Here is a 143315-nt window from a genome sequence, read left to right on the forward strand (position 1 = left end):
GAACACCAAAGGAGCTACGTCGGCTCATTAAGTCAGGATTAATGCCCCGGCCCCAGCTAAGTGCTGCTGCAGACCTGAGTAGCAGGGTGGGAATGCCTTTGAGTCACTCACCTCCCCAGCAAGTTTGGTCCCAGCATTTGTGGGCATCTGCTTAAATGTAGGCGTTTTTATGTGTGTGTGTATGTGTGTGTGTGTGTGTGTGTGTGTGTGTGTGTGTGTGTGTGTGTGTACTCATGTGTGTCTGTGTGTGTACTCATGTGTGCGTGTGTGTTTTCTGGAGGGTGGGGTCACACAGGTCACTTAGAGTCAGGTACCCCAGGTATCTCTCTCCATGATCTATCCTTTCTGCCTTTTTGTTAAGGCAAGGACTCGATACAGCGAAAACTCCATTCCCTTTTCTGGGTCTCAGTTGAACCAATTCCTGGCACAATGCCTGGCATAGAGTGGGCATTAATAAGCATTTATGGGCTGACCAACTGGACAAGAATCTCCAGTCGCCTATGACTGAGGACCTTAGCGTGGTGTCATGGGGAGACTCATGGATTTAGAGTTGGAAGACGTGTGATCATCCCAGTACCACCACCTACTGTCTAGGTGACCCTGGGCGAGTCACCCCCTTTCTCCCAGACTCAGATTCTTGATCTGGGGGGATCTCTATCACAAGTGCACTGGGGATGACTGTAGATAAGGAAGCAGACCTGGAGAAAGGGCTGTGACAGGACGAGTGGAAGGAACAGGAGAGGCTTACACCCATGTCTATTTTTATTTTTCAGGGCTTAGCATAGGGTAGGCATTTAAATGCTTTTTCACTCATTCATTCATTCATTTGTTCTTGCATTTATTCATTCAACATTCAGCCTGGAGAGAAGATTCAGAAGGAACATGGCAACATCTCCAAGTATCAGGTGAGCTGTCCTAGGGAAGAGTGGTTTAGAGCATATGACTAGGAGCCACAGGTAGAAGTGCCAGAAAGGCATATTTTGACTGGATATGAAGGAGAGAAAAAAAAGTGGATGCCAGTGAAAGCTGCCCACCTGTACATCGGCTTACTTTGGGAGGTAGTGAACTCCCCCCTCACTGAAGCTTCTAGCAGAGACTCTCTGACTTCTTGTTGGGGGATGGACAGCTCCCGAGTTCCCTCCTAGCTCATAAATTCTGACACTCAGCAATAATGGTCATCATGACTCTGAGGTCCTAAAGACCTCCAAAGATTGTTAAGGGAAGGAAGGCCAGCCCAGGCTGGGAAGTTTACCTTCAGCCCTCCCCAAGTCCATCTGCCTGAAATAACCCTGAGACCCTCAGGGCCCTGATGCCTCCTGGTCCTCTCCCCCCCCCCCACCACCCCGGGGCAGAAAGCCACAGACATAGTCATTCACAAGAAGGTGTTAGAGACTTAGTTTATTAACCTCTTCCAAAGAATTTACAGCTTAGATGGAGAGCAAAAGCTAAACCCAGAAAGAGAATTGAGAGATAGCGAATATTTCACCATCAGTGAAGGACTGCTGAGATTTGGGGAAGGGATAGGAGAGACTTCCCAGGGGCCCCCAAATCTCACAGTCTACATTTGTGATGACCGGAGTGAGAATGGCAATCATAAGGAGAAGTGATGGGAACTCCCAGGTGATAAAACTCCCTTCACTAATGCAGGTCAGCACCTTTTCTCCCTGCAGCACCTTCTCTGGAGAGTTGCCTCGAGCAACTAGCCTATGAGGTTAAGGCTGTCCTTGTCACCCCATTTTAGAGATAAAGACATGGAGGCTAAATGGCTTGCCAGGGCCGGCTCTGGATTTAGAAGTACCCCATCTTCTCTAGTAGATAGGAAGACTTTCCTTAACTCAAGCCTCCACCTGCCTCTCACCACCTCCACCTGATGCCAAGCATGGCTAATCCTGCTTCCTCCAATCAGTCCTTTAAACGCTAGGAGATAGCCCAGCCATTGTTTCTTCCTCACTTTCCCAGATGCTTTGAGGGTTGAGGAGGGGAGAGCTGTCCACCAATGCAGATCACAGCATTTAAAAAATCATTATTGTTGAAGAGTCTCAGCTCTTGAATTCTGTGACAAGGGAAGGCAGCTTAATGTACCAGGATGAATCCGTCAACAAACTATCCACCGAGTGTGCCTCCTGTAGGAGACCCTGGGCTAGGGAAAGGGTGGGGCCGGTCCTGGGAGGCCTTGAGTGCCAGGCTGAAATGTTTGCACCTTGTTCTTTAGTGTCATAGGGACCTACGGAAGACAGAAATACCTGGATAGTGAATACTGAGCAGCCCAGAGGACAATCCCCGTTATGTTCAAAGGGCTGAGGGGAAGGGGAGGGCAGGGGGGACTTCAGTGCTTGGTAGGAAGGGCAACGTAGGGGAAAGAGAGCTGACCTTTGAGATGGGGGGTCAGACTTTCATTTTCCAATGTACTCACTAGCTATGAGACCTTGGAGAAGTCATTTAGAATCTCTGTTCTGAAAAATGAAGGGGGTGGATTCCATGGCAGAGGGTCTCTAGCTGGAGAGCCAGGATCCGAGGATCTGTGGCCAGTAGCCCAAGAAATGAGGGGATCCATGCCTCCTGCCTCCATCTCTGCACCTAGTAGGGGCTTTATCAAAGTTTTTTTTTTACTCATTCATTCAGAGCAGGGTGCGTGGAGTGCTGGACTACTTGGCAACAGAGAAGACAAAAATACAATTTGCTTGCTCTCTCTTTTAACAATTTCTGCCTCGGAGCTGGAGCATTACTTTCAAATAATACCCTGTGCTTCTCTAGAAGCTTTCATCTGAAGCCCTTAAAGGGATTTACCAACACGAATTACCTGAGGATCACAACAGCCCCTGAGCTGCCAAAGTAGTATTTTGCCAATAGAGATGGCAAAGAGCAAGGGGATTAAGTGATTTGTCCAATAGCTAATGCTGAGAGACAGGAGGCCTGGCTCAGGTCTGCTTCTTCTGCTCCTGGGCGCTTGGGATGGTCTTGGATGATGTTTGATGCTGTTCTCTGGCCAGGCCCTGGGCTCTAGAACAGCAGCCAGAGTCCACTCTCCAAGGGCTGAGCAGTGGAGGGGCTCCCACTATGTGCCTGCTCCCAGAACTCAGCATAGCGTCTGGCACATAGAAGGTGCTTAATAATTGCTGATCGATGGGTCCCAACAGACTTTCCTGGAAGCATCTCCATGGTACAGGGACTGGGGAAGAAAACTTTAGTGTCTGGAATTCCTTCCCGCAGTAGTTCTAGGACAATGCCCATTGGTGCTTGGGGGTGGGAGGGGGCTGTTTGCCTCCGGACTCTGGTCTGAGCTCTTCCTGTGGAGGAGCCAGGGGAGGAGATTAGGGCAGTCTGGGCAGGCCTGGCCTGAAGAGCCTCCATGTTGGATGGGGTCCCAGTTTGAGGGGGAAATTCCACACGTTTTTCCATTGTCTCCAAGCTCACCAGCAAATGTGGTGGGTGCCCTTGATAAACCAGAAAATAAGCCAGGCATTCATCGAAGAGAGAAAAACGGCATCCATATGCACTCCAGAAGTTTAGTGGACATGGATGGGGCCCGAGGAAGGGGAAAAAAGGAGCTGGCTGGCTGGCAGACCCTGGGCCTCTGCAGGGAGATGCACCTTCTGTTACTTGCTGGGGACAGGTGCTAATTGGCTTTGGAGACCAAACTACTGTTAAGAACTTGTCAAACCCTCTCCTTGCCTTTCCCTCACCCCGGGCCTATCTACTTAGATGCATAATAAAAAGGAGGCCCCAGGGGCCCAGTCAGAGAACCTGGGATGGGGTCAGCTGAAGGGACCTGCACCCATAACCAATATGTTTGATGGGGAGGCTCTCAGAGTCCTCTACCGGCCTGACTGTAATTCCTGGTTCAGTTAAGGGTGGGGATGGGAAGGGCAGACTGAAAAAGACCCAGGGGTAGACCCAGGGGACTAGGCAAAAGTGAATGGGACCAGGCAGAACTGAAAGGAAGAGGCAGTCTTAAGTAAGAAGACTTCTGTCTGCTGCCCGAATGAGCAGAGAAGGACTGAGGGAGGGAAAGAAAGAACATTTATTTCAGTTAGGGGCGGTTTCATTAATAGTGACAAAAACTGAGACCTGAGGCTGTTCTGTGTCCAAGTAGGAAGTCAAAGCCTCCACACTAAGAAGTCTTCCTCACAGGGGCACAGGAAACAGCCATATGCAAAGGGCTATTGTCTACAGAAGGGACAGGCTTGTCCCATGTTGATTCTGAGTCTAGGACAAAACCCAGGAAGGCAGATTTTTACTCTACTTTCCATGACAAGAGCAGCTTGACAGTGGTTTATGACCCCAGAGAATACAAGCTCCCTGAGGGCAGGGATGTTTCCTATCTTGTCTTTCTCCCATCACCTATCTCAGCACCAGGCACTATTTTTTTTTGTCTTTGCATATAGAAGGCACAAAATCAATGCTTCTTGGAATGAATTGAAAAGAGGGGCTTGGTGAGGAAGTGAATGCTCTGTCCCTAGAGGTTGGGTGAGTATCAGAAATGCTGCTGGGGAGATTCTTCTGAAGTCCAGGGGCCACTTTTAGTTCTGAGATTCCATAGAAGTCCTCTGGGTGGCCATCTCTGTGGACCTTTCCTAGGGCTTTTTCTGCTTGCTCCCTGTTGACTGAGTGCCACCCTCCCCCACTAAGTCAAGGCATTGGGGTTCAAGAGACCCCTCCTAGGCACAGACAAACAAATCCTGATGGAATAGGAACTGGTTCCATTATTTATGTTCTCAAATGTTTGTGAGCTTCTGAAGCTAAGAAGTCTGTTTACCTTCCACTTGCTAAACACTCCCCCCAGACCTGGCTAAGGGGGCAGCCATCAATCCCTTGCCTTTCTCAGGTGTGACCTGGGTTTGATTATGCATCAGCTCAGGGACTGGGAAAGCCCCTGTTTTACACATGAGTAGCCAGAGATTTCCTGGAAGGTTTCTTGTTTCTTTATTTTAGCCAAAAGGCAGCTGGTCTTGCTTGCAAGTCTTGGGACTAGCAGAGGTCTATCTCATACACTCCTTTCTTCTCAACTTTCCCTGAAAACTGAATCCTACGTGGGTCCAGCCTAGTGAGTTCACACTCACTAGGTCAGAGTTCTGGGGATCTTGATGAGCAGATCAAGGTTAACCATTAAGGGTGAGAACAACAGCTTGGATGTGGCCAGGGAGCTCAAATGCCCAATACATCAATCCTAAGCCAAGGTCTGCAAACTCTAGAAGCAATTAGTATTCAATCAACAAACATGAATAAAATGCTTACTAGGAACCTCTAGAATTGTGCTCAGCACTTGAAAAACAAAGATTAAAAAAAGCCATTTTCCCTGCCCTCAGAGAGCTTATGTTCTATTGGGAAAGACTATATTTACAATATATACACATACAAGCAGATATAAAAGATATGCCATAGAATGCCAAGGTGACTTAGTGGGGAGACATTAGTAGATGGAGATGGGGAAGACATCAGGAAGGGCTTCATGCTGAAGGTGAAGGTGTGAGCTGAATTTTGAAGGAAACGAGGGATTGATTCTAAGAAGCAGAAATAAAGAGGGATAGCATTCCAGGAATTGGGATGGGAGATGGAATGTAACTTATGAGACACAGAAAAACAGCCAGTCTAGAAGAACACTGTAGGGTCCATGAAGGAAAGAGCCAACTGGGACCAGGTTGGGAAGGGTTTTCAATGACAAATAGATGAGATTGAACTTTATTCTAGAAGCAACAGGAAGCCACGGGCATTTTGGGGAGTAAGATTGCCACACGAGTGCTTTTGGAATGATGCTCTGCTATCAGAATCATGAATGGATTGGAGAGCAGGAGATTTGAAGGACCAACAGTCTGGACAAGAGGTGATAAAGGTCTGGACTCGTGTGGTGGCTTTGTGAGGGGAGAGAAAGGGGACAGATGAAAGGCTTCTTGCGGAGAAAGAAGTGATGGGTTGACAACTGACTGGATCCATGAGATGAGTGGACAGGGCAGAGCCAAGAAAGACACAGAGATTTTTAACCTGAGTGACCAGAAGGGCAGTCCTAAGCATCTGGCACAGTAGTAGGAACATTCAGAAGACACATGGTGTCAGGGGAAAGAGGACAAGGTCTGTTCTGGGCGTGCTGAGTTTGAGTTACTTGTGAGGTATCTAGTTCAAAATGTTAGTGTGAAACTCTAGAATTTCTAGAAGGAGACTAGGGGTGTGAGTGTATACATGTATATTAAATCTGTATGTACATGTATATACATGTATGTGCATGTGTGTGAAAAAACACCTATGTATATGGAGCGTGTGCATATGTGCTTACATGCATATATATGGAGCATTGGCAGAGAGGTGTTAAACTCATGGGAACTGATGAGATCACTCAGAGAGAAAAGAAAGAAAAGGGAAGAGCATCTGGGGCCGAGCCTTGGGGACACCCCTTGTTAGTGGGTGAAGTTTGAGTGCAGATATAGAGAAGGATCCTAAGAAGGAGGGGTCATCTGGGCAGGAGGAAAACCAGAGTGTGAATGAATGAAAAGGGTTTATTCAACACATCCTACAAACACTGGGGATACAAGGAGAAAGGCAAGATCATGCCTGCCCTCAAGGAAATTCCATTCTAAAAGCAGGAGATGACACCACGGAGGTTCTGCTGCAGGGCAGGTGGAAAGGTTCCCTGGTCCTTAGGGGACAGTGGCCAAGTCCATGGTCAGGCTTCTTCTTTTGTGTCCTCTCCACTGATAGAACCATACCTCATTTCTGAGGATGACTCATTCATAGGACCAAGGACTTTGAGAATGAGAATGTTCTTTGCTGGGTCTTCAGAAGCTGTGGTTGCTAAGGAAAGTGGGGCATTAGCCCCTGCAGAAATGACCAGGCCATGTCACCATGATGGCTGCTTCCTGGGATGATGGCTATAGAGACCAGTTTGGCTGTCTCCTCCAGGGTCTGAGGCTTAGGTTGAGATAGTAGCACTTGATGGTGTAGATATGTGTGTGTGTGTGTGTGTGTGTGTGTGTGTGTGTGTGTGTGTGTGTGTGTGTGGAGATGAAGGATTTGGCCTCAGAAGAAACTATTCCCATCTCTCGCAGGCTTATCACTCTTCTCTAGGAGGCCTCCAACCCCCAGGGATGGCCCTTCTTGAGGTCTAGTCATACAAATGTCTGGAAGCTAGGTGGCCTAGAGTTCTGGTCCTAGAGTCAGGGAGAGCTGAGTTCAAATCTAGTCTCAGACTCTTACAAGTTGTGTGAGCATGGGCAAGTCACCTAGCCCTCTTTGCCTCAGTTTCCTCATTTGTAAAGTGAGATGGAGAAGGAAATGGCAAACCACTCCAGTATCTTTGCCAAGAAAATGCCCAGTGGGGTCACAATCAGACACAACTGAAAATGACTGAACCATAATACAGATGTCCTGGGCAGGGGTGGTGGTGGTGGTAGAGGAGGGGCAAGCTCTAACCCTGCCTGGCACTTGTTCTGCTCTCTGGGCAGCCTCTTCTGGGGTCATGACAGATCTCAGGGTCTTGCATCTTTTTGTTTCTCCAGCTTCCCCACTCAATTGGAAGTGTATTGTAAGGAGCACCGGGCCAAGGGTCAGAACCAGACACGTGACCTTGGCAGCTCATTTAATGTCTCTGAGCCTCAGTTTCCTCACCTGTAAACTGGTGGGGTTAGCCCAGCCAACCTCTGAGTCCTCTCCAGCCCTAAGGCCGGGATGCAGGCTCTCTGCTGAAGACCACAATGGGGAAGGGAGGCTGATGGAGGCCCATCTCCGAGGGCTGGGACCTGGGGGCCCTCGGGGCCTCTCCCCACCCCCAGGCACCTTGTCCACATCTCTCCAGGTCCCTCATTGCCCTTTACTCTCTCTCTCTTTCTCATTCACACCCTCTCACTTAGGTGAAAGAAAGTGATTTGAGTTGGCAGGGGTCCATTTGCATGTGCTGCTTACAAGCCTCTTGCTAATCACATTACCTCTGAAGTACAAATCAGCTTCAGAGACTTCAGTGGGCTTTGAAAGTGTCAAAATACTTGGCAAAGTTCAGGGGCTTTTCCATCTATTTACCGTTTGCCAGCTTTGCTTGAAATCCACAGCCCCGGATGCCGACCTGGAGCGGGGGGACTCTGGGAGATCCTCAGCCAGAGGGAAATGCCAGGACCTGAGAAGATCCTCCTGGAAGGTCACTGAGCCCAGCCCTCCCATTCTGCAGATGAGAAAACTGAGGCCCATAGAAGAGAGTGACTTGGGTCATAGATTGAGAGCTGGACGGGACTTTAGAGCTAATTGAACACACCTCCTCCCTCCTATTTACAAGTGAACTAACTGGGGCCCTTCAGGTGACTTTGCTCACATAGATGCTTGGCATAAGAGTTTGGATTTGAACCCAGCTCCCCGTCTGCCCTTCTGAGTTCTTTCCATCCTACTGCTCTATTTCCACCTCCCAGTAATCCCTTTGGCAAGGTCCCTCAGCTGTGGTCAGCGCTTCTTTGCTTACTGACCACCAGGGAGGAGGAACGTATCGACGCCTGCTGGATAACTGATTATTTGGGAAGTTTTCTGTCCAGCTTCTCCCACCCCTCCTGGTTCTGCCCTCCAGGGCCATGCAGCAGGACCACACCACACAACCCCCTTCCTAGAGTGGTGGGATGGCCCTTCACACATGTACATAGAGCTAGTCAAGAGGACTGAGCTTAAGGCCTTGCTCAGCTACTCATCCTGAGCCATGCTGATTCGAGTGAGCCCCTCCGCTCTTCTCAGGTTCCTTAGTTGTAAAAGGATAGGGTTGAACAAAGTGGCCCCTAAGATCACTGCTCATTTAAAACCTAACGGCCTCTGATTGTATCATGACCTTACAGGGACAGATCCAGAGCTGGTCCGAGCCCTTCAGCTTGCAGTTAATGAAATGGCGTCTCGGGGAAGCTGTGTCATGCTCAAGGGGGCAAGAGACAGAGCATCACTTGAACCCAGGCCCAGGGCTCTAGACCTTCCTCTACTCTACACAGCTTTCTTTCTCCAGTGAGGAATCCTAGAGAACCATGGTACAGGATTTTCATCTGCCCTCGGGGAGCTTACAGTCCAATGGGAAGCCAGCCCATAAATAACCAGGTACATACAAGATATGGAGAAAGTGACAGAAGGCAGTCTGGCAGGGGAAGATGGTCCTTTCCTCAAGGAGCTCATCTTTGCATCTCCCCTCCACCCAGCCAGGTCTCTGTCCCCTGTGGGTGTCAAAGGAAAAGAGCCAAATTGCATTTCAAGTCCGGACTCTTCACAGCATGTGCTGGACAAAGCCCAGATGGACAGAGGAGGCCATTGGCTGTGGAAAGTCTCTCTAGGAAGTGGGATACTCCATCCTGGGAAGGACGTTCTCAGAGGGGCCATGATTCTCCCTGGTGTCCTAACCTCCTAAAGTGTCTGGTCTCCATGAAGGGCAGAGCCAGCTGCCCCTTCAGAGAGGACTATCTCTTGTCAGAGGGCAGCCAGGCCTTCCTTGGACATGCTCTTTTGTCAAGGATAGGACCTAGATCCAACACCATGGAGCATTTTAGGATCCTGTCTTCCCTCTCCTATATAGTGATGAAGTCAATGCCCTGTCCAGAGACAGCTTCCCAAGCCTGGCAATGGCTGGAACCTTTGGAGGGGTCAGATCAGGGTGCTGGGAGTCAGAGATATGTTTGAACTAGGGAAGGTATGGGGCTTAAAAGCTAGCGTAAACTAGGAGGGAAGGAGGAGCTTTGAAATTTAAGTGGGAATAAGGGCTGAAGGTGCAGAAGGCCTAAAGGGGAGCATTCGGCTTGTTGGAAAAGCAATCATCTCCTAATAATAAGGCTCTGACCCTTAAGGCCATCTGAACCCTTAGTCCATCTGGCATCCATTCCGTGTAACGGGATTACTTTCCAACAGCACAGCTGAATTTGGAAGCCAAACCACGATGAGCCATGTGGGATCCATGAGATGGCTCCATCCTCTTCAGTCCCACTTAGGCAGGGACAGAATCAGAATAGAACCAGCAGAGAGAGTATGGCGGAAAGAGCCTTAGGTTCAAATCCTGCTTCTGACATCTGCTAGAGGTGTATGGCCACTGTTCTGTTTCCTTCTCCATAAAATGGGGTGATGATGGTTCCTCCCTCCTAGGGTGATTGAGAGGAACTGAGGAGTTAATGTATGTGCTTCATAAGTCTTAAAGGGGCAGCCCATATCATCTCCATCTTAAAAGAGTCCTTCTTGGCAGAGGGCTAAGGAAACACACTCATTGAAACAAAATGGACAGAAACAAAACCCGGAAACGAAGCATGAAGGATTTTTCCAAACTTTTTAACATGGTGGTAAAAGGCAAAGTGAAAGCCAGCTAAAGACCCTGATCACGTTCATCTTTGCTCTGTTTGGATGTGTGTGGTGTGGGTGGGGTAGTGGCATCTCTGGAAGATAGACTTCATTTAAATGTCCTTTGCAAGTTTCTGGGAAGTGGATTGTAGATGAAAACGTTTTGTTTTGGTATGAACTGATCTCCTCCTGAAATCCAGAGGATGGGGAGAAAAGCAGGCCTATCCTTCTTCCCTCCCCACCTCAGCAAAGGATGAACAGGTTTGGTTAGTGGTCCCAGGGGAAAACAACACCCCATCCCCTGAAAAAGAAAGTCAGGCTGACAGGGAGAGCAGACCTTGGGTCTTGAGGGTACCATCCCAAAAAGAAAAGTCCGTTTAGATAGATTTGACTTGTAGTGTTCAAATCATTGATGTCAAGAGAAGAAGTGGGGCAGGGGGAAGGTGCCTTAGCAAATGACAATTTATCATGGCCTTTCCCATTGTATCACTTCTCTCAGCTCAGGGTGTGACTGGTCCAGCTCCCAGAAGCTCCTAATTTGAGCTCTCTCCAGGTGCCAGGTGAGGGGGCAAAACTGCAGTCCTTCCACTTAGACATCAGGTCATCTCTGCATACTCTTGGATTCCAGAAATATTCAGAAACTCCAAATCATTTTACAGACCACAGGGAAAGTACCAGTCCTCAGCCTGAGTATCAGAGCACCCTGGTTTTTCTCCCCAAGTCATTCCAATGGATCTGATTAGGGTTATATGATCTCACTGTCGGGAAGAACAGTAGTGGTATATCTCTGAAGGCAGTAGATCTGGGCTTAAGTGATGGCTTTGCCCCTTATGCCCTTTGTGACCCTGGGACAATCACTCGACCTCTCCTTTTGGTTCCTCATCTGGAAAATGAGAGGACTACACCCCCAGGGGTGTCACTCAGGCTAGGTTTGAGGATCTCTAGCCAAGAACCCACTTCCAACCAAAGCTAACCCTCCCACTTTGAAACAGTTCTCATTGCAAGGAGGGTTTGCCTGACACTAGGTAACAGTTGCTTTTCTTTCAACTTCCACCCCTTGTTCCCAGTTTTGCCCTCTGGGGCCAAGCATAACAAGGTTAAGCCGGTGTCCAGATGGTGGCCCCTCAAACACTCATGGTCACCCCAGCCCTTCTGCTTCTGAGCTTCCTCATCTGTGAAATGGGGGGTTGGACTAGGTGTCCTCTGAAACTCTCCTGTAACCTTCCAAACCAAAGTGCCCTTCCTTGGCCATCATGTGTCTTGGTGTGCCGTCAAGAAGCTGTGAGCTTCTTGACATCAGAGACTGTCTTTGTTTCAGTACTTGTATCCCCAGTGCTTAGCACATTGCTTGGCACATGGTAAATGTTTGATAAATGCTCATCCATCCATCCATTCATATATACATCCATCCATCTATCTCAGCTCCAGATCTATGAATCCATGAATAAAACATAAGCTTCACCAAGAATACAATTCTTCATCTGACCATGGAGACATGGGCAAGGCCATGCACATACACTCTGCCCCTGGTATATGAAGAGCAGACTCAAAGCCATAAAAGGGCAGGTTACTTTAAGATCACAGAAGAGCTGGAAGAAACCTTAGCAGACTTTAATGAAGCGTCCATCACCCATCAGAACAAGGATTCCCTCTACCATGTTTGTCAGCTCCCTTTCTTCTAGCTCTAAGCCTAGGATCTCATGGTTTTATCCTCCGTAGTGGTCATCCAGCCAAGAGCTGTGGAGACCCCTAGTGATGGAGAGAGTCAACCTCCCATTGCACTTTGGCACACCTCAAGCTGCAAGCCAGTTTTTCCTAACTCCCAGCCTCAAGCTTCCTTGGCATGGTGGCTGCAGACCCTCAGTTGCTTTGCCATGGAATGCATTCATTCATGCCCTCTCCAAGGATTTACATGCAGCTCAGCTTGTCATCCGTGTTAACCAATCATGATTTATTCCTTGTTACATGTGCACAGCACATACATGGCAATATAAGACGGCACCTGTATAAAACTACAGACAAATTCTGTGAATATTGGTCAATCTTGAAAGCTCAAGCACACATCTGTGTAAAAATGGTACAACAGTATTTTAAAGGTATAGACAGTACCAACCCCATGAGCAGAAAAGGTGATTCTCTCATTTGCGAGCATGTGCATTTGTGTGTGTGTGTGTGTGTGTAGTATTGACAAGAAATCTGGACCAATTTTCCAGCAAAATGGAAGACTGCTTTTGTTGTCTGAGATGTGGAATAATTCATTACTGCTTGGGTGTGGTTTTCCTCTCAGAAATGACACAACTCTCCAAGTGTCCAGTTCTGCCTTCCAGGAAGCAGACACTCCTCTTTGCCCCAAGCCCTGGGTGGCCAGGCCTGACTTGTCCCTTGCTCTCCTCAGGGACCTGAGAAACACCGTAGGCTCCTATCTCGATCCACGCAAGCAGCCTCAAGCCACTGGGCTAAGTGAGCACAGTAGTGAGGGTCAAGTGATTGCAACAAAACATAGATCCTTGAAACCAACAACAGCAACAACCCCAAACGAAGAATGTCACAGAGAAAAGTCAAGACTCAGATTTTCCATAGTCTTGCTGTCTGCCGGGACCCATAAAGTTAATTTGGGAGCCATTTTGCAAACATCCTCGAGAACAGTTCAAGTATTTAATAAACATTTCGGGCATTTCTGGTAGCCACCTAAGGTCATTTTGTATAAACTCTAAAAATGCATTCATTAAAATGTCCACATTGGCCATTGTGTGGCACTGGGGTGAGGGTGGGGGCTTTTTTTAAATGTCCCCAGCCCCTGCCTCCTCCTCTACTGTCTTTGCTCTAGTGACAGAGCTTCCATTTGAAAAAATATATAAAGAAAAATATAGGGTTACTCGATGACCATATAGTGCCCTCTGACAGCTGTCTGCGAATATTTTCTCCATGATTATCCTTACTAAAAGTAAATCCCTGGGTAAAGATAGCTCAAACGTGACAAGGTTCAGATGGGATGTAGCCCACACCGGTGGAATGCTTCTTGGCTACATATGGAAAAATGGGGTGCTGGGATTGCAACCTCCAGAGCCTTAAAGAGACTGTGGAAAGCAAAACTCCTGGGCTTTCCTGGGAGATTTTGCTTTGAAGCATTGGTGAGGTAGACATGAATCAATGAAGGAGGCAGAAGGAAGAGGAGCAGTCTTTCTAAGTACTGCATTAAATAAAAAAATTACAACTCCAGGCTTATGTGTGTTTCTCTGTGTCTAAGGGGGAGTCTGAGCCACCAGTCCAGGCCTCAAGCCTGGCCAGAGCTGCTATAAGATCAGAGGCTTGCTCCATGCTGTTGTTTCAGTAGTTGGGACTGGATCGCAGTTATCACAAATTGTGAAAAGAAAAAGGAAAGGCTTGGGCATTGGGTAAAAAAAAAAAAAAGTTGGTTACTTAAACCTCTTCCAGGCAGTCTCCCACCCACCCACCCAAGCTTGATTTTATAATGCACTTTCCCTCTCTGATAGGCATAAAGTCAACTGTATTGTTGCTGATCTAAAAAAAAAAAAAAAAAAAAAGAGAATTAAAGTTTGTGGAACTGTCGAAGGGTCCCTGATCGAGGAAGATTGCCTGGAGGAAAGTTCAAAAGTCAGCCCTGGCCAATCTAAAGACAGATCTGTGGGGTAGGACTTCCGTGGGGCACTTTGTGTACCAGAAGAAAACTGATATGTCTCTGTAAAGTAGCAGCCAGGCACAAATGGGGTTCAGCCATCAGCTGAGGGTACAGGAGAATTTGGAGAGGGGTGCCCATCCCCAAGGAGCCAGAGAGAGGAGCAAGGCTTTGTGGGGCCTTGTGCACACTAAAGGATGCAATTTGAGGGCAGAGCAGAGCCCCCTTCAAGCCCCAGGGGTGGGGGACTCTAGAAGAACCAGCTCCCTCAGTCTCTGGACAGATGACAATAGCAGCACACGATTATCCGAGAAACAGTGACAGGAGGCAGGCAAGGAAGACCAGTCCCATCAAAGAGGGGTTTCCCTCTTTTCTGTTCATTTCTTTTCTTTTCCAAAAACCAACACACCCACAGAATATAAATAAATTTGTGGCAATATATACAGACTTAAATAATTAACTTAACTATGTTACATACACCTGCTCCCGCAGAAGTGTCTATTCAAAGTGCACCAAGTTTGTCTGGTTTCCCATGGGTCCAGCCAGATCTTCCTCCCTGTCTCGGTCACCCCTCCGGAGGTGACACTGGGGTAGCCTAGCACTGGCGGCCTCTTGCTCAGATCCGGGGCAGGAAGTGGGTCACAGTCATGGTGGGGGACACACGGTTGCCTTTCTTGGTTCTCCCATTTTTGCTCAGGGCGATGTACATGCCCGGGTACTGCCGAGACTCGTAGGCGTTGTAGTTATTGGGCAGGAGGATTTCTTTGAAGGTGCACTCGTCATTGAAGTAAGGCTGGGAGAAAGCGGAGGGGGCAAGAGGGTTGGTCAGAGCTCTTCCGATGGGCAGCAATACTCCTCCCAGACCCTCAGAGCCACATCTGGGATGGGCTCAGCTCATGGGCTCCAAAGCCTGGCTCAGGGCCTTTACAGCAGAGTGATTTTGCCCATAAGGAATATACCCAAAGAATCAGACTTTGGGCTGCTTCCAAGGGTCAAAGGGCACCCCCAAGACAAGACTGAATTATTGTAGATTAAATTCGCAAGAGCCCTGGATAGCAGTCATAAGACCACAGATTTAGAGCTGGAAGGAGCCTTAGGATCTATCTCACCCAATGACTCTATTTTCCAGATGACAAAACTGAAACTACCTTGTTTACTGATGTGCCCAAGGTAAGGGAGGTAGTAAGTGACAGAAGCAAAGGACTCAGATTCAAATCCTGGCCCAACCAATTAGTAACCTTGTGGCCTTGAGTAAGTAAGCCTCCTACCTCCTTCTTAGCTGCCTTAGTTTTCAGAAAAGGGGTGATAGATAGATAGATGAATGGATGGATGGATGGATAGACATTTCTTAAGCATATACTATGTGTCAGACACTAGGCTAAGCACTGGGGATTATACCTAAGATGATTTCTAAGGTCTTTTCTCTCTCTAAAACCCATGCTAGATACTTTTGCCCACCTGGTCCAGTTGGAGTGGAGCCAGAGCATAACTACCTTTCTTCACACACAGAAAACAGCTGGTTCTGCAGCTGGCCAGCCTTTCAGAAACCTGGTCAGTACCATTCCCCAGGCCTCTTCTTCCCCCTTCTCCCTTTCCCCCCTCTGGAAGTGATTCTCTGACCCTCACCAGCTGACGCCCTACTACTCTCCCAGGCCCATGAGCCAGGTGCAGTCATGGAGTCTTGTATGGGGAAGAGGAATTGGGGGGGGGGGGGGCGGTGGTGAGAGTGGATCAGAGGGATTTTCCTTTCTCTCCTAGCCCTAGGTGCTCAGGTTCCCACCTGTTGAGGGGGGCAGAAGCAGAAACAGCAGGAACCAGCACATAGGAGTGTCATCCCCAAAAGTAGATTGACTCCCTTGAAGGGAAGAAGAAAGGAGAGGGGTAGTGAAGAAAGGGGTAGATCTATTTTCTTCTCTTAGGTTTATGTGGCTGCTGCCAGTCCAGGAGCCTGATGTAATCCTGGAGAGATCTTGGGGACTCACCTCCTGTCCCAACCAGGTCCCTAGCCAGGGTTAAATCTGGCCTAGGGGCTCCCATTTCTATGTTTCCTCCTGGAAACTCAGACCAGATTTTGCCCATGAGAAAGGTGAAAACTGTGGCTCTGAGACAAGTGAGGAGCTCCGGCTCACTCAGCCAACCAGAGCCAGGATTCTGCATCACTTTGTCCACTACACTATCTGTCTCTCTCCTCTTGGTTTATGGTAGGGGGCAGCGCTCTCCATCCCCACTCCTCACACCTCCCCCAGTGTGTGTGTGTGTGTGTGTGTGTGTGTGTGTGTGTAAAACAGATAGGAGACAGAGAGACACACAGGATAAACTGACAGATGAGAAAAAGACAAAAGAGAGGGAGAGGCGGAGAGACAAAGATAGACACACACAGAGAGAAGTGTTTCTGTAACGGGGGCTCAGGGATCCTGGGAGTCTGAGCAACCTTAGGGGCAGGACAGGTGTGTGGCGGCTGGAAATGAGGAACCCGCAATTCCCACCCCAATCCCTGAAGCGGGCACCCCTCTCCTGGCCTCCCTCCCCAGCTCCGCTCCTTACCGAGCCGTAAAGTTTGCCCTTGCTGTTCATGGCCACGAAAAGACGACTCTTGACGCCAAAGAGGCTCACGACTCCCCGTTCCACCGGCGACAGCTCCAGCAAACCTAGACGGGGCAAGCGAGTGACGGGACATGAGGGTGGTTGGCCTGAGCTATTGGCTATTCTTCTCTGCCCCTAGACCCGGAGGCCTCCGCCTCGCTCCGCTCGCCCCCGTGGGGCCCTTGGGCCGAGCGCTGGCCTGAACGCTAACTCTCGAACTCGTTCGCATCTCCTTCCCGGTCTAGGACACCCCTAACACAGACCCCCACCACGCCTGCCGCGGATTGGCACCGGGGTGTCACTAGCTTCACAGGCCCCCGAATCCTGCAGTTGGATGCTCGGGAAGAGGGGTGGGGGAGAGGAGAGGAACTGATCTGCAGAAGGACCTGGCAGAAATTGGACCCCGAGTGGGAGTGGGAGGACACACACCTGCCTCCGCCCGTCGGAACCTCTCGGGGCCCAAGAACACCGCAAAGCCCGGCTCAACGAGAGCTCATACTTCTCACTTGGGAGGAGTGGAAAGTGGCAGCACAGAATCCTGAGACTCTGGGCAGCAGTCGTACTCTGTATGAGTCCGCGGCCCCAGCCAACACTCGAGCCTTCTCAATAGGCTGATAAAGTTCGCTCTTAGCAGTGCTTCCTACACTCCCCTCCCTCCAAGCAGCAGTTCTGGAGTCTGGGCCCCAGTGTCCCTCCTTTTCTATCCTCATCCCGGGAACCAGAGATCATTTCTGGAAAAACTCAGGGCAACCTCAGTTTCCCCTTTCTTGTAAGGCGAGGCGACTGAACTGTCTGGTTTCTAAGGTCCCTTCTAGAGCCAGGCGTATGCGCATAGTGGCCTTCGGGGCTCGGGGCTAGAACACCCCAGGAATCCTCCAGGCTTCCTGCGAGGACCCTCTACTTCCTCAAACCCCGGGCGACAAGTCAGCTCCTTCATCCCTGACGCCCTCAGCCCGATCGGCCCCCGCAACTCGCCACACTTTCTAGCGTCTGCCCTGGTTGCCTAGCTCCTGACATTCACGCACCTCGGGCCAAGGCCTGGGGCAGCTGGGCAGCCCATGGGCTTAAGCGACCCTCAGGCTATGGGAGCTGGGGACTGGGATCCACCACGCCCCATCTCCCATGAAACCACCTGGTGAGAGACACTCGGCAGTAAAACGCAAGAAACACAGGGGTTTCTCTCCTCCAGCTCCTGGCCCACCATCCTCCGATGTTGGGGATCGCACCTTCCTTTCCCCAGCATAGTCACTTTACTCTTGAGGAGGAGACAACCACGAGAAGAGAAGAGAGGAGAGGGTGAAGAGAAGAAGAAGAGGAGAGGAGAGAGAGAGAGAGAGAGAGAGAGAGAGAGAGAGAGAGAGAGAGAGAGAGAGAGAGAGAGAGAGAGTGAGGGAGGGAGGGAGGGAGGGAGAGAGAGAGGGAGGGAGCGAGAGAGAGAGAGAGAGAGAGAGAGAGAGAGAGAGAGAGAGAGAGAGAGAGAGAGAGAGAGAGATGGGAGGAGGAGAAGGAGAAGCTCTGGGCGGCGGGGGCGGCCACTCACTGTAGCGGTTCTCGTTGTGGACGCCGTTGATGCGGCCATCGGGCAGGACCTGGAGATGAAAGCCGATGCCCACGTTGCAGTAGAGGCGGCGCAATCTCTTGATGCCCAGCAGATAGTCCCCGTCCCGGTTCAGCTCCTTCCTCTCCCCGGGGAGCCGGGCCATGGAGCGAGAGAAGAGGGTCTCCCAACGCCAGTCGAGCGTGTCGTTGTGGGGGGCGGGCAGAGGGCTCCCGCGGCCCGGCCAGGGGGACAGCAGTCCCAGCAGCAGCGCGGGCAACAAGGCTGAGGGGTGAGGCATCCCGGCTCGCAGGGGGGACACACGTGGTTTGGCTGGAGGCAGTCAATGACTCTAAAAATACCCCCCTGCCCTGCCCTGCCCTGCCTGCCCGCCTGCCGGGCTTGGGTTCTTCTCAGGCTCTGACCAGAGAAGGAGAAGAGGGAGGGCAGGACAACACCGACCCCGTGCTAAGAGATCCCAATTCATAAACTTTTCGCCTAGCGACTCTCAGCTCAGCCAGCCTCCGGAGAGCTGCCAGGGCTCCTTAACCCGGCTGCATGGGGCAGGAGGAAGAGAGAGAGAGAGAGAGAGAGAGAGAGAGAGAGAGAGAGAGAGAGAGAGAGAGAGGGAGAGACCCCAGAGAGACAGAGACAGAAAGGGAGTGAATGAGTAACACGGGGAGGGAGAGAGAGAGAGAGAGAGAGAGGAGAGAGAGAGAGAGAGAGAGAGAGAGAGAGAGAGAGAGAGAGAGAGAAGCAGTGAAGTCAGTGGGAATTGATACGAACTTGGATCTCAACTAGAGAAGGAAGACTCGTGTGAGTGGAGGGTGCGAGCCTCTCCCCTAGCAGCCAGCCATAGCTCCTGGGCCCTGGCCACTGATATTTATATCTTCCTAGTACCTATTACATCACCACCTACTGCTGGAGAGAGCATTCAATCTAGAAGTCAAATTATCAACCCTAGATGCTCCCCAGCCTCCAATCCTGTCTTGAGGAAAAGGGAGACAAGCAGGCAGAAGGACAGAGGGGGGAGGGGGAAAAGACAGAAAGATTCAGCGACATTTTCTCCTTTGCTTTCTCAAAATGCTAGGGGAGGCGGCCCTTCCCACCTACTCCTGGAGGCAGGGGCGAGATCCCGTTTGGACAGCATGTCTTGGTCCAATCTTCATTTCTCTCCCTCTGTCCTTCCTCATTCCTCCCCCCCCCCCTTCTGTATTTCTTTTAGGTATTGTCTCTTCCCTCATTTGTCTCTCCTCTCTTTCCTCTTCTACTTCTCTCTCCTCTCTCTGCCTCTGTTCTTCTTTCTTCCCTTTAGCCCTGTAACTGTCTCTACTTAGCGTCTCTCTTCCTCTTCTTTCTCCTTGGCCTGTTTTTCTCTTGTCTCTATCTACCTTCTCTCTCTGCCATTTCTCTCTCTCTCTCTCTCTCTCTCTCTCTCTCTCTCTCTCTCTCTCTCTCTCTCTCTCTAAATATATATATATATATATGTATATATATGTGTATATATGTATATATATATATATACCTTTTCATTTCCAGTGTTGTCTCTCTTTTTCTTATCTGTATTGCTGCTGCCACTTCTGTACCCGTCTCTCGCCTCTCTATCTTTGTCTCTGTCTCTCTCCCCTTCTCTCTCTGTCTCTGTCTCTGTCTCTCCCTGTGTCTCTGCCTCTGTGTCTGTCTGTCTGTCTGTCTCTCTCTCTCTCTCGCTTGCTGCCTAGCCTGTGCCCTCTGGTTCTCCTAACTCGATGTCTCTCTTTGTGTCTCTGCCCCCACCCCGCCTTCCCTACTCCCCCGCAGGGAGGGCTCCAAGAACACCCAGCGCTCTGCGCCCCGACACAAAGTCCCACTTTGTGGCAGCCTGAGGAATGTCCGCTTTGCCCGTCTCCACGCGACCCGCATTTGCAGGGCTCAGAACAATTCCCTGAACTGCGAGCCAGCGTGCTTTTTGCAGCGGAGGAGAGGAACGGGCGCCCGGGCCAAAGAGCCCCCTTTCCCCTCTCCCTTCTCCCCTTAGGGCTGAGAACCTGTAACCAGTTCCGGGGATGCCCCAGCCCAGCCGGAGCTGAGATCTGGCCCCACCCCTGGACTGCCCCCTCGGAGTGCCAGCAGAGTTTCGGGGGGCCTCGGAGGAGCTCCACAGAAGGGGAGAGAAGACGCTGACTGGGTTGAAGTGCTCCCGCACCTCCCAAACTGAAATCCCCCAGCGACTGGGAGCAGAAGGAGGCAGCCAGCAGTGTGGAACTAGGTCTCGGGGTGGGGAGATGTGGAGACTTGTCTCTGTCACCCTCCCCCACTCCCACCCAATTCTCCCACCCCCCACAACAGGTGCGAGGGCGCCAGGACCATGGATTTTTTTTTTTCTCCCTTTAGTGCTGCAGAATGAATATGCAATTGGGGAAGGGGTGAGCTAGGCTTTTTCTCCCCGGCAGGGGCCCGGGCCCTATTCCTGACAAAAAGCAACATCCCCCTACCGGCCCACACCCTGCAGTTCGAGCAAAGGTTTGGGGAAGGAAAAGAGACTTATCTTGAGCCAGCTGAGACCTCACCTGGCTGCGAATACCACTGCCGGCTTTCTAGTACCCTACCTCTGTTGCCCCCAGGGCCCCAAAGCTAAAACCAGCATTCATTCAACAAACATTGATTAAGCAAGCGCCAGCTGTGTGCCTAGACCCCAGGGCTAGGCTCTGGGGAGATGCAGAATCAAGCCAACAGTCCTCTCGCGTCTCCTGGAGTTCACAGGCAGCGTAGTAGGGAAAGAAGGAGCCAATACACCAGCCCTTCGAACGCATAGTTACAAGGTAACTGTCTGAGCGTCTAGGAAGGCTAAGGACCAGATGTAGCATGGGGGGGGGAGGGGGGGATTGGGGCAGGGCAAGGGAATGAGGGAAGGCTGCTTGGAGGAGGTGGCCCGCAAGTTGGGTCCTGGGGCCAGGATTGGCAGGGATTGAAAGAGAGAGCGAAAGAGAGAGAGAGAGAGAGAGAGGGAGAGCATTCTTTATCCAGCCTCTCCACAGTCTGTGTCCCCGAGATAGAATGTGGACTCTGACCCACAACAGGCACCAATTACATGGTTAGAAAATTCAATTCCAAGTATAAGAGTATTGTAAACACAAGGTCAGGGACTGGGAAGCTCAGGGCAAGGGCAAGGGGCAAGGAGTTGGTCAGGTTGGCCTAAAGGAGGGGGTGGGTGGCACCAGTCTTCTTGTTGCGTCTATCTCTGCAAGATCCTTCTCGAGGCTGGCTATGTGATGAGCATCTTGAGCACCCATGTCAAGGCTGGAGCATTAGAAGATTCCTGGAACTCCCAGAAGCCTCTGCTGTTGTGGGTTCACTCCGATCTAAGAAGGATGCACATACTTAGTGGGCCTATGGTGTGTATTTCTGTTTCTCCACAACCATGGGATGAATATTGCATCTGGTGGGAAAATGAAATACCAGTGAAGGGCAAAGCAAATGGGGCTATCCATATTTGGGATTCACTGAGTACTGCATTTCATTCACCAACCATTACTACCTCAGCTCCCATCACCTGTGACTCCCCATCTCCCTGTTTTACCTAATCTCCATCTCCTCCAACCCCCACCTCATTCTCTTATCCCCAGCCTCCTTAGTCGTTGATTCCAACTCTGTCCACACCTTCCACTGTGCTCTCTGGAATTCCCTTTCCATAATGAATGAACTTCTTTTCCTTCTGGACTTTTCCTACTTACTCTCATTCCACTGGATCCTTGTTTTCATTGAGTCTTGACTTCCCCCAAATGCCACTGCAAGCCAGCCATATTTTCCAGCCCTAGTTGCACCTCCATTTGATCACCTCCATCCTCCTCCACACACTGATCCTGAATGTTGAGTCAGAATATCGTCTACTCTCCCTTTGCCATCATCTCTCAATACCCTTCTGTCCTTTGGAGTTCACTCTATTGAACATTTTCCCATTCCCATACAGATCATGGTGGATATTGTCTATCCATGTTGTCTTCCTCCTTTCTCAAGGACTTTAACACCTAAGATACTTTCTCCCTCTCCTCCCTAAGTCCTGTCCTTATACTGGGGGACTTCAACATTGATATTCATGTTCTCTCAGATACCCTAGCCTACAAGTTTTCCAATCAAATCCTTATTTTACTCCACCTCAGCCATATGCAGAAATGGTCACACTCTGGATCTCTTCATCACCCACAAATGTTCCACATCCCTGATTAAAAAAAAAAACACCCTCTGGCATCCATCTATCTGACCCTAACCTTACATAACCCCTCTTCTTCTGGAAGAGGGAGTGAAGCTGAAGACTTTGTGAAACTCTGCCTCACTTCAATTCAGTCCACATGCAAGTCACTGTTGTGCAGTTTTACCCCAACAGCATGATGTCATTGGTCCTCTTCAAAAAATGAAGGACAAAAACCAACCACCTTCTATAATTACGTATTTCCTTATGCCTCACCTGCCTAAACCTCTTCTTCACCCCCATCTCAAACTCCTTTTCCTTCACCTCTTCTCTCCTTTACCAAGCCAAACCCTAACCAATTTGACTCTATGTTGTGTGGTACAATCAAATCCCATGCTTCTATGTCTTTTGAAACCTCACGACTTGCCAAATCCCAGTCCTGGATTGCTGCCATCATCTGGCACCCCTGTTCCTACTGCTGTTGAATGGAGCTGGAGGAAGTCAGGCAATAAAGTTGCCTGAGGCCCCTACAAATTTATGTTCTCCAACCTCAACTGGGCCTTCACCTCAGCAAGGCAGTCCTTTGATTCTTCCCTTATGGATTTCCTAGGTCACTCCCCCCAAAAGCTATTATAAACCTTCTCTTTTCTCCTCAAGCCTCTTGTACACCCTTCTCTCCTCTCTGCTGAGGACCTCACTTCATACTTTAATGAGAAAGTTTAGAACATTTACCATGTCCTCTCTCTTCCCTTCTCTTCATCTCAAAACGCCTTTACATCATTTCTCACTCCCCTCCTTTCCTCCCAGATCTGATCATGAGATGGACCTTCTCTTAGCCAAGGCAGACTTATGGTTGCTTAGGCCAGTCTGGTAGTTCAGACCCACTACTGGATTGAAAGAACAGTTCATATTTCATTGAATATTTACTAAAAAATACATTAATATCATGGAAAGGATATTTGGTAAAGATATAGCAGTGGTTCAGGTGGATGAGATTTCCCTCAGTACTACATTTGCCATGGTGGCATGCCTGGTCAAAAAGGGTGCAATTTGTGTTGGCTCATTTTCCCAACTCCCATTCCAACTGGCAGATTTGGTGCCCAGAGGACTCTTCTTTTCAGGATTATAGTGGTAACTCTGAGAGCTTCTAGGTGGTTTTTTAATACTATCACTAATGAGCCCCCACCAGTGTACTCCCTCATAGATTATCAGTTGAAATTAATTAGCCAGATGGAGTTAATTAACTTTTAGAAACAGGAATTTAATAAGGAAGTATAAAAACAGTTGGTAAAAATATCTCCCTCCCCTCAAAGTCTAAGAAATATTCCTACCCAGTCATACAGAGTCCATTGTAAAGTGGACTCAAGCTTAGACAGCAAGTGTGGCAATGGATGTAGCTCATAGCTCCTGGATGAATAGAAGTCCTTCTCCCCTTTTGATGTTCCCATGAAATTTCCTGAGGTGCATAGACTTTTTTTCTCAATTCCTAGTCATTGCATTCCACTATCATCAGCCACTGGTATACTGGGGAACAGTCTTGCCAAATCTTCTAACCTTCTGAAGGACAAAAGGTCTTTCTTTGGTTGAGGGGTAGAGACAGGAAACAGAGATTTTCTTACACCCCCAAGAGTTAAGGGCTGGGATGGAGCTGTGCCACTACTAGGCTGGATTGATGTGGGAATCCTGATTTCTAAACTAGCTCATTATTTCTATCCAAGCCTTGCAGGTCATGACTGATTTCATATGTTGGCATCTAGTTTACACCTGTGGTTATCTGATTCAATAGAGTTCTGAGTTTTATGTGGGGGCACCACTAATTGAGGTAGAGAATATTAATTGACTGCCTCAATTAAAAGTCCAGCTTACCTTTACCCATACCAGTAGGCTGTCCAAGTTTCGTAGGCTGGGATTTTCTGCTTTAGGAAGCTGGGAAGGGATGCTTATGTTAGAGCTCTAGACCAATTTCTGACCCAAAGGAAGAGTTGTCAGAACTGAACCTATTTAGCCCAGAGAACAGAAGACTTAGGTCTGCGACAGGGTGGATCAGGGACATGCCAGCTGTCTTGAAGTATCTGAAGGGTTGTTCAGTGGAAGAGAGATTCAATTGGCTCTGGTTGGCACAAGAGGGCAGAAGGAGGAGCAACAGGGGTGCAGGGGGTGAAGCAAAGGGATTCCCCTCTAAAGTCAGAAAGTTGCCCAACAGAACTGTGCAGAGGCAATGGGCTTCCTTGGGGCCAGAGGCTTCCTCCTCCCTGGAGAATCTTCAGGCAGATGAGGGACAGCCTCTTTGCAGGTGTTTTGTAGAGAGGAGTCTTGGTCAGGTGTGGGTTGGACTAGACACTCTGAAGTCCCTTCCAGTTCTATGAGTCTATGGGCTCTGACCCAAGTACCAAGACTTGTATCTGATGCACATCACTCACCCAAAGTCTTTGTTCCACCATGTTAAACGAGTCCGCACACAGGATAGCTGATTTGTCTCTGAAAACAATCCTGCTTCCATTATTTTATATCTCCCAAATCTCAAACCAAACCCTTAGATTCAAATTTTTGAATTGGTAGGAAAAGGAGGGAAATGAACATTTATTAAGCATCTACCATGTGCCAGGAATGGTGCTAAGGTCTTTACAAATAATGCCTCATTGGTTTTTCCACAAGAACCCCGGGAAGCAGGTGCTATGAGCCCCGATTTTCAGTTGAGAAAACTGAGGTAGCAGGAATTAAGGGATTTGTCCAGAGTCACATAGTTACTAAATATCTGGGGCCAGGTTTGCTCTGGTCTCCTTGATTTCAGGTGTGTGCACTGGGGTGCCCCCTAGCTGCCTTAGCTGACTCTGCATAGATGTTGTTTGTATGGCCAAGTGAAGGGGTACATCCTAAAGCCTGCATGTGCTCACCCTCTTTCGGGTCAATTCACTTAGATTCAACAAGCATTTATGAGGTCTTACTATGTTCCAAGCACTGCTCCAGGCCCTAAAGATGCAAAGACCAAAGTGAATCCGCTGCTGCTCTCAGGGAGCTTACTATGTTGACATATCATGGCTGTTTCTTTCTTTACTCATGCAGCCATAACCCTAGTTATGTTATCACTTTTGGTCTCAGCTGTTGCAGTGGCCCAATTGGTCTGTCTCCTGTCTCAAATCTCTCCCTTCTCCAACAGATCCTCCACTTGTGGCAGGAAGTGACCACCAACAGGAAGGTTCCAGTCCCTTTGCTCAGAAACGCCAGCCTGCCTCCTTGGAAGCTTTTCTGGACAGCTCATCACACAGAATGTCAACATTTGATCCTTTGGGGAGGGGGAAGAGGCAAGCTTTGTACATTTGTAAATGGCTCAACTATTTTCTCATCTCAACTTCCTTTTTTTACAGCAGGAGAAAGCAAGGGGGAAGTGCTACAATAGCGTCTTTCTTTCAGAAAAGTCAAGGGAGAAGGAAAGGGCAGCTTTTACGGAATCGGGGAATTTCGGAATTGGAGGCACCTCAGCTGTCTCAAGTCCAACGAGTCTCAATGAAGAAATGCCCAGGGTACCACACCCAACCAGGGGGCAAGCCCTTCACTTCTGGAGGTCATCCAGCCACTTTTGGAGGCTCTAATTTGGGGAGGTTTCTCTTGGTGACCTAAGTCTAAAAGTTGCTAAATCACCCTTGCTACAAGGCACGAAAGTCTTGGCTCTCTGATAACCCATTATGGGGCTTCCTTGGCTGCCTTAGGCAAAACATACAGCAGATTGACTGAGTTTTTCAATTTCAACTTGTGGGGTCATTGAGACACAGCCTGACTAGATTACACAGATTATAGGATCTGAGAGTTGGGAGGAACCTTAGAGATTTCCTAGTCTGCCCTGACTAATTACCTCCTTTTACAAAAGGGGAAACTGAGGTCCAGAGAATGCCCTAGGTCACCCCAAACAGGGAAGGGCAGAACTAGGTTCACTGACTTGACATCAGGCAGCTTTTCTTGGCTGTGTTTGACTGGCCAGTGATCTACCCAACACATATTGATTAATTGGTCTGGAGGGTGGCAAACATCCAGATGTTTGGAGATATCTGGGCAAGTGATCCCTTATTTCACTTTCCATCTGGTTGTCTTATGTAGACATGGAGATCGTTTGACCCTGGTGACATGGCCATGTCCAGGTGAAGCTTAATTAGGGATGACAGCCCTCCCCTTTATGAGTTTCACATCCCAGTCCAACTGGCCTTTTAACTGCAATAGTCAATCTCCTGCCTCTGCTCTTTGGAACAAACCAGTCCTCAGTCCTCATGTGCTCTCTGCTTGTCAGACTTTTTGAAACTCTGCCTTTTATAATTTTATAATTCTTGTCATCCTTCAAGGCTCAGCTGTCATGCCACCTCCTTTATGGAGCCTTCCCTGATCTCCCCTCCCCCATTTGTTAGTGCTCATTCATTTCTGAAATTACTTTGTGTGCATCTTGTTTTTCCTCCATAAAATTTAAGTTACTTGAGAACAGGGACACGTGTTCATTTTTGACTGTGGGTGTGCCTGGCACACAGCCGCTACTTAATAAGGGCCTGTTCAATGGAATGATTGGTATTGTGAAGAAGAAGGATGAGGAGGAAAGGGAGGAGGAAGAGGAAGAAGAATGAAAATATAGAGGAGAAAGAAGAAGGAAAAGGAGGAGAAAGAAGGAAGAGAAGAAAGATGAAAAAGAAAAGAGGAGGAGGAGGAGGAGAAAAAGGAAGAGGAAAAGCCAGCTAGAACATTTTGTGTAGACCTCCAAAGAGGAGTTATAGAAGGACTAGAGGTAAGTGGGTTAGGATTTGCATCATTGTATCCAAAGCCATCATATAGGTCTCCAAGTATAGAAAGTAATTGTTCATAACTATACCGAAATTTTTGGTTGGCAAACTAACAGTGTAGCACCTTTCTTACTTCCTCACCCTGCTACATAGGAAATAGGAGGTCTAGAGTCAGGAAGCAGCTGGAAGTGAGGAGGACACTCCTGCTGCAATATAAAAATGCCAATGTCAGAGACATCAAGACTGGCAGGGATTGATGATGGCAAACTTCTTGCTGGAGCCAGCTATTGAGTCCACTGATGAAGTCATCTGCTCTGTAATGGGATGGCTGTGGCTATACAAGGACTAATATTCCTTCCAGGACAAAAACATCACCTGCCATGGGAGCTTTAGTCTTTCCTGAGAACTCCTGGTTCCAGATCAGTTCCATGTGTATGAGATTTCCCCCATTCTATGGGACTTAGACGCACTCAAATGTCTTATTGTTCAGTGAGTCATTGGGTGCTAGTTCTATATTATTCACCTGTTTATTGATTCTATGCACAGAGTAAATATTGAAGACAGTATTCAAGCATATACATCACTCTCTGTGGAGAGGTTCTTCTATTATGTTAAGGTCATATTAGTAGCATTCCCTGAAATATAAGAAATGGGAATCAGTGTGGTATAGAGGAAGAACATTGGTATTGGAGTAGAGAACCTGGTTTCCAATCCTGTCTTTGACACTAAACACCTCTGAGACCTCAGGAAAGTCATTTAAACATCCCAGGCCTTAGTTTCCTAATCTGTAAAATGAGGGGGTTGGACTAGGCAACCCGCAAAGTACATATCTATAATATGCGTCCCCCTTATAGTGTCATCTAGACCAATGACACTATCATCCATAGGAATCAATGAAGTATGTTACAGAAAGGAAGCACTAGTGAGTGGGGGCTCAGAGCTAAGTTCAAATTGGGTATACTCACAAATCCATATAAATCTCAACAATGAGCTGGCACTTTTCTGAAGAAAGAAATGAGCTGAGGGATAGGAGGTCACTGAGTCTCTGGAAACCGGGAGATTTTCCAACACCCCAGGCCTTCCAACCCATGGGGTATGTGTAGACTTGCAGGGTAAACACAGACCAACTCAGATCATCATTCAGATAGTGGGTCTTAGTGCCACCTGGTGGCTAAACAAGCAATACTATTTTTTGTTTTATACCTAAGGAAAGGGAAGTTCAAAGGATTATTAGTCCCATACTATAGATGAGGGCACTGAGCTCAGAAAAGGTACCTGATTTTCCCATCACTACCCAGCTCCCAGGGAGTGGTGCTAGTCTTCAAAACCCAATTTTTCTGTCTCTAAATGAATTTCTCTCTCCATTACACTGTGGATCCACCAGATACCAAACAGAAGAGTGTTGAGGACTGTCTGGACCCTCACTGTGATGACATGTATCACATTCAAGGACCCTAAAAAATGAATTCAAAAAATCATCTGATTGCAGTCTTTTCCTCTGACCAGGGAACAAAATCAGAGAACCTGGCTTTAAATCTCAGACTTGCTACTTATTACCTCTGTTCTCTCAGGCTAGTCCCTTGATCTTTTGGGCTATATTTTTCTCATCTGGATGATTAAGCTTAAATGGTCTCCAAGATGACTGGATCTATGATCTTGACCTTGATCAATGTTGAGGATGCCCAGATCTCTTCTACAGCATTGTCAATGAAGCTCTAGCTTGAGAGAGACTAGCTGTGGAACAAAGTTCAACATTCAGAGCGTTGACATAAAAATAACCGATTGTATTGGGGGCTGTTGGAAAAGGGGTTTGTAGTCTCTTGTTGCTGTTTTTGGTATTTACTACTGTGCCTTTGACACAACCTCCATCCCATCCCCTGAAAAAATGGACTTTGGCTGAGCACACGTAGATCAAAGGCAGACCCCAGGGGTTGTTGCAGGGTGGGCTTAAAGGAGTGATCACTGAGAGTCTCCCAGATGCCCACATTCTAGCCCAGCCTAGGAAGTCTATCCCTATCAAATTCTTTTTTTGAAATTAGGTCTCCCTATCTCACCAAGATGGAAGTACAGTGGCCACCAACAGGCTTGGTCCCACAGCTGACTGGAATGGAAGCTTGGACCCATTCTATTTCCAACTTGGTCTGGTTCACCCATCCTTAGACAGCCTGGTGACACCCTGGTCTTTGGGACTTAGCCCTACTGCTGCTCAAAACTGAGCTCAAGTACTCTACCAGCCTCAGCCTTCCTGACAACAGGCACAAAAGGCATATGTCACCATGCCTTACCCCAAACTTTTCTCCATTTGTTGTACTTATAAAGATGTCCCCTCCTCCGTGAGATGAGGACAAGGATGTGATTTTTTTCTAGCTTTCATTTTTGGGAGAGTTTAGTTCAATTACATTTAGTTTTCTATCTGCTACAACTGTGCCAATCATCCCAGCTGGAAGTAATACACAATTTGCTATTCTCATTATTTGTTGTTAACTTGAATTTAATAAAACTTGTAAATTATATTTTCTCATCAGTCAACAAGCATTTATTAAGTTGCTCAGGGTATACCTACAAAGACTAAGATAATCCCTACTCTCAATGAACTTAAGACTCTCTAAATCTAGCAGGAGACATTATGCATCCACAGCGGCATGTGTGTATGTCTGTGGATAATGCATAAGTAGAATAGCTAGCTAGCATTTATCAAGGATTTCAGAAATATCTCATGACAACCCTGGGAGGTCCATGCTATTATGACCCCCATTTTAGAGATGAGAAAGCCGAGGCTGAGGGAGCCAGTCTATAAGTGCCTCAGGAAGGATTCAGACCCAAGCCTCTATGCAAAATGAAATAAAAGATGGGAAGATTGCAATGGAAGGTTAGTCACATCAGGGTGAGTTTATACATGCAACATCTCATGAAGACTTGGGAACCTCTTCCCCCTCCCTCCCTTCCCCCACTTCAAGGCTCAGCTGTGGAGCTCCCTCCCCCAAAGGAACAAACAAAATTACTTTGCATTCATGTTGTATCTATTTTGTTTCCCTCCAGCAAAGTGTAAGCTCCTTGAGGGCAGGGATTGTTTCATTTGTATCTTTGTATCTACAGCGGGGCCTGACATTATGGAGGTATCCTTTTTGTAAATGGCTTTGTGTGAGTGTGTGTGCATGCAGATGTTTGTACAAAGCCAGTTGTTTGCCTGTGGGGGGGCCTGGTTTTGCCTCCGTTTCTGGGAATCCCAGAGTCCAGGGTCACCAGTGTTTGGCTCTGGACTTCACCAGGCATCAGGGTAGAAATGCAGCACTTTCTGATGCCAGGAGGCTGGTGTATGCCTGCTCTTCATCCTGACTTGTGGTTTCCTAAGCCTGTGCAAACCCAGGTCGCTATTCTGGGGTCTTCTTCAAACTATGTCGGCAGAGGCCATATGGTAGAGTTTTAAAATAGATTCCCCAAGTCCAGGGGTCATTCCCTGAAAACTAGGTCAAACAAAAGGCCCCAGGTTCTTCTCATAGGAGTTAAATGCCAGCCTTGGGTACTCTCTGAGTACTCCAGAGTTCGACAAAGGGCAAGAGGAAGATAAAATTGGAAATAAAATCAAAGGGCTGAGGCCCTCTGTGGGCTTTGGAAGGGGAAGGGTGGCTCTGTCCTGCAAGGATGCCTATCACTTCTTCAGAATCACCTTCAGGGTAGCCAAATTACCCACTTCCATCAGAAATGGAGACAACCAGAGCCCTGGGGCTTAAGTTTTCATTTTACCATTGTAATAATATCTAGCATTTCTATGGACTGTTCGGGCTTTGCAAAGCATTTCACATACTTATGTCAACCTCATGGAGGTTGCTGGGCTATTATTATCCCCCTACCCCTTTTTCACAGATGAGCGCATTCCTAAGGAATGTCCTTGGAGAGAAGGCTAACATTCTAGATTACCAGCAGGAAACAAAAAACAACCTAGAACAATTTAGGTGTCATTTGAGACCCAATTCTGCACTGACATTCCTCATCGTAACGGCCCCTTATTATCTGCACAACCCTAGGCAAACTTCATCCCATCTCTGGAATTCAGTTTCTTCCCTTTCAAAATGAGAAGATTGACTAATAATACCTTTAAAGCCACTTCCAGCTCTAAACCTAAGATCTGTCAATTCCAAGAGATCCTTCACTGATCTGGGCTTGATCAGTGATTTTACAGAGCCAGTGATGCCCCTCCTTGCTTTGCCTCCTACTTTATGGACTTGGCCGCCATGCCTCATCCTCCTCAGAGCCTGGGGCTTTCCCACCCTGGGTCATCCCTGCACTGTGCCAGCCCAGCCTCCCATTGGGGAGGTCCTGGCTGGTCCTTGTCCAGCTGCCCAAGTTTAGCTGCTCCAGTTCTGGGGTAGCAGGAATGAGGTGGCCACACTGGGTGCTTCACAGAAGCACCAAACATCGGGGTTGTGAGGGCCCTCAGACAGACACACTGAGGTCAGCCTCAATGGCCTCCAGGACTGATCCTCCAGTCTCTGCCTGAAGATCTCCAGTGATGGGGAATCCATGGCCTCCCACGGCAGTCCAGTCCACTTAAGGAGAGCTCTCGTGGCTTGGGAATTTTCCTGACGTTATACTTTCATTTAACCTCTATCGTTTCTGCCCATTGCTTTTGGGTCTGTCCTCTAGAGCCAAGAAAAAACATCTAAAGAAGGTACATCGCTCCTCAACATGAGGGCCCTTCAAATGCTAGGAAATGCCTCTCGTGTCACTGCACCCCCCCCACGCCCCAAGCTCTCCATCTTCTCTTCTTCTGGGGTCCATATTCTGCTTCTGCCCCTTGCCTCTCTTGTGGGGCCTGTTTCCTTCTCCATAAGATGAGGAGGTTGGACTAGCTTTGGTGTAAGGTCCATTCCCGCTCACAGCCTGGGATTCTGAGGTCCTACATTTTGCCTCCAGCATAATAATGTTCTCCAAAAAAGAGGACAGATACACCCAAAGCCAGCCCAGTCCAGTGGGTATTGTCTGACCAAGGCAGAGGGGAGCTGGACTCTTACTTTCCTTGGCCTAGACAGGCTCCACAAACCTTGAGGGGCTCCATGAGCCAGGGCTATTGTAGTATTGTGCCCAAGGTTGCCCAAGTAGGAGCGATAAGAATAGTGGCTGTTCCTGTGTCACATCTTAAGATCTGCAAAGGGTTTCACAAATCATGGCTCCCATTTTATCCTCGCAACCACCCTGGAAAGTCAGTGCTAGACTTATCCCCAGCTTACACAGGAGGGAATGGGAGCAGGCTGAAAGTGAGTGTCCAAGGTCATACAGCTGATAAGTGTCTAAGGCTGGATTTGAACCCAAGTCTTCCTGACTCCAGGCAAAGTACTCTACCTACTTCACCTGGCTGCCTAGTAAGAGCTAGGATTAGAACCCAGGTGCTCCCCTTTCCACTCCACTCCTTTGATTCCAAACTTCATGAATGAATTCTTTAAGTTCTGAACTGGTTTGAAAGCTTTCTATCCAGAGAGGGAAACTGGTCTTTTCCTCCAGCCCAACCTTGAGATCTAAGGCTCCTCTCTTCTTCTCCTTCTCCTTCTTCTCCTTCTCCTCCTCCTCCTTCTTCTTCTGCAGCTGGGGTCAAGTGACTTGCCCAGGGTCACACAGCTAGTAAGTGTCTGGGACCAGACTTGAACTCAGGTCCTCTTGACTTCATGTCTGGAGCTCTAACTACGTGTCACCGAAACGTCCCATACCTCCTCACTTCTTAATGGGGCTGACTTAGCCATCTTTAGAATGTGTCCAACAGCTGCAGCTCCTGATTGGTCACCTGGGAGACCTTGGTGCTCTCTGATATGCTTTCTTGAGTATATAAGGGTTCTAAAAAGCTGTTAATGAAGAGCTCATGAAGCAATATTCAAATATGCCCCCAAAGTGGCCGGTCTGGCAGAAAAGGCCACTTATCTGAGAGATATTTGACATTGTAATGGGATATGCTGAGCCAGAGACATGGGGCATTCCATTGGGGGAGCTCCCTTAGCCGGGAGCAGGGGGGTCATTCATTGGGAGGGGATCCTCCATTGGGGGAGCTCCCTTAGCTGGGAGAATGGGAATCATTTGTGGGGAGAGGGGTTCTTCATTGAGGGGTCTTCCTTATCAGGGAGCTGGGGAGCCATTAATGGGGAGGGGTCCTTCTCAGTCAATGCCAGATAGAAGAGGGAGGCATAATTTCCAGTAGGGCTTTGAGGCAAGCCCAGAACTTTGCCCAGGCCCAACCCACCCAACTTCATGATTCCTTGGAAATGAAGTGAGGCAGCAGTGGGGTCACAGCTGAGAAAAAAATGTCCCCGCTTGGGGAATCCAGACAGAACTGTGCTGTCACTGCTCGGCTATTTGCCATGCGCTATATTCAGTTGCAAACTATGCCGTTGTGTTAGCAACATAGCTAGAAAGATGCCCTCCAAGACCTGAAGACTTTTAATAACCCTGGCCCTCCTGCCGCCAAAGGAATATAATACAGGAGAGTGTGTTATGACCTCTCCGACTTTCCTTCTTTGGCTGAAGAAAAGATTCATGGAGACTGGATCATGCCCCCCCACCCCCACCCCAGCCAGCCTCCAGCCCCACCAAGTCAGAGGGGCCAAACTCACCGAGTGCTTGGTAAATGGGCTTGAAGGGAAGGGCTCCGTGCCCTACCACAGCCAAGGGAGCAGCTTTCAGGCAGCTTCTGTGTAGAATGAGGAACACTGTGTGCCGAGGCAAGGGAACTGGCTTTGAAGCCCAGCTCTGCTGTTGCTAATCTGTGCAGTCTACACTAGGTCCTTTGCTTTTCGGGGCTCCAGTCTCCTCCTCAGTAAAAAGGAGATTAATAAAAGCATCTCCTCCAACATTGTACACAACCACAGACATATTGATTCTGTGATGACTAACTTTGATAGACTTGGCTCTTCTCAGCAATACAAGGCTCAAAGGCAGCTCCAAAGGACTCATGATGGAGACAGCTGGCTACATCCAGAGAAAGAACTGTGGGGTATGAATGCAGATTGAGGCACACTGTTTGCTCTCTTTTTTTTCCTCTTCTTTTTCAGTTTTGTTTCTTCTCTCTCGTGATTCATTCCATTGGTCATAATTCTTCTTTGAGATTTGACTATTGTATAAATAAGTTTAATGTGAAGGTATATGTAGAACATATATTGGATGTCATGCTCTCTTGGGGGGAGGGGGGAGGGGAGGGGAGGGAAGAAAATTTGAAACTCAAGAACATGTAGAACTGAGTGTTGTAAACTAAAAATAAAAAATCTAATAAAAAAATAAAATAAAAGCACCTCCTCCCAAGGTTGTTGTGAAGATAAACTGAGCCTTTTGGAGACCTTAAAGTGCTAAGGAAGCACTCTATCTGTATATGAGAAGGGTGACTTGGGAAATCCTAGAGGCACCTTTTGTCCCATTCCTTGTCCCCATGGCCACCCTGTCCCCATTTGGGTGAGCTCTTCCTGCAAAAGACCAGAAGGACGTCAGAAATGCCCACTTCTGACATGCTGTAGGAGACAGAACCTGATCTTACAGCTATCCATCACAGCCCTCTCTGGCTGATAAATAAAGGGCTCCATCCTAGAGACATTTGTCTGTCTTTGAGACTAACCTCAATGCCTCTGCTTTGGTACAGATCAACTCAGTTACTCAACCACCCTGTCCAGCCTTCCCAGTGCCCAGGGCATTCTCTTCACCATGTATGTGGTCACAAGAGCTCAGGGAGTCCAACCCATTTCTGAACAAGAGTCTCTTCAGTATCATATCAAACAAACAGCCATCCATCCTGGCTTGAAGATCATCAGAAAAAGGGACCCCCAGCCCTTCCCCTTACAGATCACTCACCTTTGGCTGGCTGGATAGCTCTCATCATTAAGAAGTTCATACTGACACGGAGCCCCTAGCTATCTGCCTCTGGGCAATGTCCACCCCACCCCTCAACCCCACACTGCTCCTAGTTCTTCCAGTCAAACCAAATTGATGCAGTCCCTCTTCCCCATGTCAGCTGTTCAAGTGCTCTCATATCCTCTCTAAGTCAAGGCAATGCTATACAAGCCAATTCATCTCTGGGAGCCTCAGTTTCTTCATCTGAACAGAGGGGCTAGCAGTCCTGACACATGTACCCTTCATGGATATGTTCAGAGAAAAGCTGTTCATTGACTATAAAATGCCTTCCCCAAACATCCAGAAGTACAGGTGACTGCACAGAGACCTGGGAAGCCTTTGAGCCTCACACACAGAATGGTTGTGAGCACATCATCCTGACCTTAGGACCCACTGCTACATTACCTAGGAATACCTGGGTCCTTTCATTACTTTTGTCATTTTCAGAGCATTTTGGGAACTTCCATAGCCATAGCGGGAAGCTGCCAGCCAACTTCTGCTTGTCTTCTGCTCAAAACCAGCTATTGGGGAAAGGCCAGAGGGAAAATGCCCCCCTCGGCCTCCTGCAATGTGGCATCTAGCCAAAAGGAAGGGAAAGAGAAGGAAGAGCACTCTTTTTATTCTCAGATGCTTGGAACTTCTGCAGATCAGTTGCATTTAAATATATGCTCCCTTGTTCCTTAATTTTTAAAAAAGAGATTAATTTAGAAGGTCATTTTTAATTCCCACGTAGCTAACGTAGGACAGAAGACAAAATTCTTTATGGAGAGTCAGGAAAATGGCATTCAGGCACCTAGAACAGATATTTGGTTCAGCAAATTGACTGAATAGTCTTGGCTCTGCTCCTAAAGCATTGGGTGACCTTTAGCATTGGCTGGGTGACTGAGAATTTCTTCCGGTTTTAGTTTCTTTATTAGCAAACTGGGGATCAGGTCCCATTCTACCTGATATTCATGAATCTAAACCCCCACACCAATGCTTGGTTTTTTAACATCCTGTAAATGGTGCTGCTGCGTGTTTAAAATGTTTGAAAGTCAACATATTCAAAACAGCCCTCTCCTCTCCCTGATTGCCTTATTCCTGTCAAAGGTACCACCATCCTTCTAGCCTTCCAGTTTAATAACTGGATCTTCTTTCTCCACAAGTCCCTCTCCCTCCCCCAGTCCGTTGCCAAATCTACCATTTCTGCCTGTATTACATTTCTTGTGTCTCTTTCTCCACTCACAAAGTCATCACCTTAGCTCAGGCCCTCATCGACGAGAGGAAAATCCACAACAATGAAATCATAGATCTTGAAATATAACAAGCATGTCTTCCATTAATTTCTAGAAGTTTATCAAGGCACTTGCGATGTTGACTAAGGCAAGGTCTGTAAAATGTCTCTCCACAGGGAGGTTCTTAGAGAAATCTGGGTTATAGATCAAAATAACCATATTATTATTGTAACAGACCACTGATTGGGTTCCTTGCCTCAGATCTCTTCCCTGTTCTAGTCCATCCACTGCTGCTAAAGGAACCATCCTTAAACAACTTGGAATGTCCTCCCCTCTCCCCTCCACTTCACTTAGTTCCCCTCATCCATTGTGATGCAGCTCAAACACCACCTTCCGGGTGAAGCCTCTCCTGATTTCCCCAAATACAAGTGCTCTCCTGAGCTACACTGCATTGAATTATTTGTGTGTGTATTTGTATTTATGGGCTTCATGCTCATCCTGTGTGTGTGTGTGTGTGTGCGTGTGTGCGGCCATTGTCTTCCCCATTAGAACACCAGCTCGCTGGGAGTGGGACTTAATTCATTCTTTGGATTTGTAGGCCCGGCATTGAGCACAGTGCCCGGCACGAGGTTTACACTTAACGAACACTTGTTGACTGATTGACTTCAGTTGAATAGATCAGAATGCTTCAAAGTGTTTGTAGTGTGTCTTCTTATCCGGGGGAGATCATAGACTCCCTTTGATTTGTTATTTTGTCCTGGGAGCTGTGGGTGTCAGTAGATAGAATCAGGCTGGCCAACTAGAGTCAGTGACCGTGGCTATCTGGTGGCCAGGGGCCCTTGTGCCATCCTGATTGGATCTTAGAGGAATGTCAGCAGAGGGTGGCAGCCTTCTCTGTGTGAGATGCTGACACAGATATCTGCCTTTGAAGAGTGCTAGTTTCTTTGCAAACGTCTTCCCCTGTCACAATACAAAGAGTTGTCGAGTGATGGTCATCTCCTATGACTTAAAACAAAGGGGAGAGAAAAAGCATACCATCTCACCACAAAAACAGTTGAATCCGGCTTGGTCCCTCCAATTGAGAAGCAAGGGCTGGAAAGTTTTCAAGTCGAGTGATTGGAATCTCATTTGTGGGAAAGGCTTGGTGTTAACTTCAACAATGCTCTCTGAACCTCCTCTTTTCTTAGGTATTTTGGGAGCTTCCAATATATTGATTTGTGAACTTGCCTTGACAACATATCTCCCTCCCCCTCACCCAATAATTTCTCTGTGTGTGTGTGTGTGTGTGTGTGTGTGTCTCAAAATTGGACAAAGTTTAATTTGCTTTAGTAAAAAATGAAAATATCTCTCTGCTGGGGTGCACTTTTGAGTGAGGGGGCTAGGAAAGAACAACAGCTGGCATGTGTCCCGCTGGAGACTGGGGAAAGTCAAAGAAGGAGAGAAGAGGGCCAAGATGTATGGCTAAATTCATAAAGTCAGACAGTCCCCCAACTGTAACTCCCAAGGTTTTTGATTCAGATCTTTAAAGACCAGTCTCTTCCTTCTCTGAGCTACATAGTCATTCCCACAAGTGAACATCCACTGAGACCCTAATTGCTATGTGTCTGCTTGTCTTGTGTCTGCTAGTGGGTGGGAGTGAAGAACCTTGAATGAGGAGTCAGGAGTCTTGGATATGAGTTCAACTTCAACCACTGGCTTCGTGTGAGACTCACAATAAGTCACTTCATCTCCCTGGGCCTCAGTTTCCCCATTTGTAAAATGAGTGGGTCGATCTATATGACCTCCAAAGACCCTTGCAGATCTGCCATTTTCCCTAAGGTCCTTCATAGATCTGACCATCTAAAACTCTAGTACTAGATAGCTAGCTCCTTGACCCCACTTACAGGTAAGAGAACAGGATCACAAAGTAAAGTGATTTGGCCAAGATCCTTTCCATGACACCATACAGGCTATTCGTTTATTCATCACTTATAAAGTGCCTACCATGTGCTGATTCATGTATTAAAACAGGATTGGCCACTTTCTTGCTTTCTTGCTTTCCTTTCCCCAAATTTTCTGCATCTCTTGAGTGAGAAATGTTTCTTGGTTTTGTCTTTGTATCCTCAGTCCCTAGCAAAGTGCTTGGCACGTAGTAGGCACTTTGTTGGTGCTTCTTAATGGAATGATTCATTCTTCTTCCTTCCACCTTCCAATGATAGAGAGGGGCTAAAGCCCCATCCACAGTTTGCTCGGGGCCATCTCTTCCCATGATCAGTGGTAAGATTAGCAGTCCCACCTTTCCCAGTTTTGAGCTCTAATGACCTTCCTTTTGACCCTCCCATAGACAGGTCCTGGCTGACTGTTCAGGGGCACTCAAGCAAGCCTTGATCTCCACACCCTCAGGAGATGAATACTTATTGACCATTTCAGTCCTTCCTGCCATTGCCCCCTTATCAGTCCTGGGAATGTTTCCCAGTTCTGCTCCATCTACCCTCCCTGAGCTGAGCTCAAAAGCCAGCCCCTCTCTAGACACCTTAAAGGACACTTGCACCTACCCATATCAGAAAAGGCCCTTCGAAGATTTTCCTTTGATGACATCTGTGGGGTAGGGAGGGAATCTGCAAGTCATTGTAAGACTTTTAACTGGTAAGAACCATCACATCTCATGTTTGGAAGGGACCTCAGGGACCCATAGTCTAAGCTGCACATGACATAGCTCATCCAGTTTGGTTGCAACCACCTCTGATGCTAATGTTTGTTTACATTTAGACGAATCATTATTTCAAGGTAGACATGCCTAGACAGAGACACCATGAGTTCAGAACATCCAGAGGCCCTATAAAGGTCCTGATGGAGACCAGGGGCAGTAGCAATAGCCACCAGAGAAGTAGTGGCTACATCAGGAAAAGAGAGACACCTACAGGAAGTGAGACCTCCCTCATGGTGGAGAGAAGCGCCAGCTGTGGACTCAACAGAAGCCCTGACCTTTAGAGCCGAGTTTGGTGGCCCACCCATCAAAATATTACATTTAGGGGGAATTGGATGAAGATTCCACAAAAGGAGGAAAAGGATTGCCAGAGCTAGGAGTAGGGAAGTACCCCTTTGCTGCATGTGTACCTCCCTACCATGGCACTTAAAGTCTGAGCCCCAAGCACCCTGGCTTGCAAGGGAATAGTGGATGCCTAGTTGGTGGGGGTGTTTTATACCAACAACTCTCGCTATACTCCATTAGTAAACAACCTTTCTAAAAGATAGTTGAAGTCTAGCTGACTGACATTAACAGGAAGCACATCGGTGGGGGCTCATGAACAACAGTCTAAGAAAGCTCAGCCCCTCAGGGTTACTCCTAAATCCCTGAGACTAGGTAAGAATAGCAAGCACCCTCTGGAAACAGCCTGTCAATCCAAGTGAGAGTTGGTAGAGTGGCCCCAGGCTGCTCTGATCCTTTGAAGACCACCCAAAGCAGCCCATTCCATGTTTGGATAGCCTTAATTATTATGGGGGTTTTCATTTTGTTAAGCCTGGCTCTGCCTCTTGGGCAATTGGGTGATTTCTGCCTCTGGGTCCCTCTGGGACCAAGCAGAACAAGGCTAATTGATCTTCCACATGAAAGCCCTTCAGATGCTCTAAGGCTGGTGCTCACATTCCCTTTCAGTCTTCTCTTCTCCGGGCTCAACAGGCCCAGTTTCTTTCATGGATCCTTATGTGTCACGGACCAAGACCCTTCACCATACTGGTCACCATCGCTTGATGTTTAATGTCCTCACTAAAATGAAATGAGAGAAAAAGTGTGGCCCAACAGAAATCACATTAGTTCTGGAGATAGAGGACCTGGTTTCAAATCCTACCTCTGCTGTTGACTGACCTTGTCACCTTGGATAAGTCTCTTCACTTCCTGGGCCTCAGTTTCCTCATCTATAGAATGAGGGAATTAGACTAGATGGCCTTCCAGTTCTGAGTTCACTGTTTAAAGTTGAGCCCAATCCTCTTTCTTTGTGCTGATTGTCCTATAGATCATTCCTTCTTCCTTTCCCATATCGAATTTCTCTTTGTCCACTGGTTCTTTCCCTGCTGCTTACAAACAAACTTAGGTCTCCCTGATTCAACAACAACAACAAAACTTCAACTGACCTTACCATCCCCTCAAGCTAGCATCCTGTATTCCTGCTCCCTTTCACTGCAGAACTCCTAGAGAGAATCATTTTGACTCTTTACCTTCATCATCCTACCAACCACTCACTTCTACAATCTGGCTTCCAGAAGAGCCCACCACTTGACTAAAAGTATTGTCTCCAAGGTAGTCAAGTGCTAAATCCAATGACCTCTTCTCGAGTCTCAGTCTCCTTGACTAATCTGGAGCTCTGGATGGTATTGGTGATCCCTGTATCTTTTATATATCTGCCTTCCATGGTCTGCTCCCTCCTGACTCTCCAGGCTGTCTCATGTCTCCTTCTCTTTCTCCACTGAGAGATGATCAGCATCATCTATTTCCCAATGTTTGTGGGTACCCTCTAGAGTCTTGTCCAGGGACCTCTTCTCTTTTCTCTCTGTCATCTCTCCTCGGGTTGTCATCAGGTCTGCTCCCATTGGTTCAATGATCATCCCTACAAAGATGACTCCCTAATGTACATAGCCAACCCTTCTCTCTGAGCCCCATTTGTCCTGGAGGCAGTAGGGAAGCATTAGAGGCTATTGATTTGTCAGACCCATGCTTTAGGAAATCTCTTTGACAGCTGAGTGGAGGATGGATTGGAGTGGATCGAGGCACAAGGTGGGAAAACTAGTTAAGAAGGCTATTTCATTGTTTAGGGCAACAGTTCTCAAAATGTGGACCCAACACACTCCCAGGAGATCCACAAGGTCAAAACTATTTTCATAATGAAACTAGGATGTTTTAATTTTGAATATGGTAAACAGCTATAGATGTAACTCTCTATGTGATTTATTGATAAACCAAACCTCTCCACTCCTCTCCAAAGGAAGGTAAATTTTGATAGCCAGAAGCTACCCACTTAACTTGGGGTTTACTGGCTAGATTTCTTTCTTTCTTCCTCTTTCTTTCTTTCTTTTCTTTCTTTCTTTCTTTCTTTCCTTCTTCCTTCCTTCCTTCCTTCCTTCCTTCCTTCCTCTCTCTCTCTCTCTCTCTCTCTCTCTCTCTCTCTCTCTCTCTCTCTCTCTCTCTCTCTATCTCTCTCTCTCTCTCTCTATCTCTCTCTCTCTTTTCTTCTTTCTTTCACAAAACCTTAAATCCACTTCACTCTGAAGCTCATAGATTGGACCACCATAGGTCCCTGTCCAAGCTTCATTTAATGGCTGTATTTTGGGCCCTCCTGGCTTAAGGTGAATGTCAATGGTGACTATTTCTTTTTGGAACAGCAACCCTGATGGTCTTCCCCTCCCCATTTGATTTTTTCCTTTTTTTCTAATTAAAGGGGCCATCCCTTGACTCACTTCTTAAAGAGGCCTATTCACTGAATGGGCATGACCTCATTCTAAGTGAGTATATGAAAAGGTCTTAGCCTAAAAGGGCCAGGGTCTCCCACTGCATCCTGGGCCATCTCCAGTCATACTGATGAATATTTGGTCACCGGATCCAGATGGCTCTGGAGGAGAAAGTGAGGCTGGTGACCTTGCACAGCCCTCCCTCCCTCAAATCAAAGTCAACTTCAGGTCACATCATCATTTCCCTAATGTCATGGTCCTTTTCGAAAATGAAGGACAAAGCCAACCTAATTTTTAAGTGTTTAAAGGGGTTCTGAGACCAAGAAGTTTGAGAATCACCGGTTTAGGGCATGAGGTGATGAGGGTGATGGCTATACCAGTACAGAGAAAGGGATGTATATGACAGATGCTGCCAAAGAAGAGATGACAAGAGTTGACAAGACTGGATATGGGGGGTGAGTGCAGGTGGAAAGTTGAGGATGCCACCCAGGCTTTGAGCCTGGATGACGGGGTGGATGATGGTCCCTTTGACAGAAACAGGGAAGTCAGGAAGAGAGAAGGGTTTATAGTGGGGGCAGGGGGAGAATTAATTCTGTTTTAGACACATTGAGATGCCTGTGGAATATTTCATTTGAGATGTCCAAAAGGCAAAGATGTGAAAACAGAGCTCAGGAGAGAGGGTTTAGGGCTAGATTATATAGATCTGAGAATCCTTCCCATTGAGATGATAATTGAATCCATGAGAGATGATGAAATCACCAAGTGAGATAATCTAGAGCAGGGATTCTTAACTTGGACTTTGGGAACTTTAAAAAAATCCATGCTGTATTTCAAAATAATTGCTTCCCTTTGTTACACTATATATTTTATTTTATTTTATTTTATGCACTTAAAAGCATTGTTTTGAGAAGGGATCAGGCTTCGACAGAGTGCCAAAAGGGTCCATGATACAAAAAAGGTAAGAATCCCTGGTATAGAGGGAGAAGAGGAGAGGGCCCCCAGCAGAGCATTGGGGAATGCCCACTAGGGGCATGACCTGGATGAAGATCCAGCCAAAGAGACTAAGAGTCATCAGATATGTAGGAGGAGAACCAGAAGAGAACGGCATCACAAAAACTTGGAGGGGTGACGGTATTTAGAAGAAGAAGATGATGCCAGTATCCAAGGCTGGGGAGGGGTCCAGGAGGATGCAGATTGAGAAAAGGCCGTCCAATCAGACAATTAAGAGATCACTGGTAACTTTAGAGAGGACAGTTTCAGCAGAATGTTGAGGTCAGAACCCAGATCGCAAGGGAGCAAGAGGGGAGGAAGTGGAGACAGTGATTGTAGACAGCTAAAAGAAGAGAAGGAGAAATATAGGGTGGTAGTTGGTGTGGCATCATCGAATCAAGTGAATGTTTTTAAGGATGGGGCAAACTAGTGTCCCCCTCCATCTTCTAAATGTTGTGTATACTGAATCAATAAACATTTATGTAGCACCTACTATGGGCCAGGCACTATGCCAAGTCCGGGGGATACAAAGCAAGGGAACACAGTCTCTGCCAAAAGGGGATCACAGTTTAATGGGGGAGGCAACATTCAAACAACTGGATACAAACAAATTATAGCTAGAATAAATATGTCTGTGTGGTCTATCCCTCAATATGGTGTCAGTTTCTTTGGTCTCCAGATCCCCTGTTTGACGCATAGGAGACAAGTCACTCTCTCAGCCTCAGTTTCTTCATCTGTAAAATCTGGATAGTAATAGTATTTCCCTCATAAAGTTGTGAGGATTAAATGAGATAATAAATATAAAGCACTTTGAAAACCTTGAAGCACTGTATAAAGGTTAGCCAGCGGTGGTAGTAGTAGTGACAAATGTTTGTTGATTCATTAATTAATTACAAAATGCTTTTCCATCAGTTCTCTTACCTAACCCTCTCACTAGTGTACAGGAGGCAGTACAGCAATCATTCTTCCCATTTTGCAAATGGGGAAACTGAGACAAAGTTCTACCTGGTTACTTTACCTCTGGAGGCTCCACATTCCAACCCTCTGAATCCTAGATTAATGAGAATTTTCTGTATTTTTAAGAACAGTGCAACGCTCTGGGTCGGCCAACTGTGTCCAAACCTTACGGAGGCATGCGTCCTTGACATGCCACACCCGCCGCCCCCCACCAGCTGGAGAGGGAAAAATGCAGTCAATCATGGGGCTGTCTTGCCTTCCTTCCCAAGCCAGACACTTGGCTTGCCTAATCACCCTCCTACTCTCCTCCCTACCCCCACTTCACCAATTGATTGATTTGGGGATTAAATTGATAGGTTATTTTGGCTTCAGGCCACCCAGTGAAATCTTTGCTGTCAGAATCCTCTCTGTCCTCCCACCCCCAAGTAAAACCTTTGAAAAGAGTCCTGGGAACCCCCTCCAAGGAAACCTCATAACTTTGTGGTGAGTCACTGCCCCCAATCCTGGGAGTCCTTTGGGTTTTCCACATCTAATAATTCAGAAGACCCATGCTTGGAGAAGGGCTAGGGAATCTTGAGGGCTGTCATTTGTTGGGGATGGGGTGAATCATGAAGCTACTGAGGCTTGTTTCTGGTCTCTGAAGCTATTGGGGGAGGTAAGTTCCACATACCCCTCACCATGGCAAAAGTGCATTCTACACTCCATAGTCTCTACAAAATCTCTCTTCCCTCCTTTCTCACCCAGTTAAAATGCACACATCCTCTGTCCTCTCCCTTCTAGTCTATGATCTCACCTTTCCAAGGTGACAGCTAGCTATCTGATCAATTCCCCCATTTAAAAGCATCAGATTTGGACCAGAATCCCACCAAGGGCCTCCCAAAGGCTTGAGCTCTTTGCATGGACTAATGCTAACTTCCAATGCATCCAACTCAATAAACAGTCATTACAGGTCTGCAGCAGGCCAGGCTCAGCACTGAATATTAGCCATATCAAGCTAAAACGAAATATAGTCCCTGCCCTCCCGGAGTGGATGGAGACAGCAAAGTAAATGCTTGATGGTCTGAGGAGAAAAGTAGGAGCCCCAAAGGACTTTGGGATCAGAAAGGGCTTCACAACACAGTATCACTTGAATGGGGAAGGGAAACATTATAGGCTGGAGACACTTCAAGTGCAAAGACGTGGCAGTGGGAGATGGAGTGTTGAGCCTGAGGAACAGCAAGTTGATCTAGAACATGGAATGTGTGCAAAGCAGTAACAGGCAGGAACATTAAGGAAAAGCCTGAGCTCAAATTGGAAGAACTTGAAATATTAAGCTGAGGAATCTGCATTTTTTCCCAATCGTGATAGGAAATCATTGGGAGGCGGTGATGGGCCAGCTGTGGCTATTAAGAAGGCTGCTTTGGGAGGCTGTACCAGGGATTCCTTGGAAGTAGGAGAGGCTGGAGGCAGGGAGGCCAGCGAAGAGGCTATTGCCATAATCGAGGGATAGGCCAGAGGCCTGGACTAGAGCTGGTGAGTGGAGAGAAGGGACCGACTAGAGGCTGGCTGTGGAGGAAGAATGGACAAGGCTTGGCACTTTTTTGGATCTAGGTAGGGGGATGAGGAGGGGATAGAAAGAATGGACAGGATGGTGAGGTTGAGAACCTTCTGAGCCCTTGGCCGTGATTGTGATTGTCATTCACTTTTCCACTGGTGGAGAGGCTTGGATAGCATGTCACCAAGTCAGGACTCGAACCCAGGCCTCTTAGCTATGGGTCCAAGGTTCTTCTCACTCTTCCATAGTGATTTGTGGCCAGACAAAGTCTCCAGCTCTGGCTGGGAATGATTTCCTCTTGAGAGCTGGCAACTCATCAGTATCCTGATTCAGGGTTGGGAAGGATCTTAGGGGCCATGTCGGTGCCCTGGCCTGGCAGGATCTCTTGGCCACCCTTCCCCACTCAAGGAAGCCCTTGGGGGTCTCTTTTTCCAGGCACCTGCCTCCCCGGAAGTCGAGAGGCTGCCTGCTGTCTGCCCGCCCGGCCAGGCCAGCTCAGCCCTCCTTTCTGGCACTGGCTCGCTTGGGCCGGCTGGGTGGCAGAGATCGTGAACCCGCAGCTGCATTCCAAGGCTGTAAATCAGGTCGGCGGCCCTTGCTGCTGTTCTTGAAATGCTCCAGTTGCGCTCCAGGGATTAGGGTGTCAGCAGCCCCGGCCCCTGGGCTGCGGCGGCAAGATATTAGGCTTCAAAAGAAGGCAGGGTTTCATTGCTCAAAGAGAAGAAAACTGAGGCTGAAAATAACGTGGGCATGGAGGTGAGCAGCCTTGCCCTGTCCCCGCCCCACCCCAGGGGATGCCAGAGGGGGAGGGGTCTGAGGAATGACCTCATATCCTCAGAGATCTTGGAGCACCACCAGACCCCAGGCCCCCTTGGCTTGCCACTCCAAGTCTGTATCTGCCAGGCTTTCGGGTCATCCCAGGTAGGGGCCAGACCCAAGCCTGAAGCTCAGGGCCCCTTGAGGGGAGCCCAGGCAAGAAGGAAGCCACTGGACCACTGCGGGGGGCCTGAAGGAGGGTGGGTCTGGCCACCATGGGTCAGTAGCCCATCATTTTCATGATTTCTGCTATCCCTTGTTGATTTTGTTCATACACTCCCTACTCACTCTATGAGTGTGTGTGCTTGTGTGTGTTTCTGTGCCTCTGTGTGTGTGTGTGTGTGTGTGTGTGTGTGTGTGAGAGAGAGAGACAGAGAGAGACAGAGACAGAGAGACAGAGACAGAGGGAGACAGAGAGAGCCAGAGAGAGACAGAGAGAAAGAGTCAGAGACAGAGAGAGAGAGAGACAGAGAGAGAGAGAGACAGAGAGAGAGAGGGAATCTCTGAGCTGGGCAGGAGAGACCTCAGGGACCTTGCAGTCCAACCTAGCTGAACAGGAATCTCATTTAGAGCACATCTAAGTGGTCAGTTATCACCCAGTATCTTCTTGAAGACTTCCTGTGACAGTGTTCATTCTACTCTGGGCCAGCCTCAGTAGCTATAATTTGTCTTTACACTAAGTCTCTGTAGCCCTGCCGCCCCCACCAACAACTGCCTCTTAGCTTCCAGTTCTGCCCCCTAGAGCTAAAAGCAATGTTAGACTTCTCCTTTGAGTGACAGCCCCTCAGTGTAGCTGCTGCCCCCCCCCCCAATAAAAAGCCAACCTCCAATTCCAGGATCCTTTCCTCCATCTTCGATTACTTTATCCTCCCCATCAGCCTTCATCCAGGAACAGCAATATGCCATCACACCTGGAGAATGACAATGATTTCTGTTTGTTTGATGCTGTGGAATGAAAGTCCCTGGAGCCAGGGGCTGCTTCCTGTTTGTCCCATTTTCATATCCGCCGCTACTAGCACAGTGCTTGGCACAGGGACCAGTGCTTAATAAATGCTGGCTGAGTGATTGATTTAAAGCTTCCTCATGACATCCCTGGGAAGTTCTAGGATTATCATTTCTTTGAAAGGTGGAAGAGATTTTAGAGGTCACCGAATCCATTTAAAACATGAGGAAACTCAGGCACAGAGAGGTTAAGTTGTTTGCCCAGTGTCTCCCAGCTAGTAAAGGAGCCTCCTGGGATCATCCTGGTGCCAGGTATCTACACGATGATGATTGAGATTGATAGTGATATTATCGCCATCCTATAGATAGGGGCAGCTAGGTGACACCTCAGTGGATCAAGCGCCAGGCCCGGAGTCCAGACGACTCATCCTCCTGAGTTCAAATACAGCCTCAGACAAGTACTAGCTGTGTGACCCTGGACAAGTCACTTAACCCTGTTTGCCTCAGTTTCCTCAACTTCCTCAATTTCCTAAAAGAGCTAGAGAAGGAAGTGGCAAACCACCCTGGTATCTTTGCCCAGAAAACCTCAAATGGGGTGGTGAAGAGCTGGGCACGACTGGACAAATCTGGAAGATCTAGATAGCCTGAGGTCCCCGCCCACCCAACATCTGAGATCACAAATTAGGGCTGGAACCTAGTTCAACACCTTTATTTTACAGAGGAAGAAGCTGATGCTTAGAGGGGAAGATGCCTTGCCCCACGCTCCACAGACAGCTCTGACATCCTCTAGCTCCACATTTATGAGCCTCAGTTTGTCCTGACCCGTCCAGGTATGCCCATTGGCCTGTGGGCTCATTGGAAGTGCTCTCCCACTCCTGCATCTCCCAATTCTGCTCAGGCCTCAAAGGTTTCCAGTGAACACAGCTTGCTAATTGCCAAGTCTTCAGGACTTTCTGTCTTAAGGAAAGCTCTATTTTGCATTTGTATTTGGTTTGGTTTTTTTTTTTTGGCTCACTAGTGCTTATTGATGGCAACTTCATTTAGAATAATCTAGAAGCTTCTCCGCATGGGACTCAGACATAATCTTCATGCTGGAAAAATGCATCCAGAGGTGTGGCTTAAGCTGGGGGGGGATGGGTGTACTGGGAGCCCCAGGTTCTCTGATCCGGAGCAGGTGGCCTCCTACTCACTGCCATAAATCTTGCATACACATGTGTGTGCACATCCCTCTGGCCCCCCACCCCCACCCTCTCACACTTACCAAGGAGGCTCATTTGGTTGACTGGGAAGTGGTTGCCTGGTTCTCAGGGCTGCTAGCCACCCTTCTTCTGGCTTCCCATCTCCACTAGGGACTGTTCAGCCATGGAAGGGTAAGGGACCCTCAACTGCTCTTGGACAGAATGGGCAGGACCTCAATAACCCGCCAGCATCTTTACTGAGCCCTGTGGCCAGCCCTGAAGTCATCAGAGTTAAAGCTAGAAGCCCTGAGTTTGACACAGTCAGCACTAAACAAATATTGTAAAATTGAATTGAGGGATATAGAATGCAAGGGCTAGAAAGGATTGGAGCACCTTTAAAGACTCACATCATTCAATTTGGCACGCATTTATTAAACACCTACTGTGTACAAGAAGGACCTGTTCTGGGCTCTTGGAAGGCAGAGAGATAGGATGCACAGACCTTGCTGCAGTGGTGTGGGATGTAAGAACTGGGTCTTCAGCTGAGGCTAAAGAGGCGCCTCTTGCAGTTGGAGGAGCAGACATAAACCCTTCTATCGCTGAGCAGGAAGGCAACCCTAACAGAAGCCCCTGGCACCCCGGGGACCTTTCTGAGCATGCCAGCTTCAGCAAGGGAGTTTAGAACAGCCATCCCAGACAGAGCCAGGCCCAGGAAGGCTTACATTCTCCCAAGGAAAAGCAATGGCTAAGCCTCCCCCAGCATGCCCTTGACACCTTTCTAGGACATTCACCATGTAAGTGTGTGCTGGACAGGTCTGTATTTCCACTTCATCTCCCTGATAAGGTATGAGCACCTTGAGGGCAGGAATTATGCCCAGATGTGCTTTGTGTCTCCTCAGACCTTTGCAAACAATAGGTACTTAATGTTTGTAGAATCCCTCAGCAACCTTGGCTCCTTGGCCTTGGCTTGGGGCAAGACATGCTTAGAGCAGGAAGTCCTCTGGCCACCCCGACCTGTCTCTGGAGGCAGCCCAGCAGTAGATTCCCAGACTGCCCTCTGGGGCCACCAGAACCCTAATACCTTCACTCCAGCTTCATCTGGGAGAATTATAAGGAAGCTGCTTCCCCCTCGGTGCGTCGCACACAGTTAGCACCCCTTAAGTGACCCAGTGTGGGTCAGTAGGTGTAGTACAAGGGTGCATGTGAGGAGAGGACACTTCCAGCTTAGGGCAAGCAGCCCTGGGAATCAGGACGCCAGGGTCTCCCAGCCTGCCGTTGTGGCTACACGTGCATAGACATATAGGGCTGTCTACAGCAGCTCCCGTGGGCTTTCCTTTCCCGCTGGTTCTTGCCGGGGGGGGGGGGGGGGGGGGGCAGGGCTCTGGTTTCCTCCTACACCTCAGGAAAAGAGAGACTCCGGCAGGGTTTGGAATCTGGAATTCGCCCGCTGCATCCTCAGGTCTCTGTTCCACTCTGCTCTGCCACCTTTTTTTCTTTTCTTTTTTTGGGGGCGGGGTGGGGTGGGGTGGGGTGTTCCCTTTTCTCCCCCTGCTGGCTGATTGGCCACACTGCAGTCAGGACCCAGGAATGTTGGGAATCGGACGCCCCTCCTGAAAGGGCCACTCGTGCCCACTTCTCCCGTTCCTGAGCACCCTCGTGAGAACCTTGGTTTCCTCTACATTGAGTCGTTTCTTTCTTTTGTCCTGGTTGCTTTTTAATATACTCTCCAAGCATCTCCCTCCGCTGCCCAGCGTGTGTCTGTCACCCTCTTTGCTCACACCACCTCCCATCCCTGGAGTGAGCTCCCCATCAACCCCATCCGCTTCTCCACCCCATCGAGGTTCAGCTCCCCTGGGAAACTTCTGATTCTTCCAATAAAAGGGCTCCCTCCCTCCTCATATCTCTCAGTGGGCTTTGCCTGGGCATCGGTCTCTCTATACATCTTTCTTTCATAGAGAGAGCTGTTTGGAGTCCAGGGATTTAGATTCAAATGTTGCCTCTGATGCTTTTTGCCCGTGTGACCCTAGGCAAATCACTTAACCTCTACGGGAAGCCTCAGTTTCCTCATCTGTAGAATGAGGCATTGGAGGGTTAGACCAGATGGCCTCTGTGGATCTTCTGGACACAGAACCATTTGATAGATGCCTGTCCTTATTATCAGCTGGGGACTCAGTAAACATAGCTGAAGTTCTTGGTGTGTCTCAGGTGCTCTGCCAGGTAGGAGTTCCTGAAGAGCAGACCTGGGTCCCAGGTATCTTTGCATCTTGCCAAGGGGATGAACTTAGAGCCTTGAAAATAATCCAGGGATTAACAAAAGTTTGTTGAATGACCAACTAAATGAATGAAGAGCTTGGAGTTCTTGGAAGACCTTACTTGGAAAGTCTTTTGGGCCCTTCTGGTTTTTCATCTGGGCCCAATCCGGTGGTGATCCATCTGTGTGGTACCCCCAGAACTCTAGCAGGGCCCCATAGGGCGGAGCTATAGAATCACAACCCACAACAGGAGACTCTACCCTGGATGCCAAGTACTTCACACTGTGGATAAAGTGAGGTAGCCCTCCCAGGTCTCTAGGACTGCCTGCAAACCAGTGGTTGGTGCCTTTTGAGGTTTTTGGGACCCTGAGGGCTATTTCTTAGTTCAACAAATGAATGAATGAATGTATGTATGTGTATATTTCTTATCTTTTAAAAGCCTTTCACAAGCTGTTAGCCCACTCTATTCTCAGACCATCCATTTAAGCTGCACAGAACAGGGAGAAATAGTACCCCAGTGGAAGGGTTCCTGGATTTGGAGTTTAGAGGACCAGACAAAGGAAAACAGGAGAACCAACGGACAAAGTGGCTGTGTCTGTCAGCCTTTGCAGCATCCAAAGTCCCCTGCTCCTGTGACCATCAGCAACCCCGAAGCGAGTGAGTCTTTCTTCTTTCTGCATCAGAAGTCCGGCTGGACCTCCCGTCAGAGGCCAGCAGATCTCCCCTTGTAAACGTTTGACTGGGGGTCTCTTCCCTTCCTGAGACTTGGTTTCTTTACCTGTAATAATACCAATATCACTGAGCTCACAAGGTTAGGAGGCTTCTGGGAAATGGCTCAATGAGGTCCCTCGAGGACCTTCAGAACCGGCACCCATGTTTGTGGTTATCATTACTACTACCAAGCAATTTCTTCACTTGCTTTGGTTTTTCCAATTTTGTTTTCCTTGAAAATCAACAACAACAAGACGGCCCCAGGAAGATGCTGGCAAGCAGAGTCTGAGAGGGACCAAGGGGCCTGTTGCCCAATGAGTCGGAGTATCCTTTTTTGGGTCCTCCTGAGAGGTCTATTAACAGGGGCACAAACTCATTCATCTCCCCAGCACCTGCTCTTTTTAGAGCACCTCTCCTCCCCTCCTGCCCAAAGCCCTTTGGCTTCCCCCAGACCCTAACAATGCCCTCCTTCAGATCTGAGCTTCCTGCCCCAAACTGTCTACTTTTAAAATCGCCTCCAGTAGTAAGTCTTCCTTCCCAAGGGAGACAGAAAAGAGGCTTCTTCTTCCTTCTCCCATCCATCTTCTCCCTCCCCCAGTATGCTATGGCAACCTGAGCTCATCTCATTCCAGCTAACCCCCCTACATGACTTCCCCTTTCTCTTGTGATGCTCTCAAGCTCAGTGGCAGATCTTACAGACTGAGGCTCTACTTGGATGGAAGAATGGACATTCAGGCCAGGTCTTCAAAGGCAAAAGTGGCATTCAAACTATGACCAAACTAAAAAGGGCCTGGCGGCTCATTGAGGCCATCTATATCTGGATAGGGCCTGGGAATGCCATCCAGGAATGAGACGATCCTGCAGCCGGCTGTAATCCGAGAAGGGTTTTGTCACCTTTTCAGATTCTTCAAACATTTAGGGAGCTCTGGGAGGCTTTGGGGCCAGGAGTCCTTCTAGTTAAGGGTTCAAGGACAGATGGGAACAGCTACAAATGGAGTACACAACCTCATGGTATTCCATGACTTCTTTTGGCCAGAGTACTTTGTACCAGGGGTGAGAAAGGAAGCCAAGGGAACAGAAGCAGAAAGGATACATTCTGGGAGCCTGCTTGCATGGGCATGGAATGCTAGCTTCACATGGGTGAGTGTTTCCCCACCTGGGGGATGGGGGGAGCGCTGCACTAGGCAGAAGCTGGGCAGACAAGTGAGCAGGTAGACAGGTAGTCACATGGAGGCACACAGGTAGGCAATCTAATAGGTGGGTGGGCAGGCAGGTGAGCAGAGGCAGGCAAATGGATACGTGGGCAGGGAGATAGGCTGAACAGGGGTAGATAGACAGGCAGGTCTGCAGCTAGGCAGGTCATTGGGCAAGTGACTTGGAGGGTGGTCGGTTAGATTGGTAAGGCAGGTAGACATGGGGGCAGGTCACAAACTAAGGCAGCAGCCAGAAGGGGCAAGCAAGAAGATGGGCAGACGTGGGGGTGGTCACACCTGGAGGAAGTCAGGCAGGTAAGCATGGAGTCAGACAGATGGGCAGGTAGAAAGGAAAACAGGTAAGAAAACAGAAGAGTGGCTAATTAGTCAGGCAAAACGCAAGAAAGGCCCATGTGCATTCAGCATGTATAGTATTGTTCTCCCTTTAGGGTCTCTATCCAGGTTGGCCTTTAAAAACTAATGAAGGGTGTTTAGATTAATGGGAATGGGAGGATAAGGAGGGATCTTGGCGGGGTAAGTTAACATAGGGTCAAAGGGGGCTAAGTCTATCAACATTTCTGTGATATGTTACTGTTGCTGTGGATAATGTTCTCCTGGTCCTGCTCACTTCACTCAGGATCAGTTCATCTAAGTCTTTTCCAGGTTTTTCTGAAGCCCACCTGCTCATCTTGAGAACAATAGTATTCCATTACATTCATATGTCACTATTTGTTCAACCATTTCCCCAGTGGATGGGCATTCCCTCAATTTCTAATTCTTGGCTACCACAAAAAGAGCTGCTATAAATATTTTTGTACATGTGGGTCCTTTTCCTTTTTGTTTGTGATCTCTTTGGGATATAGACCTAATAATGTTGTTGCTGGATCAAAACCAAAACCACAGTTTGGTTGCCCTTTGGGAATAGTTCCAAATTGCTCTCCAGAATGATTGGATCAGTTCACAACTCCACCAACAATGCATTAGTGCTCCAATTTTCTAACATTTATCATTTCCTTTTCTGTCATATTAGCCAATCTGAAAGGTGTGAGGTGGTACCTCAGAGTTATTTTAATTTGCATTTCTCTAATCGATAGTGATTTAGGGCATTTTTTCATATGATTATAGATAGCTTTAATTTCTTCCTCTGAAAACTGCCTTTCATATTCTTTAATCATTTATCAGTTGAGGAATGATTTGTGTTCTTATAAATTTGACTCAGTTTTCTGTATATTTTAGAAATGAGACCTTTATCAGAGACACTGTCTATAAAAAATGTTTCTCATCTTTCTGCTTTCGTTCTAATCTTGGTTGCACTGGTTTTGTTTGTGCAAAAACTTTCTTAATTCAATGCAATCAGAATTATTCATTTTGCTTTTCTTTATGTTCTCCATTTCTTGTTTGGTCATAAATTCTTCCTTTCTTCATAGATCTGACAGGTAAACTATTCCTTGCTCTTCTAATTTGCTAATGGTATCATCCCTTATGTCTAAATCATTTACCCATTTCAACCTTATCTTGGTAGGAAATATGATATTGTAATATCAATTAAGTTAGTACTTTTTTTTTACTGTTTTAGAATGATAAATTAATTAAGTCTCTTTGATTGATTCTAACTAGGTGCTAAACCCCAGGCCCAAACCCCTAAATACTCGGTGCTAAGCCGATGTGGGTGTGAAGGCCCCAGGGTCCTAAGGGGAGTTGCTAAGACCAAAGCCAATAGTATGTATCTAAGTCCTGGTCACTCAATTGACATTCTAGTCTATTGGATGATGGCTAAGGACTGTATAAAAAGAGAGAAAAGAGCTATTTGCTTGAGGCTCTCACTCCTCAGGAGTGTTGGCGTGGTACTCTATGCAGCCAGTCTAAGAGCCTGCCAGCTCATCAACCCAGATGTTGATGGTTTCTTGGTAACTATGAATTGTATTTGGTCTGTTTATAATGTATGTTTGCAATTTGTTTGTATTTGCTCTGAAGTTCAGGGTGATATTTGTATGTTGGATTGAAGTAAGATTGTTAACCCTCTAACGTTACTTTCCTTAGTAAAGCAGGTCAAAAGAACCTGTGCTGGCAGCGTTCTTGTTGGGCTTGTGTTGGTCTTTCACCCCCACAACAGCTGCTAGCCCAATTGTTGCAAGAGATACTTAAGATACTCTTAAGAACTATATAGCTATTAGGGCAGTTAGAAAAAGTATACACAGACAAAGGGCACAATAGTGAATTGACTATGATGGGATGATGTCCAAAAAAATAAAATTAAGGAGTGAGAAATAGAATTGTATTGGGAGAAGAGGGAAGGGAGAGGTAGAATGGGGTAAATTTTATCTCACACAAAGAGGTGTGAAAGACCTATTAAAGTGGAGGGAAATAAAGGAGGTGGTGAGCATTGCTTAACTTCTACTCTCATCAGATTTGGCTCAAAGAGGGAATAACAGACATACTCAGTTGTGTATAGAAATCTATTTAACCCTTTAAAAAAGTAGGAGAGGAAGGGAACAAGAAAAAGGGGAGGCACTGTTAGAAGGGAGGGCAGATTGAGGGAGGTGGTGTTCTGAAGCAAAACACTGGTGAGAAAAGACAGGGTGAAACGAAAGAGAGAGAGAAGTATAAACAGGGGCAAAATAAGATGGAGGGAAATACACAGTTAGTAATCATAATTGTGAATGTGAAGGGTCTGAACTCACCCATAAAACAGATGTAGATAGCAGAGTGGATTAAAAACTAGAATCCTACACTATGTCATTTACCAGAAACACATTTGAAGCAGAGAGGCACACACAGGATAAAGGTAAGAGGCTGGAGCAGAATCTATTAAGTTTCAGCTGAAGTTAAAAAAAAAGCAGAAGGAGCAATCATTATCTCAGACAAAGCAAAGGCAAAAACAAATCTAATTAAAGAGATAAAAAAGGAGACTACATCTTGCTAAAAGGTACCATAGACAATGAAGTAATATCAATACTAAACATATATGCACCAAATGGTATAGCATCCAGACTTTTAAAGGAGAAGTTAAATAGATTACAGGAAGAAGTAAGACAGTAAAACTGTACTGGGGAGGACCTCAATATTGCCCTCTCAAAACTAGATAAATCTAACCACAAAATAAACAAGAAAGAAGTTAAGGCCATGAATAGAATTTTAGAAAAGTTAGATATGATAGACCTCTGGAGAAAATTGAATGGGGATAGAAAAGAGCACACATGGCACTTTCACAAAAATTAAGCACATGTTAGGACATAAAAGTCTCAAACAAATCAGAAAAGCAGAAATATTAAATGCATCTTTTTTAGATCATGATGCAAAAAAATTACATTTAATAAAAGACCATGGGATAATCAATCAAAAATTAAATGGAAACTAAATAATCTAATCCTAAAGAATGAGTGGGTCAAAGAGCAAATCATAGAAACAATCAATTATTTCATTAAAGAGAATGACAACAATAAGAAAACATACCAAAATTTATGGGACACAGCCAAGCAGTACTTAAGGGGAAGTTTGTATCTCTAAGTGATTGCATAAATAAAATAGAAAAAGAGGAGATCAGTTTATTGGGGATGCAACTAGAAAAAAAACCCTCAAAAATAAACAAATTAAAAATCCCCAATTAAACACCAAATTGGAAATTCTGAAAATCAAAGGAGAGATTTTAAAAATTGAAAGTAAGAAAACCATTGAACTAATAAGTAAAACTATGAGTTGGTTTTTATGAAAAAAAAAAAACCAATGAAGTAGATAAACCACCAGTTAATTTGATTTAAAAAAGAAAGAAAACTAAATTGTCACTACCAAAAATGAAAGGGGTGACTTCACCACCAAGGAAGAAGAACTTAAAGTAATAACTAGGGGCTATTTTACTCAGTGTGTCAATAAATCTGACAATCTAAGTGAAATGGATGAATATTTACAAAAACATAAATGCCCAGATTAACAGAAGAGGAAATAGAAAAAAGTCCAGAGGCTCAGTGAATTCTACCAAAAATTTAAAGAATAATTAATTCCAATACTATATAAAATATTTGGGAAAATTGGCAAAGAATGAATCCTACCAAATTCTGCTTATGACACATATATGGTGCTGATACTTAAATGAGGAAGAAGCAAAATAGAGAAAGAAAACTATTAACCAATTTTCCTAATGAATATTGAGGCAACATTTTTAAATAAAATACTAACAAGGAGAGTACAGTGATATATCACAAGACTCATAAACTATGACCAAGTGGAATTCATACTAGGAATGTGGGGCTCATTCAATATTAGGAAAACTAAAAGCCTATTGACCATATAAATAACAAACCCAACAGAAATCGTATGATTATCTCAACAGATGCAGGAAAAGCTTTTGACAAAATACAACACTCATTCCTATTAAAAACACTAGAGAGCACAATAGTATAAGGGGCTTTCCCCAAAATGATAAATAGTATCTATCTAAAACCATCAGCAAGCATTATCTATAAAGGGGATAAGTTAAAAACCTTCCCAATAAGATCAGGTATAAAGTGAGGATGCCCATCACCGCCACTATCATTCAATATGACACTTGAAATGTTAGCTGTAGCAATAAGAGAAGACAAAGAAATTGAAGGAATTAGAATAGACAACAAGGAAACAAAACTACCACTCTTTGTGGTTGCTATGATAGTATATTTAGAGAATCCTAAAGAATCAACTAAAGAAAACTACTTGAAATAATCAACACCTTTAGCAAAGTTGCAGGATATAAAATAAACCCATATAAATCATCAGCATGTCTAATGACATACTGAGTATGTCGTTGTATAAATAATCTACCAAATGAGTCATAGAACCATGGGGGAAAGACAATAAGCATTCATATAATGGCTACTAGGTGCTAGGCACTATGCAAAGCACTTTCACAAATATTTTTACCAACAAAGTCTAGCAGCAAAAAATAGAAAAAGAAATTCCTTTTAAAATAACTGTAGACAATATAAGATACTTGGGAATCTACCGAACAAGACAAACCTATAAACCAAATGGACACAGCTACAAATACTTTTCACAAAAATAAAATCTTATCTAGAAAATTGAAAAAAAAAATTAATTCCCATGGGTAGGCCAAACCAACATAATAAATATGACAATTCTACCTAAATGATTTTACTTATTTAGTGTCATACCAATCAAAATACCAAGAAATCATTTTATAGAGCTAGAAAAAAATCATAACAAAATTCATCTGGAAGAACAAAAGGTCAAGGATATTAAGGGAATTAATGAAAACAAATGTGAAGGAAGATGGCCTAGCCATTGTAGATCTTAAATTGTATTATAAAGCGGTAATCATCAAAACAGTCTAGTACTAGCTAAGAAATAGAGTGGTGGATTAGTGGAATGGATTAGGCACACGAGACTCGGTAGTAGAACATTGTAGTGTTCTTAAGACCCTGGCTTTTGGGACAAGAACTCACTATTTGACAAAAACTACTGGGAAAGCTAGAAAACAGAAACTAAGCAGAAGCTGATATAGACCAACATTTTATACTGTATGCCAAGATAAGATCAAAATGAGTACATGATTTAAACATAAAGGGTGATACCATAAGCAAATCAGGAGAGCAAGGAATAGTTTACCTGTCAGATCTATGGACAAGGGATGAATTTAGGACCAAACAATAGATAGAAAGCATTATTAAAAGTAAAGTGGATAATTTTGATTACATGAAATTTAAAAGGTTTTGCACAAACAAAACCAATGCAACCAAGATTAAAAGGAAAGCAGAAAGTTGGGAAATAATCTTTACAGCAAGTGTATCTGATAAAGGCCTCATTTCTAAAATATATAGAAAACTGAGTCAAATTTATAAGTACACATGTCATTCCCCAATTGATAAACAGTTGAAGGATATGAACAGGCAGTTTTCAGATGAATAAATAAAAGCTATCTATAGTCATACAAAAAAATGCTCTAAATCACTATTGATTAGAGAAATGCAAATTAAAAATAACTCTGAGGTACCACCTCACACCTATCAGATTAGCTAATATGACAGAAAAGGAAAATAATAAATATTGGAGGGGAAGTAGGAAAATCGGGACACTAATGGTGGAGTTGTGAATTGATCCAACCATTCTGAAGAGCAATTTGGAACTATGCCTAAAAGGCTATCAAACTGTGTGTAGTCTTTGATCCAGCAATACCACTGCTAGGTCTGTGTCCCAAAGAGATTAAAAAGGGAGGGAGGGGGGGACCTGTTCATGCAAAAATATTTACAGCAGCTCTTTTTGTAGTGGCAAAGAATTGGAAATTGAGGGGATGTCCATCAATTGGGGAATGGCTAAACAAGTTGTGATATATGATTATAATGGAATATTACTGTGCTGTAAGAAATGATGAGCAGGATGCTTTCAGAAAAACCTGGAAAGATTTGTATGAACTGATGCAAAGCAGAGTGAGCAGAATGAGAAGAACATTGTATACAGTAATAGAAATATTATACTATGATCAACTGTGAATGACTCAGCTATTCTCAGCCATCCAGTGATCCAAGACAATTCCAAAGGACCCGTGATGAAAAATGTTACCACCTCAGGAGAGAAAGAATGGATGGAGTCTGAATGCAGATTGAAGCACACTTTTTTCACTTTCTGTATTTTTTTCATGGTGTTTTCCCCCATTTGGCTCTGCGTCTTCTTTCATGACATGACTAATATGATAATATATTTTGCATGATTGAACATGTATAACCTATACCAAATTGCTTACTATCTCAGGGAGGGGGGTGATGAGAAAGAAAATTTGGAACTCAATTTTTTTCAAATGAATGTTAAAAATTATCTTCACATGTGACTGGGGAAAAATAAAAGGTTATTTGAAAAGATTAAGTCAGTGCTTGGAGAGTCCCCTCAGCCTTCTCCTGGATATTTGGAAGTTCCTAGGATGTTAGCAACCTACCAAAGAGCATTCATGTTAAAGAATGGTTCTCATCTTGGCTTTCCAGTTCCTGATATCATCCAAGACATCTAATCTTGGCAACTGCAACATGGTAGTGGTTTTCGCCTGAACATGTAATTTCCACAGGGTCGGGATGTCTTGTGGAAGCAAGAGAGCTGATAGAGATCAGTAACTTATAAGCTCTAGTCCTGGAGAGTTGGGCGGGGGGCACAAAGATTAAATATCTTGCTTGGGGTCACATAGTATTAAATGTATTAGTGTATTAAAGCAGGACTAGAACCCAGAACTTCCCAACTCCAAAGGCAGCTCTCAATCTCCTATGTTTGAACAAAAATAGCAAGATTTGCTGCATCACTTCCAATATTTCATCTGAGCCTCTCTGTGGCTCTGTGAGGAGACAGAGAGTGGGTAATTCTCTGTTTTCCAGATGAGGAAACCATCTCAGAGAGGCGACTATGGCCAAACTAAAAACAGCCTAGTTTCTTTGGGAGGGCTTTAGTTACATAGCTTGGAAGCGGTAGAACCAGGGTTCAGACCCCAGGGACATTCAGACTGTCATCCGGGGCTCTTCCCAATGCACAAGGAATGCCTTTAGCTAGACTGGGAGTGGGGGTGGGGGAGAGACTTAGCAGACACAGACTCTAGTTCTATCTCTGCTGCTGGATAGCTGTGTGATCTTGGTGAAGACTCTGGGTCTTGTTTTCCTCATTTGTATCTAGCATCGAAGCTCTTGGGATTCACAGAGGGCAAGGGCACTCATTCCTTCCTGCTCGGTGTCCAGCCATGTGGTTGTGTACAGGGTTTATTGCTTAGGAATCCAGACTTCTCGAGAGAGAAATGACCTTCTTAGTGGGTACCCTAATTCTCCAATTCATTGGTTCATCACCCCAACCCCCACTCCAGTACTCTAGGGACAATGCTGTTTTGGCTCTGGTCTAGAGTTGCCCCAAGAAAGGAGGGAAATTTTTAACAAGGTAAACAATGAATGTACAGACATGAATCGGGTACATAATAGAACTTTTATTCACACACAGAAAAGAGAATGCTAAGAGTAAAACAATTGCAAAGTGTATTATAGAATGCTTAGAACAGAACTCATCCTACTCGTCACGTGGTTGGGATGGTAGTGTTTAAGCTCACTGAGTCTTTCCTTCCTCAAGATAAACCCAATAGTGATACTAATAGTTAGCATTCAGGGCTAGCACTTTACATACATTATCTCATTTGATCCTTATAACTCTCTGAGGAAGGTGTTGTTATTATCCCCATTTGACAGTGGGGGAAACTGAGCAAACAGCGATAAATGACCTGCTGAAGAAATGTCTGAGACTAGATTTGAATTCAGGTCTCCCAGACTCCAGGCCCATCATTCCACCCTCTGAGCCACCTAACCACCTAAAACATCACCCCTTTCTTTAATTTATGTATGGCATGGTCCCTACACCATCACCTCTGACCATATGACCCAGAGGTCAGTAAGAAGCAAAGTGGCCTCATGGAAAGAGCCTTGACTTTTGAATGAGAAGACTTGGGCTTGAATTCAGACTCCACTCTTATCTGTGTAACCTCAGAAAAATTACTCCCATCTCTGAGCCCTAGTCTCTTCCTCTGAGAGTGTCTCCCAACATCAATGTTCTGTCATTCTGGGGAGCTGCTTGTACTCATTCCACTGCTGGACAGCTCTGACTGGTAGAAAGGTCTGTCTATGGACTGAACCAGAATTTGTTTCCTGTAACCTCTACACATTGGTCTGAATTCTAATCCTCGGTATCAAGCAGAATGATTCAATTGACAAACATTTATTAGGTTCCTCTTATGTACCAGACACTGTGCAGAGCCCTGGGGATACAAAGGTGAACATGAACTGATCCCTCCCACAAGGAGCTTCCATTTTATTATGAGAGACAATGTATATACACACACATACATATATCGGAGACAAGGTACATATATATATGGGAGACAATGCACACACACATATACACATATACACACACATACATATACATACACACACACACACACACCCCAAAAATAGGAGACAGGAACTGGGTCTGTGATTTCCTTGGTATAGGGAACTCCCAGGCAAGGAAACCCCCTCCATCGATGCAGATCGATGCCTCTCCTGCAGTGCTGGCCTTAGAGGGCTGCCTGCCTCACTAAAAGGGTGAGTGATTTGCTCTAGGTCACATGGTCACAAGGTCACAGGCTGGACTTTAACCCCTCTGAGCTTCAAGGCCTGCTCTCTCCCATACAAAATATATCCAAAATAAATATGAGGTGATTCATTGGGGGAGGGAGGGATGGGAAAGCCAAGTGTTTATAATGTTTCTAATCCTAATGACCAAAACCTCTTTTAAACTCAACCCTTAACACTAGTGCCTTCTGATGCATTATCTTTTAATTTAATTTCTGTTTTCATCTTTTTAAATGTCCTTTAAGATGTGTGGCCTCACATCTCCTTGGGAAGGACAGTATTTTTATTATGCAACATAAAAGATGCAAAGAGAGGACAAAAAATGAACCCAAGATCCCATAGTGAGATGGTAGCCAAGGAGTCTAACAGTTCCAAGCCTTGTTTCAATCCCTTTTTAAGGTTTGTGGTTCACCTGCCTCACTCACACAAGAGCCCTGTGAGCAATGGCGTGCTGATAAATGTTGAACAAATGACTCTCCCAGCATACTTTTCAGGTTAATCTGCATTATTCAGATTTTCTCCATCACTTTCTCCCATCTAGACAATCAACAAACAGGATGTTGCTTCAGACCCGGTGAAACTCAGTCCGGCCACTCAGACTTCAGCAGGGTGTTTGGGGTGCATACCCTCCAGGGTTATTCTTTTGTCAGTGGGCATGCAGAACTGCTTCCCCTTCCTGAGGGAGGCTGGGATGAATTGAACCATCTCCCTTCCATCTGACCTCTCCTTTCACGGTAGGGTCTATGTTTCTGGCCTTCCTGCATTCCATTGGCTAATCATCTTCCAGGACCTCCAGGCAAATGGGATGTGTCCTTGGTCTTCTGTTGGACAAAAACCCAATTTGTCCAGGAGGAGCATGTGGGTGTCAGTCAGGAAGACCACAAGGTCTCCGAAGCATTCCGCAATCCAGTATTTCACAGGAAACCACAAAAGTGCCTTCCAGTGCCCCCCAGGTCCCCATGAGAAGCCAGAGAGGCCTGGTAAATCAGGGGTAAGCTTGAAACTCGATCCCTGGTTTATCTACATTGCTGTGGTTGGGCAGAGGACAACCTGGCATCTAATAGCCTTGTTATACAAACTATCAGAAGCAATCCTACTTCCAATCCAATTCCTCTTAACATCAGCTGGAAGGCAGAGACCCTCACCTGATTTTTTCTGTCCAGGTTAAGGAAACAGCAACGGGAGGAAGGCTGGAGTTTGAGCTCACACCTTGAGTTGCTTTGCTTCGAGCAAAACACAAATGAAAGACAAGCTTTTGAGGTGGGTGGAGGAAGGGTCCAGAAAGGGGAAGGATGAGGAGAATGAGTTGGTGGGTCTCAAATACTTCCTTGGGAGTGAGCAACTCCTGATGTGCTGGATAAACATGGCGCTGAGTACCTTAGGGGAACAGGCACAGCCTGACCAAAGAGTCATCTTGGAGTCAAGGTCCAAGTGGGTCTCTGGCCTCTGGGAATCTTTCCCAGATAACCGATACCTTCTAGTCACTGAATAAGCCTCTCATGCTTATCAGATTAACCAGTGTGACCTCCTGTGGCCCCCAGAAGGGCTGTTCACTAAGAAGATGGGAGGCCTGCAGCACACTTGGTCAAGTCTGATTTTTTTTAAACAAGAAGAAACCTGTTGAATGATAGGATCATGATTTTAGGACTGGACAGACAGAAGCCTGCTAGTCCAACCCCTTTACTTTATATGATGGGGAAAATGATGCTTACAAAGGTCAAATGACTTAAACCAGGTCATAAGGGTGGTACGAGGTAGGGCTGGGATTTGAACCTGAGTCTTCTGGCTCCAAATCTGGCATCATTTCAACCATGAGATGGTGTCTCAATCAGTTGATGATTACAATAGCTCTCATTTCTAGAAACCTTTAGGGTTTGCTGAGCTATTCCCCTTCCCCCAACCCATTGGCACCCCCATTTTAGAGGGGAAGCCTCTACGTCACCCCACACTGACCTGAGACTTTATAATTCAAAGTTGAGCTTTTCAGCAGTCTCCCCCAGCTAAGCAATCACAGGCATTTGTCATGGGATCATAAAGCCACACAGATTTAGAGCTGGGAGGAACCTGTGAGATCCCCTAATCCAACTTCCTCAGTTTTCAGATGATGAGCTGAGGTCCAGAGAGGTCATTTAACCCAGGTCACACAGTGAGTAAGTGGCAAAGGTGGATATGAATCCAGGTCCTCTGACCCCACACATAGTATTGTATACTTCCTCTACAACATGCTGACACTTATTTATCTCTGTAAAAAAAGGATCTCTTTGCAAGCATGTGAAGTTTGGTGAACTGCCAAATGCAAGTGAAAGCAGGCTTTAAATCCTCAATGAACTTGGCTAACTGAGACAGAACTAGGGCTCGCTCTCTGCTCATAGTCTTATGCCAACAGACATTAGGGCCTAACATTTGTGTGCACAAATATGTATGCTAACCAACATCCCCATTTGAACATGCATTTGGCTTATGTTAGATGGCTCCTGAATCTAGTTATGTCGAAGGGAGAGAAGATAAAACATTGCTTTTCAGGTGGAAGACAGAAAAATGTTGTCTGTTTGGTTGGCCATCTCACCACAGCCCCCCAAGAAAAAAAAGCTCCCAAATGATGCCATGTGACAGGGAGCCATGTGGGCAAGGGAATAGCTCTCACTAGCCTGGGAGCTCCCTGTCTAGCAGCCTGGGCTGGAACCCTCTGGGCTGGAGAGCACAGGCCTCCTTGGAGCAAAAGATTGATCAGGCTTTATTAGATGAATGCAGGAATAAACAAATGAAGGAATTAGGCAAATGGGGCTTTAGTTAAGACCTAGAATGTTGGGAAAACATGGAAGGGAGAGGTTTGTTCTCCCCCTCTCTGTGTACATACATAGCATGCTCACATACACACACACACACACACACACACACACACACACACACACGCAACACTCACACACATACACATATATCCATATTTGTTTAACTCAGACAAACTGAAATGGGTTTGGAAAACAAACAACCTCCCCCCCACCCAAACCAAACTAACAAACAAAAACCCCATGGCTTTCAGGTTCAAGAGAAATGGCTTTCCATTCTGAACACAAAGCAAATTTCCCAGAGGACATTGCAACTTTTAGCAGAGAAGCTGTGCCATTCTGATCCATACCAAGGGTAAAAGGAAAAGATGAAAAACCTTATCGTCACAGATAGAGAGATGTCAATAAAATTACAGTTTTTTTTTCAAGTCCCATGAAAATTGATGAAGGAAAGAAGTCAAGATAAAGTCTTTTAAGGTCTTTTTAATGATTTCATTAAACAAATACCAAATATCCAAAGTGTTTGCCCACATGTATTGCTTTTGGAAGGGATTCAGCTATTTCTGGCCTGAAAGATGTGATGAAGGGTGTGTAGGACCAGAAAAGGAAATGGCACAGGCTGCTTGTGTGGTGAGAACAAAACAATAGTGGTACCCTGGTACCCCTAGGATGTCAAAGGAACAGGAGGAGGGCCTCCAGCCGTCAGGGAAGAATGATGGGAAAATATGGATGGAGAGAGGACAGGATAAGAGTGTGAAGTGGAGGAAGGAAGGAGATGGAGCTGGACTCTGCCTTGGAGACCCCAGCCAGCAAATCAGGGAGCCTTCCCCAGCAAGCTGAGAGCTCTGAAGCATCATAGACCTTGATGGCTTATCAATATGAAATCCAAGAGAAATACACAGTCATTTCAACTGATACCTGTTTCCTATCCTCACCCCCCAAAACACTCCCACTGCATCTTGGCCTTCCCATCCACAATTCTCATCTCTTCTGTCAAACAGTTGGGAATCCCTTGGCCTGCTCCCTGGAAATAGAAGGGAGTGGTTAAGGCCTTGTGAGAATACATGGGGGGAACAAAGAGAATGAAGTCCAAAATACATTATAAGAAGTTACAACCCTTAAATGCAATTTTTATAGATATTAAGAAGGCTCGCCATCAAAATGTGCCTCAAGGGGTGTGGCATTTTGTAAACCTCCATGAATGAGTCTAAAAGCACCAGAAGTCAGGAGGCTGCCATCGGGTCAGAGTTTCCTGGGAGTGGCTGGTGTGCTCACAGAGGGAACCTCAGGCAGGGCTGTCTCCCTGTCAGCTTCCAGAACCGCCGAGAGTCCCTGCCTCCTCTTTCTCTCACTCTTGTCCGCTGGCTTCTGGAGGCTCTCCCTGTATGGGATGCTGGTATGGAAGAGCCTAACCATCTCATGGTCTTTGCTATCCAGAACTCGGGGTAAGAAGAGAGAAGATTTCTGGGTCCGGCGGGTTTTAAAACCCCTCCTGGGTCGGCCTTTCCCATTGATAGAGACGTACCAGAGTCTCTCAGCACTGGCTTTGCGTCTGGCCCCAGCTCCACTGGGTGCTGTTCTGTATAGGCGGGAGGCGTAGGTGTTGTAGCCCAGCTCGTGTAACCGCTCCACAAACTCACACTCGGCGTTGTAGTTCTCCTGGAAAACAAATTCAAGCAATCAGCCTCTGCCAGGTAGGAAGGGGAGAGGCTGACGCTGTGGCCAGGGCTCTGAGCCTGCTGGTCAGGGCCGTGAAGGACCACTGCTTTGATGCAAAGCAGAGATCACTCAAGAAAAGGCAGGAGGTCAAAGCTCTCTTCTTGAGAATTCAACCAATCAATCAGGTAAAAGAATGTAGCAACAGCTGTGGGGAGAGGGGAGAACACTTGAGAACTCCAAGAGAAGGCAAGGGATTTTGTAGTCACATTCCGAGCTGTTTTAAGGATGAAAAATGGCACTGACTTTCCATGGTGTGCTGAATGAAGTCCAAAGGCTTGGGCTTATATCCCACAACTGCTGTGTCTTACCTATCACTCCTACTATTTCTGGCCTCAGTTTCCTCATCCGTAAAGTGGAGAGGTTAGACTAGATGCCTTTGAGATGCCTTCCAGCTCTGGTCTACACATTGTTGGTGATTTGGTGACATCACATTCTCCTTGATCTGTGGCTTTGGGGGGTGGGGGGCAGATGGACAAACACATCTGGCCTTTGCAAGGAAGTGGCCAAGGGTTTGTGAGGGTCCTGACAGAGACTGGCTCCCACAAACCAGGTCTGCTCAGAGCCCCAGGGATGAGGACTGGCTCTTGGGGGGGGGGGGCGCAGTGTAAGGGATCAGATTTGGAGATCACTTCCAGGTCTAAATCCTGGGGCCAAGGAGGAAGCCTCCCCAGGTGACTAAAAAGAGGAAAGATCACTCTGTCAGAGACAATTGAATCTGGTTATTTCTGTATCTATCACCAAGGGCTTTTAGGGTATAATCCTGTTTGATTTTCACAATGCATTAATGAGGCAGCTGACCCCAGAACTATAATTTTGTCCTTACAAGTGAGGAAGCTGAGCCTCCTAAGTGGAAGGGACTAGTCCAAGGGCATGTCCTAGTAACTGGGAACCAGCACGTTGGCAATGCTGAGAGTGCTGACCCCAGGGTCATGAAGAACTGGGGGGAGGGCAGAGATCTTGACTCAGGTATGCCCCCTTTACTTCTCTGTACCTCCATTTCCTATCTCATCAAATGAGATGGGCAATAAATGCCCTGCTTACATTTGAGGGTTTCTATGAGGAAAAAGCAAGACTGTGGCTACAGAACCCTCCTTGAAAAGGTCAAAGGACATTCCACAAAGAAGACAGACCAAGACCAGCTCTGGAAGTCACTTAGAGGCTGCACCCAGTGTTCTGCCTCCAGAGGCCTGACCCCTTACCTCTGCTTCCATTGGATGAGGGCTCCTGGCTCTGCTCTACATTTGGGCAGACCAGGCCTGAGTCACTACCAATCAAAGTGTTACCTTGATCCCAGAGAATACAAGTGGACAATCTAGCTGGTTCTCTTCCCACCACCCTTGAACTAAGCTCACACTTCTGCCATGAGCCTCCTAATGGCCTCTCCTGCTTTTCTCTCTTAAGGAAAGAAGAGAAACGTGGTGGGCTGTGGACATCAGGAGTGTTCAGAAGGCCATGCTTTTCTCCCTCCTCAGGCCATGAGGTTTGCAGGTGAGGATTTGGAGCCTGAGAAGGTGAAGGCAAGGCAGGTAAGGCAGCTGGCCAAGGCCTGCCCTGGATCAGATCCAGAGCTTTGGCAACACACACTGTCTGGAGAATGAGGCTCTGCTTTGAGAGGGGATATTCCCAATGTGCTAGAAGGAATTTTGTAGGGTCAAGGGAACACCCTGGAAGGACATTGTTTGAGGGCCTTGGCAGACACAAGAAAGCTTGGCCACCTTCCAGCTACCTGGCTTAATTCTTAAACCTGGACTGTCCAGGTTGGTGAAAAACCTTTGGGTCTGAGTGTTTAGGGGGTTGTATGTGGGTGTGGGTGTATGTGTGTGAGATTGAGTGTGCAAAAGTGTGTGTGTGAATGAGTGTGAATGCATATAAACATGTCTGTATGTATGTGTTTGACCATGTATATGGATGAGTATTAAATAATGATTGTATGTATGTGTGAATGAATGTGCTAATATGTGTTAGCATGTGGGCAAATAAGTGTTAATGATTGTGAGTGTGTATATGTATGAATGTGTGAGTATGAGCATGTGGATATGTGTGAATGAGTGTCTGTATGTGTGTCTCTATGTGTAAATGAGTATGTTTATTAGTGGTTGTCTGTGTGTGAGCGCATGTATGTGTGTATGAAAGAGCATGTATATGTGTAAGTTCCAACGTATGAATACAAGTATGTGTGTGCGAATTGTGTGAATAAGCATGTCTGTATGGGTGTCTGTGTGTGATTCTGTTAGTGACTGTGTGTATGTGAAAGAGCATGTATGTGTGTAAGTTCCAGCATGTGAATAAGTGTATGTGTGTGTCTGTGTGTGAATTGGTTAGTGCTTACGTGCAAGTGAATGTATACATGAGCATGCATGTGAATGAGTGTACACGTCTGAATGTGTGTGCCTACATGTGCATTAGGTGAATGTTTTTGAGAGAGGAGGGTGTTGCTTTATCTCTGTCTTAATTAATTAATTAATTAAGATTTTAAAAATTCAAGCTCCACCTTCCCCCCCTCGCTCACCCGAGCCCAGAAAACACCATTGGAAAAGCATGGACCAAAAGCAGAAAGATAAAACTTGCCTTTATCATTTAGGTTGTATCTAGACGGAAAATCTCTTAGGATGTAGCTCTCTGGCCAGATCAATGCTGCTGTAGTTGGAGGTAGCAAGTTTCATGCAGTTATATACTTATTTTACCTTACGGAGTACCCCCCCCTTTCTTTTCTTATGGGGGAGACAACAGTACAGGGCTGGCCAGAAGAGTCCCAAGGGGTTGCTCATCACAGGGCAGTGGGGGGGTGGCCATGATCTCTGCTAATAGGGTGAATTCAATGCCATTGTGGACTGATGGAGAGGCTTCTTGAGGTCTAGGCCAATGTTTATTTTTACCTCGCCTTTTCCATCAACTGGCACATAACAGGGTTTCAAAGACCAGCTGAACTCTGCCCCCCCCAAGTTCAACTTATCCTTAGTCCCTCTCCCACAAAGCCAAATGTTTTTACCTCTTCTTCTCCAAAGCTCCATTCCCTTGGGGCAGCTGGCTAGGAACTGCAGTCCCAACAAATATTTATAAAGCACTTACTTCATGCCCTAGAGTGCAAAGGGCAGTGGGTAGAGTATAGGGCCTGGAGTCAAGAGGACCCAAGTTCAAATCTAGCCTTAGACACTTTAGCTGTATGACTCTGGGCAAGTCACTTAACCCTGTTGGCCTCAGTTTCCTCATCTGTCAAATGAGGTGGGTAAGAAAATGGCAAATCAGTATCTTTGCCAAGAAAACTAGGGTCACAACTGACATAACCAAAGTGAACTATGTCTAGTGGCCAGATGGGGATGGCTGGATGATGGGGCAGACACAGAGGCAGGTAGACCCTAACTCTAATCTGACTCACAATGGCTAGGGGCATACTATGAAAGGACACAAGGTAACAGGTGTTTTCATCTCAGTTCCACTGGGAAGCTGTGTGTGTGTGTGTGTGTGTGTGTGTGTGTGTGTGTGTGTGTGTGTGCTCGAGTGTGTGTGCTCGAGTGTGTGTGCGCGCACGTGCCCATGCAGGTTAGACTGGAAGTCAGAGGATCTGTCTTTGAATCCTAGCTGCCTTGGACAAGTCACTTCCTTCTTTAATCTGAGTTCCCTCATCTGCAAAATGAACCCTTTTGGACCCACTTTCTTCTGAGGTTCCTCAGAGCTCGAAGCCGATCATCCTAAAACGAGCCTCCATCCAAGAAAAGTCATCCTTTCACCCGAGGTCACAGAATCGTTTGCCTGGAGCTCAAAGGACGTGTAGCATCTTGTCTAACAGCACTTTTTACAGATCAGGCCCACTTATGGCAAGCAACTTTCCCAAGACCCCTATTATGTGGAAGACTGGTACATGGTCAAAACAAAACAGAACAAAACATTTTGCTTGTCCCTAGTGGACAGAACCAGGAGCATCGAGCGGAAATCGTTACAGCAAATATAGGCTTGATGTCTCAGTGCTTGGCATAATGGCTGGCACATAATAGGATTGATTGGCTGATGTCTGGACCAACTTCCCAATGGTTAAAGCTGTCTAAAAGTGAAATGGGCAGCCTCCAAAAGCAGGCTCATCCTCCCTGTTAGGCTTTAAGCAATACCAGAAAGATCTTTGGTCTAGTGAATTTTCGAGCTGGAAGGGGCTGGGGCAGGTAGGAGTTAGACTAGATAGTCACAGAGGTCTTTTCTAACTCAGGAAATTCTGTTATTTGGTGTGATCCTTGACCCCTTTCACTCATCCCATGTATCCAATCTGTTGCCAGACATTTCCATTCCTACCTTCACACCATCTCTTGAATACATCTCCCAGTTCTCTCATTTAACACAGTCCCCACCCTGGTACCCTCATCACCCCTCACCTGCAGAAGCTTTCTAATTGGCCTCCCTGCCTCAAATCTCTTCACTCTGATCCACCTTCCACTCAGTATAAATTGCCAAGATTTTTCTAAGACTCTGGTCTTAGACCTGAGCCCACGTCACGTACCCCTCACCTCAATAAACTCCCCAGGTTCTCTATGACTCTCAGGATCAAAGAGAATCCTTCTGTTTCTTACTTAAAGCCCTTCATCATCTGACCCCTTCCAATCTTTCCAGTCTTCTTATATTTTACTCCCTTCCACTCACATTGGTCTATTTGGTTTTCCTCCAACAAAAAACTCCATCTTCAGTCTACAGGACTTTCCACTGACTCCCCCCTCCACCTAGAATACTCTTTCCTTTCCTCTGCCTCTTAGGATGCCTGGCTTCCTTCAAGACTCAGCTCAAATCCCCCCTTCTGCAGAAGGTTTTTCCAGATTCCTCTTCCCTTTAGTTCCCCACCCCCATCCCCTTACCTTTCAGATTGCCTACTCTGTTTATCTCTTGTAGGTACCTAGTTAATTTGGTATTTGAGTGCTCTATGAGAACGTAAGCACCTTGAGGGCAAGCCCTCTTCTCCTCTTTCTTTGGGTCCCCAGCTTTTAGCACAGCATCTGGCAAATGGCAAGTGCTTAATAAATGCTTCTTGATTGATATTAAGAAGCAAAGCCAGTCTAGGTCTTTTGAGTCCTAATCCACTTAGAACTCCCCCCTACATCAGCTCCACAATACTGCTTCTTTTCTGAAATAGATGCTCTGGGTTCCACCTGCTTATGTGAACATTCAGTAACTATGACACAGTTTGGGGGACTAGTTCAGAGACATTGGGGAGGGACACTCCAGATTTTTCAACCCAACCCCACTTTTTACAGATGAGAAAACATATCCAGATTGGGAAAGTAACTTGCCTAGAGAAAGAGACCCAGATTCTGGCCCCAGCTCCTCTTCTTGTCTCTAGGGCTCTCTCCTCTATATTGTTTACCTTCTGGGACCATTGAGCAAATGAACAAGTAGCCCACATAATCAGTCCAGCGGGCATTGCTTGGGTTTTAGGTTAGGCAAACTCAGATGCTGATGTATCAAAGCCAGGCTTACCGAGGCATAAAGTCTTCCCCGTTTGTTCATTGCCAGATAGCGCCCAGAAAACAGCCCTTTTATAGCCACAATTCCAACCTCCACTGCTGTGATTTCTAGGATACCTAGGAACAGAAACAGAGTAGAATAAATCCCTGGAGGTGAGGGTCAGTGATGCTCCTGTGTCCAGCTAGGAGCTGAGATGTACACAATCCCTGCTGACCACCAGGCTCCCTAACTTCTCTTTAAAATAACTTGGAAGCTGGTGAGGGAAAAAAGCCACTTACCAGGGTCTCTCTAAAGCAAAGAGGCATTTGGACAAAGAAAGAAGGACCTGACTAAAGCTGGGCCCCTACTCTACATGTACATTCCTGGCTCATTAACTGAGACTCCAGAAGCTTCCCAAGGCCAAGCCCTGACATTGAACCAGAGCCCCTAATCCCTTGTGTCTATTAAAAAAAAGAAGAAGAGAAAAGGTCTAAATCCCCTGTAATGCTTTTCTGAGAGACAGCAGAGCTCTTGACTCTCTGAGATTGGCAGCAAAGGTCTCTTTTAGAGGACAATGGCCTCCCTCAGATCTGCTGGAGGGGAAGATGGGGGGGGAGGCTACACCTAGAGGCTTGGATCCAGCCTTAAGTGGCTTGGCCCCCAAGGGGCTCTGACCTGGAAGCTATCACATGATGTCTGGGAAAGCCAGAATCCAGTGAAAGGCAAAGCTTAGCCATACTGTCCCACCCCCACCCTGTCCCAGGGTCAGAGGTCAAGGGGGTAAAAAGCCCTTCCCTTGGGACCAGGGACAAGTGATTGGTTCTGGGTTGGTGTGGAGAGGAGCCAAAGGGTTACAGGCTACTGAAGTTCTGTGCAATTGGGGATGAGGGTGGGGGGAGAGGCAAACATGTTGGAAACTACGGGAATAAAACAGGACCCCTATGGGGAGCCAAGCTACCAGGGCCAGGGGCTCCCCTCGAAGTTTTCTCTATCACCACCATCGGCATCACCTTTACTGGAGTTAATAATTAGAAGAAAAGGTCCAGAAGGCGGGAGATCTTCCAGGTACCTGGCCTTCCCAGTTCTGCCACACCAAGGTCACAGAGCTCAGCACTAAGACATAGCGGCAGTTAAAGGGGGGGGGGGCATCCTTTTGGCACCTGGAGGCACACACATGTGTGGGAAATGTTTTTATCCCCCCACCACCCCCAAACAAATTCTTGATCAGCGCCTCATTTCCTGAGCGCCGGGGGATAACGAGGGTGACAGCTGGTTTCTATCACCCAGTTTAATGAACTCTAAAGGATGATGCTTCAAAAAAGCCTTTTGGTGGCTGGAGGTTTCTTTTAGGAAACCGCGGTTTTCCTTCGCCGCCTTCAGCCAGACCTCCGCAGCTTCCGCATCTCCTCCCGGGCTGGCGAATTCACAGGGACAGTGCAGGTTACTGCTGTGTCCCGGGAAGTCGTCTTCCTGCGACCTGTACGCTACAGTGGCCAGGGATCGCCTGTACTCTACACCACAGCCCCTGCACCTTCTCGTCCCCTGCTGTATACACTCTTCTTTGGCCTGGGTGCCTTGCTTTGGGATCAGTGTCCTGCACCCCTGTGCCCTGTGTCGTTCTGTATATTGGGCCCTGTGCCAGAACAGGGGAGAGAAAAATCCCAGTTTCCAGCCTTAAATCGAGGTTTCAGAAGGCAATAAGTACTCCAGAATAGTTCGGCACTAACCGCAAAGAGGAGGGATCTGCAGTTATAGCTGCCTTTATCCATCCTATCGAAGCGCTGGGGGACCTCTCCAGAGTCCACGCCTTCAGCTTGCCCTGGTCAGCGCCCACGTTGACAGAGCATAGAGCCCATCAGGATGGCGAGGCCAGCCCCCCGCCGCTGACCTTCCTAGTTCTTCGTCTCCCTACTTCCTTCTTCCCCAGACTCCTGATTTCTTAACCCTCGCCCCATCCCATTCCCAGCTCCCTCAAGCTGCCGGACACTGAATATACCCAGAGGAGCTCCCGCAATCCTCTCCGGCAGCGGGAGCAGGGTGGTGTGGTGGCGAAAGGTCCTGGACAGCACGAATGAGGCAATGTAAGAAAAACCCCTGTGGGGTCTGGCTAGGAGTAACGCTGACAGGAAAGTGGTGAGGGACGAGCCCTCTGCCCCTAGGTCCGATGTGGCTGCTGTGCACTTTCCTAATCTTCCCCCACCCCACGTCCTCAGTCTATTTCGAAGCAAGGCAGGGATGCCATTTCTGAGTTGAGACTCTGCTAGAGTGGGTTGATGGGGCTGGGGGTGGGGTTGAGAAGGGCAACCCGAGGGGCCGAGCACTAAGACTCCAAGGTCCAACTGACTCCCTCCCCTGGGGCGCGAAGAACAGCTACCCTCTCTGAGTACACACTTCCCAAGTCGGCGAGGCCTGGGAACAAGAGAGAGGGAGGCGTGATAGTGTCTCTCTCTCTCTCTTGTGTGTGTGGTGTGTGTGTGTGTGTGTTTGTGTGTGTGTGTGTGTGTGTGTGTGTGTGTGTGTGTGTGTGTGAGAGAGAGAGAGAGAGAGAGAGAGAGAGAGAGGGATTTGTACCCTGAGGGGGAAAAGCTGGGATGGGGGGGGGGGAGAAAAGCCAAGGACTGAGGTGGGAAGGCAGATTTATCTTCTGTACTGCCTCCCAGGGGTAAGCCCCCGACCCCGAAATGCCGGGAAGGGCAGCTACAGAGCCTGCCCAGGGCACAGTGCTGAGCCAGGCAGACAGCCTGTGGCTTCTCGGTCTGGCTGGCATTGGGAATAACAGAGTCAGGAACATGGCAATACTAGTGAAGATCCCTTGTCCAATGTGACGCATTAGCTCCCCGAAACTCGTAGCTCCCGAGCGTGGTCAGAATCTGGAAGCCCTTCCCCACCGGCTCAGCTAGGGCCTGAGAGAGGGTGGTGTCAGTCCCACGCAAAGCATCGACCACCTGGCCGATGACTAAGCCTGTCTCTGTTCCCGTCCAGTCCCGGTCCCTGTCCCTGTCCCTGTCCCAGTCCAGTATTGTGCCCTTCCAGTCCCATTCCCTTGGATGTCTCCTAACCTGCCCCCACCCCACTCCCTGTCTCGGTCCCCGTCCTTGTTCTGGTCGCAATTCCCAGCCAGAGCCCTCCCTCTTCCGACGGTGCCTAGGCCCCCAGGCACTGAGGGTCGCAGGTCCAGCTTCCGGCCGGTACTCACTGTAGACGCTGTTCTCCAAGCTGCCGCCGACCCGGCCGTTGGGGGGGATCTGCAGGTGGTACTTGGTGGCGCAGTAGAGCTTCCTGCGCCGGGGCGCTCCGCCGAGGTGCTCATAGACACCGCCTCGGCCCCCGGCATCTCTCCGGAGCCTGCCCTCTGGGGCCCAGGTCTCCGCCTCCCTGGGGGGCCCTGGTTGAGTCAGGCCCAGGGCCCACGCCGCCTGCCCGCTGGGATGGAGCAGACTGAATACCAGGAGCCAGATCAGGACCATTGTGGCATGGTGACAGGACTCAGGCTACTACGGAGACCCGGAGCGGGTTGGAGGTGGGGGCGGGGCGCCCCCCCCCGGCGTCCATGAACACACAGCCGAGGCTCAGCAGCCCCGACAGCCGCTGGCCGAGCTACGAAGCCCCCACAGAATGCGGCGGGGACGGGGAGGGGAGGTCCTCTGGGACCCTCAGTACCCTCTTCCCCTTCTCAGGTCCGACTGCCCTCTGGAGCCTCAAATCAGTGAGAGTGCAGCCAGGCTGAGGGCAACGGGATGGGGGAGAAGGTGAGGGAGAGAAGGAGAGGGAGAAAGAGAGAAAGGGACAGTGAGGGAAGAGAAGGAGAGGAGGGGAGGGAAGACGCAGAGAGACAGAGACAGAGACAGAGAGAGACAGAGTGGAGGAGAAGCCCGGTAAATTTTTGACTGGGAAAAAATTTTGTTGATAGAGGGAGCATAGAAATAAAAGCCCTCTCTGACAACAATAGAGCTCAGGGGCCAGTTGATGGGGAGCAGAAAGGGAAGAAAAGAGAGAGGCAGGGGAAGGAAGAGAAGGGAGAGAGGGAGTGAGGGAGGGAGGCGTCCCGCACTCGTGCGGGAACACCCCTCCCCTCCCCTCCCTTGGGCCCTGGAGGAGAGGTCTCGGCGTTTCCCACCCAGGATCTCCTACCCCCCGCCCCTAGGGATAAGCCGCACCCCACACAAAGAGCGAAGAACGAGCACGCGGGCGCACGGAGGCGCACACACCCGCTGGAGCTCCGCCGCAGCACTCAGTCTAAGGGCACAGCGTCTCTTGGCCCGGCTCTCCCTTTTCCCTCTCTCTCTCTCTCCGTCTCTCTCCCTCTCCCTCTCTCCTTCTCTTCCTTCCCCCCCCCCACCCCCGCTTTGAAGGATTTCTTCCCTTCCCCCACTCCCCTGAAGACCAATTACACGTCCGAAAATTATACATTAAGGATTTCAAGTCAGCGGGGCCTGGGGTCTGTCTGTCAAGCACCCCCCCCCCTTATCAATCCCAAATCACAATAGTGACAAGCGGGATGACTGATGCGGCCTTAAAACAACGAGGGGCGGGGTGGGGGTGGGGGCCCTTTTAAAAATGCACATTTAAAAGACGGAGAATGATAAAGGAGAACGCCAACTCGAACGGCTAGGGGATGCTGCTGGAGAGTGTGCAGCAAGCATACATGTGTGGCCGTGTTTGCGTGTGTGTGCGTATGTGTGCGACTTGCGTGTATGTTTGTGTATGTGCCAGTGCGTGCGTGTGTCCCTCTGTGCGTGCGTGTGCATACGTGTGTGCAAGTGAATGGGTGTATGTATGTGAGCGTGTGTGGCCGAGATTTTCGGTGAGCGTGCGGGTGTGTTTCTCGGACAGACCAGTGGTGAGGGAGCCTGGCATCACTTGATTTTCCGCTCTTCGCGTCATCCTCCTCCCAGGGGAACAGCGCAGGGCCCCCCAGCCGCCCGCGTAGAGCACTTCTGGGGTGCTGGGGTGGGGTGGGGGGCAGAGAGGAAGCTCAGCGAATCCTCGTCGCTTTCCGAAGAGATGCTCCTTGTCCCCGAACTCTGCGCAAAGATGCTGAGACAGACAGGGCTTCGCTCCCATTTGCCCCTCGGTTCCATGAACCGACCGACAGCCAAATAGCTTGGCCTAATGGAAACGGAACTGGCCAGGCTCCCGCGCTAAGGCCAAAAGCTGCCATGCTGGACCCGAGGGGAGGCATAGGAGATTCTCGGACAGCTTCATCTAGGTGCCCCACTTCCACCAGGGGCAGGGAGGACTAGAGAGGAAGAGAACCCCCCTCCCCCCCCCACGGGCAAAGGCCTAAACAGAAGGCAGCATAGAGACAGAGACAGACAAACAGACAGAGACAGAGAGAGAGACAGGCAGACACAGCTGGAGAGACAGAGACAAAGACACACATAGAAACCGACAGGGACTGAAACAGAGAGAAAAACAGACAGAGAGATGGAAACTGAAAGACCAAGAGACTAGGAAACTAGGAGGGGAGAGAGCCACTCCCAGAGACAGAGAAGAGCTCTCATTCTCTCCGGAATGAATCTAGGTGCCAGCTCGAGAAAACTCGTTAATTAAATTTGCATCTGAAATGGCTGAAAATCAAGAGCTTTGGGGGGGGGGGCACAATTGGGGAAATGAAAGCGATTAATTTGTCCCATTTAAGCTGACGCTTTAACACTGTCCATCAGAAGGCAAGGAAGTGCCCTTTAATTCAATTCAGTTCAAGCCAATTCCACAAACATTTGTTAAAGGCCGACTACATGCAAGATATACTATTAGGAGCCAGATTTTCTTAAGAAGAGATCTCTCCTCTCCCCTCTCCCCTCCCCTCTCCTCTCCTCCCCTCTCCTCTCCTCCCCTCTCCTCTCCTCCCCTCCCCTCTCCTCTCCTCCCCTCCCCTCTCCTCCCCTCCCCTCCCCTCTCCTCCCCTCTCCTCTCCTCCCCTCCCCTCTCCTCCCCTCTCCTCTCCTCCCCTCTCCTCTCCTCCCTTCCCCTCTCCTCTCCTCCCCTCCCCTCTCCTCCCCTCTCCTCTCCCCTCTCCCTCTCCCTCTCCTCCCCTCCCCTCTCCTCTCCTCTCCTCTCCCTCTCCTCCCTTCCCCTCTCCTCCCCTCCCCTCTCCTCTCCTCCCCTCTCCCTCTCCTCCCTTCCCCTCTCCTCCCCTCCCCTCTCCTCTCCTCCCCTCCTCCATGGGAAGGGATCTCAGAAGCCAGGGATTAGACTAAGTACCCTTGCAGTTTTTGATGCTTTCATAGTCAAGACTTCCTGTATAATTCACCATCTTTCTGTAGTGCAATTAGGTACTCTCCAATTCCCATCCTTGAGTTCTGATTGTTACTCAGACTGTTCTCTACTCCTGTGGCTCTCCACCTCCTTACTCTTGTGGCTCACCTCCTTTCTACTGCTTAGAATTCCTTTCCTATCCTTTAAAGCCCAACTCCAGTGTCTCAATCCTGGGGAAGCCAAACCCATCTCTCCAGTCAGTAATGACCTTCCCCCTTCCCCATTCATGAAACTCTTGGTTTGTTCCTGTCTGCTGCAACTCCTCTCCCCCAATTTGGTTGGAGGAATGGAGCAATCTTGAAGCTTTTTCTTCTTGTCATTTTGGGTACTCCTTTCCTTTATTATGAGGTGAATTACTTGAGGGCAGGGTGGGACATTTCTCTAACTTTGGTTTCTCCTAGAGTTTTCTGTATAGGACTCTGCACATCGTTGGTGCTTAATAACCAAAGCTTATTGAATTGGGACTCCTAACTCAACTTTACACCTTCCCGCCCCCTCCCCCCCCTTCCCCAACTTGACATTCCTTCTCTGTCAATTTGTTTGGGTGGTAGAAATGGAGTCAATGCTGTGTCCTCAAGTTCATTCCCAAATAATATCTCCTCTTCTTGCCTGTGGACTTGAGCCTGGCTCTCCTCCCCAGTGCCAGTATTCTGAGCCTTTCTCTCTCATTATTGGGAGAACCAGCCACAAGTGAGGTACCCACAGGGACAAGGGTAGTGTTTTGGCTTTTTTTCCTGGCTCCACCCTCAGTCACTGAGTCCCTCTGCCTTTTTCTCGTCTCTTTCCCCCAGCAGTCTCTGAAGTCTCTGGAACAGAAACATAAAGAGGTGATCACTGGAGATGTGTGGATGTGGATGTCCAGGCCAGTATATTCATAGTCTTGGGGCTCACTGACCTCTTGAGATCCCATCTACAGGGCCATGCTCAGGTCTAGTTGCCACATTTTAGGAAGGTTCTTGCTAAGCTGGAGAGAGCCCAGTGGAGGACAGTTTGGTTGGGACGTAAGTAAAGATCTCATCATAGGAGCGTAGGCTAGAGGCTTACCTTGGAAGAGGAGAGACCAGGAACATATGATCTAGGATGAGAAGACTGTCCCGTGTGGAAGAGGGATTACATTTAGGCTTGGCTCCAGGGAACAGAACTAGGAATGGTGAAGGTGAAGGAAGCAGGGTCTGGCTGTATGTCCCAGCAACCCAAAGTGGACGGGGGAGCCTTGGCAGGGGGAAGGGAACCACAGGTCCTTCTCCCTCCCAGAGGGCTTCAAGCCAAGGCAGGGCATGGGTGTGTGTGTGTGTGTGTGTGTGTGTGTGTGTGTATGTTTGTTAACTTCAGAGGTGAATGGGGCCACTTCTGAGTCTCTTCCAGCCAGGAGACCAAGTGTTTCTGAATCCCTTTCTGGAAGTCTGGGGTCCATGAGGGATGAGGGAAGGAAGGGGGAGGCTGGCTTTGGATAGCCCAGCCCACTCGCTGATAAGGCAGCTAGCTTTCCTAGGCTGGGTGAGGCAGAGCCTTCTCCAGCTGCCCCTCTACATCTGGCCATAGGCTGAAGAACCTTCAGCCGGCCAGGGCAGGAAGCAGGGTGTGTTCCATAATAGCAATTATAAAAAGAAAAAACAAAACAAACAAAAAACCCAGTAATATCTGACACGTATCTAAGCTTTCCACCTTTTCAAATCCTTTATACAACACTGCCTCGTCGTAGCATTGTAACAGCCCCAAAAGGTAGGTTGTGAGGGCACCCATTTACTAGATAAGAAAATTGAGGCTCAGCCAGAGATGGGAGGGCCTGGCAGAGGTGTGCAAGCGGAGTTCCAGAGGCAGGTCTGGGAAGTTCGACTCGTGTGCAGGGAACGCAGCCCTGGCGAGCGGACCCTAGATCCGCGCAGCCGGGGCAGGGCCAGGGCCACCCGGGGCCGTGGTTCTGCGCCTTCTGGCGGGCCCCAGTGCCTAGATATTAAAGCCGACCCCCCGCCTGTGGGTGGAGGAACGGCCGGTTAATAACTGCTCCGCAAATTGCTTCCAGCTTGCTCCCATTATGGGGACGATTTTGCTAATTACCGCCATCATCTCCCCAGCGCTGCCGCCTTTGGGTATCTCCCCTGTCCCGGGCCCGCGCCCAGTCCCTGAGGTCTCAGCTCTCCGTAAGGGCAGAGGGGAGGAGATAGCGGCATTCCGGGCATCCCCTTCATCCCTACATTTCTGCATCCCACTCACCCATCTCCCCTTCTCCCCGCACCCTCGCATCCCGTATGTCCAAAGCATCCATCCCTTCATCTCCAGATGCTGGGATCCTGGATGGGACAAGGGGTCTCCTCTCCTTCCTGGTACCACCCTCACCTCACACCAGTCGCCTCACTGCCCCTGGCCAGCCACCTACCAGGTCCCTACCTCCCTAATCCCCCCCCCCCCATCCTCTCTACTCTAGAAGCTGCCAGCCCCATTCCTGGAGCTGGGGACTATTTTTTTTTCTTTTTTTAAAGGAGTGGGGGAGGAGGAAGAGGAGGGAGAAGAAAGGAGGGTCTGTTTGATGTGGTCTCCCTTCGAGCAGAGGGTGGGACTTCAGATGTGGTCTCTGCTCTCTCTCTGGAAATCTTTGTTAATTACGTCCCTGAAGCCGCCCCCAAGCACCCCAGCAGCCCGTAATCACTGGGAAGCGCAAGGCGCCCAGAGGAGACCCCTGTTCCCAGTCCCTCTCCCTGCCCCCCATTCAGGGTTGAGACCGACCCCATCCCTGGGAGAGTAGATCTGTGCGCCTGGTTCGTGGAGCCTCCCTGGGCTGCTGACTTCCAGCAGGGCCTGGAGGGAGCTTATGGAAATTACACCTAGGTGGTCGGGGGAGGTGAGTCCAGGGAAGTGAGGACTGGGATGCTATAGCCAGAATGCAAAATCGAGCACTTTAGGTCCAACACAACCATGGGAATCCTCTCTTCCAGAGCCCAGAACTTGATGCCTATTGTGTGGTGTAGGTACCTAGAAGCGTCCCCCCTCAGGGAAAGAAAAATCGTGGAACCCCTCCCCTACATGTATGTGTGTGGAGATAGTGAACAGTACTGGTGTGTACACCTGCACCCACTCATATTCGCCAATGCATTCCCACACATATTACACACACAGACTGGAATACACATGCATCCATATACACCATTCCCCCTACCCCATCCAGGAAGCCAAATAAAAAAAGGTGTTCTAAAAATAGGACCACCCCAAGTCCCTCGAGAGTTCTGGTGCTGACCCCCTGAGTCAGACCCTCTCAGCAGAGCTGAAGCCTAAAGAGAGATATTAAAGCCTCTTCTAGGAAGGCTAAGAAGCAACAATACCATCCCCACATGCACCCTCTTCACCCCTCTACTGGTCCTCCCAGCCCCTCTCCCTCCGCATCTTCTAACATATTCTAGGCTGAAATCTGATGTAGACTAGTTAGAATGGGAAGTCACAATTTGTGGGACAATAAATGGGGGGAGGGGTGCAGAAGGAGACTCCAGAGGGGACCCCCTCCCCTCCACGCCCTTCTCTGCTTCCCTGCCCAATTATGAACCCATTATCAGTCGTAATCCAATGGGACCCAGGATTCAGTGCAGCCCTAGGGGTGATTCATGAGCAGTCTGATTGACTCACAGAATGAATCTGGTCTCTTATACTTAGGATCCCATGTTTTGGGGCAAGTCCCTTCTGTCATTGCACAGGTATATTGGCCTGGGAAGGTGAGGGCTGGGGCTGCAGCTCTGGGGCTCTGCCGAAGGCTCAGGTCAGTCCCCAAAGATGACCAGGGATTGTTCCACCCTCCTTGCTCAGTCCAGTACAAAAAAGAAGCCGTCCCTCAGATATTTGGACTCTGGGTGCTGCGGCTATTCTCCGCCAGTGTTCATTATTAATACCCCAGGAGCAGAAACCTGCCCCCACACCCTTTTTAGACACCTTTCCCCAGGCACCCACCTAAGAAGAGGAAGGGTTGCCTAGTAGATAGTGTTGGACTTGGAAACAGGGCGACCTGGGTTCAAATCCGGGCTCTCATACTTGAGAGCTGTGCCGTTATGACAAAGCCCCTTTCAAAGCCTAATCATCTTCTGTAAAATGAGAATGTTAATTCCCGCCCCTCCACAGACAGTCGTGAGGCTCTGATGACTACGCACACGTCCGTATGTATGTGTATGTATTAATGCTCCACGTCATTATCATCATATTTCTCTGCTCTAACATCCAACCCATTAAGACTGGAAGCTCAAGGCATCTTGCGGACATTCATTTCCAGGCTCAGGCCCCGGGGGAATACACCCAGTGAGGAAGCTTCCAACCCGGACAGTGCCACAAAGATTTCTGCCCTGATTTCTGTTGGAAAGCCCTATTTGTTGGTCTTTTAGAAATAGTTTCAGCCATGGGGGCGGAGCATACGCAAATGAGCTGAGCCCAGCCCTAAAGCCTCCCCGCAGGGGAACACCGCCCTCTGCGCTCTCGTTCTCGTAGTCACACTTCCTGTAACATCTGAAACCTAGCGTGGGTTCTCTCAATTTTTATTTTTATCAATGGAAACAACATTAAAGAAGAGGCATTATTTCCATCTGCTTTGCTGCTGCCCCCGAAGGACCATGGGAGCTGACTTGCAGCTGCAACTTTCCATAAATGGGCTGTCTTCCGCATTCAAACTTGATCTCCTTGAGAGAAGAGCGTCTTTTCCAATTGCGTCCCCACCACTCAGCACAGGACTTTGCACATAGTGAGCACTTAATAAATGCTTAATTCACTCATTGATTTAACAACCCTGTGAAGAAGCTGCTACTATTAACCTCCATTTACAGATGGGGAAACTAAGGCAGACGTGATCGAGTGGCTTGCCTAGGGTAACCCAGCTAATGTGGAAGTGCCCCCCAGCCTGCTCCTCATCGTGTTCCAGCTCCCGTCTCTACCTGTGCTCAGGAGTCCCCAGGGCCTGAGACGCTCTCATGTCCCTCCTCATTTCCTGCTTGTAGAATCCCTGACTTGCTTTAGAACTTGCGCCAAGCTCTGCCTTTGCCACAAGGCCTTCCTTGGCTCTCCCAGCTGCTTGTGCCCACTCTCCTGAAACCACCTTGGGTTATTTTGTAATCACACACTGGCTCCACATGGAGGGGAAACTTCTTGCTCTCAAGGATACCGTCATTTTCATTACTGTTTCTTCACTATCTGGCACTGTGCCTGGCATCTAGTAGCTGCTTTTAAAAGTGATTGTTGAGTGACTCATTGATTGGTAGTGCCTAGCTCAGAGCTTTGATGGAACAGAAGGACCAGGGACTTATTTAGTAGAAGATGACCCCAGAGACTCTCTGGCCGAGCCTGCTTCACAACATCTCAGCACACTGGATCTTCAACCTCCAGCCAACTCCAGGGAGGGGCCCAGGGCCTCTGTCCATGTTTGTGCACAGATCAATGGATTAACCCAAATGAGGACACCAGAGTCTGAACCACATTTACCTTCAAGTGAAGGAAGCCCACAACTTCTGCACTAAAGTGCCCTGGGTTTGGTATGGAGGCCTGGATTTGAACCTTCACTCTGCTACTTCTTAGCTAGCTTCCCTCCCCGCCCTCTTCCCCCCCCCACCCCCCCAGGGCTCAGTTCTCTCCTCTGTAAAACTATGATGATATGTAGAATTTCTTTTGGCCCCACCATTTTATGAGAGATGTCCTAAGGTCCTTTTAGTCTCTGAAATCCTAAAATACCTTTATACAAAAGGAACAGAAGCAGGGCTTTGATATTTATGAATAGGTAAACATTTTAGGACAAACAAAAAAGACATGAATGAAGGAAGGGAGGGAATGAGGGAGGGGGGAAAGTGGAGGCAGGCAGGGAAGAAGGAAGGAAAGATGGAAGGAAGAAAAGGAAAGAAGAAAGGAGGGAGGAAAGGAGGGAAGAAAGGATGGAGGGAGGGAAGAAGGAAGGAAGGAGAAAAGGGTGGGAGAGAGGGGGGAAGGAATGAAGGAAGGAAGGAAGGAAGGGAGGGAAAATGGAGGGAAGAAGGAAACTAATTAGTTGGCATAATGGATAGAGTACTCTATTCGGAGTCAGGAAAACCTGAGTTTGAATTCTGTCTCAGACAGCCCCAGAAGCCCTTCATAACCTGACTTCCCTCTCCCCTTTCCAGTCTTCTTACATGTTATACCTCTCCATGTACTCTTCAATCCAATGGCAGTGGTGTCCTGGCTGTTCCACGTCCAAGCTGCTCCAGCTCCTGACTCCCAGCATGTTCTCCGGAGGTCCTCAGTGATCAGAACTCTCTCCTTCCTCATCTTCCCTTCCAGACTTTCCTGGTTCCTTTAAGTCCCAGCTAAAATCTCTCCTTTCTGTCACAAAAGATGTGTCTCCCTTTGACATAATAAGAACTGGCTTGCAAAGTGTTCTAAAGACATCATTCCCCTTGATCCTCATACAATTCAATGAAGCAGGTGCCAAAGGCTTTGTTCTCCCCATTTCAGAGAAGAGGAAAGTGACTCAGACGGTCCAGTGATTTCCAGAGATTCTCAAAGTGGGCAATACCACCCCCTTGGGAGGGTGTTGGAGCAATCCAAGGTGGGGCAGTAATAGCCTCTGGTGCGATTGGGGGGCACTGAATAAAAATAAAGAGGAGGTGGAAGCATAAGGAAAGAAAAGAAGAAAATTTTGAAAAATCATTCACACATGTTTCATCTGTTGTGTGATGGAGTTAAAGTTGTAGTGGCTACATTTTTTTCCAAATAAACACACAAAATCCAAGTTATAACTGATCAGTGATCAAGTTTGCTGATAGGTCTTAACAAGCAAGTGTTGGCAGGTGAGTATGTCATGCATGGTTGGGAAGTCCAGCATACATGGGCATGTGCTTATAATGACTTGTTTACAATATGATACTACATGGTTACATGATGCAAATATTGCATCATTGAAATTTCAGTGCAGGAAAAGCCCCACAAATTTCCAATAAATTATTAAATTTAAGATGTGTCATTTAAAAATACATATTTTACATTTTTTGGAAATGTCAAAAATTTAAAAAAAAATTAGAGGGTTAAAGAGAGTAGATTTCCAGGGGAGCATTGAGTAATTTTTTTTAAAGGGAGCAGTAGACCAAATAAGTTTGGGAACCTCCGCCTACAGGTTCACATAGTATGTGGCACAGATGAGGGATGAGCCCTGTGCCTATAATCTCAGGACTGGAAAGGGCTTCAGTGGCCATCAAGAAAACGCCAATCTTATAAAAGAATGTTCTGGACAAGGGGTCACCCAGACTCCCTTGAAGATCTCTGTCAATGGGGAACCTGTTATCGCCAAGGAAATTAATTCTGCTTTGGGGCAGTGAGAAAGCCCCCCCTGACTGCCTGCCTAAATGGGCATCTTGGTGGCTTCCATCCCCCGACCCTAATTCTGCCCTCTAGGCCCTCTAGACCCTCTAGACAAATCCCTTGTCTGTGGCTATCAGCCTCCCAAGTTTTAGATGCCAGCCAGCTAGCTCTGCACCCCTGTGTTCTCAGACCACAGCCCTTTCCCACCTCTCCCCCCACCCCTCACCCCAGGTAAAGTGAAACCTGGAAACATTGGAGTGCAATTAACTGTGATATGCCTCTATTTTGAACTCATAAGAAGGGATAATGAGCAAGCCTTCAATTCATTAGTCTATGGACAGGCAGATCTCCTCCATTTGGCTCCTCACTGCAAGGAGATGTCTGGACACCACAGAAGCCTTTTCACTTGCTAATAATGACTAATTGCCACATAGGGCATGAAAGGAGCTTTTGAAAAACCCTTTGCAGTCATTTTTGCATTGCTTATCGACCCCTAGGAGGCAGTTATTATCATCCCCACTTTGCAGAAGAAGGAAAGTGACTTTTTCAGAAGATTCCACAGCTGCCTTGTGAGAGATCTCCAAACTACTGGCTAGTACCCAGCACTTCACTATAACACGTGGGAGACTAGATTAGGGGACATGGAGAGACGCCTTTTTATGATTCAGTTTCCAGGTTTCCAGTGCCTAATGGGAATGAAAAGGCAGGGTTACTATCCCTAATGTCTTGGGAACCCATGGAGAGCTAGATTTTGGACCTTTGAGAAAAGACCACCCTGCTCTATTTCATGAGAAAAGAGGACCCTAGGGCCAGGGTCAGGAATAGATTTCCTAGCTGAATAGGAGGCCAAGGATAGTGTGCCTCTGCAGGCCTGAACATGTCAGGGAAGGGGGAATCTGTGGAGGAGAAGAGTCTTAAAGGAGGATCCCCAAGTTCTTCATCTTGTGGATGTCAGTGTCTGGGCTTTCTCAAAGTCTCAGAGATAGAAAGAAGCTCAGTCCAACCCAGACTTGGCCAAGAATCTTGTCTCCAACATCCTTGACAAGTGGTTGTCCAGTCTTTGCTTGAAGAACTCTAGGGAGGGGATTCTGGGATTAGAAAATCCCCCCTGGCTTCCATTGACCTCTTGGCAACACCCCCCATTGCTCCAGTCAGATGGAATAAGTCTGGACTCCTTCTTCACAACCCTTCAAGATGGCACTCCCATCTCCCCAAGTCTTCTCTCTCTTCCAAGTTAAAATTCCCAGTCCCATCCCTAGATCCTCATATCACATTGCTTCCACAGAGATAATTGTGGAAACCATTGGGGCTGTTTCCGGAAGAGAAAGCCCATGAACTCACCCCTGAGCTCCTTTCCAGCTCTGAGGGCTGTGATCCCAGGACCCCAGCCAGCACCTCTAGGACAAGAGGCCCAATCTCTTGAGTGTGCCAACTGTCAAGACCTGAAGGGAACCCCCAGGCTCTTTGGTCTTTATTCCGAGTCCCCAACAAATTGCAGATCTCCAGGCCCTGTAGAGACTTAAGGCATAACTATAACCTCACTATCTCTGAGCTCTGGGCATTCTCTCTGGCTGGTCCCCACACCTGGAACCTCTCCCTCTTCTGCTCCAATTGCTGACCTCCCTGTCTTCCTTTAAGATCCAACTAAAATCTTACCTTCTACAGGCAGCCTTCCCCAACTCCCCTCAAGTCTGATGCCTTCTGCCTGTTAATTATTTCCTAGTTATCCTATAGTTTACTTTGTATTTGTTTGCATGTGGTCTCCCTCATTAGATTGTAAACTCCTTGAGGGCACAGATTGTCTTTTGCCTCTGTTTGTATCCCCAGCATTTAGCACAGTGTCTAGCATATAGTAGGTGCTTTGTTTATTTATTGATTGATTGATTGATGAGATGGACATTTCTCCCCATTTTCTGGGAGTGATGAAGGACGAGCAGCAGGTTTTGGGAGCCCTTTGGGGCTGCTGCTCACTCTGGAGGCTGAGGGGAACCATAGGAAGTGCACTGCTCTGTAATCAGGGAGCTGGGTCAAATTCCAGCCTGGCCACTTAAGTGCTCTTGTGATCTTGGACTGCTGTCTTCCCCTTGGTGGGCCTCTGTTCTTCATCTGTTGAAGGAGTGGGTGGGACCAGATTGCTCCTGGGCAACCTTCTAGCCCCACCTCTGGGATCACTAGGACAACAGGTCCTGCTGACCACTTATGTGACCACTTTGTTTCAAAGCTAATTTGTGGCATCTTCAGGCTAGAGTTCCTACTTTGTTCAATGCTGGGCTGGTCACTGGCATTCATTTCCTATGTTTCTGGGTGGAGATGTTGCTTGAGAAGCATATTGACCACTCATCCCCCTCTGCATTTATAATGTCCCTCTGAAGAGGTAAAAGGTTGAGGGGTGCTGGGCACCCCAAAATATTGACGCACTGGGTCCTGCCGAAAGAATTCGACTCAAGCCTTCTCAGCCAAGGGAAAAGACAAAGTTCATTACGGATTCACCACAATGGGCTGTCTTAAGAAATCCTCCCGTTTGTGATGCCTGTTTCCACAAGCGGGCCAGATTCAACCTACTGGATTAGATTGAATCTGAGCACCTTCATGGAGGCAAGATGGAGATTATATACACAAAGATTGTAGGAGGGATTGAGGGGTGGTCTGGGGTGACTTGAGGAGGGGTTTAGGGAAGGTCTTGAGGGGAAGTCCAAGGAGGGCAAGGTGAGGTAATGGGATTAAGGGTGGGAAGTAGCTGAACAACAAAGGGCAAGGCTAGGTAGAGATTTGGGCCTAATGATAATGTGAGGCTTGTGGCCTTAGGGGAAGGTCAGATCCAGTTGGAAGATTCAAGGACAGTTCAAGGGGGCTCCCAGAGACTGCATTCCAGATTCAAGGGGGTTCCCAGAGACTGGGCCCTCATCACCTCCAGTCCTCAAAACAAATGCATAGGTTTAAGGAAGGCTAAGATGAACTCATGTAGTACTAAGCCACAGACCTGTCACTGGCTTTAAGAGACACGAAGCAGATTTAGCCATTTTCTGGGCCTTTTGAGGTTCATCCTCCTTCAACTTTCCTCTGAAAATCCTGTTGTGAAGTGGAGGTGAGGGAGGCCAAGCTCTGATCATGGTTTTAGGCATCATGGGGAGCCCAGCCTTTTGTCTGAGGACCAAGCCTCAGGTTGGCTCCTAGATGAATTCTTTATGTGTTGGGGGTGGGAGTGGGCTCAGGGTCCTGGATTCAGGAGGTGGCAGAGGGCAGTGGAGAGTTCCTTGGAGAGGATGGGTTGGGGAGGGGGCCCGGGAGCCTGCAGGAGCGGAGCCAAGGAGTTCACTTCAAATACATGCAGACTCTCTCTGATGTCTCACCACTCATAAGCCAGCTCAGGTTGAACTTCCAGAGACAGAAAAATGATTTTAATTTGTTTTTCAAACTAAATTACTGCTTTAAATTTGCAATCCCCAGGGAATTTCCTTCTCAAACAAAAGAAGACACACACACTTCTATTCTCCTACTGCTTCCCTTCCTCTCTTTGGTTGTGCCCGGAGTAGGGGCTAGGGGGCATCAGCCCTGGCATGGCTCAGGAAGCCAACACCAACTGCTGTCTTGGTTCATCTCCCTGAACATCCCAGGAGCCCTGGTGGCAGTGCCAGCTTCAGGACACAGGGAGGGCCATGGGCTGTCTGGTGAATGAGGCCTCTGTCTCTGTAAGACATAGAACTTTGGTCAGAGGAGGGTTAAAAGGGCATTTCTGGATGACACTGGGAAAGGGCAAGAGGCAGAGCTGTGTGGAGATGGGCCCTGAGCTGGCCCTAGCCATGACCTCCTTGGGAAGGATGGTGTGATCCTTGGTGGCATGAGCTAATGGAGCCCCAGGATGGCAAAACATGGGTTTGCATAGCCAGGTGGCCTGACCCAGAGCTTCACTTGCCCAGCGGTGGGCCAGTGTCTCCAAAATGAATTTCCCTTTAGCACAACATTTAATTCCAGACAATCCACTAAGCCCACACAAAAGAGACACTGCCTTCCTTCCCTCCTTCCCTCCTCCCCCTGGACAATCCCATAGGTGATTAGCAGGCTTTCTCTCCTTCCCTGGCTTTAAAAGGAGGCACCAATAATCCAAACCAAATAGGAGTGACCTCGGAACCTTTTCTGCTGTATTTTTTCTCATGCCACAATTTCTTTAGCGTGTGAGTGATCTGAAGGGCCGGCCAGCCAGGCTGCCTTCAGGCCCCTTTGTCAGGCTGCCTGCCTTTGATCTCACCTGCCTGTCAGGGGGGAGAGGGCTCCCTCCTGGACAGTCCCTCCCAGAGCTAACCCGGCCACAAATTGGCAGCCTAACAAAGGTCTAACTCTGGAGGGAAAGGTGTTAACCCTTTCACTGACCCCAGAGCTGAAAGAAGGAAAGGGAATGGGGAAGGTGGGGGAAGAAAGCACCAGAACCACAACAATTGCATTTAATAGAAGCCCTCTGAGGGCAAGGACTGCTTCTAAGGATCCAGATTCTGAGATTGACTTTATCCTGCAGGAACCTGAGGCCCGGAAAGGGGAAGGCACTTGGTCACTCGGTACCCATCACAAGTGGGATTTGAACTCAGTCTCTCTGACCTTCGAGCCCATGTTCTTTCCTGTGTAGCACACTTCTAGTACTAAGCACAGAACCAGGGCACACAGTAGGTACTTTATGAGTACTTGTTGACTGACTGACCAATTTTACAGATAAGAAAATCCAGGTGGAGGGAGGTGACTGACTTGCCTAGGGAAGCATTGAAGAAAGCCATTTAGAAAAGGTGGGAAGAATTAGTAAACTGCATAAATGCTGCATTTCTTGGATAAATGTTGGGAGCACAGACTTAGGAACCTCAGAGCCCATCTAGTCCAATCCCTTCATTTCACAGAGCGGAAAGAATAAAGGGACTTAAACAAAGTCTTACAGATAGCTGAAATCTCATGTGTACCTCCCCCCGACCCAAGTGATGCAGATTGCAACTCATGCATGCCAGCCCATCCTGCCCAACTCCTTTCCCAGACCTCCCACAAATACTCCAAGGAGTCTAGGCAATGCATTGGGAATGCATGAATCCTCCTTCAGGCTTCCTTCACTCTTACTTCTAAATATGACATAATTATCATAACAAAACAGGTACTTCCCACATTGTAAAAACGTAAAAGGGAAATTCCTGAAATGGGCAATGAATTGCTGACCATCTCCTAAAAGACCTGACAACAGAATGCCTTTATTTTTCAGCCTGAATGATTTGTGACTTCTGGATCTCAAACATTGCCTAATTTGTAATTTGACTAACTCTTATTTGCTTATTATGTATATTTTAATTAAGCTTGTCTAGGCAGCATGTCCTAGTGGATAGGATACTAGACTTGAAGTCAGAAGGACTTGGGTTCAAATCTTAGTGGTTGTGTCACCCTAGGAAAGGGGATCTCTCTGAGCCCTGGTTTCCTCATCTCCAAAATTTACTTTTCCTTCCTGGCTGTTGGGTCTGCTCAGAAGACCAATTTGCAGATCAGTTAAATGGTCTGCCAAATTTGGAATTACAGGGAAGAGGGTTAGGGCTTCTCAAAGCATATTTTCATCCCATGATAGCAGATTGATGAATCACCCTTCTCTGTTCTGGGGATCAATGTGTCTAAGGAAACAGGACAAGTTGCCTAGAATCTTAGTGTCTTCTCCTTGGGACAGGACAGGTGGTGGATTCTATCTTGGGCCACCCATTCTAGCACTATTAGCCCCTCTCTTTGACACACATCTCTGCTCTCTCACCCTTTCCAAGTGTATGGCTTAAATGGAACCAATTTCATTTTAGGTAAGTGGTCTTCTGATGATCAGCATTGTTGGTAATCTGAAGGGTGATGAAGAGACACATGTCCATATAGCACAGAATCTCATAGTAATGACTTGGGTGCCGGAAGAGACCCAACAGACATCCTTAAGGACATGAGTGGCAGAAAAAGAAATGGAGGACTTTTGGAGCCCAGATAGCAGATTTAGGTGGGAACTTGCCTGAGCTCTCCCAAATTCCCCTCCAAACAACTTTAAAATGACATCTCAAAATGAATTCTGGAGTGGTAGAACCAACAAAAGGATGGAATGAGACAATTTCACAGCCCATGACAATTTAGTAGGTCAGCAGGAAAGATCTGCCACACTGGGATGAAATTGGAGCACAGTCCAACACAGGCACCCCAGATAAGGCAGAACTGAGGCCCCCTGGCCCCTGCACAAACCAGGCCTTGGGGGCAACTTATTCTGCCATAGATACTCCTGGAACTCTCAGTTTGAAAAAGGTAAGGGGATTGGGCAACTGGTCAGTAGATTACAAGGGAAGCTTTACTGGCACTGGGTACAGGACTTTGTTGCACTGCCCAAATGGGGGTCAGCTCACAGACCCATATCTCAGTCCCTGGGCTTGGAGGAGCACTAACATACTGGAGCAAGAAGCTGCAGGTGAACAGGGACCCTAGTCACAGTTTCAGAACAGAAAAGAGTGTTTGTGGTTAACTGCAGACCAGAGCACATACCAGGAGAGCAGCGAACAGACCTCACCTTAGCTCATACCACATTGGAAGGAGTAAAAACTTACAGACTCCCAGAATTAGCTCTAAAACAGTAGAACAAAAAACCCAAAATTTTAAGACAGTGCCTCCTCCACCCCCATAGCAGAGCCCAACTTTAACATCAAATTTAAAGTCAAGAAATAGGTGGGGAAAAGAAACAAAACAAACAAATAAACAAAAAGGACTAACCACGAAAGGTTACTATAATGACAAGAAAGGTCAAAACTCTTAGTCAGAAGAGGACAACAATATCAAATTGGCCACATATGAAACTTCAAAGAAAAATATGAATTGGTGTCAGGTCCAAAGAGAACTCCTGAAAGGGCTCCAAAAAAAAAAAAGATTTTAAAAATCAGAGAGGTAAAAGAAAAAATGGGGAAAGAAATTAGATTGCTGCAAAAGAATTCTGAAAAAAAGAGTCCACCGCTTGGTAAAAGAAGCACAAAAAATTTTTTGAAAAGTACAAAAATTCACTAAAGAAAACAACTCCTTAAAAAATAGAACAGGCCAAAGGGAAAAGGAGGTACAAAAGCTCATTGAAGAAAATAATTCCTTACAAGTTAAAATTGGACAAGTGGAAGCTAATGACTCCATGAGACATCAAGAAACAACCAAGCAAAATCAAAAGAATGAAAAAAATGGAAGAAAATGTGAAATGTCTCATTGGAAAAACAACTGTCCTGGGAAATAGATCCAAGAGAGATGATTTAAGAATTATTGGACTACCTGAAAACCATGGTTGAAAAAAGAGCTTGGACATTATATTTCAAGAAATTATCAAGAACAACTACCTTGATATCCTAGAACCAGAAGAAAAAAATAAAATAGAAAGAATCCACCAATTGCCTCCTGAAAGAGATCCCAAAATAAAACTCCTAGGAGTAATATAGCCAAATTCCAGAACTCTCAGGTCAAGGAGAAAATACTTCAAGCATCCAGAAAGAAATAATTCAAATATTGTGGAGTCACAGTCAAGATAACACAGGATTTAGCAGCTTCTACCTTAAGGGATCAGAAGGCTTGGAATATGATATTCTGGAAAGCAAAGGAGATAAGGCAGGAAACTACATCTTGCTAAAAAGGTACCCTAGACAATGAGGTAATATCAGTACTAAACATATATGCACCAAATGTTATAGCATCCAAATTTTTCATGGAGAAGTTAGGAAATAAATAATAAAACTATACCAGTGGGGGACCTTAACTTTCCCCTCTCAGAACTAGACAAAATTAACCACAAAATGGACAAGAAAGAAATTAAGGAGGTGAATAGAATTTTGGAAAAGTTAGACATGATGGACCTCTGGAGAAAATTGAATGAAGATAGAAAGGAATATACCCTTTTCTCAGTGGTACATGGCACCTAGACAACAATTGACCATGTATCAGGGCATAAAAACCTCACAAACAAATGCAGAAAGGCAGAAATATTAAATTCATCCATTTCAGATAGTAACACAATAAAAATTATATTCAATAAAGGGCCAGGGAAAGATAGATTAAAAATTAATTGAATTAATTAATTAATATAACTGAATAATCTAATCCTAAAGAATGAATGGGTCAAAGAACAAATTATAGAAATAATTAATAATCATTAAAGAGAATGACAGTAATGAGACAAAAGGAAATAGGCCAGTGAAGAATGAAAGTGCTGTGGATGAAAAGGCGTAGAGAGAGCCGTGTTCACACGGCTGCTGAAGGACATAAAACCCGCTTATCGCCACTGAGCGTTAAAGTATATTTCACGGCGATAATAATTGCTGATGAGGCAGTTGATAGCCTCAGAGTCAAGAAGACTTTGTCTAGCGTCCCAACTCTGACATTACTGTCCCTGTGACCCTGGGCAGGTCACTTAACCCAGAGCCCCAAATTATAGCCTGAAGTGGGTGCTTATCTGTGTTTGTTGAGAGAGTTTCCTCACTTGGAATTCCCTGTGGATGAAGTCATGGGTCCAGCCCCTTCCCCCAAAATCTATAATGCCTATGAACACTGGTCACACATTGTCTCATCTGGTCTTCATACTAAGCTGGAAGGCAAATATTGTAGATGGCATTATCTGCGATTGATGAGAACAATCAAAGGATCTTTAATTTCTTCATATTAGGGAATTCCCAGGCAGATAAATTCCCTCCACTGACCCAGATAATCAATCCTGGAGAGCTCCCTGAGGCCCAGAGAAGTGAGTGACTTGCCTTTGGCACACAACTAGTGAAAGTCAGATTTGACTCCTGTCCTTGGGGCTCCCAGGTTTGTTCTACTGTACTGTGACACATCTCCAGTCAAATTGGAGTTTTACTCCCTTCTGAGTTCAGCTAGGAGGTTTTCTTGTAGAAACTAGCTTTCTAGTTTGAGGTCTAGTAGGATGTCTGAATCCATAGGTTCCAAAAGTGGGTGATACCACACCCTGGGAGTGCTGGAATGATGGGGGGTGGGGTGGTGGTAATAGCCTCAGGCGCAATTAGGGGCATTGAATAAAAATAAGAGGGCAGTAGAAGCGCAAGGAAAAAAGAGAAGAGAAGAAAATTTTGAAAAACCATTCATATGTGTTTCATCTGTTGTGTAGCAGAGTTAGAATGGTAGTGATTATGTTATTTTCCAAATAAACATACAAAATGCAAATTATAACTGATCAGTGGTCAAGTCCACTGACAGGTCTTAACAAGCAAGTGTTGGCAGGCCAGCATGTCACACTTTGGTAGGAAGTCCAGCATTCATTGGCAGAGTCTGTGCACGTAATGTCTTGTTTACCATACAATACTATACGGTTACATGCAGCAATATTGAATCATTGAATTTTTAATGCAAGAAAACCCAATCAATTTACAATAAATTATTAAATTTAAGATGTGCCATTTAAAAATATGTATTTTATATTTTTTTGAAATGACACAACTTTCAAAAAACCATTAAAGGGTTAAAGAAAATAGATTTCTAGGGGTACACTGAGTAAATTTTTTTGAAAAAGGGGCAACAGGCCAAATTAGTTTGGGGACCTCTGCTCTAAACCAAGATGTAATTCCTTCTTAGACATTAGAAGGAGATCTTAGAATGAAGTACATCAGAGATGGGAGGGGCCTGAGAACAGAGGATGGCAGAGCTGGAAGGGCTAAGGACCCAGGCTTGAATCTCAGCTCTGTTCCTTTACTTCCTGTTTATCTAGTTTCCCCTTGTTTTAGCCTGGACAGAAAAAGAAGCCCAGTTTTCCAGTGCAAACACCCTTTAGTCCATCCTCAGCTGACAAGGAGCTCCGCCAGCTTGTGACTGATCTGAGCCAGAGGGAGGGGAGGTTGCTTTCTCTCTCTTGAAACTAGATCAGCTCCTGTCTACTCTGAGCTCTCTTTGATTCATGCCTTCAAACTACAAATGGCTTTCCAAAATCAGGAGAGCACTTTTGGTTTCCAACAGGGCAATCTTTGTGATGGGTGCAACCCAATAGCTGGCTCTTCATGATGGCCAGAAGACAGCTATGAGCAGCACCTGAGAAGCCAGAGAATGAGGCATTCAGGGAATGACCACTGAGATCCTTTCCAGCATTACACAGGGAAGCCTAGGTTTGTTTTTCATGGAGGATGGCCTGGCTCCAACCCTGAAAACTTCCTAAGGAACACCCGCATCCTGCTGTTCTCAAGGAAGATAGACCTTCACCTACAGCAGTGGGGGGTGGAGCGGGGTCTTCACCTTTTCTGGGAGTCATCATGGCCCTTTGGTAGTTGGCTGAAGCCTATGATATGGACTCCTCAGAATATTGTGTGAAATGTATATTATAAAACAAAATGACAAAGGAAACATTATTTTGAAATCCAGTGAGCAGATTTTTAGAAGTGTATAGATGTCTTGGTTAAGAACCCCTAGATGGTACGGACCATCTAGTTTCCTCTAGCTGTGTCAGTCTAGGTTTCTACTCATAAAATATTTTCAAAATTGTGACCCAAAGCTTTGGGATATATTTAAGCCCCTGATGAGTGTCCAGATACGGCAGTTAGAGCCTGTGACTCTACATGTCCTATATTGACCTACAGTTAAAAGTAGCTTATAAATGGTGTCCCAAATTCAGTTTAGCCCAGTGGTTCTCAAGCTGTGATCTGGGGAGCAAGGCAGTCTTATAGGGACCTCTAGCAGTCAGCCAGTCAATCATTTATGAAGCAATGAATATGAACTAGACATTCTACTAGATGCAAAGAAATTCAAAGATGCCATCCACGACCTAATGGAGGGAGGGGCAGGGAGAGGAAGCAGAATGTAAATAGGTGGAATGTGCCATAGAGATAGACAGAGAAAGATATCTATATATAGACATCCATCCATCCATCCATCCATCCATCTCTATGTATAATAGATATAAATATCTATATCTGCCTGTCTAAATCTAGATTTGTCTATATAAATAGAGAGAGAGAGAGTAGACAGGAGATTCTCTCATAGGGGCATGCCGCCAATATTCCTTCCTTCATGAAATACTGTTTGTGAGGCAGTGTGTGGAGAGCTATGAGGGATAGGCAGAAATATAAGTCCCCATGTGGGCCCTGCTCTCAGAGAGCTGTCCATCTGTTTGGAGAGAAGAGATAGGAGCTCATATTAATACAACAACACTGCATAAGAATGTTAAAGTTAAACATGACCATCTCTGGTGGTGTCTGCTAAGTGCCAAAGGAAGGAGCAGGCAGTGAGTGCCAGAGGAGATGGAGATCTGACAGGAGAGAGACAAGGTGCTCTGGCACGAGGCAGAGCTTGAAGGGCAGAGGATGTAGTTAGGAAGGGAGGAAAGAAATGGAAGTGGAGGGAGGTGAAGGAGGGGGATAAATGGGGGCAGGAGTATGCCTCATGGAGTTGGGAATGATGGGTTAAGGAGAGTTGTTTTTATTCTGTGTAGCTTCTAAAGTGAGCTACAAAGACCCATGGAATGAGTCCTCACTATTGGACGTGATAGGGAAAAGAAGAATGAAGGTGACTTTAGGCAGTATTGGAATATATGCCACACATAACCTAGAGAATGTTGGCAGTGGAAAAGGACCTTAGAACAAGGAATTTTAGGGCTGGGTGGACCTTAGAATATAAAATGTCATGGCTGAAAGAGACCTTAGAATGTGAAATGTCAGAGCTGGGTGAACCTTAGAACAGAAAGTGTCAGAATTGGGAGGGAGCTTAGATGAGAGAACATTAGAACTGGATGGGCGCTTAGAATGCAGGGTATTTTAGCTGGAAGAAACTAAGGTTTCTTCAGCCTGAACATCAGAGCTGAGAGGGGCTTTAGAATACAGAATGTCAGAGGTGGAAGGAACTTCGAATGTAGGGTGTCATAGATGAACAAAAAAATAGAACACAGTCATAACCAAGAGGATCCCTAAAACATGGAAGGTTAGAGATGAGAGAGAGCTTAGAATAGAAAATGTCAAAGGGAGCTCAGAACATGGAACACACAATTTCAGCACCCAGAACAGGGGTTACTAAGCTGAAATCTAGCAGACTTGCTTCTTTTAAAACATATATAGATAACTATTTCAATAGAACTGGTTTTCTTTGTAATCCTCTGTATTTTATTTATGCTTTTACAAACATCCCCGGGTTGTCCCCGGGTTTTACCAGACTGCCCCAAAAGCCCAAGGAGTTCTGATCTCGAGTGTCTTTGGAGGCCATCTCTTCCAGTGACCTTGTTTCTAGAAGAGAAGTCTGTGCCAGGATCAAAGCCAAGAACACGGGTTCCAAATAAGAAAAATGGTGGGGCGGGGGGAGGAGGAAGTAGGCCAGCCTGCTTTGAATTTTAATTAGGGCATTTTTAAAAACTTGGGGAGAAAGCAATGTCTTGCACCTGGCTCCTTTGTGACCGACTCACCTCTCATGGCTGTCTACTCCCATGACAAGAGGTGGAAGGAGGCGAGGATACCATCCCCGTTCCAGGGCTTGGGTAGATGACTTAAATGGGCCTAAGGCTTTGATGATCAGAAAGCATTCCCTGAAAGACATTTCTCTGGGCATGCCAAGAATGCTCAAGTCTTTCATTCCATCTTGTAACTAGACCCTTGGGTTGGTTTTTGGTTTTGTTTTGTTTTTGATATTGGTTTTTAAAGTTGTTGCATGACATTTGGCAGGGAGGAATGTCCAAACATGCTCCATCACTGGGCAACGTAACTCTATCTGCTCATCTCGCCCCTTGACCTGTGCTGCGTTATGGGCTAGGGGTTAAACCATCCCGTGTCAGAAATTTGGGGCTGACTGCTCTTGTAGAGTCCGAGCTGGCCTTCCTAATCTGTTGTGGATGCACAGCCGGAAGGACCTCGGAGGCCAACTGGTCCAGTCCTCTCCTTTTGCATATGAGGAAGCTGAGGCCCAAAAGAGAGTGGTTCAGGGTCACCCAAAACTGGGATTAGAGCCAGGTCCTCTGCTCCCCAACCCAGTGGTCTTTCTACCACATCACACCAACCGTGCACATAGAATCCCAACTTTTAGAGCCGTGCGAGAGAGACCTTTTCATCCATGTCTGTCCAATGCTCTCATCTTGCAGATGAGGAAATCGATATTGTTCTCTTCCCCCTCCTGATGAACTACAGTGGAGAGATGGAAATGTCCAGGCCTTGCCCTCAAGGAGCAGACCATCTGTTTGGCACAGGCATCCCTGGGTCTGTTCAGCCTGGCACCCTTCACCCCCTGCCCTGGGACCACCATCTCCCCCAACCCCCCATCTTAGCAGCACCCCGTGCTGAGAGCACTCCCCCCCTTCCCTCCCCTTCCTTGCTCCCCACAACCTGCTCTCCCAGGAGCGAGTGAGTGAGGGTCATTCTCTGACTTCCCATGACCTGAGCCCTCAGCCAAGAGCTCCCCAGACCCAGCACTCTCCTTTTAAGGCTGCTTGAATAGTGGCGGCCCCTCCATTTGTCTCCCATTTTTAAAGGGATATTGTGGTCTTTTAAAATCTGTTAGCTTCAAAGCCAGAGACAAATAAGGGGAAAGGAAATTAAATGAACAGAGTCAGCTTCCAGGGTCCCCATTGTATTGTGGAGTTAACGTTACCTAAGTGCCTGAAATGATCATTAATTAGTACCTTGCCTGGCCCCTTTAAAGAGCAGAGAGCTGACATGTGCGATTGTAAAAGCCCAATTGTACAAGGGAGACGGATCAAATCTCGAACAGGAGCTGGGCTGGGCTGGGGCAGGATGTGAGGGGGCCACTGGGGGAGGCATGACCCAAACCCTCTCTCCCTCGTTGAGTTGATTGACAAAGGCCGGAACTGGGGGCCAGCCATTCCCTATGCTTCAGAAGGGGTCCTGAAGCAGTCAGTGATAGAGCCAAGGAGGAGGGTCCCCAGTGGGAGGGGGTGACTTTCAAGCAGGATTACATCGATCTTTCATGAAAAGCCCTTGCTTCCCACCTGGAGGCCCTCTCTGAACCATTGCTTTCCTGTTTACTAATGAGGACAAGAATAGCTCAAGTCCCTACCTCCCAGAGCTGTGACGGGGCTCAATCAAAGGAGCATTTATTAGGCATATACGCCATCTACTCCAGCCTCCCCACAGCTGCCAAACCGATACTCCTAAAGCCCAAACGTGGCCACGGCGTGACTCAGCCCAAGGGGCTCTAAGGGTTCCTGGTACCTCTGAGATCAAATGCCAGCCCCTCTGAACGGCATTAATGCCCTTCCAATCTGGCTCCTGCTGGACTTTGCACCTTCAGTACCTTACACCTGTCAGAGTGGCTAATATGCTAATATGACCAAAAAAAGGGGAAATGATCCATGTTGGAGGGGGTGTGGGAAAATTGGGACACTAATGCACTGTTGGTGGAGTTGTGAACTGATCCAACTACTCTGGAGAGCAACTTGGAAGCAATCAAAGCATGCATACCTACCTTTTGATCCAGCAATACCACTGCCAGGTCTACAACCCAAAGACATCCAAAAAAAGGGGAAGGGACCTATTTGTTCAAAAATATTTCTAGCAGCTCTTTTTATGGTGGTTAAGAATTGTAAATCCAAGGGATGGCCATCAATTGGGGAGTGGCTCAACAAGCTGTGGTATATGATTGTGATGGAATATTATTGTGCTGTAAGAAATGATGAGCAGGAAAATTTCAGAAAAACTTACATGAGCTGATGCTGAGTGAAGTGAGCAGAACCAGGAGAACACTGCACACAGTAACAGTAATATTTCTCCATGAAAAACTGGGAATGCCTTAGCTATTCTCAGCAATACACTGATCTAAGATAATCCCAAAGGACTAATGATAAAGCAGACTATCTGTCTCCAGAGCAAGAACTGGTTTGAATACAGACTGAAGCAGGCCGTTTTTCACTTTCTTTCCTTCTTTTTGTTTTCTTTTGTTTGATTTTTCTTGTACAAAGTGACTAATATGGAAAGGTTTTACTTCATTGCACATGGAGAACCTATATCTAATTGCTTACTGTCTCAGGGAGGGGGGAGGAAGGGGAAGGAGGTATAGAATTTGGAACTCAAAACTTTAAATAAAAATATTTTTTAAAAATAGCCATTATCTCTCTGTCTCTCCTCAAATTACATATACATATATACACATATGTATATGTACACACATGTACACATGCACATAGACATATGCAGACATGTGTGTGTGCAGATGTCGAATGAAATATACAGTAGGTTTAATGCATGCACGTATGTATACTTACATATATATTATGTATGGGGATATATTATGAAACTTTGATGAATGCCTAGACCACCTGAGATGGAGCTATACATGTGCCTGCTTCTGGGAGAAGAAATCCCGCATATGTCTGCCACATGGGTGGAAGCAGCCTATTTCCATTTGCTGCATTACCTGGAACTGGTTGTACCTTTAAATTTCTGACTCAGCATACCTAGGAGTGGGGAGCCTTTCCTTTGCCACAGACATGTGCTTAAAGTAAGTGAAGGACCTGAGAGTCCTCTTCTTTTCCTCTAAGGTCCTATGATCTTAAGAAATGGCCTTGGGGTTTTGGTCCATTTTGATGCCCTTTCCAATTCCTCGAGTTGGGAGTTTAAGCTATGAGGATGTTGGGACCAGGACTCCAGGACACCAGCCTAGCAGGGAAATCTTGGAGAAACCAAGTTGCAATTTGGCAGGCCTAACGCTATACAGGAACTGAGAGAAACTATCATCCCAATCCTCCTCCCCTTCCCAAAGACCTAGATGATCTTGGGGGGCACCTTGGGTGGAGTTATCTCCCCCATACTTTGCTGTCTACCAGATATTTTGAAATAGATCTCCTGTAGACATCTCATCACCATAGTCCTTTGGGGGTTCTCCTTATCACCCCATTAGACCTCAGACCTTTGCACAGTGGACCCCACAACAGCCTGGATACAGTGCCCCAAAGGGGCAATATTTGAGTCTAGCATTCTGATCTGGGCAGTGCCTGAGAGACAAAGGTGAATACTTCAAACCACCCAAACCCCAAATGCACAGAGACAACCTTTTCTGAGAAGGGAAATCACTTTGGGGTGTGTGTGTGGGGATTCCAACACTGCTTTTCTCTATTTCCAGACAGACTCCATTTTCAGCTGGCTCAATGCCACATGTGATCACATCTTTTTATATACATGATAAATGAGCAATGTGACACAACAGAAAGTCCTAAATGTAGCAAGGTCCCAAGGGTCTTTTGGTGGTCAGGGGGGTGCTGAATGATGTTGTTAGGTGCTGACTAAATCAAGCCATCATAAGCTTCAGGCTAAATGTGGGAAAAGCCCTTCAGCCTACAGGGACATTGCACAAAAGTGTTCCAATAGGCTGAGGAAATCTGGTCAGCCATAATTTATAGATGACCAGGAGTTATCTAGGAGTTGTCATCCTGCTGAACCAGAGTCATCTGAAAAGTTGGAGCACTAAATGCATGGAGATGAAGTTGGGGGAGTAGGCAAGGGGAAGTCTTGGCTCACTCTGGTCTGGTTCTCTATCTTCCCTACCACTACCCCATTTGGTCAGAGAAGGACCTCAGGAGCTTCAAAGGGTGAGGAAGATTTTGGAGGTTCCACCTTGTAGCATCTCCAGCTCAACTGATGACTGTCTGTAGCAGACCCAAAGACAGTTGGATGCAGGCACAGTGGACAGAAGGGGACTTCCAGTCTCCAGCAGTCATAAGTTACTTTTTTGCAATGTATGGTCTTTAAATTTTGGAAAGTGGGAGAAAATATCCTAGACTTTGGGAAAGGATATTGTGCACCAACTATTCTTACTGTCATTGGTGTTATTTGTCCTTTGTTTTCAAAGACAACCAATGACATCATGGGTGACGTCTTGACCTGCTCATAAATTGGATTTAAGTGAGGCAGAGTTGCACAAAGTCGTCAACCTCCCTCTCTCTTCCAGAGTCATCCTAAGTCCAGCGGCAGGACAAAAGTCAAGATGACCAGTGATGGCCCAGGATGCAGCAAATGACTTTGGGGTCTTTGGTGTCTGCCCAAGCTCTAAGGGCTCCGCAGCACCCACTTCAACTGCCTTCATGACTGTTGGAACAAATTATTGTCATCTGCCCATTCTGGTGGGGCAAATCTTCACATGCTTGGGGCAGACACCCCCAACTCACCAATGGGTTTGAGGCCTGTTGCTTATTCTCAATCTGGTTTAGCCCATCTGCTCAGATGGTTTTCCCAGGGTGTGGCTGCTGTGCGTGCTTTAGCTTCTCAGAACCACAGGTGAGAATTCTTACTGCACCACTAAATACCCCTTTCTAAAAAGCTACGTAAAACCAGCTGACTAAATTGGGGTGATACATACTGGTGCAGGCTCAAATTTATAGCAGTAAAGAGTAATCCTTCAGTCCTTAGGGACATCCCAAGCCCTTGAGGGAAAGCTGAAGCCCTGCCCTGGGCGATCCAAGACTCATATATGAGTGAGGGAGTTGAATATGCTCAGAGTTTTTATGAGACTACACGAATGGGATGATTTCAGCATCTGCCACTTAGTCAATAGTTTAGATTCTTAATGGACATCCAGTAACTCCAGAGGGGAAGAACTTCTTAATTTTTGTATTTACTGACCCAGAACCTGAATCCAGTACAGTGGCTGGCACGCAGTAGGCATTTAATAAATGCTTATTTATTGATAAAGCATGTTCCTTCCACTAAAGTCCTTCTCTGACACCTAACCATGATATGAAGACTGCTGGAATCATGAAGCCTGAGATCTTGGAAGAGCTCAGGCTCCAGTAGGTTCTGCCAGGCTGGTTCCAGTAACAGGCTCTGGGTCTGTCATCTGAGAATCAGCCTGCCTTGGGGCAGTGAAGTGTGTAGCATCTGAGGAGTGACCACTCCAGGATGGCAGCAAGGACTCATGGGTAAGATCAGTGACCGGCCATAGTTAGACTTGATTGTGGCTTGAGCCAAGTACCCAGCAAAGTCTTTCATGTTATTCTTGCGGAAAATATGGGGAAATGTTAGGTTAGCTAAAGACATTAAACTGACTCAGCCAGACCCGGTTGTAATGTCATTGTGGAAAGAAGTCTCTAGTAGAGTGCCTTGGGGATCGAGCCAAGCTTGGTCCTTCGATGGGTAACATGTGTAACATTTTTATCAACGAATTCGATAAAGGCGGAATAGTGCAGCTGTAGGCCAGACAACCTGACTCAAATCCCTTCTCCAAGACTCAGTTGCTTTATGACTATGGACAAGTCACTTAACCTACCTTCTCCAAGCTTCTATTTCCTCGTCTGTGAAAGGAGACCAGTAGTACCTACATTCCTCGCCTCATCAGGCTGAGGACTCGATGACATGCTATTCGTGCCACCTGCTATGCACTACGTGCTACATACATGTCAGTTACTATCAGGCTGCGCTTCTCCTATTTTCAGATGACACCCAGCAGTGAGGATCAGTGACGTATGGGACAGCAGCAGTAACGGCGCTGGCCAGCATCCATAGTGAGTGCTCAGCATGGGCCAGGCGCTACGCTAAGCTCTTTGTAAATATTATCTCATTTGATCCTTACAACTAACTGCCTTGGAACGTAGGTGATTTGACTATTCCCATTTTTCAGATAAGGAAACTGAGGCAGAAAACAGTTAAGTAACTTGTCCGGGATCACACTGCTAGCAAATGTTTGAAGCTGGGTTTAAAATCAGGCCTTCCTGACTCCAAGCCCAGCACTTTATGCACTGTGCACACAGCTACGGACAGAGTCCAGATCCAAAAAGATCTTGGCAGGCTAGAGCATAGGCTGATGAAAGAAGCATGACTAGACAGTTATTCATTCGAAAAAGATCTAAGGGCCTTAGTGGACTCCAAGGTCAAGATGAATCAATTGCCTAATACGGCAGACAAAGATGCAGTATGATCCTGGACGGCGGAGGTGAGACCCACTCGCCGCTCTCGCCTTGGTCAGGACAACTGGCCTGGCTGCTTCGTTCCATTCTTGGCATCACGAGGATCCCAAGCAAGTCAGCTGGGGTGGAGAAGGGCCTCGAGTCCACACCGGCTGAAGACCGGGCTGGCATCAGGAGGCTGATGATGGCTGCCTCCCAGTCCTTCGAAGGGTCAGACTGAAGAAGGACCTGACGTGCTCTGCTTAGTCCTGGGGGCAGAACCAAGAGCGGGGGCGGTGGGAGGGCAGAGAATTCCAAAGAGGATAGTTTAGGCTAAATGTCAGAGCACAGCTACCTAGTAATGAGAGCTGCCCAATCTTTATGGGATGCCTTTGGGGGGATGTGGCAGAGGGCACTGGTCTGGGTTAGAGGAGATGTTTCCATGGTCCCATCCAACTCTGAAATTCCAAAACCCCCTATTGCCAAGGCAGGGGAGGAGCGGTGACCCGCCCCAGTGCCGACAGACTATGGGACAACATTGCAGATTTTGGAAGCATTGAGACTAGCGCTGGATTTCAAAGTGGTGAAGTCAGACACGAAAAACATAATCCTTGTCTGCTCCAATAAGGGAAGTCTGGTCCTGCGAGTGTAGAAGGTCAGGGAGAGAGCCTTCTTGGCCTTTTCGTCTGCTGCTTGTGATAGTACGGATGGCCATCTGTCCACCTGGGAGCAAGTGTCTGTGGGAAAGGATTCTTCACTACTCACAGGCAGGGTGATTTCAGAGTTTGGACCTTTTTTGGGTGGGGGGGGGGCAACACATGTAGTTGACAGACCAACAAATGAGTCTTGGCTGCCTTAGGGTCTGCATGTATCTTTGGCCCCCAGGTTTCTGAACTGGATAAATGGGGTTTTGACAAGGGATGTGTGTGTGTGTGTGTGTGTGTGTGTGTCTGTGTCTGTGTGTGTGTCTGTGTGTGTGTGTGTCTGTGTGTGTGTCTGTGTCTGTGTCTGTGTGTGTGTGTCTGTGTGTGTCTGTGTGTGTGTGTGTGTGTGTATGTTTGCAGTATGTGGGGGACAGGCCTCCATTAATAAAAATGTTTGAGGAATCCATCTTTTTCCAGGTAAATGACAAATTCCTAGTTGCCACAATTGTCCCTGAAACACATGAGGTCCCCCTTTCTGCCTTTCTGTGTGCAGAACATTGCCCATCCTTTGAAGCTTCTTTGAGGATTTTCCAGGGCTCTGGGAACATAACTCTGAGCGTTCTTCTTTATTGTCCAATCTGTGCAGGGAGAGGTGGCTGGGATGAGCTGCCTGGTCCCTGTGGTGTAAGTAGGGAGGGGCTCAGGCCAGAGCTTGTCATTCATCATTGTTCCCTTTTCTTTTTGAGCAGTTTGAGGTTTAGAAAATACCTCATTCCCAACAACCTTTTGAGACATGTAGCTGAAGTATTACTACGTCCATTTTGCAGATAAAGACCCAGAGGTTTGGAAAGAAGAGGACTAAACCCAGGCCACACAGTCATCAAGTGGGAGAGTAGTGCCTTGGACTGAGGGCTTCTGCTCAGAGTTTTGTTTTGTTTTGTTTTAACATCTCATCCACCGAGGGCTCTGATTAATCCAAGTTTCAGTGCTCATACTTGTTCAGATTTAGTCCATCTGCTAAAGAGCCAGTTTGGACTTCTTTAAGGTGGGAGCTGGGGCTGGAAACAGGAGGTTGATGGTCCCTTCTCCTTGGTTCTTCTCCTATCATGTGGCTCCATGCGAAACTCACCAGTCAAGCTGGACTAGGTCCACACGAGGACACCAGGGATGGGGATGGACCCTAGTCACTAGTCACTTCACGGGACCCCCTCTGGGTTCTGGAATGCAGTCGTTGGCCTGGACTGAAAGGAAATGATTCCAAGAGGCCTGTGATAGACATTGGGCTTGGCTGTGAGGGGCTTTGAGGGGCTGAAGCGGAGGAGGCCCTTCAGGGCCTCAGATGGAGGCGGGTGCCTGGAACAAACTCGAATCAAAAAATGCCTTCCTGGAGCTACTACCTGAAGTGACCCGATCTGGGTTTCTTCCCCATATGGGTCCCATGGCCCATTTCTTCTGCTTGTCCAAACTGACAGCTTAGCCGAGAGCAAGGGAGATGGAGATTCCAGGAGGCTCCGCCATGATTGCACACAAGTCAGCTCTTCTTAGTCAGAGACTTTCTGACCATCTGAATCTCCATTCATCATCAGTTGGGAAAAGAGGGAAAGCTGTGGGATGACAGTCCATGGTGAGGCTGGGGGTGGGGTGAGGAGAATAGGTGAGTGGACTCTCCCTGCCCCCACCTCCTGCCCGTACACAATGCCCTTGTCCATCCAAGCGCTGGTAAATGTGGCTTGGAAGAGTTTAAATTTGGGGGTGGGCACTCCCACAGAAACCAGATCGGCCTCCTGGGAAAGAACCTTCTTTCAGCAGGTCTGCCTGAGAAATCCAGAGCTCTTAACTACCCTAATAGGCTGCAGTCCCTCCCCGGTCATCTGCCTCCCCTTTGTTATGATCCCTACTTAAAATATCAAAGCTGCGAGGGACACAATAAGATACTGAAAGCCGAGAACCCCAGGTTTTTGTGACAAGGGCAAGCCCCTCCCTCGTGGTCCCTCCACGTTTGGGGAGAGTCTGCCAGGTGGAAAGGGAATCCAGAGTCCATGGGTGGGACAGCAAGGCCTGGCCAGGTCTGGCCAGAGCACAAAGACACCTATGTTCTTCTATCAAAAGGGTGGGAACAAAAGGCTGAGCAGGAGAAAAAGAGGATTCTGAGTCCTGTAACCCAGAAGTATTCTGTCGTTCCTTTGAAAGGAGGCTTCTCAACGAGAAATCGCAGAATCCCAGGATCCCCTAGTCTCAGGGATGGAAGCACCGCAGTAGCCAGCTGGCCAAGAATCCCTCTGGTGATATATCTGCCAGTTGGCTGTCAGACTTGTGTGGGAAGCCTCCTGAAGAAGAGGCACTCACCATCTCTCTGTAGCTCATTCCACTTGGCAACCCAGCCTCAGCAGGTTTCTCCTGACCTCCAGCCTCAATGGGTCTCTTTGCCGCTTTCCCCCTTTGCTCCTGGCCCTGCCTCCCCCTCCACAGGACAGATGGACAGCTCTCATGTCCTCCCTGTGTCTTGTCTTTTCCAGCTTAAACATTCCCAGTGCATTTGACATAAGTTACAATGGGTCCCTCACCATGCTGGCTTCCCTTTTCTGGTCACCCTCCAACTTACCAATGTACTTCCTAAAACTGATACCTAACACTGAGCTGGGTACCAGGTGTGATCTAGGCAGGGCAGAAGACAGAGGGGCTGTCCCCTCCTTATTGATGGATTTTTTTCCTATAGATCAATAGTGTATTAGGGTTTGGAGGGGAGGGGAAGGGAGAGGACTGCCATGCCATACTGTATTCTACTAACCCCCCACCCCACCACCAGATCTCTTCTGGACAAGCTAGCCCTGGCCCATGTTGTGCTTGGGAAGTGGATCTTTGGACCCGATTTTTATCCCTCATGAATTTTATCTTATTAGATCTGACCCGGTGTTCAAACTTAGCAAGATCTTTGGGGATCCTTAATTTGCCGCTCTCCTCCCCACCCCCACCTAGACTGGTGTCATCTCTACTACAAGAGCATCTCAAGTTGAATCAAAGAAGATGTAGCTGGTCAGGGAATGGAAACGATGTAAGAAGCGGCACCTGATGCGTATTTGATAACTTTTGTGGAATTAAATGGGATAGCGACCCCTCAGAGGATCATGAGCATTCCCGCCCACGTGACTCCCAAGGCAGCCTCCATCACTCCCCTGGGCTGCCGTGCCCCATCATCAAAGGCTGCCTAACCCCACAGCCCCAAAGTTTAGAGAGCAGTTCTAACTCGGGTAGGGGTTGGACAAAGGTCTCTGAGATCCTTTGGACTGAGATTCTGTTATGAGGAGACTGTAAGAGCAGCTGAGAGAAAGGAGGGTTTCTGGGGGACTCAAAGTATGTGTGAAGGTGAATGCCACGTTCAGGGCCCACTCAGAGCTGACTTGAAAAGGCCCCCCATGCAGTTTGCCGAGTATCTCTGTAGTCAGGCATGCACCTGCTACCTACAGACATTGGGGTACAGGTGGAACAACACCCCCCCCCGCCAGATGCTGAGCCTGGGTTGGGTGGGAGCAAGCCTCTGATCTTCCTTGAAACTCATCAGAGTTAAAGGTCTTTGGTTTCTTTTATCACTAATAATGTGTTTTTGAGACCCTCCTTTGGACTAAATCTTTCCTTTTGAACCTGTTTATTAAATGGGACGTGGGCAGGACCCCCTCACTCAGAGCTGGAAAACCAACTTTTTAACTTGACACTTTTCAGGCAGGCACTATAAACACCAGTCCCTCCATGCCTAGTAATCTTTTCTGTTAGGAAATTGCCTTTAGGAAAGCAGCCTGGTAAGGCCTTTGATGTGGGCTTGTCCTCTCTTTACTCGGGCTTCTGAAGGCCTTTTGATAACTTAACCTCATCAATAGAACGGGACTATGCAATCCCTGCTGCTTGGAACCCTGCCCCTGTGAAGGGCTGGGCTGCCTCTCCCAGGGAGCCGGGAAAGCATCCCTGACAGCTGAGGAGGTGCTGCAGTCCCCCTCCCTGACTCCCGCTCACACCCATGGCAAGTTAGCCTGTTGGCAGTGGATTCAGGGAGTTCCAACTGATTAGCTACTGTGGACCCAGGAGCTATTCCTAGCCATTCTCCACCATTTGTAAAATGCTTCCTGTGAGTGGTAATGAGGTATAAAGATAGAGAGCCAGCCCCATCCAGCCCTCCAGTCTGGAAGAAAGATCTGTGTTCCAATTCTGTCTCTGATATGTAACAGCCATGTGATACTGGGAAAGTCACTTACTTTCCAGGGTCCCAAACAACTTTCTACATGTTTCAGGTACAGACAGGTCACTCACCTTTACCTGTGGAGGGAGATGAATTTTTAAAAAATTGTTAGAAAAGCCATCTTAGCCCATTCCCCACATTCCACTAACTTGACCAAGCAGCGATCCACGTCTGTGTCCAGGCCTTCCTGAAATCTCCAAAACAAGTCTTGCTGTGGTCTGGGATCTGTCAGTTGTCTAGACACAAGCCCAGACCAAAGGTTTAACCAGGCTTGGTTTGAAACACTTGGAGGGGTTGGCAGGGAGGCTGGAGAGGAGATTTAGGAGTTGGCTAATGTGGCAAGAAGGGCTTCCTCCACACCTGCAGTCCTATCCCCACCCCACCCCCAAGCAGAAGAATACATGCAGGCCCAGGACCCCAAAACATCCATGAAATGAATGGGAATGTTCCCTCAGTCAGAGAGCAGAGTTCCTCAGTTTTGAGTTTTAGCCAAAGTTTATTCAACTGCTCTGCTGAAGCTGCTCAACTCAGCTTGTGTCTGGTGGGGTTGTTATTGTTCAGTCACTTCAGTCATGTCCAACTCTTCTAGACCCCACTTGGGGCCAAGAAGAGTTGGATGCAAATGAAAAACAACTGAAAAACCATTACTTTAATGATTCATTCCGAATTCTCTCCCAAATCAAAGATCACTGACCTATAGCTTGCACACTCTCTTACCTTCCCCCCCTTTAAAAATGAAGCCAACATTTCCCTTCTGCAGTCTTCTCCCCTCCTTTGGGGTCTGTCAGACATCAGAGACAGTGGCTTAGGGGCTCAGCCCTCCCTACCCAATCATTAGCTCTTTTGGAGCTGAAGCTGTTGCTCCTCTGGGCCAGGGCACCTGTGTCCATGCAGGGCCCCCACGGGCTTTCTCCTCACTTTCTTCGTTACCTTGGACATCAACTTCTAATGGGTCATTTTTGTTCTGGCCATTACAATTGCAAGTCTATTCAGTTTGGCAGAAAGAACAGAACCAAAATGAGGACTGAGCGGCTCTGTCTTGTTTCTGTCAGTTCCAATCATTCCTTCCATCCCCCTCAGAGGTCCTGGCCCTTTTGGCCTTCCTCTTCACCCCAAGAGTTATGTTGCACAGGATCCCAAACACCTAGAGCAGTGTGGCCATTGAAGGGCATGTGCATGTGTGTGTGTGCCTGCGTGTGTGCATGTGTGTGCCTGTGTGTGAGCACGTGAGCTCTTGCTCATGCAGTAGCTGCTATTTAATAGGGGCGCAGGCCACAAGGGGTATTATCAAAAGCTGGGGTGGCTTAAAAAATGTAACAGATTCCTCTTCCTAGAAATCACTGAGAAGCGAAGGCGCATCCTTTGGAGCAGGGCTGTCCAACCTTAGATTATCTCAAGGCCGCATTAAAATAAAATAATTATTCAAGGGCCGCACCCAGAATAGAAAATACAGTACACTAATAGAAAGTGGGGGAACACGCATCATCAACAGGACAGGTGAAGGCGTGGAGCGTGAAAGCAATCACAAAACAACAAAGTGACAACACAGCAGTATAAAGGAAGGTGCATAATGACTAACCTGCATTGTACAGACTGAACACATCCCACAGATAGACTGAAAATTCCATGCGATATGTTCCATCCATATTATTAAGCAGTATTAACTGCTTAAAAACACCAAAGAAAATTAACATCGAGATTATTTATTAGTGATGGAATTAAAAAATCTAATACGCATTCCATGGAAATTTAGGCTTCCCTGGGAAATGACTTGGCCAGGGTCACACCCAGGCAGCAGGTGTAGAGAGAAGATGCCTTTCCTGAGGTTTCCCCTGAGTATTTGCGCCCACAATGGTCCCTCTCTCCTCCAGATTTCTGTCTGGCCTTGCCACGGTGACTGGGGTAGGGGGTTGGAGGCACAGGAAGATGAGGAAACTAGAGATCATAGGCCACGGCAACTGGCTGAAGCTTGGGTGGGGGAGGGCAGGGTGCTCGGCCTGGAAGAGAGGGGCTGGGCATGGGTCTTTCAGGAAAGGCATCACCTGGAAAAGGGATTTGGTTGATTCTGTTTGGCCCAGAGGAAAGACCTGGGAATAATGGGTAGAAATCGCAAAGATCAGATTGAAGCTGGAGCTCAGGAAAGGCAAGATCCTTGTCATGAGAGGTGTCCCGTAGTGGAAGAGCTGCCTGAAAAGGCCATCCTGTACGTGTGCCTGATTTTAGGATCAAAGGGTCCTCTAAGTCAGACTTGGAAGGCCACGTCCTCGTTGTAGATGGAGGCCCCTGGGACAGTCCAGCAGAATGACCCCTAGGATCCCTCAAGGTCCTTGGTGTCCCATTCACAGTGGGGGAGGGGCAACCTTTAAGGAGGGAGGAGATGGCCCTGGGCTTGGACACTCCCTCAGGGAGTCATTCCCCTGGGGTCCCCAGAGAACCAAAGATTGCCACCCAGTGCTATTGCTACAATCCTATCCTACCTGATATGATACTGTACAATGCCACATACGTAGACCATCCTGTACCTGTATTATTGTTTACATAGATATATATGCGCAATCTTGTATGAAACACTTGTGTGAGGAGCACTGTGCTGGGCACTGGGGGATATTTCAGTTAGGCAAGCCTTAGTCTCTTATATCCTGAAGCCCTTCTAGTCAGGACTGAAGTTGAAGCGGATAACCAGACATATTGCATGGTAAATGCCTCAGATAAGAGCAGACAAGGGGCTCTGTGATGTCTGAAGCAGAAGGTCATTACCAAAGTACATGAGTGTGTGTGTGTGTGTGTGTGTGTGGAGGCGGGGTAATCAGAACTTCCTGGAGGAGGTGGGACTTTGTGTCAGAGGCAGCTCGAAGCCTCTCCATAAGAATGGCCCTTGGCTTTACAGAGGGTGAAGAATGAGGCCTAAGCCGACTCTGTCCAAAGAGAACGGCTTCCCTGGGCACTTACCAGGAAGAGGGAACTATTCCACACTGTCTCCCCAGATGAACCATAAGAGCCTTATGGCAGAATCAGAGGATTTGAGAGGTGGAAGGCTATCTCAGGGAGCCTCAGGGCCCCCACCACATAACATAATATACAAATGATTGTCCACCTGTCTTTGTATCCCCAGCACCAAGCACAGTACCTGGCACATAGTAGGTGCTTACTAAATGTGTGTATCACAGATCTAGAACTGACAGAGACATCATCACTTCATTTTACAGATGAGGAAACCGAGGCTGAGAGGTTAAGGGACTTTGCCCAAGTCAAACAAGTCATCAGTGAGAGAGGCAGGATTCAAACCCAAGTCTTCTGACTCCAGCCCAAGGGCTCTCTCCACCGCATTTGCTTATTGATTGATTGGTTATGTAGGCTCAGAGCATGACTTCAGCGTTTTTCTGTGGGACCAATGTTCAATCTTAACCTTGTCTCCGCCTTCATTACTCCAAGCTCCAGAGAGCTGCCTCCTTGGTAGGCCCTTGGTGAGATCTCCACACATGGAACCATCTCGGTCTTGTGCTCCTCGTTAGCCAATCCCATTTCCCAACTCCCTAGACAGCACTGGGCTGGGGGGATGGCATTTTTTTTTCTGTATTTGGTTGCTATGTAAGAGGAGAGGAGACAATCTCTGCATCTCCCTGGGTGTGGGCTATCACTGCTCCCCCAGCTGCTCATCACTAAATCACAACCCAATCTGGAGCAGGTGCCTAGGGGAGACTGTCCTCTTCTGGTGGGAGAGAAGATGCCAACAGAGTGCCACCTGAACATCTGGCCACGAGAGAAGGGGTGCGTCTGAGGCCCAGAGGCTCACTGTCTACTCATAGCCAGTGCTTGCTGGGAGGGAGATGGCTGAAGACGATGCTGCCCACCCGGTGGACACTTGTAACAAAGGCTCCGTTTTTCTGGCAGGGTTGGGGGGATAGGGTGGAGTCAGGGACATTCTGGTTAATTGAATCTTTTGTTTCTCAATATACCATGCACTAGTAACCAGTTTTAAACAATTAGACAGTGGTCCTCAGCATGGAGTGGGAACATCTCTGGGTCCTTAAAGGCTCAACCAATGGGGCACAAGTGCTGACAAGCCCCAACCCATATGGAAAAGCTGTAAAGTCTGATCTTGAGGTCCATTGTGGGACCACTCACCAAAGCCTAGTCTGGCTAAGTTTGCAGAGGCTTATTACCAAAGACTGACCACTGGGGATACATGTTTGGACCAGAGCAACACATGAACCATCTTGCAAAGCATTGATTAAGCCTGTCTTAATTTGCTTCAATAGACACTGGCCTCCACTGCCATGCCCCACCCCCATTCTTGAACTACTGATATATTTCATAGGCTTCTACATCAAGAGCTAGAAGGAACCTCAGAGGCTGCCTCTAAGTCTAAGGTAGAAGCCTTCCCACTAAGACCAGGGGTGAAACAAAGATGCCCATTATCTCCAATATTATTCAATATTGTATTAGAAATGCTAGCAATAGAAATGAGAAGAAAAAGAAATGGAAGAAATCAGAAAAGGCAATGTGGTAATAAAACGACCTCTTTTGCAGATGATATGATATCAGACTTAGAAGATTCAACAAAAAGTTGAAATAATAATTTTAGCAAAGTAGCAGGACATTAAATAAACCAATGTAAATCATGAGCATTTCTAGATATCACCAACAAAGCCCCGCAAGGAGAGATAGTAAGAGATCGTTCATTTAAAATAACTGTAGACAACATAAAAAAACCCAGGAGTATACCTGCTAAGACAAATCCAGGAATTACACGAACATAGTTATAAGACATTTTTATACAAATAAAGTAATATTTAAATAACTGGAGAAATATTAATTGTTCATGGCGGGCTGAGCTAATATACTATAAATGACAATTCTACCTAAACTAATCTACTTATTCAATGTTATCTCAATTAAATTGCCACAATATTACTTTATTGAGATAGAAAAAATTATAACAAAATTCATTTGGAAGAACAACGGGTCAAGAATATCAAAGGAACCAATTAAAAAAATCTAAAGGAAGGATGTCTACCAGTATCGAATGTTAAACTGTATTATAAGGTGGTAATAGTCAAAACTATCTGATCCTGGCTAAGAAATAGAATGGTGGATCAATGGAACAGAGTAAACATATAGTACATGGTAGTAAGTGATTCTAGTAATCTGGTCTTTGATAAATGTAAAGATTTAAGCATGTGGGATACGAATTCACTGTTTGGTCAAAATTGTGGGGAAACTGGAAAGCAGTCTTTCAAAAACTGGGTATAGACGAGATAACAAGATAGATCAAAATGAATACATGACCCAGACATAAAGTGAGATATCGTAAGTAAATTAGAAGAATGTGGAACATGTTACCTACCAGATTTATGAATGGGAGAATTTATGAATAAACAAGAGATCTAGAAAGCATTATTGCATATAAAATGGATAATGCTGATCACATTAAATGTAAAAGGTTTTATACAAATAAAACCAATGTAGCCAAGATTAGAAGGAAAGCAGAAAATTGGGGGAGGCGGGGATTTCATAGTTTCTCAGATAAAGGTCCCATGTTTCAGATATATAGAGAACTTTGTCAAATTTATAAGAATATGAGTCATTCCTCAATAGATACATAGTCAAAGGGTATGAATAGGCAGTTTTTGGAGGAAGAAATCAAAGCTATATATAATCATGTAAAATGCATTAAATCATTGATTAGAAAAATGCAAATCAAAACAACTTTAAGATATCATTTCGCACCTGTCAGATTGGCTAAAATGATAAAAGGGGGAAATGACAAATGTTAGAGGGGATGAGGAACTATTGGGATACTAATACATTGTTGGTGGAACTGTGAACAGATCCAACTATTTTGGAGAGCAATCTGGAATTATGTCCAAAGAGTTATGAAACTGTATTCCTTTTGACCCAGCAATACCATTTTTAGATCTATCTCCTAAGATGATCAGGGAAAAAAGAAAATAACCTATACATTTTAAAATATTTGTAGCAGCTCTCTTTGTGGACATTGAGAGGATGCCCATCAGTTGGAGAATGGCTGAACGAGTTGTGGTTTATGATTGTGAGGGGATACTGATGAACTGTAAGAAATGACAAACTGGTTGGTTCTAGAACAACGTGGAAAGACTTACACGAAGTAATGAAGAGTGAAACAAACAGAACCAAGAGAACATTGTATACAGTAACAGCGATATTGTTCTAAGAGTAACTGTGAAGGATTAAGTTAGTTTGAGTTATATGAATATTCAGACCAACTACAAAGGACCTAGGAAGAAAAATGCTATCCATCTCCAGAGAAAGAATGGTATCTGGAAGTCTGTATTGTATCAATCCAGGTATTCCAGCCTCAGACACTTTCTAGCTGTGTGACCCTGGGCAAGTCGCTTAACCCCTATTTGCCTCAGTTCCTCATCTGTTAAAAGGGGACACACTGGAGAAGGAAATGGCAAACCACTCTAGTATCTTTGCCAAGAAAACCTCAAGTGGGGTCATGGAGAGTTGGACTGAACAACAACTCTGTGCCTGGTACCAAGCTAAACATTTGGGATACAAAGAAAGGCACAGCCAGTCCTTGCTCTCAGGTTCCGATGTCACACAGGGCACAGGATTTGATCACAAGCCCTCTAACCATGAATCAATGATATTGAGCACAATTTAATTATTCTCCGAAATTTCCACTGCTCAGATAGAACGTAAGATTTTACAGGTGTGAGAGTCCACTGGGGTAATTCCAGCTCATTTACAGACTACTGGACTGGCACCTAGAGAGACAAAAAGATTTGCTCAAGGTCACATGGAGCCAGAATTCAAATCTGGGTCCTTTGATTCCAAATCTACCAGTCTTTCCAGAGTCGTAGAGCTAGAAGAGACCTTGGAAAGCATCGAGTCCAAGCTCCTCGTTTTATAGCCACAGAACAGTGTCTTGGCATCCATAGTAGGTGACAGACATCTGTGGCACTGAAGTGAATGGAATTCTTCTCCTTTGGTTGTGCCTGGAGTGATGGTGAACAGAGAATTCTAATGGATGGTATTTTGAGTAAAAACAACGTCATTCCTCTAAGATGAAATCACTTTGAAAACTATAAAACCCTCTGCTGATGAGAGGGTTCTTCAGAGAGCTATTCTCCAGAGAGCTATCGCTTGTAAACCTCTCTATTCCTTAGTCTCTGTTGGCAGCCATATCGGTGCCCACTGCATGAATATTCTCTTGTGATGGGTGAGATTGTCAGTCAATGCTCTTCTCTTTCTCAGTCCAGGCCCTAGGTACTGGTGTTGTGAACACCAAGGAAAAATCAGCTCAGTTTTTAACCAGGAGCAAAGGATTAAAGAGCTAAGAAGGAGCTTAGAACATGGAATGCCAGGAACCTTAGAACAAAGAGTGTGGAATGTCAGAGTTGGGAGGGAACATGGGATGTTAGAATGTGGAATGTCAGAGTGGAGAAGGATGTGGGCACACAGGATATAGGATGTTAGAACACTGAGTATGAGAGCTGGGAAAGGTCTTGACAGCAGAGCTTGGCAGAGTGGAAAAAGAGGGAGCTCTGCAAATGGCTTCAATGTTTTCAGTGAACTAGGAGGCAAGGTGCTCATCTGAGGGGGCGGGGTGAGCTATGGGAGGCTTAAGGAAGGATGAGATCTGGGAGAACCACTGTGATGAGTGCCATGGCCAATCAGGGAGGCACAGAAGTGCGGGCTGCAGTGCGGGCTCCGTTAAGGCTAGATAGCATATATTTGTAACATGTCCAGCCAGCCTAGTTCCTTAACTTTGTCCAGAATTGTAAATAAGATGGAAAGATGTGGCTGACGGGAATAAACCAAGGCTAGGATTTGCCAAGTCATGATTGCTACAGCAGAAAACGGAAAGGGATTAATGGACAGCCAGGGAGGTGCAGGCAAATGTTTAACAACCAGCTCTCTGAAAAAGTAAGTGTACACAGAGGACATACTTTTAAGTTTAATTTTCCTAACTGACACTTTTTAAAGCCTAGAAAATCAATTAGACAATAAATCAAGGCTCAGTTTGTTATATTTGCCTATCTCCAAGGTACAAATGCTCACATTGAAAATTTAACAATCGGCTCTCTCCTCACTGGCTCCAGCACACCCCCTGTGTAGAGCAGATGCTATATAACTGAACTGATTCTCCAAAGCATCCAGTGGTTACTGGTGACAAAGAGCAAACACTGGGAAGGTGCAAGGATGACCCCACTGTGTCCATTTGGCCCTAAGAGATTGGATTCTTCTAACATTCAGTGCCTAAGGTGCTACTCAGCTTCCTGACCAGTTCACTAGGCACCTGTCCTGCCTCACTACCTCACAGGGCTGTTGAGGGATCCAGCACTTGACTGTATTTAGAACCTCTAGTCCCTATAAGGACCAAGTGTGCTGAGGGTCTGGGGCTTCATTGGCAGGGGTTAGGACATCTTTAATCCTGGATTTTCAGTTCCGTCCCAAGCTCCCTCTTGCTCCTAGAATGGGCCAGACAGGTAAGGAGACATCCTTCTGCAAGAGTCTGTTGAGCCTGAAGGGCCACAAGCTAGTCTGAGCCCAAGGCCCACTCTCTGGCTCAAGCCTTTCCCTAGCAAGTCATAGAACTATGGGACTTGGCTAGCCCCACCCCTCATCTTCAAGCTGGGAAAAATGAGGCTCAGAACAACGGCATTAGTGCTGTGGGTCACACCTGGGGGATGCTTGGGAAGGGAAGTGGTCAGAGAAAGTAGGACTCCAGGAGAGAGCTAGGATAATGGCCCGCCAGCTGGGAAGGAGAGGGTCCAGAACGCGTCCATCGAACAGGACACACACAGTCTGTCAGTGTGCTGACGGCCCCCCATGGAGGGGCCAGATAGATAGGCCTTTCTGAATAGGCCAGGATCAAATAGTCATGAGAAAAAAAAGGGACTCTGCTTGTCCAGCTCTGGAGTGACCAGCGTCACTCTGCCCAGGCTCCAATAGTCATTGAAGAGGACCTTGGTCAACCTGGAATGGGTGGCTTCATGGTGCCCCGATTGTTTCCCTTTGGACAGAAAGACCTAGAATCTATCTGGTGTGCTAGATCTGAGGATACGTAGACCATCCAGGCAGTAGTTACTGAGCACTTATTAGGATGGTGCCTGGGGGACCCTGGGAACGTTCCTTTCCCTCTGTGGACTTTAGTTTCATCCTCAATCAAAGAAGGCAGTTGGAGATGATTCTAGGGTCCTTCCCAGGTCTAATACTCTATGGATGGTCTATGCTCTAGGATATCCCCAGCTCTGTTATTCTCTGTTCTAATGTTCCTCCCCACCAGCTCTCACATTCTGGGTTTTCTGTTCTCAGGTTCTTCCCAACTTTGATGTTCTGTGTTCTAAAGCCCTTCCCAGATCTGACACTCCTAGGCTGAGGATCTAAGATATATCTCCACTCTTAACTCCCCCCCAGCTTTAACATCTCTGTTATATGTTCTAAGGTCTCCTCCATCTCTGACATTCCATGTTCTAGCTTCCAAGATCTTTCTTTGTGCCTGGCCCTGAATTTGGCACCAGGGGAGTGAAAAAGAAATATACATTACGTTTGTCTCCAAAGTCTTACTACCTAGCAATGAAACCTTCTCCTGCAAGTCAGATCCAGGACTAGAGAGTGAGGTATTCATCCTGCGCCCTGGTGCTTGGGGTGGGGCACTCAAATTAGCCATGCTAAGTTCATACGTCTCTTTCCATTAAATTAAGGAGCATGCCAGTCCTTGGAAGTTAATTTCCAATATTCTCTAAGAACGCACACAGTCTTGGAGAATTGAAGTCATTTTCAAGAATAATCCTTCTTGCCAGTTAGTGTGGCTAGGAGAGTGCACTGGAGCTAAAGGTAGGAAGGCCCTTGTGGATCCAGGCTCTTCTCTTGAAAGCCGAGTACAATCCATCCACAGCCCGCAGCAGCCACTCTCCACGGTTCCAACTGGCCGCGCTTTTCTCTCGTTAGGGCTCTGTATCAGCAGTGTGTGCATATGGAGCCAGAGGGTCCAGTGAGACCCAGTGGGACCCTGGGCAAAGCAAGTCCTTAACCTTCTGGGCCTGTTTCCTCACTGGTGCCAAACAAACCATGGGTTCAGCTCAGTGAGCTCTTTGGTCCCGTCCACTTCTAAATCCTCTCATCAGGCAGGCCTGGGCACACTGCACCACACAGACATCTCTTCATTGTTTTAGGGTTCCTCCTCTGTAACTTGGGGACATTCCTCCTGACTCTCTTTCCTTTGAGATTCTTTGGGTACCTTAAGGAGTCCTAGGAGAGGGTGTCAATGGTGATGGTGATGCTGCTGAGCCACATTCTTTCAGGCTGGCCTTCACTTCTACTTGGTGATACCCACAAGGACACTTGGGTTTGCCCACTGGGCCCCAGCGAGCTTATGTGGAAAGTGCCCTGGCTTCAGAGTTTGGGGGCCTGGGGGAAAATCCCAGCTCTGACATTTATTTGCTCCCTGGGGCTCATTTTCCTCATCTATAAAATGAAGGTGTTGGATTAGCTGGCCTCTGAGGCCCCTCCCAACTCTAAATTTAAGGGTTTCATTCTCCTGTGGCCCCATGGCTTCTGTGGCCTGTGAAGTGCTGGCTGGCCTTGCCCCTGGGGCACTTATCTCTGGTCAGTGCCTTTTCCCTCTCTCTGAAAGGTTTTCAAAGCCTGAGCACTTCCAAGACAAGCCCCTGGGGCAAGGGAGAGGGTACATGCCTCCATGAGGGGGCACCTGGGCTCAGAGAGCCTTTTCCCCAACCCCCAACCCCCAGTATGCTGGGGAGGTGAGTGGCCAAGTCCTGGAGTGGCCCAGCAGAGCCCGCCCAGCTGAGAGACTCATCCCATTCTCCCTTGTTCTTTCCAAACCCCAAATCAAAGCCAAAGACCCCCGCCCCAGCACAAAACCCTGGCCTGAATGGCTTCTGCCTAAGCTGCAGTTTCTTTGAGGGTTGCTGTCCGGCCCACCGTTTGTCTGGGGCCAAGGAGGTATTTTGTCATGCCCGTCATTCCTTTCTCCAAGACTCCCTCCAAGGAGTCCCGCTCCCCAGCCTCTAGTGACAGGCACTTGGAGATGCTGTTCTCATCAATCAGGCTGATAATGAGGTGGCAAATTGCTGTCTTAACAACCCAGAGAAAAAAGCCAACTTCTTGGGGAGGTGTCAATGACAGTGTCAAAAGATCGTCCCCCTCCCCTCCCCGGGGAGCCCTGCAGTTTTCAGAAGAGCCTTGCTGGGCAGCCTGAATGGGGCCCTGGCAGTATTGATCACTGAGAAAGTTGCAATGACATGCGATTTCCACAAGATACCTCAACCATCCATTTTCTAACTCCCAGAGAGGCCTATGGATCTGGAAAAGAAGGCGTAGTTTCTGCCAAGGCCCACAGAAGAGTGCTCTTGGTGAGCTCGGGGTCTCTGGGCCCCAACCCTGTCCCCCCCTCTCTGCAAAGGATAAGGATGTGAATAACCAGCAACGATATTTGGGAACAGCTAATGCTGGCTGGGAACCGGCTGCTTGAGCCCCCGTCACCTCCCTTGCACAAACAGCTGGGGCTCAGGCACCTATCAGGATGGGCAGAGGGAGTTCCCTTAGCAGGGGCATGGAGAAGTAGCTTCCACCAAGCCTGTGGAGCAGGAGCTCACATCCTAACACTTGTCCAGTCCCCTACAAAGTCACGGAATCCACTGGTGAAATAACTTGGGGAAGTATGATTTGTTCCCACTCAAGACAATTTCTACTTAAACAGCTTCAGACATAAGATGGGAAATCTAAGAACACCGTTAATAGCTTCCTCTGCACAGAGCTTCAGGGTTTACAAAGCGCCACATTCCTTCATGCATTCATTCATGCATTTGTTAGGAGCCTGTTGTCTGTCAGGCACTGCGCTGGGCACTAGGAACTCAAAGACAATCATTACCATTGTCATCATCATCATCTTTGTCCCCAGAAGCTTCTGTTTCTTTGGGGAAAGCAATGTGTTTACAGAAATTAAATATCAAACATAAGCAAAGGCAATTCTGGGAAGTGGGAGGGTATGATCAGTCGGTCAATAGAGACACATTTGAATGCCCCCACTATGTGCCAGGCACAGTAAATCAGTCAACAAGCATTTATTAAGCACCTATGTGCCTGTGGAGCATCCAGCACTGTTCTGGGCATTGAAGGTATTAACTGAAGTGGAAACAGTTCTTGTCTTCATGGAGCCCAAGGATGGGGAAGGTGGGAGGTGTTGGGAAACAACACAGGCACAATAAATATCTATTAAGTGCCCTTGAGGGATGAGGAAAGGCTTACAGGCAGGAGTGGGGCTCAAGCTGAGGCAGCAGCGGGGACCATGGTGGGATCAGGGCGGGCTTCCTGTAGGAAGTGCCTCCCTTGAAGGAAGCCCACATTCCATGCAGCAGAGGTAAGGAGGGTGCACCTTCCACAGCTGCTTCTATGCCCTGAAATGAGTCACAGCCCCAGAGGGAAAGGGCTTTCTGTCTCCCTGCTCTCTTTGTCAGGCCCTGAACTCCGCAGCGCTCTGCCCACGACTTCGTCCCTCTTACCCCTTGTTCGACTCAGGATAAAGACCACAGAATTGAAAGCTGGGAGGAGCCTTAGATCATTTAGTCCAACCTCTTCCCCCCATCCTGAAGGTGGGGAAACTGAGGTGCAACAACATGCCTGGAAATAGCCAAGCTGAGATTCTCTCATTCCAAATCCAAGGCTCTTTGTAGGAATCCAGGGCCCAGCTCTGTGGAAAGTGCTCCACATGGTGGAACTGAGGCAGGGAAAGCCGGAGAAAACGGAGTGCATCCCTTCCCCCACACAGACATTCGACTCCCCTCCTTCCCTCCCTGCTCCACCACCCCCACCAGGGCTGCCCCTCGGGGGCCCGGGGCTCTCTTTGCATACCTGTCGGGGAGGGACGTGGCTATAGGACAAAAGAAGCTTGCCAAAGTGATTGGCATCCATGATGTATTCAGTCCATTCTGGTGGATCAGTGGATTCATCTTAGCTCTGGGCGAAGACTGAGTAAGCGCTTCAGGAATGTGTGTGTCTGTCTAGTAAACGTTTTATTCGTCACCTGCGCCTCATTATAGCCCCCAGAGGTAGGTGCTACTCAGCCCTCTCTTGCAGATGAAGAAACTGAGGAAGATGGGAGTGAAGTGACTCCCTCAGGGTCACACAGCTAGCAAAAAGCATCAGAGGAAGGAACTGAGCCTGGGTCTTCCTGATGCCAAATCCAGCCCCTCACACCACACTTCTTTCTCAGCCCCAGGATCTTGGTCTATCTCCCAGATTAACTCCCTGGATCACAGAGCCTGCGCTGGAAGGACTCTTAGAGGCTCTCCAGTCCAACTCTTTCCTTTTACTGGTGAGGAAACTGAGGCCCAGAGAGAAGAGACTTGCCCAAGGCAGCAGACAGAGAGCTGGGGCTGGGATTTGGCTCCCCTGTGTGACAAGTGCAGCAAAGCCTTCCAACCGATCCAACCACTCTCTATTAGAGGCACCGGATGGATCGCGTGGGACTGTGTGGATTGGGGGGAGACAGATTTAGGCATGAAAATTAGTCTTGAGCACAACCGTGGGAAAGAGAGAATCCAGGTAGACAGAATCATCATTTTCCAGACAGGGAAATACCTCCAGAGAGGGTAGCTTCTCCCCCAAGGTGGTGAGGTCTGGAAGAAATTGAAATAGAATAGTGATGATAGTTGGCACTTATGGAAGACTTGAACACTTGCAAAGTACTTTGCATATGGTGTCTTAACTGATCCTCACCACAAATAGCCCTGGGAGATAGGTGGTATTATTGTTCCCAGTTTGCAGAGAGGGAAACTGAGGCAGGCAGTGGTTAGATGACTTGCCCAGGGTCACATGAGGCTAGATTTGAACTCAGGTCTTCCTGACTCCTGCACAGAGCTTTATGGAGCGTCTGGGCTGGGGCTGGGGCTGGTGGGGTAGAGGGGGTGGCTATTCATATCCTCAGTCAGACTCCTGCAGAGCCGGTTACTTCCATAGAAGTCCCAGGGCCCCACTTCTTTCTTTTTCCTTCTCTTTTAGGATCTCCTTTTATCATTCCAGTCTCCAGCTTTGTAATACATTTCAGATTGGCCCCGCCCAAAGGGGCAACCTCAGCTATTCCCCTGCACCCCCACTCCCCACCCCGTTGCACCCCAGGCCCAGAGATGTATATTCAGGATGTATGGACAAAGCCTCAGCCTTGGGTCTGGGGGGGTCTCTGGAGGAACTCCCAGAGGGCACCTCTGGCCACTGGCCTCATCAGCAGGGGAAGATGGGCCGTCCTTCTAGCATTCTTTGTGGGCTCCCAAGGCTTTAATTTGTCCTTCAGATTGTAAGCTCTCTGAAGGCATGGTCTCTGTTTGCTTTCCCCTGCTCTGAGATGGGGATGTATATACTTTCAATGCTCTGTCTAATCTCTAATGTCCAGCCTGTGTGAACACCCTCCAACAGTGCAGAGAGCCGCCCGTCGGTGCCTTCTTATCCCGTGTAACTCTTCCCTGTCTTCCCCAAAATCCTCTTGAGAAAATGTCATGTGAGCAATGTAGCATCCTAGGACTAGGGCTATAAAGGGAACTGAGCCAGGCTCTGATCTCCAGGTGTTTATAACTGTTTGTTTGTAGGAGGAGAGGGAGATTAGCATGGGGAAGAACGTACACAATTAACAGGCTGGTTAATTATGTACAGTCTGTATTCTCTTGGACAAGTCTTTTCAACCCTCTGGGCCTCAGTCTCTCCATTTGTGAAATGAGAGGAGTGGACTTAACCTCTGCCTCTGCTTCCTTAACTGTAAAATGCATCTGCTTCTCAGGGTTATTGTGAAGATAAAATGAAATAATGTCTGTAAGGTACTTAGCACAATACCTGGCACGTGGCAGGTGCTTAAAAAAATGTGCCTTCAAAGAATAATCACTCCTCTTCCCCTACCCTAGAGCTAGTATCCTAGGATCTTCCTGAATTATTATGAAAAAAGGAGGATTTTAGACAAAGAGCTGGGAGAAGAGGGAGGAGGACAAGATCATTTTCCCCTGATGGGGAAACTGAGGCAAGGCTCCACCGAGGAGGTGGCTTTTGAGTTGGGCTTTGAAGGGAGGTTGGGGACTTTAGGGGGTAGAGGAGGAAAGGGGCATCCACCTCCTATTTGGCAGACAGGACTGGGAGAGGGAAGGGTGAGGTGGAAGATAGAGAATGGTCCAATTCAGCTAGAACATAGAGTACTTGAGGCAGGGGAGGGGGGTGGCCAGGAGCCAAGGCTGGAGAGCCAGGATGGCCTGGAGTGGTAGGAAGAGTCATTTAGCCTTTTGTGGGTAGTGATTTATTGTGCTCCACCACAGTCACCTTGTCTTGGAACTCCCTGGGAACTTGGAAAAATAAAGCACGGTCGCGGTGGGCTTCAGTTTTCATCACTATGGGGTTAGGAAGTGGGTCCATGACTTCTTTGGTGTAGGGAACTCTGATCTGGCTTTCAGAGATGGGATTCAAATGCTCCAAAGCCCCACCCAGCCCAGCACTCTCTCCACTACTCCAGCTGCCTTTGTGAAGTCAGGGGTTGGACCAGAGAAATGGCCTCGGTGCATCCCTTTGAGGTATGCAATTCTCTCATTAGCACAAGTCACTGGAGCAGGATTAAATACAGAATTGTAAAAAGCAGACCCTTTGCAGGCATGCTGAATTTGAACCCTGAGGCCAATCTCCTGCCCCCTTTCTGCCTCCAGCTCCGATCCTGGGTAACTACTCTCCACGTTCAGGATCTTGAGGCCATTGGGGTCCTCAGGCTTCGACTAATTGGTCAGCGAGCATTCATTCCACACCTACTACTGTGTGCTAGGTACTTGTGATAAGGGAATGCTGTTGTTCAGTCGTGTCTGACTCTCCATGACCCAATTTGGGGTTTTCTTGGCAAAGATACTGGAGTGCTTTGCCATTTCCTTCTCCAGCTCATTTGACAGATGAGGAAACTGAGGCAAATGGGGTGAAGTGATTTGCCCAGGGGTCACATAGCTAAAAGTATATGAGGCCAGATTTGAACTCAGGAAGATGAGTCTTGCTGACTCCTGGCCCGGTGCTCTGTGCACTACGGCATCACCTAGCTGTGATAAAAGCTGAAATCTTTCAAAGATTGAATCCTTCCAGTGGAAAGCGCGCTCATTGAGGGCAGGGTCTGTTTCATTTTGCCTTTGCGTTCCCAGCTTTTAGAACTGAGCCCTGGGCGTAACAGGGGCTTCAGATCTGTTTTCAGAATTGCATTACTCTAACGACTTAACCTTGATAAGGCTCAGGCACGAATTCATTCATCTGAGAAAAAAAAAAAAACCAAACTACCTACTCACATGAAGGTTTAAAGCTAGTGATTTCTGCTTTTCTCTCATATATGCAGATAATTAGAGAAAACTGTGGCGGGCATTCCAGTTAGTTGGGGTTTGGTGGAAATTCATGGTTGGGCTTGGCAGTTTTGTGCTCAGTGGAACCAAAGCTGAGAACGGCTCCTGGTCCCAGCTTAGCTTCCCCAGTCGCACACCTGCCCCTCCAGTGCACCCCTGCAGAGCCCAGAGAACAGTGTGGGACAAGCTCCCCAGGCTCTTGGAAGCCCTTTCCTTAAGAAGGGGCATAAAAGGAAAGTACACGCAAAATCACATGAGGGAAGGGATGGGTATTTAGGGGGAAATAGGACGTTTTTCCCCTTTCCAAAAGGTTCAAGTCAATTTGACAAGCATGAAGTGACTGTTATGTGCTGTTTGGCAGAGATAAAAAGACAAGAAAGAGGCCATGTCTGCCTGCAGAGAGCTTAGAAGCGGCTGGGGAAAGGGGCGGGAAACCCAGCTAGTGCAGAGACAAGGAAATACAAAGTTTGAAAGAAATGATTCAAGTAACACTGAGAGGAAAGCAGAAACACGGTGGGATGAGGAAGTTTCTTGTAGGGAGTGAAATCCGAGCTGTACTTCACAGGGAGCTAGAGACTTTGTGAGGTAGTAAGAAGAGGAGGCATGGGGATGGATTCTTTGGCCGCGGGCAGCAATTAGACAATCAAGTTCCAAAGCAGCTGCAATCTGCAGTGGTGGAGGGTGTGGGATGCACCTTGATGAGGGAGACCAAGTGTGGTGTTTGAAGTATTCCAATTTTCTCTTCTGTAACATGGGGATAAGAATGCTTGAAGTCCCTCCCTGCTTCCAGACCAGAGTTGCCCCTAGAGCCCAGGACTGTGTGCTTGCATTTGGGTTGTGCAGCTAGATACCCTTAAGTTGGAACCAGGGATTTTTGCCATGACCACTCCCTGGAGTTTGATTCTGGACTGGGACAATGGTCAGGCTCAGCAAGGTATAATGGCTGGGACCCGAAAACCACAGGGTCTGCCCAGGCTGAGAGATCCAAGAGACCTAGGAGGTGTCTGGGTCAACCTCTTCATTCTACAGATGTGGAAACTGAGACACAGACAAGTCAGACCAGGGATGGTCCCTCTCCTTCAAATCCAGATCTACAGATAGGCAAGGTCTGTGTTTGGCACAGTGCCTGGCACATAGTAGGCACTCAATAAATACTTCTTGTCTGACTGATCATTTTGACATGGATCAAAGCCAGGAATGTTTCTTGTCCTTGGGGGAATTGGTCCAAAGAATGTCACCCAAGTCAGGTGGAGGGATTTGGAAGGCAGGCTAGTGCCTGCTCCCCTGGGCAGCCCCTCCTTCTTTCTACCTCATTGCAGCACCCCTTCAGGCCAGATCAAAGGACCTCCTGGGGGAGGCCAGGTACCCACCAAAGCCCAGGCAGGGCCCTTGCCCTGGCATGCCATTAAGGGAGATCATCTCTTATGGGAAAAATCATGCTCTGTCTGCATAAAAGTGCCCCCCTATTCCAAGACAACCCATGAGTTCTTTGATGTGTCCATGTTATCCTCTCCCAAGGCTTTTGTGTGTCAGCTCCTAGAGAATTAACCCCCCTGACTGGTGGGGCCCTTTGGGCAGAAGTACCCTGGCTGATGGCCACATCAAATGGGACCCCACCACCACCAGCCCCAATGTGAGCCCACAAATGGCCAGGAACAAATTCCAGCTCCACTCACTGATGGACACACCAGCTTCCCAGCCCCCTTCTGTCTCCATGATTTCCCAGCACAGATCAGGTTACCCAGGGTAGCTTCGGGGTCCGGAGATTAGTTCTGCTCAGTTGCCAGGCTGTCTGTCACTCAGCAGGCTTGGTCCTGCCTGGAGCATTGTCTCTGAGCAGGCCCAATTGGCAGGGACAGTGGCCTGAGCTGGGAACAAAATGGCTCCGATGGCCCACTGTGGCACCCAAGTGGGCTTCCCACACTGGCAGCTGTGCTGGGCCCAGTGTACAAACCACACTGCCATCCCTGACTTTCTAATGCCCGGAATGAGACTGGACCTGTCATTTCAATGGATTGGGGAACTCCTGGCTAAGGAAACGCTTTCTCCCAGAGCCGGCCAGTTACTACTGACTTACTGAAGATGTGAAGAAACCAATTGACCTGCCTGGGGTGCCCCAGCCAGGGGCAGCCTGGGAGCTGGCTAGGACTCTATGTATGGATCACCCCCTAAGGCTCTCGGGTACCTAATGCCAAGAGGGAGCCTCACGGGGCCTAGAGGAAGGAACGTGGTGGCTCCCTGGAGCAGGGACGAGTGGAAACTTGCCTCCGACACTCAGGAATGTTGCGACTCTGGCCAAGTGGTCAGAAATGTGAGCCTCAGTTTCCTTCTGTGAAAAATGGGGGCAATGAGAGCTGCGCTCCCTTCTCTCAAGGTTGTGGGAAGGGAATCATTTTGCAAACTGTGAAGTGTTTTTGGAAGAAGAGACAATATAAGAATCCAAAATGACATTTACAAAGATTTGCAGATCCTTTACAGACAGCCCGTCACCTGACAATGAGTAGCTAGAGCTGGAGACAGGCAACCTGAGTTCAAATGTAGCCCCAGACACTTACTAGCTGTGTGACCTTGGACAAGTCACTTAACCTCAATTTGCCTCAGTTTCCTCAATGGTAAAATGAAGACAATAACCCACCTCCCAAGGCTGTTGTGAGGATCTAATGAGGGAAGGTTTGGACAGTGCCTCGCACAGTGCCTGACACACAGTAGGTGCTGTGTGATTGCCTGGTGCCTTCCCTTCCCCCAAGTGATGGCTACTGCTGACATGACTGTGGCTTAGGGGATGGTCTTGGAGAGCTACTGAGGGCCCCAAGTCCTTGCCCCACTCCAGCCAGACTGGTGATAGCCATCCTACAGTTATCCAGGCTGGCCCCTTGGACCCCAGATCACAAGGCCATCGAGCTACTGCTAGCAGGGAAATGGGGGCCCATCAAGACCAACCCCTAACTTTACAAAGCCCAGGGAGGTCTGACCACTTTCCCAGGGTAGTTCAGCTCCCCAGTGGCAAAGGCCGGCCAAACCCTGGCCTCTTCTCTTGGCTCCAGAGTCAGCGCTTGCTCCTCTGTGCCTTGGGGTGTCCCAGGCACACTGTCCCTCTCAGTCCATCACTCGAGGCCATTCTAGCTGGGTGGCACCTGTCAGATCTTGGGCACCCTTGGCAGATGTGGAGGCTATGCCTGACAAACTTCAGAGCCCTGTCCCTTGGAGCAAATGTCTCACACCCAAAAACAAGAGATGTAGGTGGTGTGTGTGTATGCGAGAGAGACAGAGAGAGAGAGACAGAGATGGAGAGAGAGAGGAGGGAGGGGGAGAGAGAAAGGGAAAGGTTCCTATGTTATTCATGGAGCTGGTACCAATGCCATTGTCTCTGAGCTGGAGCTTCCTCTGGGAGAGAAGTGCTACAGGCATTAGGAACCCCATTTTACAGATGGAGAAACAGACCCAATGGGCAAGAAGTGGAAGAAGTGGGTGGGCCTTGAACCTGAGGCTTCTGGTTCCCAGGCCATCGATGTCCCTGACACGTGGCACTGTCTACTGTTGGAAAATATGTTGGATTAAGTTTGTCCTGATGTGTTGAGACTTGGCAAATAGGAGGAGCCATTATCAGCCCCTGAAGGGCCTTTAGACCTCAGGAAACAGAAAGTCGAATGCTTTTTGACTGATAGGATCTGATCTCTTGCTAAGCCTTCCGGGATCCCAGTGACCCGTAGAGCTGGACCCCCTTCCCCTCACTAGAGTGCACACTTTGTTCTGAAGCCTGGGAGAGCCATGGGGCCGTCCTGATACAATCAGTCTTTCCTCTGGGCTAGCATCACAGGCCAGGAAATAAGGGCACTGAGCGTGGTAAACTGAGGCAGGGACTTTGGATACAAACAAGGAAGGCCTTCCTGGTAACCAGGGCTGGCTCAAGGAGGGGCCCCCTTGGAAGGGAAGGGTTTCCCCTCCCCCCAGGGCTCTAAGCAGAGGCTGAATGACCACTTGTCAGGGATGCTGGAGCACAGATTCTTATTCAGGTACTAGGGATGCTATAGCAGGGACTGTTGAGACTTGGAAAACCCTTCCCAGTCCAAGACCCTTGGCCCAGCAGAAAGAGCACTTGATTCAAAGTCAGAGGACCCAAGTTTGGATCTCAGCTTTGCTCCTTATTATCTTTGGCCAAGCGAGCTTGCCTAACCTCTTAGTGACTCGGTTTCCTCATCTCTACAATAAAAGGGTTGGACTCCATGTAAGGTCCAAGTCCTTTCCCTCTGGCACCTATGAGTGCTTATGAGCTCCAGAGGTGGAATTGGGCGCCTCCTAGTGGTGTGTGGTCAAGGGGCTTCAAAGACCTTCCCCAAATCACCCTCTGAGGGGAAATTTCCATGACTAAATTAGACAACAAAGGATTTCGACCCAGAAGGGACCTTAGCAAGGATTTTGCGGACACACACACACACACACACACACACACACACACACACACACACACCCCTCTGTGTGTAGATGCACGTGGTGGGATGGGGGTGGGCTGAGAATAGTTTTGAGCACCTGAGCTTCCAGAGTAGGGGAGGAGGCAGAGGCTGGGGTAGTAAGTTACTCAAGCTTCCACTGTTAGCAGATAGATGGCAGAGCCTAGGCTCAAACCCAGTTCTTCTGACTTCCAATGTCTTGTGCTTTCCATTAGATGGTGGTGGGTTCACTGTCTCCAGAAGGACACTGCTAAAACCACACTTGCAATGGAAAGTGCTGATCAGCTTAACGAGGTGATTTTAAGCTCTAAAGCTACCATCCTATAAATTAGTTATTGAGCTGAGAAGACCCAACTAAAATCCCACCTTCTACAGCCTTCCCCAACCCATCCTAATTCCAATGCTTCCCCTTGTTAATTATTTCCTATTTATCCTGTATATTACTTACTTTGTATATATTGGTTTGCATGACTATAAGCTCCTTGAGGGTAGGGATTATCTTTTGCCTCTCTTTGTATCTCCAATGTTTAGCACAGTGCCTGGCACATACTAGGTGCTTAATAAATGTTTATTGACTGATGCTCATTGTGGAAAATACTATACTTTTTTTTAATCTGCATTTTTACCAAATAGGCAGTTGTTGTTTTCCATGGATAGTAAACTTGTATCTAACCATTCTGTGGGGTTACGTGAATAGGCTCTCCAGACTGTGACCCAGCCTAGCTTTACTTCCCATAGTTGGGTCTTAAAGGAAGCCAGGGAGGTCAGTAGTAGGAGATGAAGAGGGACAACATCCCATGGAGGACAGCCAGAGAGAATGCCCAAAGTCAGGAGAGGAAATGTCTTCTTAGGAATAGCCAAGAGACTGTGTAACTAGAAGAGAGAGAATGTGTCAAGGAGTAAGGTGTAAAAAGACTGGAAAGGTAGGAGGGGGCTGGGTTATAAAGGGCTTCAAAGATCAAACAGAGTACTTTGTATTTGCTCCTGGAGGCAATAGGGAGCCACAGATATTTATTCAGTAAAGAGATGACACAATGAGACCTACACTTTAAGAAAATCACTTCAGTGGCTGAATGGAGGATGGATTGGAGTAGGGGAGTGACTGAAGGCAGGCAAGACCCATCAGCAGCTACTGCAACAGTCCAGGCACGAGGTGGTGAGGGTCTGCATCTTGGTGCATGGGAAGTGTCAGAGGAAAGAAAGGGGCATGTTTGAGAGATGCTGCAGCGGTGAAATCCACCAGAGATGCTGCAGCGGTGAAATCCACCAGAGATGCTGCAGCGGTGAAATCCACCAGAGATGTTGCAGCGGTGAAATCCACCAGAGATGTTGCAGAAATGAAATTGAAAAGAGACGCTACTGAGGTGAAACTGACCAGGGATGCATCGGAAGAGAAATCAACGGAGGCCCCTGGCAACTCTCAGATACCATGACTTGTCCAAGGTCTACACACTAGGAAGGATCAGAGTCAGCATTCAAACTCAGATCTCTCTTACCTCCAGAAGAGGTTGAACAAGCAGCCCTGGGTGGGAGGTGGGTATGGGGATGGATAATGTGGAACTCAGGACCCTAAGCAGCCCTCCCTGGAGATGGGGGGAGGGGTGCTTCTCTGGAGGCTGGCTCCAATCTGCCTTTCCAGACCTATATCCTACTAGCTCATAAAGATAAGGACTGGGCCTGTGATTTATTTCCTTAATATAAAGGGACTCCCAGGGGAGGAAACTCCATTTGTCAGAGCACCCTCTCGGTAACTTACAGTCTCATAGAGGTGCCTAGAGCACTGAGGAACAGAATGACTTTTCCAGGATCACACAGCCGGTGAGTGTCAGAAGGAGGACTCGAACCCAGGTCTTTTGGGCTCTGTATCCACTCCCCAGGCCACCTGTCCTACTCCACGTTATTGACCTTGTTATTCCACTTCCAAATCCCACTGGCCTCTCCTGTCCACTGCCGTCCATCACCCATCTCTGAGTCATCATACGCACCACGCTGTGTGGTATCCGTGCCTGGCCTCTTCCTCCTCACGTCCAGCCATCCTCCAAGCCCTCAACAGTCTCCCAGAGAAGCCCAAATGTCCCGTGGCCAAGGATTGCTTCGGTTTGGTCTTTGTGTCCCAGCACACAGCAGGCACCGACTAAATGCTGGACTAAATAGAATTGAATCCTAATCTTAGAAGGAGCAGTGACAGATTTGTAAACTGAGGCCCTAGGAGATTGAGTAACTTGCCCAGAGTCCCATGGAGGCAGACTTGGAGGTCAGGGCTCTTTCTCCATACTACCTGGCCTCTGGCACTCACTCTCCACCTCTAACTCTTAGGCTCCCCAGCTTCCAGCCTGTAGTAGCAATTTGGATTTGAAGATCTTTCCCACCTAGTAATAGGCCATGTGAGCTGCTTAGGTCACAGGAAGCCTAAGGCATATGTGGCGGGAGGAGCTTGCTGAGAAGAAAAGGAAATGCTGAGAGAGAGAAAGATGTTACGGCTGCTAATGGCAGCCCTCGTGATGGTTAGGACTGAGCAGGCTGACTTAGCTGTACTGTGAGTTTGTTTGGGGAAGACCCCGGCAGGGGATCGGAGGGGTTTGGGGATGGCCAGGCTCCAGGCTGTGGTATTATGCATCGAATGCTCCACTGCTCTGATAGACCGGATAAATTATTGTGGGGCATGGTTCTCTGGTGTCTGAAGAAATGGTTTGCTCCTTCTGTCTTCTAGGTGGAGGGTCTCATGTACTTTGCGATACAGATCCACAGAGGCATTTTGACAATGATCCTCTACGTTGTGATTATTGCTTTACTGTTTCACAGCCTCATTCCCAGACCCCTCTTCCAGGAAGCCTTCCCTGATCCTCCCTCAAGCTCTGAGAATAGATGTCTTCTTGGGCCTCCATCGCCGGGTTCAGAGGCTTACTGATTTCTGTCCATGTTGTACTTCCTCATTTGACAGTAAACCCTTTGAGAGCAGGGCCTGTGGGGTTTTCTTCTCTGTTTGGAGTTCAAGCCTAGAGCTTTATATACAATAAACCCTGTATCCATGATGGATTTAACACCACAATTACCTCAGTCATCGACATCACTAATGATGACTCTGGTGGGACAAGTGTGCCTGAAGACCTGGGTTCGAATCCCAACTGGCCCCTTTCCAGTTATATAAGTTCTTTGAGACTGTTCTGGAAAAAAAGGTAGAAGTTGGGGGTGGGGGGAGGGCTTCTCCTGTGCTCCCAGTGGGGACGAGGCGGGGAAAAAGCGCTATGGATGGAGCCATGAAGTGGATGAAAGGAGACAAAGCCACACCTGGCTCAAAGGGCCAGACTGGGCTGGCTCAATAGATCCACGATGGGGAGAGGGCCCAAAGGCTGGCCGTTTCCCAGAGGGGCTCGGAGTCCACAGCACCCTCCAGAGGCCAAGTGGTCCTGGCTGCTTTGGTTTCCACTGTGCCCTGTTGGGTAGGCCTAGCAGCTTGGGCCCTTCTTTCAATTACAAAGCCTTCTGTGAGGAAGTGGGTCTCAGTTATTTTGCCTGAGGGCTTGGACCTTTTTATGTCCACCACCGATGAGTCCAAAGGGTTCCTCCTCTGGAGCAGGTCAGCCCCTGCTTTCATCCCAACCAGGCTTTCTGCTGGTTTGCAAACAGGACAGGGGAAAGGACTTATTTTGGGAAAATTAGCCCCAACCTACCACTTAGGGTGGAATCTGGGCTAATTGGAAAGGCCCGCTCAGTTTCTTAATTTAGCCATTTATTAGACTGGTTTTCACCAGAATTAACGGCTGAGCCCAGGGAGCAGCTCATTTTGGTGTACACCCTGGTGGCCGCTCCAGCAATTTGGACATGATTAAAGGCCCAGCCTCAGCCCCCAGACTTAAATACACCTTTCAGAGTGGGCATCAGGCTCCGAAAGGCAGGCCCTTGGCGCCCAGCCCCAACCTGCTGAGAAGGCTGCCCAATGGGGGTCTCTGTTTTGGGGTCCCCTCCCTGCCTGGAATCCAGCAGGCTCTGAGGCCCATCACCTGTTCAGCACAGGCCACCTCCCAACCTGGAAGTTAAGTGGGTTGTGGGAGATAGAAGGCCTAGAAGCATGAAGGATGATGTCAGCCCCTGGCCACCTTCAGAGGGTCAGGCTGGGAAGAATTTTGGAGTCCAACTGCCTCATTGTTTGTATGGAGAAACTGAGGCCCAGAGAGAGATCATAAAGTATCAGAGCTGGAGCTGGAACACAAAGCTCCTGACTCCCCATCCTGTGTCCTTCTTGTATGCTACACTGCCTTCTCCAAGGCAGATTTCCCTCCACAGGATTTTGGTGTGTTGTTCAATCAAGTGGCAATATGAGATAGGGGCATAATGTCATAATGTAACTTCTCCCTTTAAAACATACGTGCATAGACATGTGACCATCTCCATCTGAGTGAGTGTCCCATGGGAGGCTGTACATTTATTCAATTAAGTTCAACATTTATTGAGTGCTTACTGTATACAAGACATTAGTGAGTATTGGGATCACAGGGCTCTGAAGGCAGATTCCAGAGCCAGAGCAGCCACCAGCCTGAGTGTATAGCCTCCTGAGGAGGACAGCCTTGCTTCTTTTAAGTGCATGAGTACTGGTCAGTTTATTTAAAAACCCTGTTCCCTGGTGGATTAGTGAGCATGCCTCACAGGGTGCTCCCTGGCCCAGCTGAGCAGCGGAGAGTTCAGCAGAGACCTACACTCTCATCTGGAGGAGAAGGCCCTCCAAGCTTGACTGGGACGCTGATTAGACTGCAGATTGGTGGATGTGAGGGTGAACAGGGCAATCAACCTAGAAAGAGCCTGGAGCCAGACGATGAAGGGCTTTAACCACCAAACAGAGGGGTGTGGTCCTAATGCAATAGGGAGTCAGAGCAGCTTCTTGAGCTGGGGAGTGACATGGGAAGACCTACACCTTAGGGACAATAACTGACATTTAAGCAGCACTTGACATACATTATTTCATTGGACCCTAATAACAGGTTGAGATATGATGATGATGATGATAAGAGGATTTGTGATTTCATTGGTACAGGAAGCACCCTCTACAGATCATGATTGGCCCTGGGGGCTCTGCCCCCTGGAGACTGTGAGGTGGGAGGCTTGAACCCAGACCTCTCTGCACCAAGGCCATCTCTTCATCTCCCACAGCAGGCCGCCTTTCCAAAGTAAGACTTGCAGGTAGATTTAGTTCAAAATCTACAGGAGAAGAAATGGAAGGCTGGCAAGGTGAAGTGAGGCCCATTGAGAAGGCCTCAGAGGCAGAGCACAACTAGGTCTTCCTGACTCCAGGCCTCTGCTCTTCTTGGTAGGGCCCATGTGTTCACCTGGGGGATGGCTTTTTTTTCTAGGAGGTGGAAGGTACGAAATTCCCCAGGAAGAATGAGGCAGAGCTGGTTCCCTTGTCAGAGGACGCTGATCTTGCCTGTTGCCCCTCTCTGGGCCTCAGTTCTTTCCTCCATAGAATAAGGAATCTAGACTGGGTGCACACCAAAGTCTCCCCCAGACTGGAATCTTATCATCCCATTGTCTCCACTCTACAGGCAGGCAAGCCCCAAAGCTGCCAGTCCCATACACCCCCAGGGCAAAGGTCTTCTGGCCCAGTCCCTGCTGGATGCCTGCTAGAGGGTGAGGAATGTAGCAGCCAGGTGTGGTGGGTGGGTCTGCCTGGGATGTTCCTCCTTGCTCCCATTTATTGTTCTCAGACTTGCAATGCCCACCCTTCTTTTGTAGCTTCTAGTGCTGGCTGGCAAATGGCAGTAATGGGGTGGGGAGCCAAGAGGGTTAGGCTCTGGCCTCCTGGGAGATTTATGGAGGCTGTTGCCAGCAAGGTGGCTCCTCAGCTACGGGGGCTGCTTTGATGAAGGGTCAGGACCCCGAGGTTTCTGGGGCATTTAGCAGGGGGGTGTCAGGATGGAACTGCTACCCAGATTACAGCACCCCCATCCATTTTATGCTCCTCTCTGCTCCCTTTCATCCTGTCTCCTTACAGCTCTTTGTGAAATTGCGCCCCCCCCGAAAAGCTCTAGGGGGGGATCAGGGTCAACAGTTCCCTGACCTGCTTCTGCTGATCGTAGCCTGTAGTAGGCAGGAAGTGGGCACTGGTAGCCATGCTACACTGCCTACAGGGCATCTGGCTACATCTGGTGCTGACAGCTTTTAGGGAACATTGATGGCAATCAAAGTGACAGCTGCAAGATGGGAAGAGAGTGGCATCGATCAGGCCTCTAGACCATCCCAGACTCATGCATGGCTGAAGCCAGCTAGAGAGGGCTGGCAGGAGAAGATTAAAATAAGTGCCTCCTAGGTCCAGGGTTTTGTTGCCTTCTGTCTCTGGGAAGCACTCCCCAACCAAAGGACCTTCACCACTGTCTTTGTACAATGAGTAAACTGAGGCCCAGAACAGCAGTTTGTTCCTACACTCTCACTGGATGTTGGCATGTGCCAGGAGGAGGCATAGATTTACAGGTCAAATGGTGGGGTAGATTTTGTCTGTCTTGCACAGGAGCACAGGGATATCTGTGACTTATTAGTACCTTTTTGAACTTTATCTTCTTTACGTAAAGTGTCCTTCATAATGTCAGTCTTATCAATATAATTTTTCAGGTAATAGAAAAAAGCAATCCTGTTGGGTTATATTTAACTGAATTGGATCAGAACATAAATACCCACTGCTTGAGGGAGACAGACCACTAAAGGATAAGGTACGCCCCCTTCCTTTCCTGGCCCCCAAAAGTTCTGTAGAAAAGTGATTTAGTGGAAGGAGAACTGTGCCAGGGACCTGGGGACATATAAGAGAGTCCTGAAAAGGGCGTGGATGATGGTGACCAATGGACCACTCAAGAGCTGCACTGAAATTCGTGAGATGACAAGCGTGTGGGTCTGTAGGGAGGTGCACACAACTTCCATGGAGGACAACTAAGGGCATGGAGGAGGACTGGGGCCAATGAGGGGGAGCTGGTGTGTGAACAATGACTGAAGGGTAAAGCATCGATCTGCCCGAAGACATCTGAGATGTGCCCAAGTCATTGGAAAAGTTACCCCTGGGTCATATGTCCACTGGGAGAAAAGGAGTTAGTGAATTCATCTATGCGTCTAGTACTGTGTTATGTACATGTTAAATGTGTGTTGATGAAAAATGTATTCCAAAAGCTCTTTACTTGAGTGAGATCTTGTGTCCTGATTTTGCCCTTTGGTTTTAGATCTTTGAGGTCCCTTCCAGTCCTAAGTTTGTGATCCTATGTTTGATTAAGCAAAGCTAGGGATCAGTTGCGCAAGTACAAGATTGAGGAAAGATGGCTAGATTGCAGTTTGTCTGAAAAAGATCCGGGGGTCAAAATGATGAGTTAACAGTCTGATATGGCTGCCAGAGAAAGCCAATGAGATCTTACATTGTATTAAGAGAGGCATCACATCCAGAACTAGGGAGGTCTTCTTCCCTGGCCAGACCCTAGGTGGAGAATTGGGTTCAGTTCTGGGCACCACATTTTAGGAAGGACATTCATTTGTAACTTGGAGAACACCCAGAGAAAGGTGATGAGGATAATGAAAGACCTCAAGTTAAGAGTATACAAGAAGCATAGACAGAAGAGATGACTCAGTAAGGACAGAGCAGCAGCTTCCAAGTATTTAACAGGGGCTTGTCTAGAACAGGGATAGGGATCAGGCATGTTCTTTTGGTCCCAGGGAGAAGAACAAGAAACAATGGTTAGAAATTCAAAAAGTCAGTTTTAGACTCATATAAGGTGGGGGGGGGGGACTTCCTAACAATGAGAGCTACCCCAAAGTAGAATGAGCTGCTTTGGGAGGTAATGAGCTCCCCAAACCAGGAGGTCTTTAACCTGCTGCCAGCTATGGAGAGGAGTATACTCTGAGACACAGGCTAAGCAACCCACCTAACAAAGATGCTGTACTCAAGGAATCTGGAGGAAGTTTGGAGGGGAGCAAGGAGAGAGAATAAGAGAGAGAGAGAGAGAGAGAGAGAGAGAGAGAGAGAGAGAGAGAGAACGAGAGAGAGAGAACTTAGTGTAGTATGAGGAATTGCCACACATATATCCTGCATATGAGCCTCAGTATCATTATAGTTTCAATCTGAGCCCATCTTCCAATGGACATTACGCATATCTATGGGAGAGTATGCCTCAGGTTGAAAGTTGGAGGGTGTTTCTAGCTATTCTCTTTTCTATGCCATCTTAATAAATGCCTTTGCTAAGAGCTAAATGTGTATACTAGCTGATTGCTAATGGGAAGCAGAATGGTGGGGGCTCATAAGCTATAATATCAGAATTACAGCCCCACAGAGCTGTCCATTGAACCTAAGAAAGGCAGCTGCTCTAAGGGGAGCATGTTACTGTGCTAGTGTGGGTGCACATTGAGGGAGACAAAGGATCTAGGCTACCTAAAGAATTGATCTTACAAAGGCAGGGGGTCACCTGGACATATTATAAATGCTGAATATATGGGAGCCAGTCTTCTGCAGCCTCTCTTGAGGGAAGGATGGAGGAACAGAGGCTGTTTGTCTCCTGCTTTTCTAAATGGGTTTGATTGGATAGGAAGCAGAGCAAGGGGCCAATCTGCATTTAATTTTTGAAGGAAAACCTTTGATGGATATGTCTTCCCTTAGGTAATTAATGCCTCGGTGCCAGTGGTCAGCATGTGGCTCAGTTTAGCTGGGCCGTGTCTCTTTTCTTAGAGTTGGAAGCAGACCTCCCATTACCCTGTATCTCTAAGCCATTAATTTATGCCAACTGGGACATTCCAAGGCTTCTGAGCAGTTATTCAATATCCTAAACTTTCCAAGAATTCCCCCCATCACCAGCTAGATTCCATTATCCTACTCACTCCTCCCAAGGGGCACCGAGAACGCACACACTCCTGCTGAGCCAACGTGCCTTTTGCATGTGTCTGAACTACCTCGGACTTCGTTTTTCTCTGGAGGTGCCGGATGTAAGATGTGAGCAGAGCTGATTCAGGTTTAGAGAGGCCTTTCAAGACTAGTCCTATAATTTCAATCCATTCATTCATTCCATGGGCATTCGGGAAATGTGCAGCGTCATTGGGGAGACAACAAGAGAGACCAACGTGATGGGACGATATCCTCCAGGTCCCTGCGCTCGGGGGCTGGGGGAAAGATAACACACGTACACCAACAGCTGCAGTCCTAGGCGGCGACCGAGAAGGGCCACATGAGGTGTGGGGGGAAGGGAAGGGGAGATCACTTTCAGCCCTAGTGAAGCTTAATGAAGCAGTTTGGGCCAATGACAAGGGAATCTTGCACCAGGAGTCCAGGGATGAGGTTCTGGGGTCCATCACCCCAGGATCGCCACTTGCTAGGGGCATTGTGAGTTGTAGACTAAGGGGCCTTGGTATTCTAGAGACTGCCGAGAGTGGACCTCCCCTGGGTGAGACTGTTCCATCTCATAGCTTGAGCAGAGAGTTTAGCTCAGTCCTAGCCAAAGAGTTCATACGCTATCAGGTATTCTTGGGTTTATTTGAAGCCACAGAATTTCTCCAATTCCTGTTTGCTCGCATAAATCAGTTAATTTGCTGTTGTTATTTGTGTAAATGGTGTTTGGTGGGAAAGCTAAGCTGATAAGTGTAAGCTAAGGGTTCTCCTTCTTCCCTAAGAATGGCTAGGGCTGGTGGGAGATCGAGTTGGGAACCAATAAAAGGACTGGCATCCGGCTGAGCCCTTCTACTCTGCTTACTCTCTCCTGGGGATGGACCCATTTATTCCGAATGGATAATTGTAAAATATAATTAAAATGTTCCTGGCTTCCCAATGAGTATTGTTTATTCCTAGACAACGCGAGTGTATTTATAACATACAAAATGTGGATTTAGTCAAAAGGCTGCACTTAAGGACCTGGAAGACCACACCCCGGACCGAGTTCTTAGGGCTATTATGATAAAATTGCTTTGTGAACCTTAAAGTACTATAACATGTACATTGTTATTCATCTTTGTATCTACCATAGCACCTAGCATAGTGTCTTCCATGTGGTGAACAACTCAATTTCCTGCAACAATTAAATTGAAATGTTATAATAAAAACAAAAAAGAACGGTCAGGGAAGGGGCTTTTATTCTGGTGAGTTGGAGCCTCATTTACCTTTTCTGTAAGATGTGGACACCCCCAAAAAGACTTGCCATTCTGGACTCCCCCAGCCCACCCTGACCCCTCTTTTCTCTGACCCTTAATAAAATAACCACAGAATGCCACAGAATCTGAGTGTTGAGAAGGATGTCTGATGCCCATGAATCAGAATCCCTTGTAGAACTAGTGTCTGTCCAACTGTCCAACTAGTGTGTGTCCATCCTCCCTCTCCTACCTCTAGTGATGGGGAGCTCACTACTTCCTAATGCATCCCAATCTAATTTTGACAAGTGGTTGTGAGGAAGTTGTTGGATTTTTTTTCTTACATCAAGTTGAAGCCTCCCTCCCTGCACTTCCTCTCCCCACTCCTTGCTGTTGGTTCTGTCTTCTGAAGACAAATAGCTCCCTGGTCCACGTGGCAGCCCTTCAAGTTCACTTGCTGTGTCCACCTCATGCCCAAGCCCTGAGCCTTCTCCTCTCCAGGTTGAACATCCCAACTTCCTCAATTGGCAGGAATTCCAGGCCCTTCATCACTCTGGCTGCCTTCCTCTAAACGCTCTCCAGCTTCTCAATGTCCCTCCCTAAAAGTGGTTCCCAGAAGGAAGCCCAGCATCCTGCACGTGATCTGCCGGGGGAGAGGACAGTGAGCCTTACACCATCATAGCTTGTGTCGTGATGATTTTAATGCAGTTTACTATAGCAGAAGTTGTCTTTGTCTGTTTTTCTAGTAGTGGGTTGAACTGAGCTGGCAGGCCACTAACATCCCCAGATCTTCTTCAGATGAAGTGCTGTCTACGCATAGCTCTTCTGTCTTGCACAAGTAAACTTGAGTTTTTGATTCAAGTATCTGAAGAGCAACAAAATTTACAGACTCCAATGTCTCCCCTTGGAAGTGGGTCACATGCTCTTATATTTGTAAGGATTAGGGTTACATATGTGTATGTGCTGTCAGGGAAAGATCTGACCTGAGGTCTGGCCCACCTAGCACTGCCAGGATACTAGCTTGGGGAAGGAGTTGGTGGGCTCCAGGACTTACAGAAGCCAAGTGATCTCTCCCAGCTCCAAGGGGGGAATCAGGCTGGAATGATATTGATTTGTCCCCCTCAAATACCTGAACCGAATGGTACAATGTCTGTGGGCTCCTTCCCCAATCACTTTTAAGGGGGCAGGGTCACCCTTAGCTAAGTTCATTAGTTCAGCTTTCCCACCAAACATCATTTACACAAAAGACCATCACAAATAGAAAAGCAAATAAATCAGTTTATACAAGCAAACAGGAATTGGAGAAACTCTATGACTATGCCAAAGAATACGTGACAGCTTCTGAGCTCTTCTGCTAGGATGGAGCTAAAATCTCTGCTCTAGCCATGAGGAGGAATAGTCTCACCCAGGGCAGGTCTGCTCTCAGCAGGCTCTAGCATACCAAGGCCCCGTAGTCCAGTCACATGATGGGCCGTCCTTCTATATGGAGTATGTACCTGACACTGAGGGCCGCAATCCATCGTCAATCTTTAATTCCCATGTTGGAGCTCCTTTCTCCATGGGTGTCTACAAAGTATCTCTCCAGAGTCTACAACAAAGGGAAGGCAATCTCTTTTACAGATACTTAGTATCATTCTCAGCATTGTCTCAGCCAACTGGGAGTCAGATCTCCTTCTACGTAACCATTGGGTTGTCCCCTCACAAAGCTGCCCTAGGTTTGGGCCCCAACTCATGGGCCCCTCACAAAAGATTGAAGTTAGGAGACCATGAAATTCCCTAGCTTGTAACTATGTATATCTGCCAGCCAGCCCCGGCATCTCACCCTATTTTGTACCGTAAGTGTTTAATTCCGGAACAATGGTTTCGACTTTGGGACAAAGTGCCCTGTTTAAAAGGCAGAAAGGGAGCCAGGATGTGGCCATTTCAGAAGCACCGACCTCCAAAGCTTCCATTTGCTGTAAGCCTCAGTTTGATCATCATTCTGGAAAGCAAGAGGCTGGGACTTGGTGAATAAATGCATTCAGAGCTAAAATGAGAGGCAAAGGGCAGAGGCTCCAGGGAGAGACTTCAGATCTCAGGACACAAGATCCTACAGGGGCAGAGAAACTGGGCACAAGGGGCTGGTGAGGAAGAGAGCAGGGTGGGGCCGAGCTAAGGAGGAGCCCAGTCAGTCCTGTGGATGGCTCAGTATTTGGAGGACTCAGTGAGGATTTCCTGTTGGCTGAATCACAGCAGGTACTTTAGAGTTTGAACTGTGCGAGTGCAAGAAGAAAATGAAGATTCAATGAAGGAAAAGGATAGCTCATTAAAAATGGAATTTAAGATGTCCTACCACAGACACAGCTAAAGCACGTGGAAACAAACAGGCTGGTGACACGGGTGTTGGATGAACAATTGTGAAAGGAATTTGATTGAATAGCAAAAGGAAACACATGGTTCTTCAGTAAAGAAATGTATATGCATGTGTATGCACACACATCTATAATATTTCTCCATATAAATCCCTTAGGCTGTGGACAGGAGACATGGGGCCATCGGAATGGAGTCCTTTCTCTTCTCAGATGAATTAGTTGACAGGAGTGGAATTACCTTGGGCATCAAGTAACCTGGTTGTGAGTGACGGTACAAATGCAGGCTAGCTGCCCCCTCTCCTCCCCCACTTGGCCCTCGACTCAGGGACATTCATTTCGATGATGGGAAGTAAGCCAGTACAGAAAGAAAGCTCCTTTTCCACTGCACCTCCCACTCTGATTTATAGAGGTGAAGGACCATGGGGGGTAGGTCATCCCATGGCCTGTAGGATTTGCTCGAGGAGTTGTTTAGTTTGCTTGAATATTTTTGCCTTTTTTATGCGTTGTCATCAGGATCCGCTCTCTGCAGAGATTAATTGAGAAAAGTGGGTGCTAGAAAAACCAAAGTAACAATACTTTTGTAAAAAAGAAAATCTCTTCTTCAGTGTCTGCATTAAAATACCGACTTTCTGAAAGTCACTGAGGCCAATCAAAGCTGCTGTTGGAGAAACATGATTCCTTGTACCTGAGACATCTGATGGGGCTCAGAACAATTCCTCCTGCGGGAATGGTGGCTCTCTGCACTAGCCAGTGTTGGTTTGGGGGAAGAAGGAAATGTGCCTTCTTTTTCCTTGGAACAGGTGGGGCCCTATGGGTGTGGAATGCTGAATTTACTGTCTGACCTTCTGGTGGCACTGGTTGGTTGGGCTTATCTATTTTTCTTTGTTGTCCTGTAGAATTAGGGGAGGGTAATGACTGTGATGAGATGTGATACGAAAGCCAAATGCTTCCATGGAACTTAAAGTAATAATGAAAATAATTCCTGGCCTGCCCGTTTGAAAACTAAGCGTAGTATATGGAAGAAAGGATTTAGAATCAGGAAGACCTGAGTTCAAATCCATCTTGGACAGGTACTAGCTGTATGACCCTCGGCAAGTCATTTAACCTCTCTGTGTCTCAGTTTCTTCAGCTGCAAAGTGGGAAAATTAACAGCACGTAGTGCATAGAGTTGTTGTGAGGACCAGATGCCTAGATGTGTATATTTGCCTTAAAACAAACCTGAAAGGGCTGTGTCAATGGAATGTCCTGTATCTATTATCTTCGTGTTAGGTTTGATCAAATATTGTTAACAAATGACAAATAATAAAATCTTATTAAATCAGATATTTTTTCCACTTTGGCATTGCATCTAAGCCCTCACAGAAGGAAAGACTCCCAAAGAGGGCACACCAGGGGACTGATGGGAGTCACTGCCTGTCTGTCTGTCTCTCTCTCCTTGGTGTGCACCCAGCTGTACTGGGCTCACCTTAAGTGATGGTGGACATTCCCTTTTCCAGCTCAGGAACATGCCTGCAGATGCTGCTTCCTGTAGTGGAAGGGGCTTCCTTGAGAGGTGGTGAGCCTCTCATCCCTGGGAGTTTCCAAGTAAAAACTGGGGCAGCACTCCTTGTAGAGAGGAGATAAGGAGAGAGGCATGTGTGTGGAGCCGACAGAGGGCCAGGGCCATCCACTGTGCCAGGGGCTTTTTACATCTGAGCCTCATATCCACCCTGTGAGGTGTGTGTTACTGTAAAACCCATCTTGTAGTTGAGGAAATAGAGGTAAATAAAGATTAAGTGACTTGCCCAAGGTCACTATAAATGTCTGGAGTCACATT

The 143315-nt window shown here is 47.5% G+C and overlaps 2 protein-coding genes across 2 annotated transcripts; both read right to left on the reverse strand.

The window, feature by feature from the left end:
- Window positions 1-14516: 14516 nt before the first annotated feature.
- FGF4 (fibroblast growth factor 4) lies at window positions 14517-18321 on the reverse strand. Its single transcript, XM_036762415.1, has 3 exons — window positions 18024-18321; window positions 16445-16548; window positions 14517-14693 (listed from the first exon to the last, which is right to left on the reverse strand). Exons 1-3 carry the CDS (start codon window positions 18319-18321, stop codon window positions 14517-14519), a joined length of 579 nt encoding a protein of 192 aa, XP_036618310.1.
- Window positions 18322-19806: 1485 nt separating this feature from the next.
- On the reverse strand, window positions 19807-74522 carry FGF3 (fibroblast growth factor 3). The gene is made up of 5 exons (XM_036765314.1): window positions 74252-74522; window positions 71089-71192; window positions 65191-65574; window positions 64851-64939; window positions 19807-20230 (listed from the first exon to the last, which is right to left on the reverse strand). Exons 1-5 carry the CDS (start codon window positions 74520-74522, stop codon window positions 19807-19809), a joined length of 1272 nt encoding a protein of 423 aa, XP_036621209.1.
- Window positions 74523-143315: the final 68793 nt, after the last annotated feature.

Source organism: Trichosurus vulpecula, chromosome 6 (assembly GCF_011100635.1).
Source record: "Trichosurus vulpecula isolate mTriVul1 chromosome 6, mTriVul1.pri, whole genome shotgun sequence".
Classification (NCBI taxonomy): domain Eukaryota; kingdom Metazoa; phylum Chordata; class Mammalia; order Diprotodontia; family Phalangeridae; genus Trichosurus; species Trichosurus vulpecula.

What these genes read in the sequence shown, in the direction of transcription:
- FGF4 (XM_036762415.1), bottom strand. Translation starts at nt 18,321, where the DNA reads ATGCCTCACCCCTCAGCCTTGTTGCCCGCGCTGCTGCTGGGACTGCTG. An exon ending in CCACAACGAGAACCGCTACA is followed by an intron (nt 16,549 to 18,023) that starts GTGAGTGGCCGC and finishes TGCCCCGTCTAG; the next exon opens with GTTTGCTGGAGCTGTCGCCG. An exon ending in AGGGCAAACTTTACGGCTCG is followed by an intron (nt 14,694 to 16,444) that starts GTAAGGAGCGGA and finishes GCTTTCTCCCAG; the next exon opens with CCTTACTTCAATGACGAGTG.
- FGF3 (XM_036765314.1), bottom strand. Translation starts at nt 74,522, where the DNA reads ATGGTCCTGATCTGGCTCCTGGTATTCAGTCTGCTCCATCCCAGCGGG. An exon ending in CTTGGAGAACAGCGTCTACA is followed by an intron (nt 71,193 to 74,251) that starts GTGAGTACCGGC and finishes TTCTGTTCCTAG; the next exon opens with GTATCCTAGAAATCACAGCA. An exon ending in GGGGAAGACTTTATGCCTCG is followed by an intron (nt 65,575 to 71,088) that starts GTAAGCCTGGCT and finishes TTTGTTTTCCAG; the next exon opens with GAGAACTACAACGCCGAGTG.